The sequence below is a fragment of the Amblyomma maculatum genome, chromosome 1 (assembly GCF_055883805.1).
Source record: "Amblyomma maculatum isolate TAMU_Amacu chromosome 1, ASM5588380v1, whole genome shotgun sequence".
Classification (NCBI taxonomy): Eukaryota; Metazoa; Arthropoda; class Arachnida; order Ixodida; family Ixodidae; genus Amblyomma; species Amblyomma maculatum.
In genome coordinates, this window is record NC_139344.1 from 282,543,639 (window position 1) to 282,687,817 (window position 144,179).

The window sequence follows — 144,179 nt, forward strand, 5'->3', positions numbered from 1 at the left end:
TGCAAAATCTTATCAGAATGCATTCTGAAAGAAGCAAAGACGTTAGACAAAGTAGTGCACTACCTTGGCCTTAGGTTATAGCGTCGGTTGCGAACCGGGTTGCTACCTGCATCGTTTTGAGCTTCCCCCGCTTCGCAGTTATCGTCCTTGCGAAGGTGGTAAGCTTTCAAGTCTGCGACGTGCACCGGACCAGCGGTTTCACCGCTCGCCAACAACCGCAGCTGGTAGGTGAGTGGCGTAGTCCGTGCCGTAACTTCGAACGGTCCAACCCACTTGTGCGCTAGTGACGCGGCGAAACCACGCGCTGCGTTACTAAGCGGGTGCGTTCTTTTCAGTACCAAGTCGCCCGTGTTGAAAACGACGTGACGACGACCTTTGTTGTACTGATCCGCTTGCTCCATGCGCGCGACATCGAGGTTTTCACGAGCCGCGCGCTGCGCTGCCTCAAGGCGCTCGCGGAGCTTTGCCGCGTACTGTGTAAGCGGAGGGGGCGCGGGCCCCGCCGCGTCAAGTAGGGCGTTCTCTAGCGGAAAAGCGATCTCTTTCCCAAAATTCAAGTAAGCAGGTGTCATACCTACCGACCTGTTCACGGTTGTTCTAGTGGCGAAAGCCAGTTCGGACAGCCATGCGTCCCAATCTCTGTGCTGCTCGGTCGTCGCGACCAGCATACTCTTAACATTCCGATTCACTCTCTCGGTTATGTTGCTCTGAGCGTGGTAGGGACTCGTTTTCCTGTGGCGGATTTGAAGCGCGCGACAGGAATCAGCAAAGACTTTGCTTGTGAAATACGAAGCATTGTCTGTAATGAGGTCGGAAGGGAAACCGAAACGAGTGAATGTCTCCAACAGTTTCTCCCAAATCCGTTCTGACACAAGCTTCCTAAGGGGGAAAACCTCAACCCACTTGGAATAGTGGTCCGTTATTACCAGGATATATTGGTGTCCGCGCGCGGAGCGAGGGAGGGGTCCCATGATATCGCACGCGACCACTTGCCACGGATAGTTGCTAACTACCGGCTTCATCATGCCAGCGGGTTTCCCCGCCCGAGGCTTGGCTACCTGGCAAACAGGACATGTACGGGCGTAACCCAGCACATCCTTTCTCATACCTGGCCAGGTCGCGACACGGCATAACTTATCGTAAGTCTTACTGCCGCTGCCATGGCCTGCCAGCGCTGAGTCATGGAAGTACTGGAGGAATCGTTTCCGCAACTTCCTCGGGACCACGACTCGGAAGGGGGATGCAATCGCCTCTTCCTCGTCAAGTTGGGGGATGTAGCGGAGCAGTAAGCCATCCTCGCCCAGCAGATACGCGTCGTACTTGCCCTCAGCGTTCCCGGTGCAAGCTGCACTACTCGCAAGCTCTGTCAGCACCCGCTGGCATAGACCATCTGCTTTCTGGGCCTCAATTAGCTCTTCCCTACTGACCGCTACTCCCCAAGACAGATTTCTCTCTGCCTCACTTCTTGGCAGGCGAGTAGTCGCCGCCACCAGCTGCTGCGCCTTCTCTCTCTCGCAGCACCGCGCGGCAACTCTGTCCGCCTCCTTTCTCTTTTTACCTACGCAGGGCGCGACACTCGCGTCCGCCCTCTCCTCCTCTCCACTGGCGGCGACGCCGCTTTCAGCAATGCTGGTCTGCGCCTCTTCTGCGCATCTGCCTGCCTTCAACGGTGCGCGCGATAAAGCATCGGCCACCTTATTCATGCTGCCCCGGCGGTACTCAATGGCGTACGCGTAACGTTGCAACGTCAGCGCCCATCTCGCGAGTCTGCCTGCGGGGTTTTTCAGCCTCTTTAACCACGAAAGTGCCTGGTGATCTGTCTGCACGGTGAAAACCGCTCCGTCTAGGTACATGTCGAACTTTGACAATGCGAACATTATCGCCAGGCATTCCTTTTCGGTCACGGAGTAATTCCGCTCCGCCGATGTGAGCGTGCGGCTAGCGAACGCGACAGGGCGCAGTTTGCCCTCGTGTTCCTGCAACAAAACAGCTCCTACACCGGCATCACTAGCATCTGTCTGCAAGACAAACGGCTTGTTCAGGTCGGGGAGGCGCAAACTAGCGGTGTTCGCTATCGCGCGAGCCAAGGCAACAAAAGCGTCGTTCTGTTCCTTGCCCCAGACCCACTTCGAGCCTTTCCGCAACAGCTGGTTCAACGGCCTAGCGAGCTCTGAACAACTAGGGATGAATTGTCTGTAGAAGGCAACCATTCCCAAAAACCTCTGCAAGCTTTTCACGTCCGTCGGGCAGGGGTAGTTCAGAATTGCCTGCAGTTTGTCATCGTTCGGTCTCAAAGTGCCATCATCAACCACAAATCCCAAGAGGTTAACTCTCTTCGATGCCAACTGCACTTTCTTTGGGTTGATCGTTATACCCGCACGTCTCATTCTTTCAAGAACGGAATTCAAGTGAATGAGATGCTCTTCGAACGACTGTGAGAATATCACGACGTCGTCGAGGTACGCCATCGCGTAGTTGAACCTTGCATCGCCCAGCACGATGTCCATCAATCGCATGAACGTGCTCGGTGCATTAGACAAGCCAAACGGGAGTCGAGTAAATTCGAAGAGCCCGCGGTGACAGGTGAATGCGGTTTTCTGAATGTCACCTTCCGCCACCTCAATCTGCAGGTACCCTCTGCTTGCATCCAGGACTGTGAAGAACCTTGCGTTCCCTAACGCGTACATCACAGCCTCGATCGACTGGAAAGGGTACGCAACCGTAGGCGTCAGTGAGTTGAGCTTTCGATAATCAACACACAGCCTGACCGAACCATCTTTCTTTGGCGCTAGAACCACTGGGGACGCCCAGGGACTTTGTGAGGGTCTCACCGCGCCGGTATCTATCATCTCGTCAAGGGCGCTGTCGAGAAGTTGTCTCTTATGCGCGCTTAACGGCCGCGGGTTACATCTGAAAGGGCGCGCATCACCCGTTTCGATCTCGTGCTGAAGCAAGTCGGTCCTGCCTGGTTTCTCTGTGAAACAATCCGAAAACGGGAGTAAAGTTTCTACGAGCCTTCGGCGCTGACTACCGGTTCCCGAGAAGGACGCGATAATCGCTTCTAATGGGCTACCATTCAGTGTCGCGGGGGAGCCCTCTGCGACAAAAGCGTGAACGCTCGCTCGCTCAGCGACGCATTCCTGCTTGGGTGCGCTAACAAAGGGAATGAGGGGGGTGAAGGGGCTGTAGCGATAGCCAAGCAGGAATGCGTCGCTGAGCGAGCGAGCGTTCACGCTTTTGTCGCAGAGGGCTCCCCCGCGACACTGAATGGTAGCCCATTAGAAGCGATTATCGCGTCCTTCTCGGGAACCGGTAGTCAGCGCCGAAGGCTCGTAGAAACTTTACTCCCGTTTTCGGATTGTTTCACAGAGAAACCAGGCAGGACCGACTTGCTTCAGCACGAGATCGAAACGGGTGATGCGCGCCCTTTCAGATGTAACCCGCGGCCGTTAAGCGCGCATAAGAGACAACTTCTCGACAGCGCCCTTGACGAGATGATGCGCTTCCTGGTCCCTGGCTCGTCGCTCCCGCTTCCCTCCCGGCTCTCCACGGAAACGACCCGCAGCCACCCGGACGACAAGATCCCTGTGAGATTAAATATGTTTGTCATACGGCCCACTGTGTGTTTGTCGTGCGCATCCCTCGGGCAGAGGAATCGCCCACAACTGGCGCCCAACGTGGGGCGTATAACAAACATATTTAATCTCACAGGGATCTTGTCGTCCGGGTGGCTGCGGGTCGTTTCCGTGGAGAGCCGGGAGGGAAGCGGGAGCGACGAGCCAGGGACCAGGAAGCGCCAGGGACCAAGAAGAGAGCGCGACGGCGGCGCGTGCCTTCTTTTATAGCCCCCTCGCGCGGGACCGGTTATCCCCGCGCGAGCGGGGAGAGGGAAACAGGCACGCGCGCAGGGAGCATTGGGAAGTGGCGCGGCCTTCGAATGCGCGGCGCGCCACGAGCCCTACAATATATATATATATATATATATATATATATGAAGGAAGCCAGCAGTCGGCGAGGCCAAGGAAAGCATTGGAGATTGTACTTTGTCTTTTTTTATTTTAACTTCTATAATTACATAAATTAGTAATGTAATATGTTTAGGGGAAAGATAATTAGACACAAAGTAGAAGAAAAAACAACGTGCCGATGGTGGGAACCGAACCCATGACCTCCGAATATCGCGCCCGGTGCTCTTCCAACTGAGCTACATCAGCCGCTGTTCCACCTGCTACTTTCTTGGGTATTAATGTTGTCTGTATACGAACCTTGAGAGTGTTAACAAGCGCCACCCTCAACCATAGCGGTGGACGTGGAACGTCTTGTGTAACCGCCAGCGTCACGTAGAACGTGATCAAGAGCGAGGGCGAAAGCTGTGCTAGAACCCTCTTACGCTACCTATGGCTTCAAGACTGCCAGAACTGAGATCCCGCAAGCTACAAGCAGATAAATGAAGGGGAAATGAGGGTGCTCGTTATAATGAAGGAAAGAAGCCTGCAGTCGGCGAGGCCAAGGAAAGCATTGGGGTAAGCAGAATGTTCAATTGGGCAAGTTGGTAGACGTTCATAATTGTAAAACAGCGCGAACAACGGTAGACAAGAACGAGAAAGACAGCGCTCGTCCCGTGTCTTTCTCGTCCTTGTCTACAGCTGTTCGCGCTGTTTTAATTTTATGAAGCATTGGGGATTGTACTTTATGTCTGGTTTTTATTTTAACATCTATAATTACGTAAATTACTAATGTAATCTGTTTAGGGGAAGGATAAATCAACACAAAGTAGAAGGAAAAGCAACGTACCGATGGTGGGAAGCGAACCCACGACCTCCGAATACAATCCCCAATATATATATATATATAGATATATATATATATATATATATATATATATATATATATATATATATATATTGGAGCAGAAGGACGGCGTCGAGGTCGGCGAGGAAACGGGGCGACCAAAACCAACACGATCTGCGCGATGACAATTCCACAACTGCTTCTTCTTCGTCAGTGTCCAGCGAAGGGGTCGATCTTCTTCACAATGCCGCCCAGGGAAAAAGGAGCCATTCGGGGGACTTAAGGGGACGAAGATACAATGGGATCGTAGAACGGCTTAAGGCGCTGGGCATGAACAGTTTCACGGCCACGGCGTCGCAAATCGAAAGATTGCGTAAGCGGCTCAACAATATAGTTCACTGGTGAAGTGCGCTCGACGACGCGGTAGGGCCCATGATACTTGGAGACCAGTTTTGTTGAGAGGCTGGGACTGCCGGATGGAACCCATAGCCACACGAGTGAGCCGGGCTCGAAGTGTGGTGTAATCTTCTGATTGGTGTCATGGTGATGTTTTTGGCGCCATTGAGAGTCGGTCGTGAACGACCGGGTAATCTGGCGGCATTCTTCAGCGTGCTGTGCAGCTTCGGTAACTGTGGTACATTCAGATGCATCGGGGTTGTAGGGGAGCAGAGTATCAAGGGCAGCAGATGGATGCCGACCATAAAGCAAAAAGAACGGAGAGAAACCAGTGCTGGATTGTGTAGCAGTGTTTTACGCGTAGGTGATATAAGAAAGGGCAATGTCCCAGTTTGTGTGGCTGGATCCGACGTACTTCGCGAGATGCATGCCATCGAGGGTGCGATTAAATCGTTCAGCAAGGCTGTTTGTTTGCTGGTGGTAGGCGGTGCAGGTGCGGTGAATGGTTTTGCACTGAGCGAGAAGGGCTTGAACGACGTCAGATAAGAAAGCACGGCCTCTGTCGCTGGGCAATTCACGAGGAGCACCGTGACGGAGAATGAAGTTCTTCTGGTTCTTCAATAAGAAACCGGCCACATCTCGGGCTGTTGCATCTGGGAGCGCGGCGGTTTCGGCATATCGCGCCAGGTGGTCGACGGCGAAATGACCCAGCGATTGCCATCAGCTGTGTACGGAAGAGGGCCGTAGAGGTCAATTCCAATGCGGTCGAAGGGTCTAAGCCGGCATGTGAGAGGCTGTAACTCACCAGCCGAACGGTGAGAGGCAGATTTGCGGCGTTGGCAAGTCAAGCACGATCGGACGTACCTTAGAACCGAGTTGTACATACCACGCCAATAGTAGCGAAGACGGATTCGAGTGTACGTCTTGAAAACTCCGGCGTGACCGCACTGCAAATCGGCGTGCAAAGCTGTACACATTTCGGTCCATAGAAGGCGCGGGATCACGAGGAGCCATTTCCATCCACTTGAATTGTAGTTGCGCCGGTAAAGGAGGTTATCCCGAATCTCATAGTGGGAAGCTTGGCGGCGAAGGGCGCGTGCAGAGGCAATCTCCGAATTGTTGGAGAGGTAGTCAATAAGAGACGCGATCCATGGATCCTTTCGTTGTTCGGCGGACATGTCACTGACGTCGAGCGTAAACGCCAGGGTGTCCAAGACGGAGAGGCTGGCAAAGTCGGCTAGAAGTGGTGAGCGAGACAAAGCGTCGGCGTCTTTATGCTTGTGACCAGATCGGTAAACGACAAGGATATCATATTCTTGGAGACGAAGAGCCCATCGTACCAAGCGGCCGGAGGGGTCTTTGAGCGATGAAAGCCAGAGAGGGCATGATGGTCAGTGACTACATCAAAAGGACGGCCGTCGGTAAGGGCGAAACTTTGTGAGTGCCCAGACAATGGCCAAGCACTCCTTTTCCGTTACTAAGTAGTTCGTTCAGACTTTCGTGAGCGTACGACTGGCGTAAGCGACTACGTATTCGCCGAAGCCAGATGGGCGCTGAGCAAGCACAGCGCCGAGGCCGACATCACTGGTGTCTGCGTGCACTTCAGCGGGCGCCTGGGGGTCAAAATGGTGCAGCATGGGCGGGGCTAGGAGGAGGCGGCGCAAGGTATTGTAGGCGGTGTCGCATGGTGGTGACTGTGGTAGACGTAGTCGGTATAACGAGCAAAACTGTTTATTTGTACATCAGGTAATGACGCCCGTTTTCGCTCTCCTTGGCGCGGTCGCCCATGCCGCGATCTCCCGGCGGTCCGCCTGGTTAGCTTGCCGCTTGGGGCGCTGTCGTCAGTGGCGCCCACAACAGTGACCAGAAAGAAAAATCTGAGTTATTGCCAAGTAGCTGAGTCCGCGGGGTGACAATGGGAGCAAAGTTCCGTGTAAAACGCCGAAAGTATGAGCACAGGCCCAAGAAGCTCCTGATTTGCTTAATGGTAGTAGCTTGGGAAGGCAGTCACAGCTCGAAGTTTGGCGGGATATCAGGGCGGATAACCTCATTGGGCACAACGTGGCTTAAAATAGTCAGCTTACGAGCAGCGAAATGACATTTCTTCAAGTTGAGCTGTAGACCGGTTTTCTCAAAACATGTCAAGACTTACTTCAGGCGAGACATGTGGGTCACAAAGTCCGACGAGAACACCACGATGCCATCAAGGTAACAGAGGCACGTCTTCCACTTCAGGCCACGTAGAATAGTGTCCATCATACGCTCGAATGTAGCAGGAGCATTCATCATCATCCTCAGCCTGACTATGTCCACTGCAGGGCGAAGGCCTTTCCCATATTCCTCCAATTAATCCGGTCCTGTGCGAACTGCATCCACATGACCCCTGCGAACTTAACCTCATCCGTCCACCTAATTTTCTGCCGCCCCCTGCTACGCTTTCCTTTCCTTGGAATCCAGTTTGTTGCCCTAAGCGACCATCGGTTATCCTTTCTTCGCGCTACAAGGCCGCAAGGTACCGTATTAGGTCCTCTATTATTCTTAATCTATATTAATGATCTTCCAAATAATCTATCTTCTACTGTTCGTTTGTTCACTGACGACTGCGTCATTTACCGGAGCATCACTAACAACAAAGACGCTGACTATCTGCAATGCGACCCAAAACTTGTGGAAAAGTGGTGCGCTAACTGGCTATCTTTAAACGCTAATAAAACAACTATAATCTCATTTCATCGCCGTCAGTCTTACCCTATCCCAAACTACACTATTTGCGGTGCATCAATATCTTTTGCATCCACATATAAATATTCAGAAATCAGCATAACACGGGATCTTTCTTGGAACACCTACATTATTAACATAACAAACGATGCTAACCGTGTTATTGGCTTTCTTAAACGCAACTTGCGTCTAGCACCGACTGCAGTAAAACTTTCCGCTCTTGCAGTGAAACTCTTGTCCGCCCTAAACTGGAATACTCATGCTCAATTTGGGACCCCCTACAAAATAACCTTTCTAAAACATAAAACACTCGAGTCCGTTCAAAGCGCGCGCCATACGATTCGTTTATTCGGATTACTCACATCATACGAGCGTAACAACTGAAAGCAAGCTAACCTTCCCAGCCTTGAATCCCGTCGTAAAATAGCCAGACTTTCACTTTTCCACAGGTTTTATCATTCCCCTCTGAGTCATTCCATTGTCACCCCTGCTCATCGCTTTTCACTTCGCACCAATCACCCGAACGCCGTCCACACCACCTCGAGCATCCATGTCTGTACATCTCAAATCATTCTTTTCCCAGACTGCAAGATATTGGAACGACCTGCCAGCTGAAGCTTTTGCCCATCCTAACCATGAATGTTTCAAGACATTCATCCCCAAATTAATTATATGATTTGTTAGCGATGGATGGATGGAATATAGGAGCCCTTTGAAACGGGGTGGTAGCAGTAGCTATCATGCTCATTTTCACCCTATTCATTAATTATTGATTTTTATTGGTTAACTAAACCATCATTCTATTTATTAAATTTTTGTTTCTACATTACTAACATTATATCACTTTTCTGCTTTAGGGCTACAAATCTTCCAGTCGTTTTTTGCTTGCTTCCATCGCAGGTTCATTCACCCGGCCACTGGTATCTCTAAACCCCAGAGCTTCAGGAAGAGTGACTGCGCCTGCATCGACTTCCGGATGGATACCATTACATTCGAGTATAATATGGTCAATTTTTTCACTGGAGTTATCACATGCAGCACACGCGTCATTTCCATTGTTAAATTTCTTTTTGTAGCTGCTTGTTCTAAGGCACCCTGATCTAGCTTCAAAAAGTTGGGCACTGCCTCTTGAGCTATCAAAGAAAGCTTCCTTTCTGATCTGCCTTTTTCACTTTCGGTATAATTCCGGCCACACTCTGTTTCTTTTGCATTGAATTTATCCAATTTTTACCTTCAGTGTTTTTCACCTGTTGCTTAACGCTATTTATTTCTTCGTCCTTGTGACCTGCACACTTACTGGTTACTTTCCTAGTTCTTTTCCTCCATTGTGAGTCAAAGCTTTTTAGGTATAGGTATTTAAATACTTTAGCTGCCCATCTGTTACTGACCAATTTCCTCAGGCGTTCCTTATATAATATTTTACTTTGAGCTTCCCGTACTTCGCAAGATGCCCAGCCCATATCTTCCTGTACCGCCTGATTTGTGGTTTTGCCGCGGGCACCTAGTGCTAATCGTCCGACGGCTCTCTGATTTATTTCTAATGTCGACTGTACCTCTGATTTTAGGCACAAAACCGCATTTCCGAAAGTAAGCCCGGGCACCATAATTCCTTTCCAATTACCCCTCAAAACCTCATACCTGTTGAATCCCCACAATTCCCTATGCTTCATTATCCCGGCATTTCTTGGCACTTTGGCTTTAAGGGATTGCTCATGCTTTCCAATGTATGCCAATCCTTCGTTTACCCATACCCCGAGATATTTATATTCTGCTACTCTGGTTATTTCATGGCCTTGTATTTTAGGACCCTGATCAGTTGAGCCGTCGAAAATCATCAGACCCGACTTAACTGCACTAAAACTGAAGCCTAGAGTGTCCCCTTCGTTTCCGCAATACTTAACTAGAGTTTGCAATTCCTCCAGACTCTCAGCTAGCAGCACAATATCGTCTGCATACATCAAACCGGGGAGGCGCTGCTCTACCGCCTTTCCACCTAATCTATACGACAGGTTAAAACCTAGATTACTTTCTTGTATCATCCGTTCCAGGTTTAAACAGCAGCGGTGATAAATGTCAACCTTGTCTTAATCCTTTGCATACCTTTACAGCGCCAACCAGCAGCAGCTATCTGCCTGGCGGCTGAAGCCGCGAAGAAACACTGTCGCTTCGCCTGTCTTTAGCCGTGGAGGCCCCGGCCTTCATCCCATAGGCCTGCGGGCCGGGGGCGGGCAGTAGGGGGACTCCTACATCGGTGGAAAAGTAAAGTTCTTGACAACAAGAACAACAACAACATGGCAACCATTGTCGGTGGGAGGAGCTTCGCGGTGTCAACTTCAGCCACTTATTTCGAAATAAGGAATGCGTCTATGTGCTCAAATTTCGGAAATAGATTAATAAGGTCCAATATTATCTGGCAGACTACAAAACGGTAATGTATTGGATGACTATGGCATGACCTGTTTAAGCGGCGCGGGCTTCACATCTACAGCGCGTTGCAAAATTAGAAGCGCGCTGCAGAATGCTTCTCCCAGCTAAACCGCGGAATCCTCGCCGTTCAAATTTCGCGCAGAAATGGAATTTTGTCATTAGTATTTTTAATATCAAATTTGTTTGGGGTACTTGCCTGATTTAATCAAAAGAAGGCGGATGTTCTTACTGTATGCGGCAGTGGGCGAAGCAAAAGAAACCACTGCCCCAACTAGCGCAATGATGACGATGATGATGATGATTTATTGACTCTACCCTTCGTATCGGGCTGGCACCGTGATGGCGCCGCAGTTCTAAAGAAAAAAATAGTAAACAATCGGAAGTACAGTAAAAACAACACCACACTTAAAAGTCCAATGAAATGGGTCACCAAGAACGGTTAACAACGTACGCCATAACACTGATAGATATTGAACCACCCATCATTCTCCCGCAAAAATTTTCGATCTAGCTTCTGCAACACACCAGATATCGGCGATTAAAAATGACCCTTCCAATTTTCCCTCCAACTCGTACGCCGAAGGGAGCCATAAAAAAATAAAGAATACAAGCAAGTTCAAAGCTCCGCCCAGAAATACGTTACTTATTCGATGAACTTCCGGTTGCCACGCGCTCGCTCGCTGGTGTACTGGCGTCAAACCGTCCTCGCTCGCACGCTAGTTCACGCAGCGACGGTTGGTGTGACCGCTAACCCGTGGCTAGCCCATGTTACACGGCGGAACAAACCATGGTTACACCACTAACCGCGGTTATCGCAAACCGAGCTTCGCGACCTCGGTTTGCGTCATCAACCGAGGTTATGGCGGCGTCTGCTGACGGAGGCTACTCGTCGGCGCCCGAGTGCGCGAAACGTACGAGCGGGTCTGCTTCACAAAGTTATTCATTTGCCCACTGTATACCGTTTAAAGATCGATGTATAGAATGTGGCTGTTGCAGCGGTGGCGTAGCGGTAGAACATCCGCCTCGCATGCAAGAGAACCGGGGTTCAAATCCCGGTGCCGCGCAATTCTCCACCGGATTTAAAAAAAAAAAAAAACATTCGCGTGTCGATGGAATTGCATAAACAGGTTTGGGGCGCGACCTGATGCCGGTGAACACCTCCGGCAATGCACTCCCTCATCAGAACAAGAGTTGGCCACCCTGGTGCAGTGATTGGCCGCAACCTCCCCTGATAAGCTCCATAAAACCCCGGCCCTCAGTCACCAGCGGCTGCGGAACAATGGCCACGGCGACGGTCAGACCTGTGACGCAGCAGGGGGTGCTAAGAATACCTGGCTCCGCTGGACAGGCCGCCATTGGAAACTGACCCTGGCAACGTTTAACGCTAGAACCCTAGCTAGTGAAGCTAGTTTAGCAGCCGAAGGACGCGACCTCGAGTATCCGACAACGACCAAAAGATCTCGGAGAGCTATATCTAGGCGAAGTCAAAGTGGGAGTGAACACGCCGTGGAGGATTACTGCTACCGTGAACAACAAGATGACATTGTCTCAGGGAAGACAACTGAGGAACACGACGCCAACCTACTGCTGGTGCTGAGGAAGCTGGAAGATGCAGGTGCTGCCCTCGACATCGACAAGTGCTCCTTTCGACAAACAGAAGTAACATTCTTAGGACACGTCGTAAACTTAACAGGAGTCAGCGCCGACCCGGAAAAGGTCAGGGCCATAGTCCAGCTCGACCCACCATGTGATTTGTCAGAAGTCAGGTCTTTGTTGGGCTCTGCAAACCACCTAGCGAAATTTCTTCCAGACCTAGCAGACTTTACGAAGCCTCTCAGAGACTTGCTCCACCAAGACGCCGACTGGCACTGGGGCCCAGCTCAGCAGCAGAGTTTTGACAAACTCAAGCAAGCTTTAAAAGCAGGACGCCGATTCTCACTCACTACGATGCTCAGTCGCCTCACGCAGTGTCTGTGGATGCTTCCTCATACGGTCTTGGGGCTGTACTTCTACAGCAGTCGCACGAAAAGCTCCTACCTGTGGCATATGCATCACGCTCCCTTACGGATAAAGAACAAAGATATGCCCAAATCGAAAAGGAGGCACTGGCAATCACATGGGCTTGCGAACATTTCCGCAAATACCTGCTGAGATCAACCTTTCACGCGGAAACGGACCACAAGCCGTTAATACCGCTGCTGACGACTAAACGACTTGACGAGGTGAGTCCTCGCATTCAACGTTTCAGGATGCGCCTTTTGGAGTACGACTACGCCATGTCCCACACTCCCGGCAAAATGCTGTACACAGCTGACCTTCTGTCCCGGAAGCCATCTGGGAAACCAGCAGACAAAGAAAGAACTCTCGAGAGTGCAGTGCGCGAGTTTGAGGAATTAGCACTTGAACAGCTCCCTGCTTCAAACCAAATGCTGGACAGAATCAGGGCAAGCATCCAGTCAGACGAAACACTTTCCAGGGTGGCTACCTTCTGCCTTACATCATGACCAACTGTGCATGGGCTGTCAGCTGACCTGAAAAGGTACGTCGAGGTGGCTAGTGAGATTTCGCTCGTTGATGGTCTGCTATTCAAAGGCGACAGAATAATCATCCCGCCAGACATCAGAGTAGAGGTTCTGGAAAAACTCCACGCAGGCCACTTGGGCACAACGAGGTGCCGAGCGAGGGCAAGAGAATGCATATGGTGGCCAGGCATAGGCAAGCACATTGAAGACTACGTGGAAAAGTGTCCAACTTGCAGAGGGCACAGAAAGCTAGAAACAGAACCCCTGCTTCTAACCTCATTGCCAGCACACACTTGGGACACAGTCGGCATGGATCTCTTCACGCTGGAAAGGAAAGAGTATGTTGTAGTAGTAGACCACCACTCCCAGCATCCGAGGACAGTTACAAAAAACATAGCCCTAGTCTTGGAGCCAATGTTTGCACGGTACGGTGTTCCACGGACAATACGCACAGACAACGGGGCGCAGTTCACTTCCACAGTGTTCAAAGAACTAGTGCATCACTGGGGAGCCTCACACACAACCTCAAGCCCTTACTACCCGCAGAGAAACGGTGTGGCTGAGAGGGCTGTGCAGACAGCAAAGCAGCTTTTGAGGAAAGCGCTGCTTGCTTACAGGGCCACACCCAGCGTGGAAGGGCTTTCACCAGGAGAACTCTTAATGGGTCATCGTCTGAACACCACAGTACCAACCACTTCGAAGCTGGTAGCCCCGAAGTGGGACGACAGCGAATTCTGACAAAATAATGAAGCCTACAGAGCTCGTGCAAAACGATCATACGACACCCGGCACAAGGTACGGAGCCGAGAGCGCTTACCCAGGCACAGCGGTGCGCATCCTCGCTGGAGCTGCATCACACGGCGTGGTAACACAGCCAACATCAGAACCAAGGTCCTACGTTGTACAAACCGACAGAGGACAAGCAAGACGTACAGCACCTGCAGCCGTTGCAGGACACGAGCAATTTGTTTGTAAGCGACCGTGTTTGTAAGTGGACGTGTTTGTAAGCGACCAGAACGCCTGGACCTGTGAGATCAAACCTTTCAAGAAAGGGGGGGTTGTGGGCGCCACTGACGACAGCGCCCCAAGCGGCAAGCTAACCAGGCGGACCGCCGGACACCCCGGCATGGGCGACCGCGCCAAGCAGAGCGAAAACGGGCGTCATTATCTGATGTATAAATAAACGGTTTGCTTGTTAAACCGGCTACGTCTACCACAATTACAATGTCAGTGACTACGCGTTTCCTATCTCTTAACGTTATCCCTACCATTTTTCTTTCCATAGCCATCTGCGTTGTCCTCAACGCAGAGCAGGAGCATTACAGAGACCGAAAGGCAAACGGCAAATTCAAAGAGGCCATCGGGGGTGACAAATGCGGTTTTAGGGCGATCTTCTGCTGCCAGGGGTACCTGCCAGTAACCGGATCATAAATCGAGCGAAGAAAAGAGTTCAGCGCCTTGTAAACAGACGTCTTTCCGCGTCATTTTATTTAGGCGACAGTAGTCAACGCAGAAGCGAATAAAACCGTCTTTCTTGCTCACCAGGACTACAGGGGAAGACCATGGACTGTTAAAAGGCTCGATCACGCCATTCTGAAGCATAGAGTGAACTTGGGCTTCAATAACTAAGGGCGAAATAACGAAGGCGAAATCCCCTGAAGCCTGGAGGCATGCAAAGATTACGTTTATTCCCAAACCAGGCAAGAAACTATCATAGCAAATCTGCGCCAAATCTCGCTCACCTCTTGCGTAGGCAAGCTCATGGAGCATGTGATCATAAGCAGACTGCAGGGGTAAGAAGAGGACAACAATATCTTGCCGACAACTATGCTAGGGTTCTGAGCTAATTTTTCCACGCAGGATGTCATGCTTCAGCTCAAAGCAGACGTAATAAACACTGGGAAAGGCACGGGCACCAAAGCAGTGCTGGGGCTAGACCCCACCAATGTCTTCGATAACGTGGCACACGACGCCATTCTCGAGAACCTCTCAGACATTAACCCGGGAAAAAAACCTTCCGATACATTCGCTCGTTTCTCAGCCATATGTCCGCAATAATTAAGATAGGCGAAATAGAGTCATTGCCTTTTCGGCTAGGGGGCAGAGGGACACCGCAGGGATCGGTACTGTCACCGTTTCTCTTCAGTCTCTCCCTCATAAAGCTTCCACCCAGACTGGAAGCCATACCTGGGCTGAGACATACATTCTACGCAGATGTCATCACACTCTGGATCACCAACGGGAATGACTGTCATATAGAGGAAACATTACAACGCGCGGTAGACACTATCGCAGAGCTCGCAGGTCATTAAGGCATAAAACATGCTCACATCCAAAATCAGAGCTACTGGTCATCAGACCCAAACGTAGAGGTCTTGGTTCCAGGAACCAAGCGCCCCCAACCACGCTTAACGTGTGCGTGCGGGGAGTTCCAATCAAAGAGGTGTAATCAACAAGGATCTTGGGGCTGTATCTACAAGCTAACAGGAAAAACAAAAAAAACCCTGCAAAAGCTCAAAACATCATTAATATGTGAATTAGGCTAATCAGAACAATCATCAACCGTAGGAAAGGAGTCAAAAAAAGACCTCTGTAGGATGTGCAGGCATTTCTCCTGAGCAGGATGGTGTATGCACTGCCATGCCTAAGCTAGATGCCGCAGGGAAAGGCAAAGCCGAGGCAATAATTAGGCAAGCATACAAAGCAGCCTTGGGGTTGCCGAACTACACATCGACGGAAGGACTCATGGGACTCGGAATACATAACACACTAGAGGAGTTCAAGGAGTCTCACCTCACAATGCAAAAAGAACGGCTTAAGCGCACCAAGGCAGGCAGAGCCATACTAGATCACCTAGGTATAGGCGTGGAACTTCCACCCGCGGATACGAAAACACAGATACCCAAACTCCTTAGGAAGCGACTGAGGATCAAACCACTACCAAATAATATGCACCCTTCCCACCACGAAAGAAGGAGGAAAGCTAGGGCAATAGCTCTACAAGAAAAATACGCAAAGAGCGAAAGAGCTGTCTATGTTGACGCGGCAAAATACACATCAGTCGGAGCGTTCGCATTGGCGGTGGTGGACGAGCACGGGCGGCTGCGGGCATCAGGGTCAGTAGTGACAAAATCTTCGGAAACAGTGGAAGAGGCAGCTGTGGCACTAGCCATAGCTAGCACCGACGCGGATACAATCTTCTCCGATTCTAAGTTTGCCGTTCGTAGCTTTGCGGGGGGGGGGGGGGGGGGGGGGGGGCAGAATCTCAACTGCGGCACAGCAGATACTGAAACTGACCAAGCAACCATACAAAGAAATTGAGGTGATATGGGTCCCGGCTCACTCGGAGAATCCGGGAAATGAGGCGGCTCACAACATGGCTCGATGATTCGTCAACCGAGTCGATGGGTCGTTCGTATCCATGGATTACTCCAAGGAGGGGCTGGCATCTTTTCACGATATCAGAAGCCATTGCATATTGGAACGGCACAAATTTCCACCACCTGACAAAACTTCGGGTAAAACACAGGAGACCACTTGAAGAAGACTCCAGACGATATCCTTTCTTAACCGGATGACTTTAACCCCGCGTGCAGGTTCTGTGGCGAAACAGCCACGTATGATCACATACTACGGCAATATAAAGAAGAACCTCCACCGTAGGATCTAGTACAAATTCATTCTCTTGAGCGATGGGTGGCTGTTCTGGCCAGCTCCGACCCGGGAATTGAAGCCAATTATAGCCACCGAGTGGGCCGCTAAGGTCGCCGCCACAGCCATGGACTGGAGGCCACCGTCTGCATCTGCATTTTGATGAAATAAATGTTTTCCAATACAATGCGACCTTTGCTCAGTGTCCCCCCCCCCCCTCCCCCCTCACTCTCTCTAAGCAAAACCATGCCTTCGTCCCCCTACGCTGCGATGCAGCGCGTTTGCCCCCATCCCCCCAGGACAAAATGCTGCCGACGTCCATGAATAGGGCTGTCGCTTTCGAACCTCGATCGGCTTTCGAGGTGTCGGTGACGATTGAAGCAAGGATGCTATAACGTATGATGAAAAGAAATGCCAGCATATGGAGCAATTGACAATTGACTTGCGCCGCTGGATCGAAGAGCGAAAATTAACATATCCGAATTCTAAGCGAATTATCAGATCAGTTGCGTCACCTATTCGTTGATATTGCGCATTGAGTACGCAGAAATCCATGCGCTGCACGTTCGCATTCTTTCATTGCGATCGGATTTTCAAAGCCAGCACTTGAACCGAAGGCGCGCTTACGTACGGCCTTGCGCAGCGAAGAGGGCATGTTTGGCCTTCCCGCCATCACTGAGCTGACAGCAGCCGCGGCAGCGCCGATGGTAGCTATCATAGCAATGCAGTGATGCAGTAGCATGCGCTCCCGCCTTCGCAGTTTATAGAGAAAACGCTTGCGTCAGTGCTCTGATATTTCACTTTGACTCCTTGTCTGCTGGAACGCTTCATTCAATGTGTTGGTAATCTGAAATGCCTCTGCCTCTGCGCGGTGCGTAAATTTTCATTGTGGGCTACGAAAGAAAACAAACAACGTAGACTGCGGAGGTAGCGGTACTGCGCCCAGCAACTGCGCGCTTCCGCGTAGCAGATCGGTGCGTACTTGTGAAGGGAGAAGCAGAGCGGATCATGTGTGACGCCAGCAAAATACCGCCTCTGCGGGAACAAATTTCTGATGACTGCTACACTGAGGCAAGTTGTGTTGTGCATGTCCGAAAGTGCAACTACGCATCGGTAGCCTCTTCGCGCAGTAGTTCCCATATTAGTTTCAGTTACGTGCTACAGCGCTCGATTACCTGCGAGCAGTGAAAATGACGCATGCCAGATATATCCACTGGACTAAACCTTAGAGTTGCTCTTTAACGGCTGAAATGATCGAATTACTATCGAAACCTTGCATATTCATGCGCGTTAGACCTTCGCCAGGCTTGCAATCGCGCGCAAACACGCGAGACGAACTGCGACGATCCGCTGCTCTTTCTGTCACGTAATTTGTAAAAATAAATGCACAGCGTCACGGTCACTCTACGGATGTTTGCTTGCAAACGTTTTTGCATGGTTTTAACTGTTTGGAAGCATGCTCATGCGTCCCTGTGAAACTGCAGAAAAAAAGGAAAATAAATAAACGCGTGCGGCAGTTTAAAATGAATGTACGCTTTTACAGGCTTTTCTCGTGAAAACACCACGATGTGGGAGCCTAAACGTGCACGTTCAGGTACGAGTTCATGTATACCCATGACATTCAAATACCCTTCATGTAATGTTGTTGACAAAGTGAATGTTTGTGCTAAACTATCCTTGCATTCCAGGGTGACCTTTCAACTATCAACCCCAGAAAACCAATTTTTTTGACTGTGCATGATGTAGGCTCAACATGTAAGCTTCAAAGCAGATGTGTGTACATCTTAGAGTATGTTCTAAGGCTCTCATTTCTTTCAGATTTGGACTTTGTGCAGTTTGCAGCTCACCCTTGTATGGCTCGTGTTTCTGAGAAGTCAGTGTTTCTTCACGTTGAAGTTCCTGGACAAGCATACAATGCTCCAGACCTACCAGAAGAGTTAGTACTACTCACTGACATGGAGAACACGAGTGCATGAAATACAGCAGACTGCAATACAAACTGCCTGTAGTTACAGACATGAATGTAATAGAACTGCACAATATGTGCATGAGCAACTACATGGATTTAAACTAGTAATCACTGTAGCATACCTGCTTCCACTACCATGGCTTTTGCCATCTTGTGGTTTCTAATAATAATTACTTGAAAACTTATAGTGTGCTCCCACTGAATTAAGCTAATGTAAGATGGTGTAGGTTGGAGTAGGACGAGAAAATGGTGGGCATAGCAGTTTGGGATGATTTCTAGTGTGGCTCCAGCTAGCACACAGCTGAATGCAGTCTGCTGACCCCATTATTTATGTATTCTATGACAATGCTGCTCAAACTGCCAGTCAGAAAATCATTTGGTTTGGCTTGCACAGCTACAAGTTTCCAACCATGGATGATCTTGCACAGGATATGGCTGATGTGTTGCACTACTTCAAGTATGTGCCGTTTTTCAGCTTTTGTTCTTGCTTTGCAATGACTTGACACATAGCAGGGTGAATGTGCTTTGCCTTTGATATCTTGATAGGATTCCATACTGCGTTGCTCTTGGTGAAGGAGCGGGGGCAAACATCCTTGCTAGATTTACGGTAAGGCAATGCAAATGCGTGTGCAGCTGTGCACCAATGGGCTGTACTTGCATGGATACCTGCATGAACACAGTAATGTAGTTGAAGCTGCCACCAGCTGTTAGATCGATACTATTCCTTTTTTTTGGTTGCCAGTAACAGCTTCCAAGATGTCCCCTAGAAGAGGTCTTTGCAGATCGTGTGTTTGGCATCTGTGTAAAATGCTTAGTGTAGGCCCGATTTGACTGCAGATGAACTGCTCTGAGCTTGTTCTGGGATCAATCCTAATTCACTGCTCATGCACGGAAGCAAGCTTGGTTGAACTCTTCAATTATCAGGTACTTATTGATCACATACAGATATCACGTATGCTCTGCTTACATTCGTGAAAACATTTCTTCAGGTTGTCTACTGGTATCAGGGTGGAAAAAAGTCTGGTCCCCCACCAATGGAGCACTTCCTTGTTTTTCATAAGTTTGGCAAGGTAAAGTTGTTGCCACACAGCCGCTGCTACAACAAAGATGCATTGTCTAACAGTGCCCTCTTGCTTTGTGCTTAGGTTCTTTCTAAGCTCCTGGAACAAAGTGGACTTTCACAGCTTGTGGTGAGGACAAGAATTAGCAAGAGCACACGCATTTGCATATCCAAATGCAGATTCAGTTATGAATATATTGTTACAGAGTACTGATGAAACATCTGGAAAAGTGACCCAGGGGAGCTCGGCACTCAACTACGCTGAAAGTGTGAGGCAGAAGGTCAACCGAAGGAACTCAAGTTTTTACATTCAAGCTTACCTCACGTGAGCTATGCTACTTCAGTGATGATAAGTGTATAATTAAGCATATCTACAATTAAGTACACATCTGGAGCCCGCACCAAATATGTGGTGAAAACCCAGTGGGGCTCAGGCTTCTTTTTGCCTGCCTGTCAATGACACACATTGTGCCAGGTATTGAACAGACTTTTCAAATTCACATGCTTTCCAATTTGTTTCCATTGCATGCAAACAGTCGAAGTGACATCTCAAGCTCCTTGAAGAAGAACCTGAAGTGAGCACATTGTTTTCCTTCACTATTTACATGCAGGTTGTTGCAGACAACTGACAGGGTGCCGTTGTCCTTTCAGAACTGACATACTGCTGGTGACAAGCAGCACACAAGCTCTTGCCGACACAACACAAAACACTTACAGCAAAATTGATCCTGCAAAGGCCGCCCTGCTCAAACTGGATGATGCAGAAGACATTCTTAGCGACGTGGCAAGTTGTTTTCATTTTGGGCACAGTGCTCTTACCGATTTTGGGGGTCTGTATGGCACCTCACTTGTATGCTAAATTGTATAAACTAGTCAACAGGGAATGAAAAAATAATTGCAGTATCAGTATATTACTGTACCTAACTAAAGCACAGAATGAGCCAAAGATGTGCTTGCAAGTGTACGATGTAGGCTTGTAAGCTTAATTTGTCCAGAGTCAAGTAACTTCGTTTAAAGGTCCTTTTCCTGTCCAACAAAACATCTGCGAAGTCACTCAGGCATGAGACCATCGGACCATCCTTTTTCTGTTCCATTTTGTTTGATTTTAAAGGTGGCCCCGCATCTGTTCCTCGTTCAGCCTTAAGCAGGGCACACAGAAATGTAACGTAGCCATTATAGTCTTCTCCATACCACTGAGCATTGTAGCTTGCGAATGAGAAGGTAGAATCACGAAAGTGTTACAGCACTACCTCAGGCAACCAGACCTTCTCCTTGATAGCGGAGCCTTCTAAATCCCTCAGCACGTGCTTCTGACGCACCAATTCCTTTAGCATGCACTGAGCTGAGAACTGTTTGGACAGAAAGTTCACTTCCTTTTGTGCCTCTGATTCCGGGATGACATTCGTCCGAGTTGCTGAGAATGGGAGCTAAAGCATTTTATGCTCTAAAGAAGGCTGCACTGTGGTGTACTGTAGCCATATAGGTAAACAGAAAAAGCATATTTTTTAAGTGTTAATGAAAAAAAGTCTCGCTTTCATTTTAGCTTGTAACCATGTACTACTGTTATCTCATTTCAGCCTGAGAAGCTTGCATACGGCCTTGTATTATTCTGCCAGGGCTTGGGCTTGCGTAAGTACATGCTTTTTCTGCCAGGTTTGAGCTGACAGTGATGAGACACTGGTTTCTTGTAGTCACTTGGTGAAGAGCTCTCTCTCTTTCACAGTCAGCTCATTGCCAATCACCACCCTGACGTCTCTTCTGCAATAAGTGGAAACGCTCGAAGTGTCTTGTCAAGCTGTGCATGTCTCCTGCTGGAAGTATTTCACAGAAGATAGTGTGGTGTTCAAGAAATTCGATCACAACTTTATCTCACCATTGTTCTCAAAGCACAGCACTTTTTTTAACAAGAAATGCTGCAAGCAACGAGAGGTTAGCCCCCAAATACTTTTCCACATTAGCAGCACATGTTAAGTGTTCTTTTGGTGGGGTATGGCTGCTTATTGAATACTGTTAATGTCACTTCGTAAAGCATGGAGGCCTTCTCATGCTTGTACACTGAATGTGCAGTCTATTTCTTGAGCACTGTCCTTGTATAAGGTGAACAATGTAGCAGATTACAAAAGATTGCACAGGCAGACTGAGGCCTTTTATTGTGTAGCATGGACTTTGCCCACGCTTTGCGAAAAAACATGGCCATTTTGTTTCCTTAACATTTTGCAAGGTTCAAGTGATATACCGTGGACCCTCAAGTTGAAAAAGTATGCGTGACTGCAGTACATGATATGAACTCATTTTGCCGGCGCTTCACATGCTGTGCTGGGCATCTGAGTATTCCCGCAGTGAAAGGATATTAGCAGACACAGTGTATTTGGCGACAACTTTCGGTGGCTATGCAATGAAAAGTACCGAGTTCAAACGCACCAGCTCACTCTACAGCAAATTGCAGTCCATCCAGAAATTTTGGAGCAGCATATCACTGAAATGATTAAAGTTATTATTACATCAAGATTATATTACGACACTAGCCAGCACAGCATAATGCCCATAATGTGTCATGCGGGTGCCACTGGCTGCACCACCTTTGGCAATTCCACAAAGGGTAAGCCTATCGAGTCACCCCGCCGGATCCACACGCTTTTTCAGCGCGCTTGTGTTTTGACAATATATGTCATGTGAACTATCGATCAGCCGCAAATTTACATTCACCTAGGCCTTCAGTGATGTGAAAGAAGATATTGTAGCTAGCGGCTCGAAAGTTATTTCAACATCAGGTAAGAACTGAAACCAAAACAATAACTAAGGCCAGATATGCCTAAACTATTTGGTGTAGCAACAGTATAAGGTAAGCTCCATCCCCACAGCCACAAAAAGCTGTCTCCAAATACAGCTGCATTTCTGTCATTATCACTTGGCTGTACAGCAAGCATACTGCAGCACTTAGAGGTATAGCTGTAGTGGCATAGACTTGCTGAGTGTGATATATTTGTCCTTTTTTTTCCCCAAACGTAGGCCTTGCACTTGATATGTATTTTTCTTTCCATAGTAAGTTCAACTGACCAGCATTCCTAAGTGAGCCATGCAAGTGCACTGTAAGAGTGAAATGTATAAGCATAGCTTCTGTTCTAAAAGGCCAGCACGAGGCCTAGGTGTATGGAAGAAAATAAATGTGCATAATAAAACTGGTATGGTTGTGGCTGTCTTTATTGTATTGCCTGCTTTTTGGCATCTAGAGCTTCTTCTGCATTACTGCACCCTTCTGTAATGTCACTGTTCTCTTTCTTGAGGCTGTCCCCTTGGTCTTCCTTCTGGTAACAAGAGAGAATTCACTGTAAGTATGCTTTTCAAGCAAACCAGTAGCTCTGCATCATGCTAATTAAAAAGCCCTTGTTGGCAGCTCAGTGAACACTGCATCAGCTGCATCAATTTGTTCTTGCAGAAAATGTTTTCAAAGCTCCAACTATTAGCGGACCGTTGCCACCCCCCCACACACCAGAGAATTGAGAAAAAAAAAATTCGCCAGATTGACGTCGGACATCTGCTCACCTCGTTATTTGCACCAGCATCATCATCATCATCACTGCGGACTAAGTTGCACAATTCTGCATCATCAAATGTTGGTGGTCCAGGCTCACGAACATCGTATGAATGCAGTTGCAGATTCTCCATCCAGTTCAGCATACTAGTAAGTGCAGTGATAGGAAAACGCCATTCATACATTTGAAACCATTTAGAAAATTACCATGTTATATGGCGAAATGCTGTGAACACGTGACAAAAAAAAAAAATGCAGGAAACAAATTTCTGAAGCTGTAGGATAAATGCTTTTTGGGGTATTTATCACAAAAAAATTAGGAAAGCACTTAAGATTTCCCTTAAGAGTAGATGCGGTAGCGCCTTTTAACACTGCCTTTTCATTATGCAAGGGAAGCTGGCAAACGTGAGCCATTAACACTGCCCCATCATATACACTTGAAGGCAGAGCTTAAGTGCCCACCCTTTTTTCCAGACTGCCATCTACGGCAGCAGCGGCTTTTCGACGGAATGAGCAGTGTACACTACCACATAGCAGTTATCGTATTGCCACCTCAATGAAACGTACAGCAGCCACTGATGGTACAAACACTGCTTTGCATAGAAAAGCAAAATATGACTTGTGCTATCAAACCACAGAGGTAAACATGAGGGCATTCTTATTAGTTTTTGCACAAGTTTGGACCCCATGACTACAATTCTTTGTAGCTACTTGGCAAAGTTGCACACAGGAGCACAGACAGAGGTAGATGTGCATACCTGCATACTGTGTTTTTCGTGCACTCTTATGTATATCTACTTTTTTCGTATGAAGAAAGCCAAGAGCCAGTGACGCCAAGCAAAGCATAGATTTCTTTTTTTGTGGGAAAAAATAATCATGAAGGTAGTTGATTGGAAAGTAGAAGAAAAAGAAAGCTCGATTAAGAGCGTTAGCTAGAGTTTTGCCAAATTTAATCCTAGGTCCTCAATTCTAGTACCAACGGGAACATCACAGAACAATGACCATGTTTGGTACCACCCGCACCTCTCTACGACCACTGGTTCGCCCGCCATGGACCCGACCGCCCCCCACCACGATAAGGTGAATTCAAAACTTACTCAGTGATTGCAATCAACAAGCTTATATGTATAAAAAATTTAAGTCTTCAGAAACAAATATGCCTAAAGAATTTGATAAGAACCTTGAAGTTTAACTTGCCCACCTAATGAGAACTGCTGATCAATACACAAATTTTATAATGCTATTCCGATAACCTATAAGCACCACCAAAAGGCACAAATAGATCACTCCCTTGAACTGTAAGTACAGGTATGAACATTGTTCACTGTTGGGTGTTCACCTAACAGGCGAATGCTCAACATTTATGGCTCTGTGCATGGTAGAGAAATGCAAACATGGCAGATAAAAACGATACAGAATCGGTAAGATGCAAAAAACTGCGCTTCTTTGCTGTCATAAGTGGAATACTGATTAAAACGAACAAGTCATTTCAGAAGGCTAATTACTCCTTTTGACGCACACTTCAAAAAGAAGAAATGATAAAGCAGCACAGTAGGTGCTTCGTGATTTTCAGCTATATTTAGGCTACAGCAGTGGTGCATATTCCAGTACACTAGAGACAACAATGGTACGTACTATTATATACCTGTGACTTGCAGAGCATCTTTGTCACATCAGCACATTAGATCCTGTCCTGCTTGAGTAAATGTACACTGAGCACTGCTATATGAACATTTTCTAGAACATTCAAATTTTCATACTGCTGGTCAAAATCGCAGTTTGCCAAAAATTGAGATCCTTCACCTCAAACAATCGGCGGCTGCCACTACCACCCTCAATGTCAGTGACCAAGTAAGTGCCAAGCTTGACTGCTGCTGAAGTCCCAACACACAAAAGACTGTCAAGCCAATACGCATTTAGTTGCCAGTATTGAAGAACACCAGTGCCCCTGATTGTACACTGCTGCGTTCTCAACATCAGCACTTTAGTGTTTTCACTAAGGCTAGAACCAACCATACCATAGCACAAATGAAGTTTTTTAACAATTCCAGGTCAAATCCAGTACTTTATTTCTATATATGAGCCAAATGCCATATTTACGCCCTGGTATTGACCAAGTTATCCCCACATTTTTTAATTTTTTCACTTCAAGCATATCACGTAACAGCCTGGATAGTGTTATGGGTTTTGATGATAACAAACACATGTTTCGCTCAGTTTCTGTCAAGGTAGACCCGATTCATTTAAAAAAAAAAAAAAAAAAAGATTCCATGGTCTTGATATTCCAACTAAAACTTCTTTTACACGTACAGTACGCAAAAGGTTTGTTCGAATTTTACACATGAAATACTTGCTTAAGTAATGTTTCATTCAGAAACTTCTTTTCAGAGAATTGTAAGGGTAAAATTTGATCAAAAAGAAAATTTTTAGTCTGTGGTGAATTTACCACTCAAACTGCATTTCTTTTTCTTAGTGATGTAATTATTTCCACGTCGTTTCATGTGCTCTTCTGTACTATTTTGCTTGTTCATATATTAATTACCGTGCTTTGTATTTTTGCCTGTTTCCTTACATTGTATGTATATATAGCATTGTATAGATTTTTCCTTCCCCCTTACACAATGCCAAAAGAGCCTGTAAGGTATTTCAAATAAGTAATAAAATAAATAAATTGCCAAAAGGACTATCCTACTAAGTGGTGCTATATTTGGGCAAAATACAACTCTGCAGTAAATGTCCATACATTTTTCAAAGCCAAAAATTTTGAGCAGTACAAAACCAAGTCTCATGTTGTCTGAAAGAGCTAGCAGAAAACCAACTTTTCACTAACTTCAACGAGCCATTAATTAGCAAGCACGTGAGCCACATCCCTTTGGGACACCACATTTGTGCACATGACTTTCCAAAATTTTTCTCAAAGCCTGTTGGACAGAATGGTAGGGTCATTCGCGTCTACAAGTAAGAATCACTTTTCCAAAGCAAAAATGGATGTCGCCAAGTTGTATGGTGTGCCTGGACAGTGTTGTCATTTTTTTTTTCTCATGTGGTGGAAATGTCTTACTGCAGATGATTTTTCTTGGTGGAAACAGTTTTGAATGACAGCTAAGCTTATTCATCTGACATAAATATTTTTTCTTTTAAATTAAGTCTGGAATTTCAAAAATGTGAAAGAGTGTGGCATGCACGAATTCCTAAATTTTTTGAGCCATATACTGTAAAACCTCATTCATTCGAAGTCACTGGGACCACAAAAAATGTCTGAATTAACTAAACACAGCTAAAAGATAGGGCCCAGGCAAAAAATGCTATTGTGAGAACGCACTGGGCATACACCCCACAGGCTGTTATCATCACGGCTCAAGCACAAACAAGTTAATAACATACAGCGATATCAGCAGAGGTCAAAAGCAATACAGCACTACACACTCATGGCTTCTGGCAAATCTGCACAGCTTTACAGTTTCAGATTCTGCGGTGTACACATGCAACTGAGATTATTTATTACGCACGCATTTTGCTGCTAAAATGCACTTTTGCCTCCTCCAAAGTAGTTCTGAGCAATCATATCACTGCAGAGTTTCAGACAATTTTAAGAAGCAAACTGAAAATGTCTAACTTTCAAGAAATTTTTTTCAAGATGCTGCAGGGAAAAGGACCTGAAGAAATCTTTGGGCCTAATCGAAGGAACTTTTGGTTTTGGCATGGAGGAACATGCCTGAATAGCATTGTTTTGTTGGAAACAGCCTCACACCCTGCTTTTACAGTACCACAGAAATATTTGTAGATGACAGCGTAAGGTACTGACACATTACGACCCCCTACAGCACACAGGTCAACTTAAGTATTTAGTGGAACAAAGGGAACATCTTGCTTTGACTGAGCTAAAACAGTCAAAATGTAGGTCACATTCGATGACAGCGGAAAGTGTGCATGCAGCTGAGGTACAAATTATAATGACTTTAAGGAACGGTCTACTTATTATGTGATTGACACAAATACGTCAACTGCGAGTACCATTAACTAGTTCGTGCATCTACAGTATAGAGAAGGTTGGGCCAAGGACATAGCAACAAAATGCAAGAAGCTCAAAGGATACGACTTTTCATCTTGCTCTGTATTCACAATTGTGGGGAAGATGTGCTTCTCCTTGAATGTCTGGATGAAGTCCTAAATAAAGAAAAAAAAAAAAAAAAAAAGAAACACACACATTAGCCCAAAACACCTAGCACTGAAGTCATTACAGTGAAATTAGCTACTTGTTTAATAACCCTTTGAAAGTCCACCAGAGGTTGCCTCTACATTACACAGCAGTATGCGATGCCAAAGTGACCTAGGCTAGGCACAGGTAGGAAACTTCCATAGAAGCCATTGTCAACCCATTCAGATGCCAGCATCAATTCCTTTCATAGTGACCGAAGAAAAGCCTACTGAAATATTGTATCACTGTCCTGGCAAAAAGATAAAGCAGAAAGCATGATTCGAACCACCACCAGCGAAAAAGGAGTAATTCCAAATACCGGTGCCTGGACAGCTTGGACATTGCTGCAGCTTATTGCACCAAATACATGCACAGGGAGTGATTCCTTTTTAAACATCAGCTTCCTTCCAGTCAGCAGGTGCACTGACATAACTGAAACCGGAACTAGTGAAAGTTTGCTACCCCAAGCTAGGCTTTCTTGCAGCTGACATTGCGGAGGTTTATCCTGGTAAAACCTAGTTATCCAAGCGTAAGCTCTGTTTAGCATTGCTACACATCAGCCTCACGCCTGCGCAGAAGCATTGATGCACTCAGGCCGGCACGCATCTAAAGGAGTTGTTAAACCCCCCGCATGGTTACGTGGTATCACAGCGAAGAGCCTCCGAGTGAGTCCGCAGCGGGTCACAAAGAGTGACATCACTAACTGTGGCTTTGCTTCGGTGGTTCAAGGTCAAATGCGCCAGTGAATGACCTTGGAAGTGTGAGAAGTAGAGCTTTAAAAATTGCAAGGTTTTGTTCTGTCTTCTACATGCCTTATAAAACTTTACACGTCATGGAACACTGAGGATGTATTGAGGACACGTTTACATATCATGGACACACAGACTTAAGTTAGCCTATAGTATCTGAAGTGAAGTGAAATTTATTTGGTTTCCTCACAAGTATAGGACAGGCAAAAGGTGTTAGGTACACCTGACTAAGACCTGTCCTCCCAAAACAACCGTGGCACACCAAAAATATTCGTACAAAAAAAATTACCTGTTTCTAATTAAAAAGATGCAACTCTCACTGAAAACAGTGATTTTATAAGCTAGAAAATATGAAAGAATGGCCAATTATTCAAGTACATTGCGTGTCTCAATGAAGGTTTTGGGTGCAGACCTGAGAGGTTAGTTTAAGCAGCCATCTGCTTCAGAATGGTGATCACAGTCTTTTCAGTTCAAATCAACAAGCATGAAAATTTTTATATGCAATTTTCTACGCTATAAATGCATATTCTACAGTCACAAATATCAACGTAGCTAGAAATAACCTTGGAATACTATTGCACTAAGAACAGTAATAATAGCAGTTGTAAATATGCCTCAAATGCACCTGGCCTATTCTTGGCCACCCATTAAATGTGAGAGTGAGTTTTGTGCGTGCATGTGCTTTTCGTTTAGTATTACTTCTCCCTAATTTGGAGTAGCTCGTCAGGTTGACTCAGGAAAATATCTCCGGTAATCATAAAAGTGTGCCTTCTCCTCTTATTAAACATGAAAAAAAGATAAGGCTATCAACTAGGAAAATCACTCAACTGCATTAGCATCCAAAAAAAAAGGGGGCAAGCACTGCTTCTTACTCCTTACTGTCTTTCACTGTTTAGATTCCATGTGATAAATCAGAAAGGTCAAAGCCTTTAGCTTGACTATAATCTGCATTTTGCAGCTCAATTTAGTTGATATATAAAAAACTGTTCCTTTTGAAGTGTTTTCTATGCTCTGCTACTCAATTGTACAATGCCAAGAAAAAAAAAAAACTGTGAATAGTTGTGACAAGGTTGCTCATTTTGTTTATACTACACGTGACAGTCCAGTTCGTTAGCTTGGCTACACCGCACAATTTAATGACAGGTTTCTATCTTCAGCATCAATGCAGTATACTGCTTAATAAGTACCTGTCAATCTATTAAAAACAACCTTCTAGTATACTGCTTAATAAGTACCTGTCAATCTATTAGAAACAACCTACTACCCAGGAGACTGAACAGTATTGACACTAAATGAACTTTCAAACCAAACAGCAAACACACAACAAATTGCGCAACTTTCAGCGAGCCCTAGAAGCAAAGTTAGTGGCAGAAAGGTAAAGGAGAAATACACAGGTGAATGCATATATGGTCAGGCACTTCTAATGCAACAAGAAAAATGAAAATCTGAGTATGGTGCAATGAAATTTGGAAACCTTTGCAATTACCAGGATATGAAGACATGGCTAAGAGAGCAAACTAATTATGGAAGTATTGAAGGCAACTGCATATTTGGCTAATCTAGTGTTCTACTAAGTACAGGGTGGCACCAGAGATTGTTGTAGAAGTGAATCGATTACATTAAAGTATATTTCGTAGCTCATCTGCCAAGAAACTTGGTGCCTTATAAGCAGTTGTACCTTAATGCAACATAATCAGCGTATTTCTTCATGATTTGTTGACCTTGACCCTTGAAATTACGAATATGTTTCCAACAATCAGAATGCCTTATTTCCTGCTGCAGTAAAGCTGCATCCTTCCCCCAGTGTACCAGAAAAGGTGGGAAAAAAAAGTCTTGTCAATGACATTGTGACCACAGCATCAGTAAAATTCATCAGCCACATTTTAATTAGTGGTGGCATGTATTGGAGGTTTTTTTTTCTTCTCTTGTGCTAACAGCAGTAGTGATGAGATTTGCCTTTAAAGACAAATCTTAACAACTGGAGCAGGCTTTCTGCTGGAAGCTAAGAAGGCGGCCTTTGTTTCCTAGACCTTTCTTTGATAGTCCAGTCTAACGTATGTGTTTGCAAATTCCATGTTTACGCTGCCTGAAAGACGGGGTCTCAAGCAGCACATCCTTTCTCGGTGTTAGCGATCTGGGCTTTTGTCAAGACAAGTTGGGGTTAATCAGTATTTACGTATGTTCGATGGCGATCTTCATTGTTGACGCTCAAGGGATTCTCATGTGATTAAATCAACAAATGCTTCTAAATGCGTCTGCACGAGAAATTCACGACAAATGACAGCATCGTTGCTTAGCTTGAGAATTCCTTTTCTTTAGTCCCCTTAGACACTACAGAAGAATGGTGCATTTTGGTGTATGCGGCCTATTTTCTCTGTGAGAGAGCGCATATTTTACAATGACTGCGAGCGTGCCTCCATGAAAATGGAGTAGGCAAGAATTCCAGAACATTTGCGATAGAATACCTCGTAGTACTTAACCGGTTTAGAGAAATGCTTCCCGTTCCACAATCAGATTGATTAAGTTATAACTCGCATAATATCGCACTAAGCCAGTACTTGTTGGTCATGCTGAAGGTTGATTTCGTCAGGTTTCTTAGAGACTCAGTAGCTCTTGTCTCCTTGTCCTTTGTCTGTAGTATGTACACAAAAATATTTTGATGTAATATTGATCCTTGGGCAAGAGGACTTACAGCTACAAAGCAGCAAGATGCCATTGTATCGTGTTATGGACCCACCTCTAGTTAACATGATACCAAACGAAACAACTATGTCTATGAATTTTTTTCTGTACAAGAAACTAAACTAAAAAAAAAAAAAACCAACAACAAAGAAGCCCAATTGCATGAAAGTCAAAATTTTTGTTCTTCGCAGTTCATATTTCATGCTACTTAATATACCCGCGGGATAGGCCTTGTGAACAGTCTTTGCATTTTTATCCTACATAACTCAGAGGCCTTCATTCTTTATATTATGAATATGAAGAAAGCCAAAGAGCTGCAGTCAATTTTCAGAGCAGACAGTGGTTTGGTTCTTCGTTGGAACACCCACCATGATTATATACGCTCCAAAGCCAGGAAGGCACTTTGGAGCCTCAGGAGGAACATATATCACACAACCCATGAAATAAAATGTCTAGCATATATAACATTAATAAGACCGATCATTGAATACGCAAGCCTTGTCTGGGACCCATACATAAAACATAACCTTTCAAATATTGAAAAAGTACAGTGACTTGCTGCTAGGTTTATATTTAATAAATACCGGCATTGTACCCCTCCTTCTGATCTCTGTTGAAAAGCTGGTATTCCGACATTAGAGTCGCGAACGCAACAAGAAAGGCTAAAATACTTGTATCAAATTATTCATAATCAGGTTAATATTGACAAATCACAATTTTTCAAAATTTGGTCTAACAATCACGACATCGCCATTCTATGTTCATTCCAGCTCCTTCCGTCCGCACTGATTGTTTAAAGTACAGCTATTTCCCTAGAGCGATTAATGATAGGAACTCCTTATCTAACAATGCTGTACAGCTCTTGTTTTTTCCAAATAGTGAGTTTTCTCTTTTATGTTGAGTGAATATAGCGTTGTATACCCGCTATATGTTTTTTAATTGTGTGCTGCCTGTAAATGTTGTTTACTATACTAGAAGCTTTGATTACAGCATGTATTGTTTAGTTTTTGTTGTTCTGCTTTTTAATTTTATTCATATACCTGCATTAGGATGTACTGTGTCTTAAAATTTGTTCTTTCCACTCCTGTAAAAGCCCCTCAAAGGGCTGACAGTGTGTGTGTGTGTGTGTGTGTGTGTGTGTGTGTGTGTGCGTGCGTGCGTGCATGCATGCATGCATGTATGCATAAATAAATAAATATTAAACAGCTTGCAGACTTAATAGCAGTCGCAATGACTTCATCACACATAAAATAGACTGCAAACCACCAGATCATCACAAGAAAAACAAAGTACATGCTGTGTTTTCCATGTTCACTCACATTATTATTGCAGTCGACAGGCTAATGAAAAGAAACCATGCCACATGCATTGCTTGCAGCATGAAAATGTCATGTGGAACCCAACATGCCCCCACGAAAAGAAAAAGGTGGCATGGGTTGGTACGAAGGGTGTCCTTGCCCTGAAAACGAAGGCATCGAGACACCCTAGCTTTCCCATTAGCGAGGAACCAGGCTGACGATTTAGAAGAAATTGCTGGTGCCAACAAACATGGTGAGATGACATGGTTGCACTGGTGAGACATGCGGAAAGAGAAGAGGGGAGAGAGTCATTGACAAAAAAAAGCTGGATTCAACTGCTCCAAGGCAACAGAGTAAGCGAAGCTATTCATGTCAACAGTGTACAATGCTGAAAAGCACCCCAGGACATAAAACAGTCTGAGGTAGTGCAGCTGAAGTGGACTCCGGTGGGATGCTTCACAGACAAAAACATGGGCTGCCTACCCCCTCTCCTCATGAGCATATGCTTTTCTGCTGCCTTTTTTCTTAACCATGCACCAACTGCCGCTACGCTTCTTCAAAAATATGGCTAGCTGTTTGGAGGTTGAGGAAGGCGTAAAGGTGCTCCAGGACACGACAGCCGAGGCCGATGGTGACAAAACGCATCACGGAGGAGCTTGATGTACTTGTGGAGGGTGGTAGGTGATGAAGAAACCCCGAGTAAATCGGTGGGAGTAGAAGTGGTGTGCTATAAACAAGCTCAACTGTTGAGAAAGAGGCTGTGTTTGAAGGCACAGAGAATGCCAAGTAGGGTGAGGGGTAGGTGCTGAACCCACTCCATTGGTGTGTCTCGTGCAGTAGTATGGCTTTCAGATGGTGGTGGAAACATTCCACAAGGCCATTTGTTTGGGGCTAGCATACGGTGGTTTTCAGTCGAGTCGAACTTAGAAGACAAGGAAGCTTGGTGGAGAGAGATGGTTTGAACTGTTTGATGTGGTCTGTGATAATGAAAGATGGACATCCAATGCGAGACACCAGGTAGAAACGAAGGCAGACACAACTAATGAGGCAGAAATGCCAAGAAGCAGCACTGCTTCAGGTCAAAAAGCGTACCAGTTGCTCTGACAAGGTAGAGGCGGTCTTACAGGTCAATGCGAACTGTACTGAGGTGTGTGTCGGGAGGAAAAGGGCATGGCTGGCGGCACAGAGTAGTGTTCACGTTTTGGCAAGGGACACAGGCACACACCCAGCCACGGACACTAGAGTTCATGCACAGCCACGTGAGGCGAGACACCATAAGTGTTTACGTTGCATGGAATCCAGTGTGAGCAAAGTTGTGCAGGGCAGGTGCTTGCGAAAAGAAGCAGGCACAAATGGTCTAGGAACACTTGTGGAGCAGTCACATTTGAGGGAAGTGCCTTGTAGTTAAACATCCATGAGCTAAGTGATGCGGGAAAGGCTTGCAAATATATCAACTTTAAGTCAGTAGGCTGAGTGGTGCAAATTCATAAACAGGTAGAGGGCAAAACATAGTGACAGCATCCACATAATCAAGTGAATGAAAATTTTGGTTGCGCCGCTGACATGACGAGAATATTTGTGCTGTATTCACTCATGTGAGCGGGCTGACAAACTTCTTGAGGCATGTACAGGCTGTTGGAAGGCTAAGTTGCACGGGCAAGAGGCTTGCGATCTGAGGAAATTGTGAAAGCAAAACACACTGTAACAGGTTGGGTTAGGGCTCATGCGTCTAGGAAAGAAAGTGAGACAGCTCCAACGGCAATACGGGAAGCATCTGTCAGAGGGCTCTGTGAGAGGGCAAGGAAACTCTGGCCTCGGGCATGCAAGCAGCGCAGCATCAGTCAGGGCTTCTATGATGATGAGAAAGGTATTCCTTTCTCATCATCATAGAAGCCCTGACTGATGCTGCGCTGCTTGCATGCCCGAGGGACCCTTGCACTGTACTTGCACTGTAATCCCATGTGAGCGGATGCATCATCTAAGCCGCCAAAAGCAGGTGATTAAGGGGTTCAAGCAGAGCGGCATAATTCTTGATAAAATGGCAGTAGCAGTTTCCCAGGCCGAGGAATTAGCATAGTTTGGGATAGATGCAAGTGACGCAAAGTTCATAGTCTCTTCCACTTTGGACGTCAGAGTTTGTACGCAACCTGTGTTGATATGGTGACTAAGAAAAGCGATGGTACACCAAACTCACTCCTGATACTGACGATGATGATACCATGGGTCGAGAGTCGGTCAAACAAAAGGTGGAGATGCTAAAAGTGCCCACTGACAGAAGTCTTGGTCCCAAGGAGATCATCGACATAAGCGAAAGGGCAGACCAATGAAAGATGGCGTCAATAAAGCATTAGAGTGAGTGTTCAGCGTTCCGGAGGCCGAATGCCATGTGAAGAAATTCAAACAGGTCAAAAGGTGTGATGGCTGTTTTTGGAATATACTGTCTTCTGCGTTTGGGATGTGGAGATAGGTATGGTAGAGATCGATTCTTGAAAATATGGTCTCACTATATAGTGTTGTGGTAAAGTCTTGAGTATTGGGCAGTGGGTAATGATCAAGGAACATACAGATGTTAAGAGACTGGCAGTCACCACACAGATGCCAGTCCCAGTTTTTAATGCGACGTTAAAAGCCCCGTTCCCCCAAAAATCTTCAAAAATCAGTGTTGCGAGCGAAAAATCATAGGCATAGCAGGAGGCAGTTGGTGACTGGCATGGCCGGGAACTAATTAGACATAGGGTTGTCTGACATCACATAACCACATGACACAGCTGATTTGGCAGGAGTTGCCAACTTGGACCTCTCCTTTCAGATAAGAGGGTGACCAGAATTAGCCTTCCAGAACCCTAGTATTCTAAGTCATACACACTACCCTTAAGTCACGCAGGCACATTAGTATGGCTTATTTAAGCACAGCGTTTTATCTACGTCACGTGGCCATTCACATACGACTGTATGATGAAAAGTATGCGTGAGGCATTAGTTGAAAAAATTAAGAGATTACTAATCGGGCGAGTACCAAAGTCCATGTACACAAACAAGGATTTGCACATATACTTGGTAAATGGCAGCCATTACCACTATCATCCTTTAAGGCAGAGCTGAAGTGTCCCCTCAAGTTCGTTTTTTTTTTTTTACCATGTGAAGAGGAGAGGCCCAACTGCTGGAAGATGGTTGAATAAAGCTAAGTTTGAGCACAGCTCAAATTCGGGGCAAGGCGACATGGTCAGAAGCGGACGAGTGGACAGGATGGTGGTGAGCAGGTGCTGATGCATGTTATGGCGAAGAGGTAAAGTCCAATCATGTGGGACCACCAGGGGCTTGTAGCAAAGGGCCTAATGAAGAATTGGCAGGAAAGAGCCATACCAACAGCAGTTTGTGCAGTAAGACCCTGGATAGAGGACACATGATCGAATCCAGAAAGCAATGACGCTTGATGCCAATGTTTGGTGAGGAAGTCAGCATCAATAATAAACCAACGGAGGATGTCGGCCACTAAGAACAGCCATCGAAAACCTTGACGCAAGCCCAAGTTCAGTGTCACAGAATGTTGCTGGCAGAAAGGAGTGCGCATACTCTTCACAATGATCAAGTAGGTAAAGCGGCCAACAAGTACGGTCATGGTGCGTAGTGGAATGAATACTGATTTGTGTGCTGGTACAGTCGAACCCGGATATATTGAACTTGAAGGGGATCGCGAAATAGTTCGATATATCGATAATTCGATATACAGAAATCAGCTTGGGACGGCACGTACGATGCGAAAAAACGATACCGTATTTGTCGCGTAATCAGCTCACTCGCATAATGAACCCACCCTCCACTTTCGCATTCGAGAATTTGGAAGAAAAAAAAAAGCGTTAAGGCCAGCTCGTTCACATGCAAGCGATTAAGCGGTAACCGCATGAGGCGATAACCCCTAGCGATCCGTCGCGCGATGCCGCCGCCAACGCTTGTTGTCACTGGTGCATACCGCACGGAGCGACGGGAATCAGCGACAGAGAGGCGCGTTTTCAGCGTTGCTCTGTTGCCGCCGCTTCGTCATTCGGTCAAGGGGAATGCAATCACGCTATATCCCATTTCTAACACTAAACAGCATAGAGTACGATAAAACACTGATGAAATTTTTTTGTAACGCATCATATTTTAAACGTCACAGCGCAGCGGTGCGCTACTACACTGCGATGCCGACTTGCATTGCGAGCATGCAGCGCCTTTCTCCTGCTCCTTTCGGAAATTAACAATATCTAGCCACGCTAACCTTTTTCTTTCTTTTATTACCCTTCCAAGCTTTTACTGAATTATCTCGATGCACTCATATATATACACGGATCAGACGAAGTGAGCGCGTGAAGGCACCAGGTTCTTCGCCCAAACCGGACTAGGAAAACAAACTTCACATGCAATAAAAAGAAAAAAAAAGCCAGAACGGAAGTTGAGCACCCTAAAGCCCTCTGCGATTGGCTGCCTCGAGAGCTGCTTCCGGGCAACACGCGAAATTTTCTAAAAACCCAGAAACCGAGCAACAGCGACGAGCGGCAATGGTTTGGTGGCCCTCAGCCCATCGCGTGGCTTGTCACCGTGAATTGTCGCCTCATGCGGTTAGCGCTTAAGCGATTTCAGCGAAGAGCGGCAGCGACAGAGCAAAAAATTTCCAACTTGTTGAAACTGCGTCCCTCTGTCGTTCGAGCCACCGCGGCAGCTCAAAACTGTTTTTGTGTCGCCGCGGCAGAAATCGCCAGCGTCTTCGCTTGCATGTGGACTCCGTTTCAGTCGTCTCATCCACAGCTCATTTCTTGGCAGCGTGCTAAGATGCTGCGCAGCGATAACGTCGTGGCGTGTTTATCTTTTGATAGCTCCTGCGGCGGCAGGGAGCGAATTTGGCAGACTGCCCGTGATGGCTTGATTGCACAAGCCTGGTTCGATTTATCACGCCGCGCTTGGGGCGGGCGTAGTCCACTGCCACAAAATCATTGGAAAGCGTGATACAGTAGCTGCAAATGCTGTTTGAAGCGAAAAATGCTAAAAGCCAGTGTCATGATCGCAGCTGACCGCGTGCTTTCGTTGATTCATATTCATACATGCATGAATAAACGACTCCCGCAAAAAAAAAAAAATGCCGCTTCGTAACGCCATATCTTAAGCTATGCCGCGGGTACAGCACAACGATAAGAATAGACGACTTTCGCAAAAAAAAAAAAAAAAAAAGATAGATCTGCCGCTTCTCAACTTCCACAGGCGCCATAGCCACGTCAGCCGCCGCGCACAGAGGGTTCGCAACACACGCTGGAGAAAGCGTCCGATGTTCTGTCTGAGAACGGGCAGAGCTGGCTTGGCACATGCGCTGGGCGTGCTACTGCGAACGAAGGCCGGGAAAGAGGAAGGAGAGAGATAGCTCGGCAAAAGAATGGGCACACCCTTGCGCTTCGCTCTATCGCGTTTTTCCCCTCTCGATCCCACCATTTCTCTCTGGTTCATTCATCAACATGGCTTGTAAACGTCACGCTGGCGTGCAGAATGGGGTAGCGCTGCCCTAGACCGAACTGTCCCCTATCATTCCTCCCGCGCGTGGCTTGAACACGTCATGCAGCAAATGGCCGAGGATGATGCGATGTCTTTGGGAAAGGCACTCTTGCCAGTGCGTGGTGTGGAATTCGATATATGACACGGCTTCCCTATACTTTTACATGTGATTTTCGAGGGGATATTTCGTGAGTTTGATATATCCGGGTTCGACTGTATCTATAAATTTGGTGCTGTTAGTCTTGTCACTATAAGAAAGGCAACAGAGTTGCTGGCTTTGACAGCTCATCGCTGCTAGCAGTCAGTTGGCTGGTTTCCTGACAAAGAACACAGTGAAGTGCAATGGTGACGAAACGGCGGTGGCAAAATTAATGCACTGGCCTGGATGGTGAGGTCAAATGTTGCTCCTGGGAAGTGAGGCATGGTCAGGTGTGCCGTCACTGATAGGAGCAATGGATACAGCGGCCTTGAGCTGCTGTGGCGGCAATCAGTTGATCAAAGCAATGGCAGAGCTGGTCGACAGATGAGATACCCATATGCAAGGTATGAAAATGATGAGTGAAGAGAGAGCAGGGATAGCGGTGGTGGCTGAGTTGATGATGCCAACCTGCGGGCGTAAGTTTCCGTCCTCCATGTTTCCGTCCTCCATGACCTCATAGACTAACTAGGCAAGTTTGGAGAGGTTCACCATTGATGCAGTGGCCACAGTTACCTGGATATTTGCTAGAAACCATGGGAAGAACAGATTTTGCAGAAGTGTGTCTTCTACCATGTGAGCTCAGGCGTGGAAAAGCTGTGTCATTATGCGACACAGAAGTTGACTGGGGCGAGTCTCCAAGCTCTTCAGCTGATAGGAACAGCTGAATTCACATGCGTTCAAGGAGTGCCACCTTTAGTCACCTTGTAGGAATCTTCTCAGCGGTTCAAACGGAACCAGGTCATCAGCTGTCGAGTGCGGGTGATGATAGGACCCATACACAGCCGTCTAACAAAACCTGAGAGCAGGTTGTTATTGTCTTCTCAAGCTGTCCAAGAGCCGTGTCTCTTCCTTGTTTTTTTCAGTCACTGATGCCAAAACATCAGGCAAAAAGAGGCACAGCTAAAGTGCCTACTGTGGGGGGCACAGGGAAGACTTTGGAACACTTCTGAGCATTATACAGGATGCACTTCAGCCCGGAATTTTTCTTTGTATCACCTGAGCATTTGTGTCACCAAGATTTTACAGTAGTATATTTGACAAACTAGCACGCACTGATGTGATGACTACATGTGTTCGGACAGCTTTATGAGAACGAAGGAGAGATGCAACACAAAGCAAAAGCAGTGCACCACAGTGCAAGGTATGTCCTCTTGAACCAAAAAGAAAGGTGTCATTTTCTTGACAGGCAGCAACTTACCTGCTTTGCCTCCCAGCAGAGGGGCTCATGCAGACCATCTCCACCATAGCGTCGGTTGTAGCGATCATAGTGCACATGTTCCAGCATGAGGCCCAAGGCTGGTGCAATGGGAATGTCCAACTGGAATAGCAAAACAGGCATTCAACATGATGCAGACCATAGTTCCTCATCCACTGTACCATCTACATCTACCTATTTCTTTTCCCCTGGCTTTAGCAATTCTCTCCACTTTCCTGAGTTTTACATCTGCTCTTAATTTTTTTCTTTCCGCTTTATTATTTTTCTTATCATTTACAACTTTTCATTTTTTTTTCTCCAGCCGTCATCACTGCTCTTTCATTCCTCTTTTGCCAATGTCATTGACCACAATTCTCACACTCACTTTTCCCTTTCTGGCTGGCAACCTCCCTCTGGCTGTTCTGATAATGTGTTACAGTAAGCATTGTCTGAGAACAGGCATGAGTTTCCTCCTGGGCGGGTTGTAAAGGGTGTCTTAACTCTGCCTTGAATGACCGAATACAACTGTATGATTTCTAGCTTTCCTTCATTCATTTCACCATGTGCAATGTAAACATCTGTTGTCCGCTAGAGCTCACGCTCTCACTGTCTCCTTTGACTTGTCTCTGTGCTATTTTCTTAACATCACCTTGCAACAACTAGCCCAACTCTAAACTTTTCGCGTCTCTCATAGCCTGAGTAGCTTTGTGACGTCAAACCCCATAAACCAAACCTAAACCAAACCAAAATTTTTCCTTTTCTACACTTCATCTCAAAAGCTATACCGCATCATACATGGCAAAATTACTTTTGAAAAGGAATTAAATGACATTACTCATTACTGCTCCCAAAAAGTAATGAAATTACATTACAATTACTTCTGCTGAGTAATTAAATTACTTTCTAGTTTCCATCCATGCAAAAACTAAGCACAGCTAGTAAGCAAAACAACTTCTTCTCTAGATGCGAAGCACCCACATTCTTTCGTCTTCCCGCCAAATTCCGTTCCAGAGAGCTATTCCTTCCCTCTCTCCTACAGTATGTGCGATTACAATAACAAGACTGCCGCAAAAAAAAAAAAGCATGGTTGAACGGTCCTGAAATGATCGGCGAACCCAGCGTCTTGCTGGCCCGGAGCAGTCTCCGCCATTTGAAGGGATACCAAGACAGAAATTTACTTGCCCGCTCAGGGCCCCAGGCCCTACGAATTATGGACTGATCTGTGTGTCCGCGCATGATGGCAATGACAAGGCCAACCATCTTGCGGATCTGGTGCAGCATGAAGCTTTGGCCTTTGATCTGGATTTGGAGAAACTCTAGGTTTCCTGCCATGAAAGGCTGGCCACACTGGAACAGACGGGACCCCGCTCGTCAAGTTTGAAGCAATCACAAAGAACACCATGCATACAAGGTGTTGGGGCGCAGTAAAAAAGCTCTTGCCTCGATAGATATGATGTACCTCATGGCACTTGGGTCCTGGGACTTTCTGGGAAAGGAACAAAAAGTGTGGTAGCTTTTCTTTAGCACTTGTTTGAACTAAACAACTGCACACAGGATGCTTGAGCATATTAAACTTAATAAAGTTGAAAGACTGCAGAAGCCACGCAAATTGCACTAAAAAACATAGAACACAAGAAAAGAAGGACACGTAGCACATGACAAGCGCAAGGACGAGCCTATATTACGCTCGCCCTGTGCTACGTGTCCTCCTTTTCTTGTGTGCTGTGTTTTTAGCGCAATTTGCCATGGCTTCTGCAGACATTCACCAACTAACCCGACAACAGCTCTTGCTAAAATTGAAAGACAGAGCCCAAATCACAATATATTAACCGTACCATGAGCATGGCAAGAACACGACAGGTAAGATATCTTGCCATGAAGATGCCAAATAAGTTGTGTGGCAATATGCTGCCAACAACACTAATAAATGGTGCACAAAATAGCGGTTGCACCACCTGCAAGACTGGCCATGCGATGTCACATAACCCTATGACCAATCAGTGCCCTGCCTGTGACTGTTAGTAATTCGGAGGTTCAGTGCCTGCCTAGTGCCATCACTCTCATTGGCTAAGCTGTTTTGTGAGGTCACAACTACATGGCCTCGAGAGCGTAATGCACAGTCCAGTATAGCGGCTCCAACGTGCGAACCTCCTGAAGGGCCTTTCAAGTTCGCCAGCCAACAGAGTGATGGAGCCTATTACAGATCAATAACTGACCATGACTTTTTATAGTGCTTTCACACTTAAGAAAAAAACAACAAACAAACATCAGACAGATTTAAGCCGGTCGGGTTTCAACCCAGGCACTCGGGTTCACTATTCGAGCGCGTTAAACTCTGAGCCACCACGGTGGGTGCTTTCGCTCATCATAATCAGGTTTCAGTAGGGTTAAAGGTCTGCCATTTGATGCAGCAGCTTCCAGATGGGTCTACATCTGCAGCTAAAGCTACAGCGCACAAGGCCGACAGCCACGGAAAGTTTGTGAAACCCCACTTTTGCACCACCACACCAGAACAGGAGTTGGCCACCCTGGTGCAGTAGTTGGCCGCAACTACCCCCGCTTAGTCCTCTAAAACCCCGGCCCTCAGTCACCAGCGGCTGCGGAGCAACTGACCATGGCGGCGGTCAGACCTATGACGCAGCGGGAGGTGATAAGAATTTCTGACACCGGACAGGTTGCCATTGAAAACTAACCCTGGCAACCTTTAATGCTAGAACCCTAGCTAGTGAAGCTAGTTTAGCAATGCTGTTAGAGGAACTAGAGGATATGAAATGGGATGTCATAGAGCTTAGTGAGGTTAGGAAGCTGAATGAGGCATATACTGTACTGAAGAAAAGGGCATGTACTGTGTTATCGAGGCTAACCGGAGAGGAGAGAACTAGGAGTAGGTTTCCTTGTCAATAAGTATATAGCGGGTAATATAGATGAATTCTATGGTATTAATGAGAGGGTGGCAGGCATCGAAATCAAGCGTAATAAGCGGTATAAACTGAAGGTTGTACAGGCCTACGCACCTACATGCAGTCATGATGACCAGGCAGTTAAAAGCTTCTACGAAGATGTAGAATCGGCAATGCGGAAAGGAAAGACGCAGTATACTGTACTAATCGTGCTGTATTAATCGTATACTCCCCGATTTCTGCCGGGGCGACACAAAAACCTGTTTTTAGCTGTAGGGGCGGCTCGAGCGACGCAGTTCCAACAGGTCGGACATTTTTCGCTCTGTCACTGCCGCTCATCACTGAGTTCGCTCAATCGCTTGGATGTGAACCGCCATTCTTTTTTCCTTTTTTTCAGATTCTCGGGGACAAGAGTGGAGGGTGGGTTCATTATGTAAGTGGGTTGATTACGCGACAAATACGGCATCATTTTTCACGATCACAAGCGGTGTCTCAAGCCGATTTCTGTATATCGAAATATCGAACTATTTCGCGATCCCCTTCGAGTTCGATATATTCGGGTTTGACTATTTGCAAAAATACTAATAAATACATTTGGAGATGCATTATGGATGAAACAAGTGAATGCACACTCTTTCCAACAGGTCCTGGGATTAGGTGAGTAATGCTCAAGTTTATAGACCTTGTGATCTACCTGGGGTGACAGTTTCCTGGTTGAGGCTGTACTAGAAGGTGGGAAACATCTACAATGGTCTGCTTAGAGTTGCTGGCTTAGACACTGCAAGCTGGCCCTCATGAAGAAAGCACAAGTGCTGGCTTCTTCAGGTTGTCCATTCAGTTTTGACCACCCAGCTTTCAGAGACGAACTCGTTGAGCAGCTTTTGAACTCTGATTGTAAACAAACCCGCACTTGCCACCCTCTGCAAAACATGCTGACCACAAAGGTTTTAAAAACTGCAAGCTGTGCCATGAGCAGAAGAAGGCTGAGCTGAATATGAACGTTTCTAGCAATTTAGTAATTTCGCTATAAGAAAAGGCAATGTAGCAAATTTCTTCATATATTCAGAATTTTTATACTCAAACACTTTTCATATTTCATTTTTTTTTTTTTTTCAGCAAGCTTACAAAAAGACTTTTTCTTCATTTCATGCATGATGTTTAAACAAAAACATTTTGTGTGAGCTTGAAAGAGCATCCGAACAGTTAATATTTAGTATATATACATCATAGCGAGACTTTTTTCCCAAGGCAACTCAGAAATGCTTGTTACCGAGAGTTAAGCTATGCCATACATGGCTGCACTACATCATCAATACCAGGACCAGACATACTATACACACAGAATGACATCTGAATTATTGTTTATTATCAGTGGCCACAAGAGATGTCTGCTTGCCATTGTGTGACTGTATACTGGGTATACGATATAGCATTCCATATTAAGCACCACCAGTGTGCATGAAGTGAGCGTGCTCTACCTGAGGAGGAGCCACATGACCTGCAGTGGCAAAATGAAGAGACACAGAGCATTGGCGAAGACTCAAACAGTTGAGGGCGCACACACACTTTGCACCTTGCTGTTCCTCGTGGCTTGACTAGGTGATACAGTCCACACTTGGACGATTAAATCCATTTACTTTTGGTTGCGCCTCTATCATTTGAAAATTAGTGCTATGTCAGACCTTAAAGCACAATAAACAATTCCTGAGCGTCCCCGCTCCCCATAAACTTCATATAACAATATTAGTTTCTGCTAAGTGCGGCAATTGGTTAAGCAACAATTTCATAGTGACTTTTTCAAGTTTTTCACCCCGCCCAACACAAACTAGGGTAGCGAATCATTGTTACTTACGAGGACCAATGTGCGATTTTTTATTTTCGTACTTAAAGCATACAAGCGCATGATAAATAACAACTGATCAGGCCATAAAGGATGTAAAAAAACAACATAGTCACCATTTATATAGCGAATTTACATTTTTAACAATTTTATATTACATTCAGCATTTCAAAGGCAGCTAATCTTAAGGCAGGTCCTAACAGCCAGACAGACGTCTATCAAAATGGCACTCCAATTATCACTAGAACAATAAGACGAGGCTAGAAAAGATAAGACTGTTACTCACTTTCCAGAAGTGAAATTGTGAAAGTTGTGGCAACCTTTGAATAAAGCTAGAACCTTGTTTACGTCTTGTATTCTTTCACCTGAAATGTGAAAAATGATTGATATACACAATACAGTGTTACGCACATCTTGCTTTAACCACTGTGAACTGGGGCCAGATCCAGCAGTGATTCCATTTCGGAACTTGTTCTTTCGCCGCTCCTAACTGGCTGACTGTGCCCAGCATGACACCAAACTTCTCAAGGCTGCTCTGCGCTTTTCGTCTACGTCACGCGGCATGGCCACTGCTCTAAAAGAAACCATTTCACTGGCCAATAGACCTTTTGCAAAACTCTGGAAGTCTGCTTCTCTGCACAGCAAAAATCCTTTCACCATAGCGACTAAACCTGTTTTAGGGGCAGAAGTTGGGTGCAGCCCAGAATACTCTTGCGTCAAGCCTGATGTCATGCACAAACCTGCAAGCAGAATTCCTTCGCTATTGAAAACTAAAAGGAGGTAGGGGCACGGTATGGATAGCACCTAAAGGCACTGCCTTCGCTAATTCCATAATTGCAGCAGCAACACAACAAGGGCTGCAGGAAATGGACATGGCCATTATTGTTATAATTGATGCCTCCTGCAGTGCACCCAATTTCTGCCCCCAAACAGATTTGGCTGCCATGGTGAAAAGGTTTTTGCCGTGCACAGAACCTGACTTCCAGAGTTTTGCAAAGCGTCCATGCAGGAACTGCGGCAAGTAAGTTCACTTCAAGGGAATCAGTCCTGTAAAAGTGGCACCATGCATGCACCGTTTTCTTTTGCTGTTCTTTGTGGCCAGAGGAATTAAACGACATCTTCTATGTGTCGGAGTAAGGTTTTTGGCAACACTTTAGGCTAGTGAAGGCACTTGTGCAGACTGTGGGCCAATTGTGAAAGGAGGAGATGAAGGGGTAGACTGTGCTGCTGCCAGAAGTGAAGGTGCTCTGCACACTTCGATTGCTATTTTGTGATCGGGAGCTTTCTGTCGACAGCAAGGCAACCATTTGGATCCCTAAGTGGCCGAGGCAATAACAACTCGCTTCAGGAAGTGTGCGGCCTGCGTTTCTTCCCCTTTTGCATCAGCAGAGAGGGAGCAAGTGGCGGCCAATGTGGAGTGTGCCCGGATTCCTGGTGTCATTGGCTGCGTCCTCAGCAAATTGACCATCATTCAAAATTTCGAAGATATCCACTACGCCCGAGTGTCTGACAAGGCTGAGGATGTAGACCCGCAGCATAGGTAGGAGGCTGCGGCAGCAACTCTTCAGTCATAGAGCTAGCGTAACTCGGAGGCCACAGCGACTGCTGCATCACTACAGGAGTTGCAGACCTCCTACTTTCAATAGTTAGCATTTTGCGCGAAAGGCTGAACTTTCAATTCAAGGAAACACTTCACAGTGCGCAAGAGGAAGCAGACGTCACTATCTAAGAGTAAAAAAAAAATATATATATATATATATATATATATATATATATATATATATATATATATATATATTGTCACGCACTTCCCGCGGTCCTTATTGAAGGAAGATGAGGTTTGGCGGAATAAGCAGAAGAGGACGAGGAAGCTGGGTGTGTCCGCTGTGGTGTGCTAATCTCCAGCGTATCCTACCATCTGTGTAAATAAACGTCGTAACAAGTGTGGTGGAGTTTGCGGGCTACAGATCACCACGGAACCTCTCCTACTTCGCCGAAGCAGAAGAATTGCTGGGCTACCCTCCCTTCGGACGGAGATGGCGCAAGCAGATGGTTCAACGCAGCCCACGCCAGCAGCTCATCCGACCACCGCACAGCCTTATCGGGAACCCCGGCACTTCTATGGCAAGCCCGGGGAAGACGTGGATGACTGGCTCACCCACTACAATCGGGTGAGCAAATACAACCGCTGGGATGCGACTACCAAGTTGGCGAATGCGGTATTTTTTCTCGAAGAAACTGCGCTAACATGGTTTGACAATCATGAAGCATCTCTTACCACCTGGAATTGCTTCATGGAAGAAATGAGAGCGGGATTTGGTGATGGCGATGCTCGAAAAAAAAGCGCCGAACAGACTCTTGCTCAACGAGTGCAAGTACCGGGGGAGACCTGCACAACTTACATAGAAGAAGTCCTCAAGCTGTGCAGAATAGTTGATGCTCGGATGACTGAGGAAGACAGAGTGGGTCATCTCCTGAAGGGAATAGCGCAAGACGTGTACAACTTCCTTATCTGCAAGGACGATTTGAATTCCACCGCTGATGTGTAACACGACACTGCCGCACGTTTGAATCTTTGAAGCGACGCCGTATCATTCCGAAGTTTGGTCGGCTGCCTAATGTGACAACTGTCGCTGGTGTGGATGTGTCTGAAACGACAAGCCTGGCAGATACAATTCGCCAGATCGTCCGCGAAGAGCTTCGGAGGCATCAAGATGTTGGGGGCCACGTCAGACCAGTCTACAGTGGCACCTCTTCGTCAGACAATAGCCCATCTTCTACCTGTTATGATCCCTCTGTTACGTCTCCTTCGGACACCCGATGCTCTGCTGCTCATCGCCCGAACATCCAGCCTCTCACCATCAACGCCTACAACAGCGAGCACTCTCGTCCTCCTCGTCGACCACATCCAGAGCATGAAACGTTTAATACAAGCGACGATGAGCCTTATTCATCGAATGAACGTGAGCCGCCAGTGTGTTATGCCTGTGGAATGATCGGCCACATTTCCCGCTTTTGCCGCAACCGTCGTCCGTACCAGCAGTATCGCCGACAGTGGGTGAACTCCCGTACAAGGCTTCCTGCTGACAATGATGATTCATATAGAACAACACCTGGCCGGAATGAGTACACAGCAACAGCTAGCCGACAAGAACGCAGAATGGCGTTGAACGGAAATGAATCACCGGCCTCTGACCGTAGTCTGACACCACCATCTCGGCGCCTACCACGCTCCCCTTCTCCCCGACGACGGTCGCTACCTCTGGGAAACTAGTGAGTGCGGCCGATGGAGGTGAGGTAGCAAATGATTCTAGCTTAACCATGCCTCTGCCTGTTTCGATGTTAAGGAACCGAATTGAAGTGTTTGTGGACGGTGTACGTGCTATGGCGTTGTTGGACACAGGTGCAACTATTTCTATTATAAGTCTCGCTTTTAAAAACTGCCTTGGTCGTAAAATTATGTTTGCTTGGGATAGTATGATAACATTATGTGGTGTTGGTGGCGAACCGCTTAACCCACTTGGAGTCTGTTCCGTGAATCTTGTTATCGCCGGCCACACATTCTGAACTGAACTCGCAGTACTTACTCGATCAACACATGACGTAATTCTTGGACTCGATTTTCTGGAGCAATGTGGGGCCACTCTCGACTTTCGCAATGGAGACATTTCTGTGAGCACGCGAATTGAATCTGTTTTGCGTGAAAATTCGCGGACCCATCCTAGCACGCTTTCGGTTTCGGAAGACATAGTCATTCCTGCAATGTCAGCAGAGTTTATACGAGTTGTTAGTTCCAGCTGTGCCAGTGATGCGTTCGACGCTGTGGTTGAACCACTCACCCTCAACTGCGCGAAGAAAAGTATTCTGATTCCCCGCTGCATCATCTCAGTAATGAATGGCCATTCTTCCTTGTGGACGACTAACTGCTCTAACGAACCTGTTGTATTACCACGTGGTCTAAAACTTGCCAACTTTGACGAAGACACTTTTAAATCAGTGGCCGTGCTCAGTACAGACAATTCCCAGCCCATCGCATGCTCAGAAGAAGATGAGACAAAATTTCTTGCCATGATTAACAAATCCCTGCCAACAAGTGACCGTCACAGTTTAGTGGAAGTTCTGGCGAAACATACTGCGGCTTTCGATTTCTCTCGGGACTCGCCACCACGGATTCCCATTTCCCGTACTCAGCACCGAATCAATACAGGAACTGCTGATCCAATCCGCCAGAAGCATTATCGTGTATCCCCATCAGAGCGCCAAACAATCGAAGAACAAGTTCGTGACATGCTGCATAAGGGCATCATTCAGGAATCGTCTAGTCCGTGGGCTGCCCCTGTGATTCTAGTCAAAAAGAAAGATGGCACATGGCGATTTTGTGTTGATTATCGACGTCTGAATACTGTTACCAAGAAGGACGTGTATCCCCTGCCACGTATTGATGACGCCACTGATTGCTTACATTCCGCCTCCTATTTTTCCTCAGTTGACCTGCGATCAGGCTATTGGCAGATCCCCATGCACCCGGAAGATAAAGAAAAGACGGCATTCATAACCCCAGACGGGCTGTATGAATTTAATGTGATGCCGTTTGGATTATGTAACGCTCCAGCCACGTTCGAAAGATTCATGGATACAGTTTTGCGCGGGCTGAAGTGGCACATTTGTATGTGTTATTTGGACGATGTAGTGATATTCGGGACAACTTTTCATGAACACAACAGTCGATTAGAGATTGTCTTGGAGTGTATTGAGAAAGCTGGTCTGGTACTCAATTCCAAGAAATGTCGTTTTGGAGAAAGCCAGACTGTGGTACTTGGACATCTCATAGACAAGGATGGAATCAGGCCTGATCCAAAAAAGATCGAAGCTGTCACTTGTTTTAAACCGCCGAAATCGTTAAAACAGCTCAGGAGTTTTTTGGGGCTTTGCTCCTATTTTCGGCGTTTTGTTCCGAAGTTTGCTGATCTAGCATATCCCCTTACTTGTCTTCTGCAAAAAGATGTGCCTTTCAAGTGGACTGCCGATTGTGACTCCGCCTTTCGTCAGTTAAAGTTTATTTTGACATCAGGACCAGTACTACGCCACTTCTGTCCATCAGCTCCAACAGAACTTCACACTGACGCCAGCGCAGTTGGAATTGGTGCTGTGCTCATACAGCGCCACAATGGCGATGAACATGTCGTTGCGTATGCAAGCCGTTCTTTGAGCAAGGCTGAGCGTAATTATACAGTAACTGAACAGGAATGCTTCGCTGTGCAACGGTTTAGGTCATATCTTTATGGATGTGCATTTAAAATTGTGACGGACCATCATTCCTTATGTTGGCTTGTAAACCTTCGTGACCCCTGTGGACGCCTTGCGCGGTGGGCTTTGCGCCTTCAAGAATTCAATTTTACTGTGTCTTTTAAGAGTGGTCGTAAGCACGGTGATGCTGACTGCTTGTCACGGTTGCCACTTGAAACTACTGATTGCGACAATGAGGTCTTGGATGAATATATAGCTGCTATCTCTACAAGTTTTCCTGATGTTGGTGAATTCAAGATTGCGCAGTGGCACGACAACGAGCTGGCGCCGCTTTTTGAGGCAGCAAGTTCCCGGAACCCTACGACCTCATTCTGCATTCGTGACGGTGTACTATACAGGAAGAACTACTCGTCAGTAGGTGCGCGGCTTCTTCTGGTAGTTCCTACAAGTCTTAGGTGTCAGGTTCTTCGGGTAATGCACGACGATGCCACAGCTGGACACTTGGGTTTCGCAAGAACATTGTACAGGACTAAGGAACGTTTTTATTGGCCGAAGATGCGTCAAACTACTCAACGTTATGTGGCCAGCTGCCTCCAGTGCCAGCGTTTCAAGCACCCAACCTGCTCACCGCCGGGTCATCTTCAGCCTATAACGCCACCACGAACCCCATTCGAACAGGCGGGAATTGATCTTCTAGGACCGTTTCCCCGTTCCTCCAACGGAAACCGCTGGGTCATAGTGTGCGTAGACTATCTTACGCGGTACTGTGAAACTGCTGCTATACCGTCAGCCACTGCTTCTGATGTCTCGGCGTTCCTCCTACGGTCCATCATTGTTCGACATGGGCCTCCTCGTGTGTTAATAAGCGATCGTGGCCGACAGTTTACGGCAGAAGTTGTAGAAGAACTTCTTCGCCTCTGCTCATCCCATTTTCGCCATTCAACTCCTTACCACCCACAAACAAACGGTCTTACCGAACGCACCAATCGGACGCTTAGCAATATGCTCGCAATGTATGTCGACTCCCGCCACAAAAACTGGGATGAAGTCCTTCCGTTCATAACATACGCATTTAACACTGCTAAGCACGAAACGACAGGCTACAGTCCGTTTTTTCTTCTCTATGCACGACCTCCACGAAGCACTTTGGACACGTTTCTGCCTTTCTCACTACCTGCTGAAACTTCACTAGCGCATACTCTCTCTTTGGCTGAAGAAGCTCATCGACTCGCTAGACTTCGCACTCTAGCCTCCCAGGAACGCTACAAGCAACGCTACGACAAGCGTCATCAAGATGTTAATTATGTCCCAGGTGACTTGGTGTGGCTTTGGACGCCGTTGCGTAAGCGCGGCTTGTGCCAAAAACTGTTGCACCACTATACTGGCCCTTTCGTTGTATTGGAACGCCTCAGCGCAGTAAACTTCGTAGTATCTCGCGTGACCACACAAGGGCGTCGTTCTCGGAAGACTCAAGTAGTCCACGTGGCCCGCATGAAGCCCTTCTATCAACGTGACGAACCTTGACTCGCCCGGCGGGCATCGTCTGCGAAAGGGGCAGTGTCACGCACTTCCCGCGGTCCTTATTGAAGGAAGATGAGGTTTGGCGGAATAAGCAGAAGAGGACGAGGAAGCTGGGTCTGTCCGCTGTGGTGTACTAATCTCCAGCGTATCCTACCATCTGTGTAAATAAACGTCGTAACAATATATATATATATATATATATATACACACAGTCGAACCCGGATATATCGAACTCGAAGAGGATCGCAAAATAGTTCGATATATTGATAATTCGATATACAGAAATTGGCTTGAGACACCACTTGCGATCGTGAAAAGTATTTGTCGCGCAGTCAACCCACTCGCATAATGGAGTCACTCCCCATTTTTGCTCCCGATAATTTAAAAAAAAAAAAAAGAAAAGAGGTTTGGTGCTGCGTCCCTCCGTTTCGACCGTCGAATCTACAGCTCATTTATTGGCACAGCGCCAAGATGCTGCGCAGTGATATTGTCTCTTTTGACAATACTTTTCATTGATTCTGCAGTGGCAGGGAGCGAACTTGGCAGAGTGCCCACGTGATGGCTTGACTGCACAAGCCTGGTTGAATTTATCGCGCTGCGCTTCGGGTGGGGCGGGCATAGTCCACTGATACAAAATCATTGGCAAGCGTGATAGCTGCAAATGCCATTTGAAGCGAACAATGGTTGTCATGATCGCAGCTCACCGCGTGCTTTCGTTGATTCATAGATGCAAAAATGAATTACTCTCGCAAAAAAAAAAAAAAAAAATCTACCGCTTCTAAATGTCCACAGCCGCCATAGAACGCTGCGCTGCACGTTCAGTCCGACAAGAACAACTCTCGCAAAATAAAAAAAAAATTGCTGCATCTTAACCTCGGCAGCCACCACAGCATACGTTCAGCACGACGGCAAAGATAAAAGACTCTTGCAAAAAAAAAAAATCTGCCGCGCGTTCACGACGACACGAGACTCGAATCGCATGTCAGCCGCCGGGCGCAGAAAGTTGACAACACACACCGGAGAAGCGTCTGCCACGGGTTGAGCTGGGTTGTCCGCGCATGCGTAGTGTGTGCTGCTGCGAACGAAGACCAGGAAAGAGAGAGGAAGGGGAGAGATAAAGCTCACCAGAAGAGTATCGCGTTTTTCCCCTCTCCAGAACACCACGGCTGCATTGGTTCGCTCTCGTTCTTTCACACAGACATGACTTGCAAACGTCACGTGCTAGCGCGGCAGCGACCACCGCAGATGCGCGCTCCTTTGGGGAAAGGGCTGCGCTGCCCTAGACCAGCAGTCGTCGAACTGTGCCCTCTCATTCCTTCCGCGCGTGGCTTGAAAACGTCACGCGGCAAACGATCGAGGTGATGCGATCGTCTTTGGGGAAGACGCACCACACCGTCCAATGCGTGGTGAGGAGTTTGATATATCGACTGACCGGTGAAATTGAGTTCAATATACGACGCAGCTTTCCTATACTTTTACATGGGATTTTCAAGCTGATATTCCGTGAGTTCGATATAACCAGAATTTGAATTATCCGGGTTCGACTGTGTATGTATGTATATGTATATATATATATATATATATATATATATATATATATATATATATATATATATATATATATATATATATATATATATATATATATATATTTATATATATATATACCGGGTGTCCCAGCTAACTTGAACCAAGGGTTACAAAATAATGTATTTGAGGTAGGTCAGTGAAACCAATTGCATACAACTGCCAGCCTGTTTGCGCACTACAGGTAATTTTTTGTATTGCAATTACTTAATTAGCTAACTATGTTAATTTTTCTAATTTATTAAATATTGATCTTAGACCAGAAATGTGAATTGGAAAGTTGTAGAGCACCTTCAGAAACCCCCATTTCATTAATTGCGATAAAGAAACTCTCACGTGTATCTTTTTTTCCGGGCTCAGAAGAAAGCCCGCGAAATACAAATAATACCACGTGACTAGCGCATTTGTGCGCCGCGATTGTGGTGCTCTCAGTCGTGGTTTGAGCGAACGAAATTAGCTGCGGCCGTGTCTTCTTGGCCCCGTTAAAGCGGCAGGCCGATATGCCTGGGAAGGCTTCTTCGCCCGCGTCAGACAGCCGGCCCACGTGACGGTGCAGTAGCAGCGAGAGCGGCGAGCCGACACCACCGACATTCTAACAAGGCCTTTGCATCACCTTCTCTCTCATCAGCGAACGTAACGACAAACGGATGAACGATAAGGTATCAGCCACTGAATCTGCGCATACAGGTAAAGGGGCGAGATGACATCATGTGACTCGACTAAAATTAGCGCTGCACCTTCATTTGCCGGTTCTTTATCACCATCCGCCTGTCGTGATGTAGGCTGCTGCAGTGCACAGGCCTGGCCAAAATCGCGGTGGCGACGGGCGAGCTCGAGCTCGCTCGAACCATCGTCAACATTTCTGCCTGCCGCTGCAACGGGACCATCGGGTCACGGCTGCAGCTGATTTCGTTCGCTCAAACCACGACTGAGAGCACCACAATCGCGGCGCACAAATGCGTTAGTCACGTGGTATTATTTGTATTTCGCGGGCTTCCTTTTGAGCCCGGAAAAAAAGATACACGTGAGGCTTTCTTTATCGCAATTAACCGAATGGGGGTTTCTGAAGGTGCTCTACAAGTTTCCAATTCAGATGTTTGGTCTAAAGTCGATATTTATTAAATTAGAAAAATTAACATAATTAGCCAATTAAGTAATTGCGAAACAAAAAATTGCCTGTAGTGCGCAAGCAGGCTGGTAGTTGTATGCAACTGATTTCACTGACCTACCTCAGATATATTATTTTGTAACCCTTGGTTCAAGTTAGCTGGGACACCCGGTATATATATATATATATATATATATATATATATATATATATATATATGTAATACATACATATATAAATACATAATAAATACATATATATATATATATATATATATATATGTATTTATTACTCCAGCTAAGGAAATGCCATGGCAGTTGTTAACAGAAGCTTTCCATCCAATTACAAACTTTTATTCACTAGTTCGCATTACTATGTACAGTCAACGACCGATTTTTCGGACATGCTTGATTATTCGGACTTTTTTCCGGCCCCAGGACATACCTTACAAAGTCAATGTATTACGCTGCTCAAAATTTCAGACACTACAAGGATGGCTATTCAATTTTTCGGACATTCCAAGCGTCAGCCGGGCCAACTGCCACACATTTTGAGCGGTGTCGCCGCTATCTTGTTTGTTTACTTTTTCCTTCAATAGCCTCGAAACCGGTGCCGGCCTTGCGTGCCGCTCCTCAGCTAAACTGACGCTGGATCGAGGCTATATTATTTGCCTAGCAGCGTCCGTTTCCGGGACAACGTTGCTGCTCGCTGCCGGAGTGCTTTTTTTTTTCTTTTAGCGTGATCGCTTTGACTGCCTGTTCCTCTGTGTGTTCGCCGTGCGTTTCACATGCGTTGCCAAGCGGAGCAAGTAGGCCTAGCCGTGGTCGTGCTGATGCGAGAACTATGCTGTGTTGCTACTGTGGCTCACATTTAATTGAATCGGCTTCAGTTCTTCAAAAAGCTGTTTCCGGATTTTATGAAAAGAATTTTTTTTTTTTTTTTTTTTTTGCGTGCGAAGCGGCAGCGAGAAGGCACTCAACGGAGTCGACGTTGTGATCCAGTGGTTGGTGGTTGTGGTGTGCCTCGACAGTGGGAAAACCTACTCTGTCGATTTACTTGGAGCACTTAGTATGCTCGCCGATGCGTGGAAGTCTGTAGCACCCACAACGCTGTGCAATTGCTTCCGCCACGCGGGATTTGTGCTGAATGACGAATCGGCTGCCTTGGACGAGGAGAGCATCGTCGAGTATCTGTCAGGCAGTGAGCAGCTCATTCATGATCTTTGCACTGCTGGTGTCGAAATTCCATCGGCCGTCTCGTTTTCAGAGTTCATAGACGTGGACCATGAGTTGGAACTGTGCACTGGGCTCACAGATGCAGAAATTATTTGCCAAGTGCTTGTGGCGTCTGAGAGCGACGACGACGACTCATTTGCAGCAGTGCAGCCGACGCAAGCTGAGCTGATGCAAGTGAAATTCAGGCGGACCTGTTAGCACGGAATCGGAGCGTGGTGCAGAAAAGCATTCATGACTTTTTCCGGCCTCAAAGTGAACAATAGGCAATAAATTCAGCTTTTTTGGTGCACATTTGTTTTTTCGGACATTTTCGTGGTCCGTTGAGAGTGCGAAAAATCGGTCGTCGACTGTATTTTTATATTTATTTAGTAATTAGCCCTACCTTGACATATGTATTCGGTTCCCAAAAAAGCCACATGCTCATGATGTACATGCCTGTGATTTGACGCCCTAGCTGATTGGCCGCTGCCTTTCCCCTCCTCCCCCTGATGTGGCACCTGCAGTCTCGCTGACATCAAACTGACATCCTGAAAGAATGGTTCTCGAAAGGAACCTCCACTGGATCCAGCCCCAGAGATACTTTGTCCTCATAAGCACTATTATAGCTCAACACAAGTGAACCAAATTACTCCAGCATGGACATGTAAAGTATGGGAATACTATAAGTATTGATCTGCATAAAACTTCAAGCATTTTGTGGACTGCCCAACATTTATGGCTTCTACACTCGGCAAGCAGCGATAGAAGAACCCTGTTCAAGAGTTCTAGTGTTTCTAACATAAAGGTAATGTAATGATGAATGCCCAAACTTAAAGCTACCAAATGCATATTGCAGCACAAGTATGAGAGAACTGCAGATCATGTACAAGCAAGAACAGTGCACATCCTGCGACTAAACCAAGAAACAAGTGAAAACACAGCAGCATTAACTTCTGCTTGCGGAAAACCAACATGAGAGTGCGGAAATTGTACATATCAGGTTGATAACGCTGGTTTGTATGCAACAATCAACAAGATCCTCCTGACCTGGGCGCATCATAAAGAACCCTTTGGAATGGTTAGGAAAATACTGCAGGATTCCTTTTAGCAGTTACTTTAGGGCAGTTATTTTTTCTTTCCTCTACCTTCAATGAGTTAAAAATGGCTAGAAAATAAGAGGCCTAGTTAACAAAAGCTGGCCTTTTATAAATTCTGCAACTGCTGAGAGAGATATATGAATGCACTTGAAAACTATCTTGGTTCAACTTAGGACAAAACACACCAAAGTATTTCCCCAAGTCTCTGTCATTCTACTTCATCTTTGAAGTTAATGTTCATAGCCTCAACAGCCTACAAAATTCAGTTCAAACAAAAAATAAAAAGCAAACATACTTGTGATGCGAAAGGACTCTTCAGGGGTAACTCCAGGCGGTGCGAATGAAAATGATGGTAACATGTAGCTGTAGGTGCGAGAGTCACAGCTGTTCTTGCAGTTAAATCCTCTTGTTGTTCGCTTTATATCTAGGATGATGTAACGTTCAATATTAGAAAAAGATGAAAAGGACAGCATAACTGAAAAGCCAGAGAAGTACAGTATTCCTTCAGCTCTTTCGTTACCACGAGAAAGCGGCCGTTTTTCATAGGCCTCGAAAGATCACTTTTTGCTAGTATAAATAATACTGCAGTGCATGTTGCAGGATACAAAACTGCACACAATGAAATGCACTTTCCTAAAACATAAGTTACAAGGCAAGGAATTTATTAGGGAACACACAAAAATCGAAAAATTGCCATTTTTTGTGGCGAGTTGATAAAAATAAGACAGAAAAGGCACAATATCTACAGATGCATTATTAACAAAAAAATTTAGAATATACATTTTTAAGATCAATTACCCAGGAATACTGTGTAAACGAGTTAACTATCTGTGCAGCGCTGTTCTTCAGCTACATAAAAAAATTACAGGAAAAAAAACAACCCCATTTCTCATGCCATGCAGTGAAGCAGTTTCTGGTTTTCGTGAGGTACCAAGCCAAAACTGCAGCAAGCTGGCTGTAAAGGCCCAGTATACATGCTGGACAAGTGGCGGACCTTCAGGAATGCGTTTTCGTGGAATAAAATCACCCGGACTAAGAGTCAAAGTTCACTAGTGAGTAGCTGGCGCCATTTTCGGGTTATTATAACCACTCAACACCGTAAAATAACACAGCCGACAATATGATTCCATATTTGACTTGCTGGAAGTCTTTTGATCACATAAATTTCATGTTAATGCTGCATTGCCACAAATGGCAGGTTTTTTTTTTTTTTTTTCAAGCGTCGCCGCCATGCTCCATTTCGCAACAACACACGCACATTAGTTCTCGAAAATTTCAAATAAAAAATGAGAATGTCACCATAGCGGAAAAATTTGAACTGGTTCTACTAGTGCAGTGCCTAGACTAACCACTGGGTGGGCTAGGTGCACAACAAACGATTAAAATCTCGTTACAAGAGACATTTGAAAATGGTTTGGTTGGTTTTCCTATGTCTGCCATGTAAACAACATTGCATATAAGAGACATGGTTACAAGAGACACTCGGTTACTAAGGACAACTTTTGCAGGACCCTGGAGTAAATTCACCATTTAGAAGAGACAACCCAGGTGTGCTCATGCAACGCGGCTGAAGCATGAAAACTCGTACATGATGCACTTCAGATTCCCCTAGCATCCTTTTTGTTGTATATGTCAGGAAAGAGAAGGAGTGCTTCCCCATGATTGGAAAGTCAAAACAACCCCATTGTTTCAGCCACTGGCATCGCATTACTGTCACCTACGAAGCAAATCAAAATGCATGAATGACATCCAGCATTTTTAAATCCTCACTGTTAAAATTTGATCACAAGATGAAAGCTCAGATCCGGATGCCTTTCTCTTTGCGAACAATGCTTCTTGCAACACCAAAGTTCTCGTGCTTAAAGCTACCAAAGTTAGTTTTTTTCCTTCAAACTCCCCACCCTACCTTCAACCAATAGACAAAGGCATTATGCACTCAGTCAAGTTGCTGTACAAAACAAGGTTTGTAGAACGTCTGTTGCTCGACAGGCAGTAAGACTGTACAATAGTAAGTGATGTGAGGTTTGCTGTTCAGGTGATTTAAGGTGTCTAGAATGGCCTGAGAAGTGAAGCTGTGAAAAACTGTTTCAGACAAGCAGGCTTTAAATGTGGTGACATGATGTAAGAGGGCCCATTAATAGATACTGTGGAAAGCTTCCTCGAAGAAGCTTGGGATCCAAGAGACTGCTGAAGTACCAAAATCTTTTGAGGAATTCGTATCTGCAGATGTGGATCTTGTGTGCTCCCGAAGAGCTTACAGACTGCAATTCTCGCGCAATTAAATGGCAAATTTGCCATAGAGAATGACTACAAGGACATTTCAGGAAAAAAGTGTCAGCATCAGAGGGTGACAAGCATGTAAGAGTGCTTCAAAGGTATTAGAGCAACAGGAAGGCTTGCAATGTGAAGGGCTTTAGCTTCAGAACTAGGAAGGAATACACTCTGCACTCGCAAAAATACATACTTGTATGAATAACTTCTTTAACCTTTCCTGAACAATATCCTGTTAATGCAAGTAAATGCATTTATATGCTGATGTGCAGTAAATTGATCAACACAGTGCTTTTAGAATTCTTGGTTACAAGAGACCTTGCTTACAAGAGACATCTTTTTCAGGTCTCTTAAGTGTCTCTTGTAACGAGGTTTTACTACAACACATCGAAATCAGTGATCATCGATCACTGGTAATCAATCTGAATGGTAACGAAGAGTGCACAAAGTGGAACAAGGACAGTGACAGAAACAAACATGGACACAGTAAAGCCCAGTGGGGCCCTTTTCATTTACACAAGGTACAGCGAAAAGACCCTTTTCCAGAGCATTTCACCCCAGGGAAGTCTAGCACTAGGTCAGCGGAAAGCTTGTACTCATTGCACCACCACTGGGCACCAAGTGGTGGCACTGAACATTAAACACTGCACCTCTCGCATGTGAGGTGGATGCTTTATTGAAAAGCACTTTCTTAAAAAGAGAGCAAAATTATCAATCTGTTTGTTATTGGCGATAAAAACGCAGTCTGTTACACATTTAAAACTTATTTTAACCAAGTTTCACAATGTGATAAACAAATGGACAAAATTTGATCTAGAATGTGAAAGAAAAAATTGGGTGGGGTGAGCTCTGCCGTTAAGCGTATAACACAACAGCATTAATGGCTCCTCTTATGGATTCTTGTTTGCGCACATCGCTTTGCAACTTGCTTAATCACTAATCCCTTTGTTTGTGTCTTTATCATATTACACATACTCTTTCGCATACAGCAGTAAGATCAAACTAGGTGCACAACCCGACATAGACATGAAGTCCTGCTTAACCAAACCGTATGAACTTGCCTGCATGGGCTAGGGGTAGTCAATCTGATTAGGAATGTAAGGGTCTTAGAGGGCTGGATTCTGACAACCACTTCTCATCTGAAAAGAGAAGCCCGAGTTGGCAGATCTTGCCGTTATGTCATGTGGTCTTGTGATGTTACACAACTAGTCCGTGCAAGCCAACTATCACCTGCCACAGTCATGCCTGTGATTTTTCGCTCACAATGCCAACACCGACGATGCTGATGCCAGATTTTCCGAACAGGGTCTCCAAGACTGCTGTGATAAAAACCTCTATTCAGCCACATCTTCCACAGCAAAGCAGTAGAACAGCAACTTTAGCAGAAGCAGCAAGAATATTGTTAGTAAGGTTTAAAAGCATTCAGCTAATTTTGCTAAAAATTTTAAACAAACAAACAAACAAACAAAAATGAAACGTCTCTGCTTCTACGTCTTTAAGATCATTCATAAGGAGCCTGCTGAGGCATTTTCCTGCCAATCTGCTACTTTCACACTCAATAAGGTGGTGGTTTCGGGGAAAAAGATTGTGGGCCCCTATACTGTCGCACAAGTTTGGGGCTGATTGAGTTCAAATCAATGCAATCTAAAGAGAAGTGCTACCCACAACTTGTACCAGCCATTGGTCGGGCTTTCAACTGTCAATGAACACATATTAGGGTGTCTATAAGGAGTAATTATGCCATTGCACTGTCACACATAATTAGTGCCCACCAAAATGTTTTGCTTATACTATTATAATGTAACAGAGCACACTACAAAAAAATACAAATCAGTTATCTTTTCACATCATGCAATTCACAGAAGGGGCTTGGAAGACAACATTATTTTTCAGTTAGCCATACTCATTCTCATGCTTTGATATCAGCTTTTATCTTTTCTGCAAACCACATTAGTAATGTATGTGCACCAGCACCATAGTAGGCACAATTTGATGCCATTCAAAGGGGATCACATCAGACCCAATGTACTTAGATTAAAGCACTCCAACAAAGGTTATATTTGCAAGAAAGCTTGATGCAATAGATGCTTCTTTACCTGCCTAATTCTTGTATCCTGCTCCATCACTGACTGATGCTGATTTTCTTCAAATTGTGCTAAGACTGTACAATCTGTAGTTTACACATATACATACATCCCCGTAACAATATGAAGGAAGCTGAGCAATTAAGCACCTCACAAAGTTTTGGATCAAGTGATGGGACACTAAAGAGAGAAAGGAAGTGGGTTTTCATCGATAGAATGCCAGTTCCTGATTACAAAAAGACCACTCTTACTGAAAACAGAGCTGTTATAAGGTAGTAAAGAAGAATAACAGAAATACAGGTATCGCCACCACAGCCAAACGGCCGAGGCTCGCAACTACAAATAACGTGACGCGCTAGGGATCCCGGAGGCTCACAAATGCGAATTACGTTGCATGTTTGAATGCGGTAGTACGTTTTTTCTCGAACATGATAACACGCTTTTATCATACGTAAACAACGGCGAAAAGACAACGTAAACGTTGCAAGGCAAATACAAAAATATACTTGGAGGCGCGCCACTTCAGTTTTGGTTATGTTTCGGCTCAGGCATTTCGTGCGCACTCGGATAGTTTGTTTGAACCTGCAGCGCCTGAATTACGAGCTTGGAGCAGCAGATGCGCCTTGATGGTTCCCATTTGAGCATTCGGAGGCACGAGCGAGCGAAATCCGCTACCGCCGACACACTCCTTCGTTCATACTTCTGCGCCAACAAATCGCCGCCGTTGCCGCTTCGACTGCGACCTGACCGCTTGACTGCAGCTACGTACGCCACGAAAAGCATACATATGCTAAGTACCGAAGGAAAAACGCATTATCATTCAATTGTTCACTAAATCATGGCACATCTGACCAACATATACTGCGTCAACAAGACCTTCAACGTGCTATTTGCAGGCGTCGTAAACAAAAGGGGCATACTTGCCGCTCATACCAAGGAGAGCGTCGATATATTGCGCTCGTCGCCCGGCGAAAAAAAGGGTCTCGGGTAAGAAGTAAAAACTAAAAATAATGAAGCACCAGAAATACATTACAAAAGATTTTAAAAAATCAATTTGTAAAAAAAAAAAAAAAAAAAAAAAAAAAATCTGCCAGAAGCGGTAAGACTCGAACTCGCTACTGCTTCCTCCGTAACGTTCGGCGCTAACCACTCGGCTACGCCGCGCCACAAGAACCTTGGAAATATTTCTAGTTGTTATGTCATGGCCCCATTTACAATAAAGTGTTTCTGCTGCCGGTCTAAAAATTACAACTTCTTCATCATCGGCGCACGCTGCCTGCTCTCACGTCTTGCAACTAATGTTCTGGATGCCTATGCGCACTATATTGTGCACTGGATCCATTTTAACATGTGGAATTTCACAGCGCTGGCAAATGTAGTGGCGCCGGCACTTCGGTCATGTTCTGCTACCGTGGACGTAATTTTCGCTCAACACGGAGCTGTAGCACGAACCTTGAAGGAAAAAAGTGCGACGAAGCTTCAAAACTGACAAGCACAGCAGCGAGGACACTATTTTGCTGGTAACTAAATCTTATTTGTATATAAACATGTCAGGAAGCGTTGCGATATGACCGAGGGCTCGGTTTGTTTATACACAGTGCAAGAAGGAGCGCAAAAGCTTGAGAAACATGTAAAGTATTGTGCATTACAAGCGCTCTATGTAAGCGTTCTATGTTTTTTTTTTCTTCCTTTATGGGCCCATAACTCGGTAATACTCTTCATCGTTTTATTTACTTCGGCTGAGGCCGTCATTGCGAGTACGCTGTTGCCAAGTTGGCCCTTAAGGGATGCGACGCCGCGGGCCGCGCCGGCTCGCTAGCTATCACGGAGTCTCCGCTTACGTCATAGTGCGCGTCACTCAACTTCAACTACGTAGTTGGAGGCCACAGTTTGAATTCAACCGGCGGGAACAAGAAAAAACCTCAACTTCTTATTGCAATATCTCAGCAATTATTCGATTTTTTGCTGCCGGATATGCGGCGACAGTGTCACCAAATGTAGTTTATTAGATTTTCATACCATCTTTAGCTGTCTTTAGTGTCCCTTTAAAGGTGCAATGTTTTTGACGCTATGGAAAGCTTGATGTGAGCACTGCCCAATACTTCAACAGCCATATTACAAACGAAGCAGACCCTTCTAAAAGGACAGTGAACAGGAACATGACGTCCAGCTAGATTAAAACATTAATGCCATAATATTGCAGATGTGACATTTTAACCAAGAATGGAGCTCGGATAAGCGAGATGATTACATAAAACTGACAACGTAGTCACAGCACTTAAAAGAATTCTGGTAACTTTGTCTGATCAAGTGAATATGTCACTGACAACACGACTTATCACATTCCCCTGAAAAACTACTTTGAGGGAGGTACTTCCAGAACATGCTGCTTTCCACACTGCTTTTCCAGCGGAAAAGCAGTGTGATGAGTTCTGCTGAGATATGAGAATGATAAGCGTTGCTCACTTGGTACAACGACTACTTGGCCCAAATAGAGCTATCATGTACAAATTCAGAAGCATCAACACCAAACTCTTTCCGTCGTTGGCGCTTTTTTCAAATGGTGAGACTAACATTATCATGAATGGCGAAACAAAGGGCCTCATGGCAAACTGTATGGTGGTTTTACCTGCTGATAAATATTGCAACAAAACACAGTCTCAGCGTTAGGTCATGTGGTTTTCGCATTTTTCAAGTGTATATGCATCATAAAAGCGTTTTGTAGGAGTGTAAATGATGGATGAAACCAGGCACTTTGCAATTTCAGTCTTCTTGACCCAGATTTGCGCTTGACCAACTGACCCAGAATTTGTGCTTGACCATTTTCTATTTCTTGGAAAAAAAAAAAATGAAACCTAATGCATTACAAGAAATGTTTTCTGCACCGTGACACCCATCTAAGTTTGCAAATACAGAAGCCAACCAATTTTTCGGACTCCGAAAATTCGGACAAGCGCAACATTTCGGTCTTTATACGGGACCAGTCATGCGGCCCATAGGAATGTGTACAGTCGTGAGCAAAAGCACTCAGCCAGTGACAGAGCTTGAGAAAATTGCATCGAATTCCTATCTAGCAGCAGCAACAGTGACACATGCATGTGGATCAAATGGGGCACTGACACTATTGTCTTCATCATAGATAGCTGTTGCTAGGTAAAGTTGGCTTGCAATTTTCTTGAGCTCAGTCACCGGCTGAGTGTTGTATACCCCTTTCGCTCACGACTGTACATTTTCACAACCGATATTTCGTACCCTGTGGTGTCCAAAAGTTCGATTTTTCTGACAAAATTTCGCACGAGCAATACTGTGGAGATCGTTTTTTGGTCGAAGGCTTGTTTTTTTTTGCATCACTTATACGCAAACGAGCGTCGTTTTCGCAAACAACCGGTTCTGTGGGGCCATGTAAGCTAGGCAAAGCAGTCATTCGGACGGACTAGCTTGGCTCTCTGTTCATCATCGCCATTTGAGACAGTAGCACCCGACTTTTTCATACACCCGCCATTTGAGACAGTAGCACACGAAGAGCGCACAATCGGATTGAAAATGGAACGTGAGCACCATCCACCGCGGCTCGCTCCACCGCCGCCCGCCGCCACATGAGGGGAAAAGGGGGGAGGATGCATTCATGATTCATGGGGGCTCTGGTTCCGTTCGCTTTGTTTCCCCATGAGTTCAATCTCGCGTTCTTGGCTACTGTCGTTAACCATGAAAACTGAATGTTTCGCTTCGCGCGGCATGTGCATTCGTTCCCGGCATGATCGACTGCGTCGCAGCACGTACACGAAGCGGCATGGACGTGAACAAAGCATGACTGGCCGAGATATTCTAACTGGAGAGTTATGGCGGTTAAAGCTTAGCATGATCCGCTTCTGCGAGGCACCACTGCACACGTGGTGACTGCCTTGAGTGAGTTGCATGCTTCCCGGCAGCCCGCACACCTGTCGCATCTGCACCAGCCAGTGCGTGCACACACTGGCGGCTGAGCTCGTCCTATATGGCGGCGCCCGGAAGCCGATCACAGTATCGCATAAGCAGATAGCGCTATGCTATAACTCTGTTATCGGCATATAAGCAAAGCATGGGGAGCTGTGAAGTTTTTTTATTTGTAAAGCTGACTTTTCGCAGAAAGGCGATATTTTTTCAACTTCATGGATTTTTTGAACTGTTCGATTACTCGGACCATTTCCCGAGTCCCGCTAAGTCCGGAAAAAAAAAACGGTCGGCGACTGTAGTAGCAAACGTCATTATAATAAAAATATGTTTAAAATATTTTTATGCATGACTATAAGAATAAAAGACATTATGCTTCCATACACAAAAATTTGAAATTGTTTATTCCCCTCAAATATAAAACAAGAAAAAGTACAAAACTATGCCAGTTTGAAATCTTTATAAAATTTCATGTACTCACAGTAGCCATACTAACTATTCTCCAAATGCAGAAGACAAAGAAATTACAAAATGATTCAAAAATGAGAAAATGCAAGCTGTGTCAGAAAAAAAGATTCTCAAGATGAGAAAATCTGCTTTTTGGGGCACATGCAGCCATCAATTGCGTAGTGTGGTGGTCCTAGAAAAAAGTATGAAAGGTAATATGCTGCACCTACCATTCAATGCCATTTATTCCAAGAAGTTTAAACAAAACACTGTTGTTCGAGGTGAGAAAGCACTTTCGCAAGTTAAGAACTGAAGTCCCAATTTGGCGTTGCTCCATGCCCGCATTTCACTGCACTGCATGCTTGAGTCAATTGCAAATGTACAGCTAGAAGCAATATGAAAGGGAACATGGGAGTTCGTGGTCTCCACTCTTTCAAATACGCTGTCAGCGACAGCAGATAAGAATCAGTGGTAAAGACACATCGAAAGTAAGCTTGGTTGGCTGCTCTTCCCGAGCATACCCTTGGTGCCACCCATTCTCGTCTTGCGTTGGTGGCAGCGTTTTGCAAAGCGAGGAGGCCACGCGCTCCAGTGTTCCCTTTCATATTTCTTCTAGCTGTACACACAAATATTGCTGCACAGCCTAAATACTATGGTGCGTCGCACTTGGACGCCACCAGCTTTGGCAATACAGAATGTTCAAGGGCGCAGTTACAAAGAATAAAAATGAAGGCTTCATCCTGCAGCTGTGAGAACAGCTATCAAATGAAGGCGCTGCTTTGTCTCAGCAAGAGCAAAGTGGCAACAAGTAAAATGTATTGAGTCCTGTCAGGAAGTGCTCTTTGAAATCTGATCACAAGCGCAGTGAAAATTGCTCCTATAGATAATGCCGCATTACATGATCAAAACGGAGTTTTTCAGTGCCCATTGCAGTAACAAGTCAATGCGAACGAGTCGGTCATTCTAAGTCTTCTGGATAGAAGGCATTCTTCAGGGGCCAAATAATGGCCCCTGTGAGCTGAGCACACGGATGAATAAAACTGTGCTGCAGCCCTCTGGGTGCCATAAAAACTTATTGAAAAAAAAGAAAGCTGAACTTGCTGGCCAGTTGAAAGAGCACTACCTTTTAATAGAAAAAAATGTGAATGAACATGCCAGCCGACCTTTTAGCATGCAAAATCATCAGGAGCCGTCATTTGGAGAACTGTGGAGCACTGCTGATGTGTACATTTGCAGTCAGCTCTGGAGTATAAAAAGGAAGCACGCGGCAACGTAGGTGTACGGCATGGGTTCTTTGCAAAATAAGTTTCTCGCTTAAAACAAAAAGCGTTGCAAACTTCCTGAAATAAATATCTCTGAATGGTAGTGTACAACATACTGCCATCTTTTGTATTTTAACTAGGATCCTCTCAATATGCATGAAATGGCTGAATATGCCAAAAAAAAGCAACTTTTTTCAACTATTGTCATTTTTCTCCAGCAAAGCTTACATTTTCTGGTCTCTGAAATAGTTTTTCAGCTTTGTTTCTTGGATTAGGAAAAAAACAATTATGAGGCTGCTTAAGACTTTTCAAGAGGGAATGCTACAGTATTTGTGCTCTCAGCTGCATTTCCTTTATATGTCTGAATCAGTTTTGCTGCATTTACCAGCATGTAACCGAACACCCATCGATGGTTTAGGTAGGACTCCAAATGTTTCGGGTGGGCCAAGGGGCCGTTTTTGACAGACTCCCATGGGCAGTGCTTGCGATCGGTCCTTCGTGGTCACGTAAACTGTATGTCATCACAGTCTCAACCAATTAACAGATTTCACCTCAGATGGTGGCAGGGTTTTGGTGTGACGGACTCTAATGCTATTGCATTAATAGTTGGAATAACGACTGTGGGAACATACAATATGATGAACATTTCCAAATCCCATCATTCTGTACTTTTTCCTATCAACTATATCTGAGCAAGAATAAAAAAAATTCATTAAAAATTAGTTTGTATAAAACTTTGATCTTTTATTTACATAAAAAATGCATTGTCAAGCATGAGGTAGCTAATTTTTTTTTGTTGTTGTTGTTTCTTACACTAGGTTTTGGTACCGTTTGCAAATTTAAGACAGCAGCCATGGCAAGAATTTTTGATTTTTTTTTTTTTTTGCCAAAAGTGAGCTGGAATAACATTTGTCACAGTAGCACAATAAACAATGATTCTTTTAACAAGTTCACCTTTGATCAGTGGACACTGTCGATTTTATGTATTCTGATACTGAAAACAGCAATAAGCTAGTGCTGACAGCAATCGAATGATGGCAGAATTAAGCAAGCACAGTGCCCCCTGCAAGGAACAAATCTTGCACCCAACAAGGAAACTGCAGTGTCAGAATGCGACTCTATGGCTGTTGCATTACTTCTATGCCAACATACCCACATTTGTATCCACCTATAGACACAAAACTACCGACATCCTGCTACACTATGATTTCTGCTGCTGTTTCCAATCCCTTTATTACCACAACAGAAGTGCCATTTCCTTTGCAAATAAGGTAACAACGAACAAAAAAAGAAAAAAAAAACTTTTTGATGTAAAAAAATACAGGCTGCATTCACAAAATGTTAGGTTTTGTTTACCAAAATATGATCATGCTGGCGGAATACACCAGCAGTACAGAAATTTAATTACAGAATCCCATTATGTTCTGGCCAGATCCCTTCAACATACACGATAAATTCTGATCCTCCTACTTCGTCTCACCTTCCTAGCAGAGTTTAAATGCCATATATACCATCAGAAGCCTAATCGGGGAAAAAATGCAACATCAGTCAGATAATTTCCAGGAATAACAGGATTACAGGGACACCTTAATTATTAACTGGATAACCTAAAGAGATGTCTGGCAAACTGCAGACAGACATGTTAAGGTCTGCAAGTACAACCATGAAAGAGTGGTAAAAAATTGACAACGGTTTAGCTTTGGTTAAACCTAGTGTGAAGTGATAGCTCCGGCCGAGGGACGCGGCGCGCCTCTATATATACTTGAGATTGATGTCAGTGATTATGTGTCTCGCCATGCAACTGCTCACACATTAAGCTACTTCCCCCATCAGTTGACCTTTTACCTTGACCTCTGGTGGGAACATAGCTACCCAAAGTGGTTGTGGCTTAAGCTCCAACTTGACCTCGAAGCTGTATGAAGGAGCCACCACTTCAAAACTCGATGTAAAGGCATCAACAGCTTCTAAGACCATCACACTGGCAACAGATAATATAATAAGATATCCCCGTAAATTTTTCAGTCCGTAGAAAGGAGTCAAAGCTCAACTATGAATCTGCCTTAAGCAAGGCAACTGTTGCAAGAAAACACAGTCACACTATTTGGATTGATACTGCATACCAACAGTGTCACTTCACTTACCAATAACTCTAATCTGGTCGACCAGGTGGCTGTTGATTCTGGCCACCATTTCATCAATAGCAATGTTAGTGGGCAGTTTGAGTGACACCACCTGCCGAACAGCAGAGACACCTTTATCTGTACGGGCTGCACGCTGAAACTTGACATTTTGAGGAATGTCAATGTGCTCCCTCTGAATGAGCTCTCCTTTGTACATGGCGGTGAGCAGGTCCTCCTCTATTGTCTTGGTTCCTGGATTCCTAAAGAAACACAGAAACACGTACAAGTCAACGATTACTACAAAGTAAGGTTGCAATATGTATGATACTACACACACACACACACAAAAGGAGGATGCCAGGGGTCCAACTGCAGGAACAAGATTTAGAGTGACTTTTGGAGCAGGAAAATATTAGCTTTGAAGCAGAAAATTAAAATTTAGAGCAGGTTATGGGATTAACTCCATTGCAGAGGTCCTTACAAGCTATGTTGGTGCAAATCTTTATTTACAAGCTCAAGCAAAGGAGTGTAGAACATACCGAAGGCTGGTATAAAAGGTCTTCTATTTTTACTCAATAGTATTTTAGAGTACCATATCATTAGACTAGGCCACGACTAGATACATGAAAAGACCAAACTGTTCTTGCACACAAGTATAAATTCGATAGCAGCTTATACAGTGTACCTGTCAATAACATCAATTCTTTGCCTTTCTGAATATTTGTGCTCCAGTTCTCAATATGCTTAAGGTTTTCAATTCCTGCTGATAAAATTACCTTGTTTCATGCTTTTTTCTTGACATCCAATTTAATTATTTTCTCAGTACTAGTGAGTGATCGCTTGCTAGCCATCCCCTAGTCCCCCAAAGCTCTTTTGTTCTTCTTCAAAAGTGGGCTGCTCAGAGGCAGCATCTGCTGATTTCTACTTGCTCCAGCTTTCTTCAACAGCAATCCTCTGTGCATACAGTAGTACTGCGATAATACAAACCTCACAGGGCCAATATTCATACAATCAAAAGCGAACAAAATTAAGTACAGGAAATGCATTCATGCAGATCTGTTTGCAGCTAATGGAATTTTTAAATGGCAGTGTGGCTATCACTGACTACTTCCAACTGCTGAATGCAGCACCAGCGATGTGCGAGTCGTGTGCTATCACTCACTGCACAGCATGTACCAAGGCATGGGCAGCACTCAAGTGTTCTAGAGTGTGGTCTCGACTTGCATGCCTGTGTCGTCTGCACTGGTGTAGGAAAGTGGTAGCAAATTCGAAAATGCACACGTTATGAAATTTTACAATGTGCCATGCTGAAATACATATGAACTGTTACTTTGTCATAGAGATTCTGGTGTACTTCCCTTAAGACTGCAGGCTGCCAACGTGGCTGGCTCTCATTTCCTGCTAAAACTAGTGTGATATAATTATTCAAGGCTAGTCGGAACATTTTCATGCAGTGTGGCACAATTTCATCAAATTACAAGCTTTTGGTGTAGCTTAGCACAAAAATACACAACTGTATCAAAATGGCACAGTTGGCACAGCTGGTGCCACCCTAGGATGGAAACTCATTTATGGAGTAATTTTTTCCTTTAAATTTTTAAATAAAAGTACAGTAAGAAAGAAAGAACATCGGTTGTTGACCTTCAGACATTATGGAACACAATGCGAAAATCAGCTCTGTTACCTCTTTCAGGGCTACGAAAAAAACAAGCAATTTCTAAGGGGTATTTATTTATTAAAATACCTTAAAAGCACTCCTGAAGAGGGTATTACATATGGGGTATAGGAAAATCTTTTTCAATGAATGAAGCAAATAAACAACCCTGGTATAGCATATACCAAAATCTGGCTATTTAAATTCTCTCTTCAAACATGTAAATAATATTTCACTTAAAAATTATACATAACATGAAAACCTTTTCAGTGCATACTCTTGGGAAGAAACAGACCAGAAGTTTTGAAAAAAGCACTGATATAAAAGCAACCAGTTGCAAGGGGGCCCCGTCCTGTCCTTCTTGACTGTTGTGTCGTCTTTGTCATGCTTATATAAGCTTACGAGCATGAACGAACTAGGGCCACAACGCATATTACAATAATAAACATTTTACAATAAGCAAAATGTACTCTGATGCTCCTTTTCTACTTTTGAAAATATTGTGTTAACCCTTTTGAGACCATAGAGAAAAAAGGCAACTTTAAAGGGCAACTCAGGTGTTTTTTTCATCATTTTGTGTTTTTAGCTGAATTCGAAATTCCAATTAGAAGTATTTTTAAAAAAGAAAAACAGCAAATCGAAACCGAAACAGCTTACACGATCAGAAACGACGTCCCAGTTCACGAAATGGTGACGTCACACTCATATTAGAAAAACACTCGTATGTGCGTTGGATGGTGAAATTAAAGTATGGAAATCATGACGCACTGCACAAAATGTCCGAGGTAGTTCAATATAAACCTCACAATTTCATAATCACACGGGAAGTAAACAGTAACACCGGTATACTGTTTGTGATGTCAGAAACTCAGTGTTGCCCACAGAAATACTCTCAACTTAAGCCATGAAAACGGCATATTTTAAAGCAGAGTTGCACGTGAACAAACTATCGTACAGCGCCCAAATTTTGTAGAATGTGTCAGGACGGAGAGGAGAACATATGGTAAAATTTTTATTAGAATATTCAAATGTCAAAAAAGCTCTGGAGTTGCTTAAAGAGACTTGTAAAAAAATATTTAGTGAAGCTAAATTTTTATTAGAACGATTGTTCAAGCACATACAAAATGTTCTGTTTAAACATAATGTATAAAATAATGAAAGAATCCCTCAGAGTTTGCTGAAAAATTAACAATTGAAACGGGAAGGAATATCAAAATAAAGACAACATAATAAAAATAATTATGAATGCTAAACCACATGCTAAATGCCCCACAGTGCCTCCTTTATTAGCTGTAAAAATCTGGCACACTTTTCTGAAGTTTCTTTCCTTGGTGTTGCTTGGCACCAGTAGTCACCACACAGTTCCCACCGTGGTTGTTGAGACTCTGACTGCACTGGTATATGGTATGTGGTGAAGTCCACTGTGAAAGCTTGTAACATTCTTGCAACAACACTGTTAAATTACTAGAGATGCCCGTTTGCAGCTCAGCCTCTTTCTGCTCACAGCACAACTTACAGTTAAGTTCTTGACTTTTTGTGATTTATGGTAAGCATGTTTAGCAAAGGAGTGCAAGCTAGTTTACCATAAAAGATTGAAAATCTGTGCAAAAAAAAATCTTTGAAAGCTACGTGGTCAAACCCAGCTCACTGTGGCTAAGAATTGCACATTATTAATGTTCTGCAAAGCCGCCACTTGTAACGAAGCTTTCCTCGTAACCATGGACTCGCACTGTCCAAGTCTGCAAGTTGCAGGAGCACTAGCATTGAAATAAGCAGCTTCAAGGTATTATCTGTGGTGGAAGCATACTACTGTAGATATTACCCAAATTTCAACACAGTTTCTGCCTAGGAACTTTCACAATGCCCAAGTAGATGACGAGGTACATGAACTTGAGCATTTCCCTTGGAGTGCACTTCGAATACCAAGAGCGGTCGGAATGAGAATGTGTTAGTTTTTGATAATCAGTGCCAATGAGTTATTTGTGTTTCTACATGTAGCTTATAGCACTTGGGTAAAAAAAAAAATTAAGAAGTTCAGGGGCAGCAGCCGAAGTTTTCTTTATGTGGTTCCAGCTGCAACGCCTACATCTTATCTCAGGTGGGTACCATGTTTCTTTCTAGGCTAAAACTCAACATCTTTGCGCATCAGCAGCAGGCCATTGTTACCACAGTTTGTGGAAACCCTACCAAGCAGACTGAGGGCTCATAAGTAAGTGCTTAAGAGTTAGCGGAAACTGAAATTGTGCTCACTTTCAGCCACTAGCTGATGTTCTAGGTAGTTGTACTCCTCAATTACTGTTTGAGCTGAAATTAGGGCTTCAAAATTGTCTTCAAAGTTTTTACTGCTAGTCTGATAAAAAAAACCATAGCCAAGACGGCTGAACCACACAACTGACGTTGCTTTCTTTTCGCATGGCACTATGTATGCTTAGCATTTTTTTTGCTATTCAGCCGCTTCCACTCTTCACATAAAAATCTCATGCGTTGCTGCTTGCTGAGAAAAAAAGAAAAGCTAGGCTAAGCCCACAAGTTTGGATTTCAGTAGCTTCTAGATGGTGCGACGTCTAGCAGCATGAGAATAGTAGTGCATGCAAAACCATCATTCGTATTCCATTCCGATCCAACCGCCTGCATACTGGACATTAAGGAAAAAAAAAAAAAACAGTCAAAGAAAAGTAAGGAATGGCACCCATCAAAACCAAAACCATTATGATGGCTTCCTCAAAAGATAGGCAATATTTCGATCAAGATATATCTATTTTTGAATAATTTTCTTTGTGATGAGGCCTCACAGAGAATGCCGTCGCCCACAAGGAGATTGCCACTTGAGAAGTGGTCGAGCAAGGAAAGTAACAATTTATTTTTGTGCAATTCAAGTAAATAAACTCACACAAGGTAACTAGTCATGAGTTGTTCTAAAGCCTTACTGTCTCAACGAGCAAATAATATTATGTACAGCTCCTAGTGAAATAAATCCCAGTGTCCAGCGACCGGACAGGGCTTGAACAGTGTTGTAGTTGGTCTTCATTGTTTTTTTCACATTCTCAACAGCTTTTTAACCAAAACACCAGAAATGTTTTTGTACTGCACAAAAACTTCAGGATGGAAAGGAATATATAAACAAACTATGAGGTGGTTTTGAAAGAGTTAATACAGCAAGTATTTTGCAAACTGGAACAAACTACACTTACAACACAGCTCTAGCAATACTAATATGCTCTGCAACAACTAAAATTTACCAGATACCTTTGCATTCCAAGGTAGTCCTTTCCACTATAACACATACAAAGGGCCATCTTCTTAGCTTTCACTCTGAGGGCTTCAGCATTTGATGCCTTGGAAGAAGAAAATATCAGGTTTGTTACACAGAACACCATGCAATACATAAGAGCCCATATAGCCTATAAAAGAATATTCACATGACATACAGAGAGGAAACAGCAATACCTCACTATCCGACTTCAGCCGCTTAATGTCTTTTTCTTCTCCGTCATTCTCCAAAGCATGCTTCATACTTATCACATTCTGTAGATCTGACATGATGCTGGTTAAGAAGGGCCACCTAGCTTGCTTTTCTACAAACACCAGGTGAAAAAGGCGCTTCAGTGTCCCCTGAAAACATAATGGTCTTAGTTTAGCGTCTGCAATAACATTTACCCACGGCAGAACTTGGTCCTGTTCTGCAAATACCTATCGAAATACACATTCCACAAAAGCCATTGCGCTAAGGTGGCGTCGTTTCTTTCCGTGTTAGTTCAGCACAGTTCAGATGAAAAGTGAAACGGGCGACGTAAAGGGATAACACCAATTTGAATGATATAAGCTCTCATTCTAGAAGGCAGATGAAGCTTGTTCATTGCCGCAGCCGAACAATCTCACAATTAGTACTTCACTGGGCAAAGACGCAGCTTACAGCGTTGCATTCGCCTCCTTAAAACTGACTATATTTTAACAGACTGCTAGTTTAGGTGCACTTCTGACACGATTTTACCGGCGCATCGTTCACAATGCCTGAAAACTGTAAGTGCTTTTACTCGCACACACACGTTTGAAGATCAGCTCTAGAAAAAAAAAGAAGAAAAAAGAAGTGTAGAAGGAAGCAGTTCACAACAACAAAAAAGTAATCGCAATACTACCGGAATTAGCAGTATGGTACAGAAGAGCTTTTCACAGCATGCGAAGGAACTGCTCGATCGCTCCCACTGCATCTCTCTCACGTTTGTTGCTAAACCCTGAATATTGTTGGAGGTACGGGTGTCCACGATAAAAAAACATTTCAAACCGCAGTAAAAGTTTAGACGTACACTCATAGGTAGGTCACCAGCAGACAGCACCAGAAACTGGAAGAAATAACGGGTAAAAGTAACTTTGAACCGAAGTGTTCCTCACAGCCATGCATGCAACCATGCGGTCACACACAGAAGCACTAGAAGCTACCACAGCAAAACATGCGGATGCGGCAGCAAAAGCATAGGTTAGCTAATCCCTACCGCCCATCTTAATGATGATAATGATAATGACTTTTTAAGATACTTATTTTTGAGTCCTCGAGTCATTCCTTCAGAGAAACGAAAACAAACGAACGCAAGGATGCGTAAAATACGAAATAAATTGGCCATCCACAACAGTTATGTAGTATATACAACGAGACTCAATTTTTTTACTTCCGGGTCTTTTTTGTGATTTGGTCAATTTGGTTTCTGCTGGCATTGCTTGCAGGCGTGCGGTTTCGTCCTTTATTCTCTTGATACTTGCGCTCAATTTGCTGGGAATGTGGTGTTGTGTTGCACTGTGGAATGGCAAGTCTGATCACTACGCGCTGGCTAAAAACTAGAAAAAAATAATGAGAAGGAGGGCAACTTTAGCAATACCAGGTGCTTTAAAAGGGGAATTAAGAGTAAATGTACCCAAGGGTGCTCATGCAGTTCTTGCCTTTTTTTTTTTCTTTAAAAAAGGCACTGGCATTGTTAAAATATGAGAAAGGCAACTGAAAGCGTAAAAAAAAAAAGAAAAAAAAAAAACGACCTTGAGATGCTCATAGTCTTCCAGCTTCAAAAGGCAGCTTCGCGCTTATACTATTTTCTGTTACGGTATAGTTACGGCATCAACGCGTGTTGGTAATTTTGCAGTTTATTTTGGATCGATGCGGAAGTCACCTTGCATCTTTTGGAGAAAAGGAGAGGAGAAAAGTTAAATGTATACAATGCTTAGTAAAAGGCTTTCACCTATGCATGTGGCACGTGAAAGGCCTTGCTTGGGATCTGACTACAACTTGATCGTGGCATTGAAAGTTTTCAGGAACGGGCTCGGTTACAGAGTGAGCTGGAAGTGTTTCTCTGCATGTAAACTCCCATTTTCTACCTCGCTGACATTTTCTACCTCGCTTGGTACTAACCATATGCAGCCGAACACTCCAAGACAGCTAAAGCGCATGACGAAGACTTCCGGTTGCAACGTTTCTGAGGTGCGTTCATTTCTGGAACCTGCCTGGAACAGCCGCAGCGCTGATCAAAGGATTGTTGCGGTGGCACCTGGCAGTACCGTGTTTGCAAGAGTTGATCTTACGATCACTTAGGCGCCCCGAACGACGCCCTGAGCAGGAGCAGATGGGTTCTTTTTCAAGCTAGCTGTGACTGAGCACACACGTGAGGGTGTATTACAGGCTTTGTAGAAAATGATAGAGAGCCCCTGTGGACGACAACGAGTACGCGCGCTTATAGCAAGTACGTGATATCCAGCCACAAGGCGTGGGAAAACGCCTGTCGCCCGCAATTCAATCCGCGGTGCGTCTGTTCTGGCTTTTTGACCGTCGCTAGTTAGTTGATACCTCAAGCAGCGCTGCTTCCTCAATGTTCTATCCCCATCCTCTTTTCTTTGTGTGTGATATTGGCTAGCGACTACGAGGCTTTATTTCGAGTATTTTGTCAATGACAATTGTGTTGGATAGCGCTGTGAAAGCCAGGACATTTTGTGTTGGTTGTTTGCTTTCGTTCGGGAGCCTAGCTAGCAGCTTTTATATCTATACAGGTAAGAAGTATGAATTTTGGCGAGGCAATACGATTTTTGTGCTCTGCACTCGCCCACAGGTCTATTGAAGCTCATTTCTACAGCCTGTACTAGGCCTTTTGTCACAATTTACTCCTCACTCCCAGCCTTGCTTGGAGGTCATTAATCACATGCTGTAAAAATGTGCTGCAAAAGTTTTGCTGGAGAAAGTAATATGAGGTGTAATTACAGCTCGAGAACAGTTTCCCATTTCCAAGAATCTTTGCTCTTCTAATGTTTTCATTAATTGACAGTATGATGTTAACCATGAGACAGTTCCTTGGCATTCTAGTACTCCTACAGTTTTAAGAAAAAAAAAAAAAACAACGCACATACGTAAACAAAATAAGTTGAGCTGTCAAGAGCATGTAGCTTAAAATAGCGAAGATTGTGCACACTTCTAAGGTTTCGAAGCACTGGTAAGTAAATCTAGATCTTCTGCGGGAATATCACAACCCAGACGGCCACTGACGTCCGACGGACAACCGAACTCGGCCTCAACTCGGCGGCCGATTTCGGACGTCCGCCGGAATTCCGGCGTACGTACGAAAGCGGATGGTCGAATCCGTTCGCCCAGCGGACAGCCGCCGTACGTCCGCCACTGGATTTGCTTTTACACAGCTATTATATAGTTTGTAGTCGTCGTGCTCATCTGAACTGCGTATAAATCAGTAGTGCCGTCAAGTCCATTATATGATGCCAGAGCGAATCGATGCGATAGAAAGCGTTTCCATTAAACAGCTTTTTTTTTATTTTCCGCATGTTTCATCGTTGAATTCTTCCATCAAAAATTTTTGATGAAAAGTTAGATGACCATTAAACATTTTCTATCATGATGCTTCAGTGAAATTTTAATCAGTGGCTGAATAGACGCAGCAAGCAGCAAGCTCAAAAAGAACGAAACCGAACCTATCCTCAAAAAAATCTGAAATGAGCCAATCCAATCCACCTGACAAGTTGAAGTTTAGTCATGGGAGATGGCTTCACGTTTCCGTGTTCTGCATTTTCTGCGCAGTTACAAATACCTACGGCTGTAATGCACTGCTAGCATTGTTTTTGCTGTGGCTTGGTGCGGCTGGCACACTTTGTTCACCCGCCGATTCCAAAGTAAGTATTTCACCGAACTTTTGTTTCTTTAGTGGAACTTTTCGATGCACCGATGGTGCTGAGCTTTTGGATAAGGAAACAGCTCTGTACAGCAGCCGAACGGTCGAGTGTTTTAGGCGAGACTGACAGGATGGCTCCGCGCCGACTAACTAAATTGCAGCCTCAAGTCTGAGGGCCATCTTTCTCGGCATTACTGGACGCTGCGCCAGTAAGCCGCGCAACTTCTCTGTCTCTGATAAAGGAGTGCCTGCCCGAGCTTTAAAGGAGGTAATTTGTTAACCATGCGCAACGTGCTGAGTTGTAAAAACTATACGAGAAAACTTTTGCACTCCGCGAGCCTATCGTGCGACATGCCTACACTTGTGAAAACGTCGCGCGTTTTTTTTTTTTTTTTTTTTTTTTTTTTTTTTTTCTTTTTATGGACAGCCGCTCATCTTTCTCTCGAGCTTTACGGCAACTACAGTTTCTAGAAGGAACGGCTGTAGCTACTAAATAACTAAAGGTTTAGTACTCTTCTTCAGCTTTGACAAACCAGGACAGCACCTTGCGCATGTTGGTTATGCATGTGGGACCGAACCGCGCAGAACAACCGGACAAGGAGATGTGAGAAAAAAAAAAGTCAGCACTTGTCTTTTTCTTGACCCGTTGTTCTGCGCGGTTCTGGCAGGAATTTGACATACCGCCGCCGCGACACAGTTGGGCTGTGAGCTCTGGTGCCTGCAACGCCTTCTTTTATGCAAAACAGGCATACTGGGAGGCCATGCAAGCCGCGGGCTCAAAAGAAAAAAAAACAAACGAGTTGAGCAAAAGTGAGATGAAAACAAAATTGTTGTTGCTTTGTCCTTACAGATATTCAAAGGCTCCTCAGAACTTCATTGCATTATTGACAGCAAGATAATGCCAAAGCTACACTAGAGCCATGCAGCACCTTATAGTGCATGATACTGAGCTTATGTCTCGCACTGAAAGCTCTTACCATGTTCTTAGATTATCATATTAAAGTAGCTTTAAACCCATGCTTGTTAATACAGTGATAGCCATAAATTGAATCTAGGGCATCATGCTCACATACAAGGCTTCTGATAACCGCTGGTCACATGATGTGGGCTATAGCAGAAACCTGTACCTGGTCATCTTACAAGCATTTGTGCAATTGATGCTTTTAATGTGTTGTAAAAGTTTTTGTGTTCTGTTTCTGTATGGGAATGCTTTCCTTATTGAAGGCTAACATTTGGCTTGCTACAGCAAAACCTCTACCTAGTCATCCTAAAAACAGCACCGCAGTTGGTGCTTTTAGTGTGTTGTAAAAGTATTTGTGTTCTGCTTCTGTATGGCAATGTTTTTCTCGTTGAAGACTAGCATGAGGCTTCCAAAAATTTTTCAGATGCCATTTGCTGTAGCCGATTTCGTAAGCCAACAGGAAGCAGCACTTTGAACATGGAAAACTGTCATCCACGGGGGAAAAACAGCAACATCCCTTTGCATTCTCATTTCTTTGGTATGGCTAAAAGTGAGTATAGTATCATTATCTATATTATTAATATTGAATCATGATTGTCAGTGTTGAAGTTGTTTGAGCGTGATGATTTTAAACACACAGGACATCCCTTCGACATTAAGGTTTTAGCTTGTTTACATGTAGGATGTAGAACTGGTTTCAACAAACTTTATGCAGCAAATTCTTTTTACATTGTCCACCATGTTACTTTTTGTCATTGTCCGTTCGGTGACTGGAGGAGGGAGAAGTAAATAACCAGTATTTTACGTTTACACAGTCGTCCACTCTTAGCTTGAATGGGAATGTGTGGCATGCAGTTTGCAAAATAGCAATGCATCCGTCGCAGCCATGCATCAAGGCTAAGTGGCTTGTGCGTAGAGGGACTAGCCGCTCCAGCTTCACGTCATCTGCCTCTTTGCTCCGGTGTGCAGACGTGCATTGAGGCAAAGTGGTTTATGTGTAGAGAAACCAGGAGCTTCTTTGTCACATCTGGCTGTTTGTTACGGTGTGCAGATGCACATTGAGGCAAAATGGCTGATGTGTAGAGGGACCAGGAGCTGCTGCTTAACGTTCTTCGCCTCTTTACTACAGTGCACAGTCGTGCATTGATGCTAAGTGGCTTGTGCATGGAGGGCCCAGGAGCTGCAGCTTCACGTCTGCCTCTTCGCTCAGGTATGCAGGTGCGTATTGAGGCAAAATGGCTTATGCATAGAGGGACCAGGAGCTGCTGTGTGGCGTAGTCTGTATATTTGCTATGGTGCATATTGAAGTACATTGGGGGGGGGCTCATGTGTAAAGGTACCATGAGCTGCTGCGTCATGTCGTCTGCCTCTTTACTATCGTGCGCAGGCATGCATCAAGGCAAAGTAGCTTATGCATAGAAGGACCAGGAACTGTTGCTTCACATCTGCTATGATGCGCAGCTGCGTATTGTGGGTGGTGGTGGAAAACATTGCCGTCAGATACAAATACAGGAGGTTACTCACTAGCTGACCCTGAGGAGGCCTGTCCTGACAAAAACAAGGGGTCCCTAGTTTGGGACCCCAGTGGTGGTAGAGGGACTAGAGGCTGGTACTTCACGCTGTCTGCCTCTTCGCTACGGTGCGCAGCTGCGATGGATGCAGTGGCATCTCAAAAAGTGCATGCCACGCACTCGCATGTTCAGTCTGAGTGGACGACTGTGTACCTGCTATAGCTTTGTTATTCATAGAATAAACCTAGGCCAAGTTGGATAAATTATAGCTCACCTCATATGTGGTCAGCAAAAAAAAGCCACTCCAGAAAATCTGATGCATTTACTGTCATAGGATTCTTATTCATATACATGCTACTGACAAGTCAGATTCTTCACCCTCAGAAATGCCAGAAAAATAACCAAGGGTGCATCTGCAATAGTCTAGCTTGCTCTTTCTCTGCAGACTTGAGTCAGATGTGTGTTCCATTGCTGTGGGTGGGACAGGTGTGAATCTTTGATTTTAAGCTTGCAACAAGTATGTTATTGTAGTTTAAAGGCAAAATGGTACTAATAATCGCAGCCCCCCATGGCCTTTATCCCCTTTTAATAGTGTTGCTAGACACTGAATTATTAGTTTACTCTGCACTGTTTCTGTCTAGTTAATGTGCGGAGATGTACATATATTTATATGGCTTGGAGTTGTCGACTTTGCACTTAGAAACATTGTAGCGTTATCTGATGTGTTGCTTTCATTTCTTTAATGATTTCTGTAAGGTATCGGTGGGTATGCTAGGCACCATTATTAGTCTGCTCTTTTTGAGTCACCTGTTCAATGCCCAGCTGCGGCCGTCTCCCACTTGCCCTCGGACAGGAGGCGGAGAGACGCGCACAGAGAGGCAGCTACAGTGCTTAACGGAAACGTAGGCAGAGAGGGAAAGAAGTCCCCTCTTCCGAGGACTTTGCTGTCGCACTCGAAGACGCGGGGACAGGCAGTTTGTTCTCGTTGCTGTGTCATGTAGGGGGCTCATTTTTATTTAAGGAGCTTTAGTTGGACTGTGAAAAAGGCTGACCGCCGAAGAATTGACGCGTTTGAATTGTGGTGCTGGCGAAGACTCTTAAGAGTTCCTTGGACTGCCAGAAGATCAAATCAGTCGATATTGTCGACCATAAACCCTGACTGCTCATTGGAGGGTCAAATTCTAAAGTTAAAGCTCAGCTACTTTGGTCATCTGATGAGAAGAGAGGAGTCGCTGGAGAAAGATTTGATGTTGGGAAAGGTTCAGGGTCGCCGGAGAAGGGGTAGGCAGCGAACGCGTTGGTTAGATGGCATTCTCGAGGCATTGCAGATGAAGCTATGTGATGTTAAGAAGATAGTGAGAGACCGGAAAGCGTGGCGTGACATGGTCCACAGGGTCACGAAGAGTCGGACACGACTGAACGCCTGAACTGAACTGACGAACAGTATACAACTAAGGGGTCCTTAGTACTAAGCGTACTAGTACTAAGCGTACTAAGGGGTCCTTAGTACGCTGACTGGACCCATCACCCGGAGGCAGCACAGCTTTGAAACGAGCATCTCTTTTGGAAGAACTGCTTATCGTTCAAAGAAAAAACACTGTCAGGTTGAAGGGTGTAAGGCCCGCTTCCTTATTGGGGAGCCCATAAAAGTGACAATTATTCAGTGCAGGCGCGCTGAGTGGAGTCTCGTTGAGGATTCCAACCCTGGATGTCAACAATGGTGGGAGATGGCGGCGTTGAAAAAGGGCAAGTGTGTAACAGTGACGGTATGATGCGGAGCGGGAGGATGTGGGTTGGCTCTTCTGATTTGGTCCGCAATGGTGCTGACTCGGACGCCAATAATTGCAATAATTGCCCTGTAAAAGGAGCCGCCAAGGATGCAAGCTTTGGGCAATGGTTGCGCACGTGGGACGCCGTTTTGATGGGTTCTAATTTTTTTTTTTCCTAGGGGAGAGAGTTTGGCATGTGACCTAGTGAGCCAATCATTTCGAGGTCCATTCTCTAAATTCTGTTTGTTGTGAAACGAATTTGTTGTCCCTTTTGCATTGCTTGTATTAGGGAGAGGGTGAAGAACTTATGAAAGTGGAAAGACATGCCAAAATGTTTGTTAGCCAGTCATGTGTGAGTTCGTTGTCATTGGGGATGAGAAATGTGGGCGGAGTCCCGAAGTTAATGAAACGGCCCCGCGGCCTGGAGAACTCATTCTGAGCTAAATTTTGATCTCTTTCCTCTTCGGCATAGATCATGGTCATTGTTTCACCTGTTGTAAATACGTACATTCATGTATAAAATTTTCAGTTCATCTTCCTCTCCGTGTGCAAGTTGTTGTGGCCAGATGCAGTAAATTCACTATTTTCATTTCTATATAACGTGCCTTTCTGAAGATGGTGAGCTCTTTTGTCCAATCCTGTAAGAAAGCAGCAAAGCGCTCCCAAATCTTCCACAAAACTGTGTGATATCTTTAATACTAACTGCGGCTTGGTGTCACTCACAACATGTAGTTGAGGTAGATTTCTTCCCCCCCCCCTCTTTTTGTTCGTTCAAATGAGGACCAGCGGACACTAACTCTTGCTTTTGTAATGCCCTAGGCCCCGCCTTAAGGCAGTACTCCAATGTCAATACCATTTTTATAGCTATGGCTGTCCAACAGCACTAATGTCTTTTATACACTTCTTTTACTAATCTCTTACCCAAGTGGTGGCTTATACTGCGGGGGTGAAAGTCTCTGGACAGTATGTGTAGATTTTGGACTAGAATCGCGATGTAAACGAATTGTGACCTTATTTCTCTTGCACACATGAAAGAACTAACGTTCAACTTTCACATCAACAAGTATGATCAGAGTTTCCTGGTCGATGTGAAAGTTATGTGCTTTGATTGCAGTTTGTGTAGTCCATACACTTGTCCCCGATATTACATAGGGGCAAATTAGGCGCCTTTACAGGGGCAGTTTCTTTGGCGCCCACTACCTTCCCCATAAATAAGCTACAGTGTTTCTTGTGAACAGCTGGCTCCATTTATAAATACCATTATTTTTTTTGTAATTTGTTGTGCGTAGTTGAGAAATCCATGACATACATGCACAGCTGGTTGCCAGAATTGTGCAGCCATATTTCAGTAACTAACATCCATGCTGCATGCTGCCGGTAATACATCAGGAGCTTGTGGTTGTCAGCTTTTTGTGTTTTGTGTGACTATAAGCCTTGCTATTTTAATGTCACATATAGCGCTGTGGGTAAACAAATAACTTTACTTTTAACTTTACTTTTAACTCTTGTAGAAGCATGAACACTGCGCAATCACTGCCGCGGGCTATGCATCCACATTGGGCTTTAGCCACATGTCAAATGTCTATCTTTATTCTGCTGCAGCAGCTTGCATGTTATCAGATAAGTTACTTCGTCGCAGCTGCTCTAAGGAGACGCTTTCTAGACGCTTGTAGCCTAGATGTTGGTGTCGATATACCCCCGACACGCCCAGGGAATGTCTTCGGTAGAGGGCACATGGAAACCAGCGAAATGTGCAGTTTACAGAACAAAAAGGTAACAATTTTAAATGATGTTATTATTGATCACTTCTTTTCAGAGCAGGAACAATGACTTTAGAAATCTGCCTGTTAAACCGCTCAAAATGCAGGTTTCTGCCGCCAGTGCGTACCTGTGTAATACTGCAAAGCTCTGGCTGTGCTTTATGTTCATATACAGCATCCTTTATGCTTAGTTTCTCTGCATGTGCACTCCATGTCTTGGGCATTGCTGAGGGCGCATAGCAGCAAGCATAACATGCCATGTTTGGTCAGAGTGGCATGTTCAAAAAGACGACATAAAAACATTAAAATACTGAATGCCAGGTTCTGATCAAACTACGTTTGTATCTTTTGTTATTCTGCATGGGTTTTGCTGCAGTTATATGACCTTTCTATATAGTATGTGACAGTTCTGAATGGAGATGCATGCGTACAGTGCCACCTGGAAAAAGCAATTGAAAGAAGCTGGCAGTTGCCCTTGGAGATGTGTAATCAAAGTTCAGCACAGATAACTTGAATTTCATTTTCCCTTCTATTGCAGGAGGAGCCCAGCCTGCTCTTTCCATCTTAGGCCTGAAAGACCAGCAACAGCTGATCGAGCAAATGCACAGGATAGTAACTGCTCCTGGAATCCCGGCCTGCGGAGGCCGCCCACAGAGAACTCGATCATCTCCTCGCTAATTCCGAAATATTAGGTTTCAATAAATACCTTTTCCTCCACCACCTCCCCAAGGGAAGAGCTGTCACGGCCAAGGATAATTAAAAAAAATTATTCAAGCAGATTCTTAATACTCCAGTCGGCCTGCATTTTACCATGCCATTCCTTAACATCGATATTTTTTTAGTGTAGACTATTTATGCATGCAGTTTTTGCGATAAAGCAAAAAAAAATGCTGTTTTTACAACCACGCATGCTGGTATGCCTATGCACTTAGCATGTTTTCAGGAATGGTGCATTTGTGTAAAGCTCAGCTAGCATATGTGCCTCTTTGATGGAAGTTTTAATTGCACACTACTGTTCAGTGCTTTGTGTGTGAAAGTAAAGCAGACAACAGGAAACTTGAACCTGTTGCATATTCTATTGTCTGCTTTACTCTCACGACAAAGGCATTGAGCACTAGTATGTGACTGAAATTTCCATGGCACATGCTTGCTGAGCTTTACACGAGTTATTGGCAAGTTTTTACACCAATAGCGGGCCCTGCAAGCATGTTCCGGGAAACGTCCGAATGTCCGCCTCCGGCTGCCCGTCGGACGTCCGTGGGACGCGATCCGGATCCACGAACGATAGTCCGACGGACGTCCGCTGTACGTATATCGAACATAACCGGACTTCCGTCGGATGTCCGAAAAAGGACGTCCGTCGGTCGACCGTCGGACGTCTATGGCCGTCTGGGAACACACTGTCTGAGTCGCATGTCACAATTTTAGCTGAGCAACTTATTAAAACGCGGTGTACCGGCCGTACGTGCTCGCAGATAGCTGCAGTACGCCGCGAGACAAGAAACCCTAGCTGCTCTGACTCTCTCGGGCAGTGCAGTATAAACCGATAAAGCTTTGCAAAGGCTGCAAAAGAAAGTGCACAGTGTCCTACTGGCATTTGCATGCTTTCAGCTCTTAGCCGTCGCAGCTACAATTTGCTCGACAGTCCGTAATTCCTACGTATCGCTAAACTGCGGCTGCCGGAAGTCTAATTATCTGGCTTCTGCTAGCGAAATATACCTCTAAAAATGCTTACAGTAAATTTTAAAAATATATGTAGCGGCTGCATGATACAATCAACAAAAAACGAACTGAACTATGCATGCTAAAGCTCAGCGCGAACAGACGACACACGTTGTAATAGTTGCACTTGCAACGACTTTTCAGCCGTTTATTTATTTATTTATTTTTTCCAAATGCAAACGTTAAATAGGGTCATAGGATTTTTCTCGCTCGCGCGCAAACCGCGTACGAAGTAGTCCGCTGGAAGCATCATTGCGTTATCGGATGATTCTACACACCGAGCGGCGGTAAATAAGCGTTCTTGATAAGCACGAAGCACCTCGCTAGCGTCGAGCAGCTGTATGGTTAAGATTTATTATTGCGAAAGCAATACTACTTTCACTTTCAGCTCCTCGCGTGGCGAGGCCGCGGTAGCTACCATTGACCTTCAGCTTGACCTCTGCTATGACGTCATACCATCTGCCGCAAAAACCAGGGGCCCAACTCGTGCCGTCGCGAGGCGAGGCCGCGCGTGGTGGCTGCTCCTAAGCCCGCCGCGCGTGACGCGCCTAGTGGTGTGACGTGTGGCATTCATTTTAACAGAAGGGTGGGAGCAGAGATCGGCTGGCGCCTGGCAGGGGGTCCGCGAGGACTTCGTGCAGAGAGGTAGTTAGAAGTGAAGCAGAAGAAAGTGTAATAACGGAGGCTGAGGCCCAGAAAATGGCAAGGAGGAGGTCGAGAAAGGAAAGTACAAAAAAGAAATTTAGCACTAGGATCAGCTACATAAACATGCAAGGGGGTAGAAAAAGAGCGAAATGGCTTGAGATAGAACAGCAGTGGAAGGATGACAAAATAGGTGTGTACGCTCTTTGCGAGATTCATCTCAGGGATCTAGAAGATCCGCCGTTTATAGAAGGTTACGTCTGGGAAGGGTGCAACAGAACGAGAACGGAAAAAAAGGGTGGAGGGGTAGGTATGTTGATACATTAGGGAACAAATTGGCAAAGAATTAAATCATCTTGTAAAGAACATATCTGGGTATCAGGAACAATTACCGGCATAAGGACATGGCTAGGAGTAGTTTATTCAGGAACAGGACACCAATGCAAGCAAGAAAACAAGGATCTTGTTGAATGTCTCAGTGACGTAATAAGCCAGTTTGGAAACGGGGCCAATATTATTCTGCTGGGGGACATGAACGGCCACATCGACGATCTGGGTGGATACACGGATTGTAAAGGGAAGCTAATATGCTAGATTTCTGTGAGCGACACGATCTAGTTATAGTAAATAGAGAAACAAAATGTGAAGGCCAAATCACGTGGGAATTCCGCAACAGGCAGACGACCATTGACTATTGTCTAATGTCACAGGAAATTTATAGCAAGGTCACAAAAATGGAAATAGACGAAGAAGGGGAGTGTAGTCTGGGAAGTGATCATAAACGTATTAGTCTGCAGATGGGGCCCTTGATGAAAAGAGAAACGGAACTTAGACAAAACGTAAACGCAAAATTAAACGACGATCAAATAGCGCAGATAGCAGCAGACATAGAGGAAGCAATAGAGAAAAGCCCCATGGAAGACTGGGATTATGAACAGGTAGAACTACTCATAAGGAGTAAAATTCAGGAGGTTAAAGTAGCAAACCGCTGGAATGGAAAGAGGAAGCCACGGAGCTGGTGGAATAAGGAAATCAGGGAAGCTATTGAACAACGACGGGCGCTGCTTCAAGGGAACACCGAATGGCAAAGAAAGCACAGGCTTCTCAGGAGGAAATCGACCGAAAATGGGAATCATATCGACAAAAGAAACTTCATGTGCAGGCCCTCGTCCAAAGTAAATTAAGACAGTCCACCGATCGCTGGATGGCTGATATACACGATGCCTCTAGAGGCGGAGCAAGAAAATTCTGGAACCATATAAGCTGGCTAGGGAAGAAGAATCAAAGAAAGCAGGATCGGATTCAAGATAAGGAGGGAAATTGTTTAAAGGAGACAACGCAGTGAACTACATTACATCAGTTATAGCCGAATCATTTAAGAGCGACGATAGGCTAATCTCCGCAAATCAGAAAGCAACACAAGGTAGCAGAATACAAAGCAGCTTAGAACTGACCAATCTAAACTGGAAAAAGGCGGAAAAAAAATATTCCTAAAAACACATCTACAGGAATAGATGGAATTCCGATCAAGCTGATTAATGAACTTCATCCAAAAAGTAAGGAAACGTTAAAAGCTCTGGAAACAGTTATAACGAATAAGCAAATTCCTGACAGCAGGCGGCAGAGTAAAATGAATTTGATTTATAAAGGGAAAGGATAAAGGATGCACATAAAATCCTACAGGCCGATTACCATAACATCTGTTATGTACAGGTTGGCCATGCAGGCGGTGAAATTAAAGGTGCAAGCATGGGTAGAAAGTAACAAGATACTCGGAGAACTTCAGAACGGCTTTAGAAATGGTAGGCGCTTAGATGATAGCCTGTTCGTGCTTACCCAATGCATCGAAATATCTAGAGTGGAAAATAGACCTTTGTATTTGGCCTTCCTGGACATAAACGGGGCGTACGACAACGTAAGCAGGGAACTCCTGTGAAACATATATTAAAAGAAGAAGGTATCGGTTATGAGATAATAGAGTTCCTACAGAAATATACCGGGATAACAAAGTAGAAATTACGTGGGAAGGGATAAGAAATACGGAAGATGTCAAAGTATGCAAATGATTAAGACAAGGCTGTCCTCTATCACCGGTGCTGTTCATGCTTTATATGATAAACCTGGAATGGAGGATACAAGACAGTAACCTAGGTTTTAACCTGTCATATAGATTAGGTGGAAAGGCGGTAGAGGAGCGCCTCCCCGGTTTGATGTATGCAGACGATATTGTGCTGCTAGCTGAGAGTCTGGAAGAATTGCAAACTCTAGTTAAGTATTGCGGAGACGAAGGGGACGCTCTAGGCTTCAGTTTTAGCGCAGTTAAGTCGGGTCTGATGATTTTCAACGGCTCAACTGATCACGGTCTTAAAATACAAGGCCATGAAATACCCAGAGTAGCAGAATATAAATATCTGGGGGTATGGGTAAACGAAGGATTGGCATACATTGGAAAGCATGAACAATCACTTAAGGCCAAAGGGTGAAGGAATGCCGGGATAATGAAGCATAGGGCATTGTGGGGATACAACAGGTATGAGGCTTTGAGGGGTATTTGGAAAGGAATTATGGTGCCCGGACTTACTTTCGGAAATGCGGTTTTGTGCCTAAAATCAGAGGTACAGTCGACATTAGAAATAAATCAAAGATCCGTTGGACGATTAGCACTAGGTGCCCACGGCAAAACCACAAATGAGGCGGTACAGGTAGATATGGACTTGGCATCTTTCGAAGTACGGGAAACTCAGAGTAAAATATTATATGAGGGACGCCTGAGGAAATTGGACAGTAACAGATGGGCAGCTAAAATATTTAAATACCTGTACTTAAAAAGCGTTGACTCACAATGGAGGAAAAGAACTAAGAAACTAACTAGTAAGTATGCTAGTCACAAGGACGGAGAAATAAAGAGCATTAAGCAACAGGTGAAAAACACAGAAGGTAAAAATTGGATAAATTCGATGGAAAAGAAACAGAATGTGGAATTATACCGAAAGTGGAAAATGCAGGTCAGGAAGGAAGATTTCTTTGATAACTTAAGAGGCAGTGCCCTACTTTTTGAAGCTAGATCAGGGTGTCTTAGAACACGCAGCTACGAAAAGAAATTTAACAATGGATATGACGCATGTGCTGTATGTGGTAACTCCAGCGGATTTCCGCTGTGTTACAACCTGGCGCAACATCCACGTCCACGCAATCATCAACGCTACATGCCCCCAGTCTGCTTCGTCTTCGGATGGAACGACTTCGGCTTGTCCCATGGATTGCTCCGCCGCCTCTGTGCCTGTAACCCTCCCTCAAGGAACTGTGCCCGTCGCACCGATTCAGTCTTCGCTTTCAAGGCCAACTACAGCGTGTCAGCCCCTGACACCACCACAGATGCCGCCAGTGAGTCGAGCCTCGCTTCAACTTGCTGCTAACTCGTTCCGCGTCACCATCAAGCCTACATTGCGCTTTGATATAACGACTACCCCTCCCTGGTGTGTCCAAGCCACAATTCACCAAGTTCTAGGTTCTACTAACTACTGTGGATTTGTCGTCCATCGCCCATCGAACACCATTACGGTGAACTTGCCATCCTTGGTGGACGCCCAGAAAATGTGTGCAGTTACTCAAATTCCCCTGGATGCGAATGAGCATATCCCAGTGCAAATACATTTTGCCTCTGGCCCTGACACCCTCCGCTGCGTCGTTTACTATGTTGACAGCAGAAGTCCTTCTGAGGAGGTGCGAGCAAACATTCGCTGTTCAACTCACGCAGTGTTGCAAGCACGGCCTCTGGGGCACCGGGGTTCATACCTACTCACCCTACAAGGCCCGCTGATTTTGCCTGAGTACCTAACCTATTATGGTGCGATTATCAAACCACAGCCCTTCCGACCTCGTCGTATATTTTGTTATCACTGCCATAAAGAAGGGCACATGCAAAATACCTGCCCTAATCCGGCAGCTGTGGCCGACATGAATGAACCAATAGCGCTTTGTGCCCTATGCAAATCGGCGGACCATGACATGCGCTCCCCCGCTTGTCCAAAGAAGAAGCGAACGAGGCCGTCGCGCAAGCCGCCTGGAAAAGCAGATATTCCTACAAGTAATCGCTTCGCTGCTCTTACATGTGATGAAACCGACTTCCCTGCACTTCCTTTACTTGACCCACCTGCTCATCATACGTCTTCTCAGCATGGTTCATACGCACAAGCGACCCACCCTCGTGGATCAAATGGTACACCAAAACGGCCAGTGCACCAATCACATGTGGATGCCGCAGATGAAGACGCTGTTTTAGACAATGCCATTGCAGAGGCTCGCCAACGTCTAGACGAACTCACCCAGCTCCGAGAACAGCGTCGCTCTCACCCCTCTCGAAGAACTATAATACCTCGTGATAAGATTTCAAATGAATCACCTCCAATAAGCATCAAACCACAATCACGTGCAGACAACACGTTAACCCCGAGTACCCCGACAGTGGATAAAATATTAGCCCTTATGGAGCAGGTGACCTCCCCCATCGTAGAAGCTCTTCGGCCTCGCAATGGATAATGCACTGTCTCTGGTGGTGCAGTGGAATTGTCGAGGCTTTGCGAATAAGGCCTCTGAAGTGAACATCCGTCTTCGCGACAAAAAGCTAAAGGCGTGGGCCTTCTTACTTCAAGAGCATAACTCACTTCCTCGCCTTTCAGGATTCTGCGCTTACCATTCACCTTCCATTCCTGATCGCCGTTGTATTACCTCTTCCCTCAGCCCAGGTAAATCTGCAATTTATATTCACACTTCAATTCCCCACACACCGATCGACCTTTCACGCTGGTGTAACACACGCCAAGAGGTGGTAGCACTCCTAGTTAAGCCTGTACGCACGCCACTTATACTAGTTTCCTTTTATGGCCGTCCTGGTTCCGCATCTCCTAATCTTGGATGGGTTCGTTTTCTGCGTTCTACCTACTTGGGTATCTCTATTCTAGTCGGTGGAGACTTCAATGGCGCACACACCTCGTGGGGTTACCCATCGGATTCTCCCAGGGGTGCACACATCCAGGGAAGCTTTTCAGGTAATTCTTTTCATCTTTTAAACCACCCGCATACATCTACCCGTCCACGAGGTGGGACTTATTTACCTGATTTGACTTGGTGGTTATGCCCTGGTAGCCCTCGTTGGGCTGTTGAACCAGATACCTGGGGTAGTGATCACAGTCCTATCTTTATCTCTCTCACTCCTTCGCGGATACGTAAAATACGCCGTAGCGTACGAATAACATCATTGGACTCTGTACGCGCAGACAATCGCTTGTCTGATTTCACCCCATCATCAGCATTGTCTACTCTCTCTGCTGTTCTTGCGTCCCACACGATTACCACCACTGTAAATGAAGACGAGCCAAACCCGGACATCCACCTCCTGAATCTTTGGGCTCTGCGTCGCCAGGCAGATCATTATGCTGCTCGTAACCCCGATGACCCATCGGCTATCCCCGCTCTTCACCGGGCTACCGCGCGTGCGAGGCGGTATGATAAGCGTCTAGGAAGGCAACGTTGGGCTTCATGGTGTGAGCGCCTGTCCTCCAAGCAGAGTAATCGACAACTTTGGAGAGTGTTTCACGCCATGGAGCGCTCTTCTCAAGTTTCTGATTACACAGAGAGCATTCGCCTTGCTATGAATGTAGATGAGGACACATTTGCAAAACAGGCGGCCAGACAGTTTTTTCCCCACTATGATTCCACCTCAACTTCTCCACCTTGCTTACCGGTTACCGAACCCCCCGATGCGATTACTTCTGACCTAACCATGGCAGAGCTGCTGGCCTCCATTGAACGCCTCAAATCTAACTCTGCTCCCGGGCACGACGGCATACCTAACTCCTTATTCCGCAACTTGGAAGGGACTGCTTTGCAGGCTCTGCTTGATGCATTCAATGACGTGTGGCATTCTGGTGTCATGCCGGACGAGTGGAAGCATTCTATTGTTGTTCCAATACCGAAGTCAGGTCATCCTCCAGTATCTCTCTCGGCCCTTCGTCCAATTTCCCTGACGCCAACAACCTGCAAGCTTTACGAAAACATTCTAGCCACTCGCTTATTGTGGTGGTTGGAATCCCATGATTGTTGTCCAGAATCCCAAATTGGCTTCCGCCCGCAAATAGGAACGGAGGACGGTCTTGCTACTTTGGCTGCTGACGTGCTTCACCACTCTCCGCACAGTCATCTTGTTAGAACTGTGATCGCTACAGATATAGCAAAGGCATATGATAACATCCTTCACTCAGCCATTCTTGCCTCCCTACAAACTCTTGGTCTTCCTCACAGGTTTCTCCTCGCCATTCACGCCTTTCTAACAAATAGAACATTCAGTGTGCGTGTCCATGGAAAGCCCTTTGGTCACTTCCCCTCAAACAGAGGAGTGCCCCAGGGCTCCGCTTTCGCCCCTACATTATTTAATGTGGCCTTCATTCCACTTGTTCGAGACCTAGAGGCCATCCCTTCTATACGGGTGCTTGCGTATGCCGATGATATAACCTTATAGTGCTGTCATCCAGATACGTCTGTCCATCAGGCGGCCCTCCAGCATGCGCTGGATGTATTGACATTTCGCCTCCCTCCTTTGGGCCTAACTCTTTCGCATACAAAATCCTGTTTCATTCGAATTGGAAATAAAGCTGGCTTACGGAAAGCTCCCACTATAAATTTTATGATAGATAATACCCCAATTCCTCAGGTACAAACCGTTCGCATTCTTGGTCTTCTTCTTCATTCCTCTGGGACTGGCACCCCGTGGCTGACAGCCATCCGTAAGACCGCTCACGCTACTTTAGGTCTCATTCGTCGCATAGCTATGCGCTCTGGCGGCGCGCGTGCTCACACGGCCCGCCAGCTTGTTCGCTCTGTCCTCCAGCCACGTATAATATACCAGGCACAGTTTCAACGTCTCACCCGCAGACAGTGGGACTCCCTTGAGGCCATCAATCGTGAGGCTATGCGTGCAATTACATATCTTCCCCGCCTAACACCCATACCAGTACTTCAGGAGTATGCCCAGCTAAATACGCTCACTGAACTCGTTGATCAGCGGATGGCAAACAGAGCTCGCAAACAGTCTTTACAACTACATCATTTAAAGACACTACCTCCATGGTCGTACTGCCAGCTCACGGACAATCGCCCCACTGCTTCCCCGTCGGTATCATCCGCACATCTGCCTGAAGGGTGCATATTATATACCGATGCATCACATACTGCAGAGCGAGGAGTTACTTCTGTGTATAGTCCCTCTCATCCGCATCTCAACACTCACGTGACATATACCGCGGATACGTGCACCCCTCTGGCACTGGAACTTAAGCAATTTACAATGCCATACATTCCCTTCCACCAGTTCCTACATTCAATGCAGTCCATCTTTACACAGACTCTCTTACTGCCCTTAAACAGCTTAAGGCCGTTCGACGCACATTCCAAATAACACGTCCATACATTTGCTATGTTCAAAGTACCCATGTCCTATTCGCATACACTGGATTCGCGGCCATGCTCGCGATCCACATAACATACAAGCAGATGCTATGACGCATATAAACACAACAGACGATCCACCACCTTCCCCTCTTCCCCCAGGTCCGTTCCTGTCCCACGTTTCCGATTCGCAAGTTCTGCGCCAGCGAACACGCGCTCTCATTCCTCCGTGTTCGCACCCTCTCCCCCGTAGTCTTACTCGGCAGGAGGAGGTGACAGTGCGCCGGATCCGGGCAGGGGCGGCTCTGACCCCATCTGTTCGACATCGATGTCGGGAAAAAGATCTACCAGTGACTGACAGGTGCCCTCACTGTGAGACTCCACCTGACGTCTGCGATGTGCGTCACTTGTTGTGGACGTGCCCATCAACGACGCACATTAGGCAACGGATAATCATGAAGGTGGGCCTGCGGTGGAATCGCGATAGTGATTATGAGAAATGGACAATGGACAATCGCTATACTGCCAACCTTCTCGAATACATAAGCACAACTGGACTTCACTCCTTCTTTTAACTTTCTATCTCCTGCATCCCATTCCCCCTTTCTCAACTTATGCCTTGTGGCAAACTCTCCGAAAAAAAAAAAACTCCAGTGAAACAATTGACCATATTATACTCGAATGTAATGGTATCCATCCGGAAGTTGATGCAGGCGCAGTCACTGCTCCTGAAGCTCTGGGGTTTAGAGATACCAGCGGCCGGATGAATAAACCGGCGGTGGAAACTAGCAAAAAACGACTGGAAGATTGGTGGCTTAAAAGCAGAGAAGTGACATAATGGTAGTAATGTAGAAACAAAAATTTAATAAATAGAATGATGGTTTAGTTAACCAATCTAAATCAATAATTAGGATATAGGTAGAAAAATGAGCATGATAGCTATTGCTACTGCTGCTACCATCCCGTTTCAAAGGGGACGCTCCTATATTCCATCCCTCCATTCCATCCATTCATCCGACACAGCTGAGCAGGGCTCCAACTTGTGCCGTCGCGAGGCGAGGCCGCGCGTGGTGGCTGCTACCTAAACGCGCGGCCTCGCCTCGCGACGGCACAAGTTGGAGCCCTGCTCATCCGCATGGAGCGTTTTTTACACGCGAAAACGCGTCGCACGCCCGACGCCCACGCCGGCGTCGACCATTTCACTCCCGCATGATCAGCAGCCGAGCGGCGTTTTTTTTTTTTTCTTTTTTTTTTTGCCGCCCAGTTGCGCGACGCACGCGCCCCCATCCGGCCGTGCGTCCAGGTCGCGCACATCTTGATTTCCCTGTCGCCGCGAGCTTCAATTGTTGTGGTTTGTGTGTGTGTGTGTCAAGAAAACAGGCACAGGCATCACTTCCAACAGCTATGGATCTAAATGCAGAAGCCATAGCACAAGGGAGGTATCAGAGGTCCGCTGGCAAGGCTAGCAGCTCATAAACAACCTCCGAGCTCAGCGTAAACACTCGTGGCCCCAGCGGACGGCCCACCTTCACCGAACTCTAACCCAAAAACCTGAAAAAAAAAAAAAGGAAATGCACGGTGCCCGATGCCCAAACCTTGCGGTCGTCGCCTCGTGCGCGGAGCGACTCTGAAAGACTACATTGCCGCTCGGCCGTTTCGGCCGAGAAACCCGAAACCCTCGGCGCCGTCGGAGCGCCAAGGCCAAACCCCCGTCGTTCTTGCCGCTCTCGCGAGCGAGTCTCTCTCGGCCGACGTGGGCGTGGCTCCGACCGGAATCACGTGACGGCGGCTCCGGCTCTCATTGGCCCTCTGCCGCTGCCGACTTCCGGCATCGGCGCGTCGTCTCTGTTCGGCCAGATCCCGACGATTTGGCAAAATCGTCCTCTCCGGCGGTAAAAAAACGCTCCGCTGCCGTCGACGCCGGCGAATCGCTCGGAAAAACGCTCCATGCGGGCCCGCTGCCGCGCGCGGCGTGCCTAGCGGTGTGACATCACGCCGCGGCGCGCTTCCGGCCAGACGTTGCGATGCCGCCTACCACGAAAGCCGCTCGGCAGAATGCGAAGAGAAAAGAACTTCGAGCTACGGAGACCGAAGAAGAGCGTGAACAGAGACTTTCTAAGCGGCGTGTTCAGTATGCCGCTCGGCGACAACGTGCAGCCTCTACGGGAGTTACTCTTATGAGTATGCTCAACGCCATGGGTGACGATACAGAAGGGAGCAGCATATCTCTAGCTCAACGTGCAGCCTCGACAGCAGAATCTACGGAAGAATCTATGGACGAGCGTCCTGACTTATGAGTGCTAAACGCCATGGATGACGATCGATACAGAAGCGAGCAGCGTATCTCTAGCTCAACGGCAACCCTCTACGGAAGTTACTCTTATGAGTATGCTCAACGCCATGGGTGACGATACAGAAGGGAGCAGCATATCTCTAGCTCAACGTGCAGCCTCGACAGCAGAATCTACGGAAGAATCTATGGACGAGCGTCCTGACTTATGAGTATGCTAAACGCCATGGATGACGATCGATACAGAAGCGAGCAGCGTATCTCTAGCTCAACGGCAACCCTCTACGGAAGTTACTCTTATGAGTATGCTCAACACCATGGATGACGATACAGAAGGGAGCAGCATATCTCTAGCTCAACGTGCAGCCTCGACAGCAGAATCTACGGAAGAATCTATGGACGAGCGTCCTTACTTATGAGTATGCTAAACGCCATGGATGACGATCGATACAGAAGCGAGCAGCGTATCTCTAGCTCAACGGCAACCCTCTACGGAAGTTACTCTTATGAGTATGCTCAACACCATGGATGACGATACAGAAGGGAGCAGCGTATCTCTAGCTCAACGTGCAGCCTCGACAGCAGAATCTACGGAAGAGTCTACGGACGAGCGTCCTGACTTTATGAGTATGCTAAACGCCATGGATAGCGATACTGCAATGAGTTGCGTATCTCGCTTGAGGACCGAACGCCGGAACGCGACTAAACGGCAGAGACGTGCCCAAGAAATTCCGGAACAGCGACAGTCAACAACTCAATGTGGGAACAGTTTGGACTTGGTCATGTATAGAAACACGGACCAATATGGGATAAGTGATGTGCAAACGAGGAGCCATTTCTTTACTGATCACCAGAGTGTCTTTTTTGGATTGAATAAAGTTGAGTCAAAGTAAATACAATGTGTCTTTCATTTTCAAAACAAAATGGCCGAATCTTCAAATTGCCCCTTAAACCTACATTTAAAGCACCGGTTCGAGTACAGCCTTACACACCTAGAGTAAGGCCGAACTCGCTTAGTGTTCAGCCGAGTGCACTTGGAATTTCAAGTTTGACACATTCTCATGCACGTAGTAGAGGTGGGTTCAACAATATTGTCGGCACTTCGGTTGCTACTTCTGTAGGCGGTGTAGCCTTGCAGTCTATAGGAGGTGAACCCACCAGGGGCAGTACAGCTACTAAGAGTGTTTCTAACGTGCTCTCTACTGGTGTAAAGAATGCCGTTGCAGCCGGTGCCGGAGTAGCAGTTATGCATTCTGCATTAACCTCGCCTACAACCAAGTATATCATTGCAGCCACAGCAATTCTCGCATCGCTACTAGTTGTACACAGAATGACCAGGTAATATCACTGCATAACCACAAGTCCAGTCACAAGCACCGCCACCAGCAACACTACCAGCTGAACTAAGCGCAGCTACGGTATTGCTTTCGCAATCACCAGGCTTAACCAAGCTAAGCCTTCAGCCAAATTTTTTTTATTTACAGATACTGCTAAAGCCATTCGGGATTGTTGCAGTTGGGCATATGTTAGTACAGAGAAGTGTATATAGAGAATATAAGAAACACACAATGACATGATCATATGTACAAAGCAAATCAAGAATGTGAAAAGCATAGGGTACAAAAATGGTGAAACATAATATAAAAACAAAAAACAAATAAGAGGCAGATATGAACGAGAATTATACATGTATTACGACACTACACTAAGAGAAGAAAAAACATAAACGTACTGTTTTCACATGTATACGCGTAAATCACAAGCAACAGAACAAAAAACAGAATCGATTTAGGTCAGAACGGCAACAGTAGCCTTGACACCGCACGGATTTGCGTATCATTTCGTTATTCGTTGAAATCACAACGCTACGCGTCTGTTATATCTGCTCTGTTCGTGGGCGGCTGTCGTCGTTAATGGTAGCAATTTTATCACGGGCTGCCACACTTATAGCTTGCATTACAATTACGAGCCGCAGCGGCCAATGTGGTTTGGTGGGTTCCGGTAAAAACGTCCCAGGAAAAAATGGTCCCGGGAAAAAAATGGCCTCGGATAAAACGTCCCCAAATAGATGCAATCAAACGTATTACAAAGTCGAGCTTTCGCCTTGCCTGGTGCTTGGATTATCAGCGATGAATTGCGCTCACTGTAATCAACTTTTACTGTTTTTATCTTACATCTGTGTTCATGGTTTTAGCTTGAACATTATTTATATTTTGAACCCCGCCGTTTCATTTTTTTTTTTCACATTCTGTAGTTCTTTTACTAAAGGCCTAGACTGAGTTTCCTCATGTCTAGCCGCAGTAATGTATGCTACAGTGCTTCTTTCTACCTGTCCGCTTGAAATTTGCAACACATGGTACTGATGCCATGCGTTCGCAAAAAAAAAAAAAAAAAAAAAAAAAAAAAAACATTATGGCGCCGACATTTGTGCGGTCGAGGACTAGCACGTCTTGTAATATATTAGCTGGGTGATTCGACCTATATTAAAGAGCGATATTTCCCAGCTTGGAAACTGGGAACTATATGCACTGCATAATACTCGCTGGATGTTATACAGTGGTGGGGCTCTTTGTTTTTTTTTTTCGCAGTGCTTTCTCGCCAAGCCTTCTCCAGTCCCTGTAAACGCGTAAAGCACCCAGAGGACCCAGTGCCCAAAGAATGGTTACATCTATTCTAAAAAAAGGGCATCCAATAAGATGTTCAATTTTTCGCTAAGTGAGTTCCGGGCGGATATCAGTCAATTTCTTCGGTGACATTTTTTCTTAGGGGCCGTTTCCTGAGGGGACCTTTCTGGACGTTTATTCCGGGGCAGTATATTCCAGGGACGTTTTTTTTTTTTTTTTTTCGGGACTGTATCTTCTGGGGAACTCTTTTCTGGGGCCGTTTTTACCTTCACCCGTGGTTCCGTAGTTAGGGCGGCCCAGTTCGATCTCAGTGTGGCTGCGTTAAAATAGGATAAACCCCACAACTCGCATTCACAGTCGCTGTGAATACAAATAAAAGCGCTCGGCATAAATAAAAAAAAATGCAGCTCCAATCCAAATCAGTAGCTGTCAACGTGAAGTTGGAATCTTCATCAGAAAGTAGATTAAAATAATCTGACGTGAACGCGGCGAAGGTTAGCCATGCAACATATATATCACGGATCGAGGAGTGCAACACAGATCTCTCGCGTAGCAGCTCACACTGCGCATACATACAATTACCAAAGTGAGAAAATGGGCTTGAGGAACAGCTTACATAGGTAAACATCTGTGCATGCTCGAACAAAGAAACAGGCCTACGCATTACAACATATTATATATATATATATATATATATATATATATATATATATATATATATATATATATATATATATATATATATATATATATATATATATATATATATATATATATATATATATATATATATATATATATATATATATATACCTCGTCTACATATGTTACCTGCGCACCCGCGCCCGCACACCAAGATCCAATCACGCGTCGTAAATAGGCCAAACTCTAGTTATTCGCGACCTTCGATCCAGTAGACCGCTCTGGCGTAAAAGCGAATAAGCTCCAACTTAGTCGTCACGAAGTGTTTGGCGCATATTCGATGAACAGGCGTCGGTATCCAGCCTTGGCGCTTCACCGCGGCGGCCCATAACTGTTAACGGCGACCATTGTAGGCAAGAAACAAGTGCAAGCTTACTAAACTTCCTCGTGTGTGCCTTTCAGGACATGTCATAGCGACGCGATTAGTTGGCATGGTGCTCTGCATTTCCCGGCAGCAGCAAGCCATCGCACAATTACGGTAGGCAAGGCGACTGAAGCGTTATTTTGCCTACCAAGATGAGAAAGTTCACCCAGGAAAAAAAAGAGGCGTCTGAGGAAGAATCAGGACAAGCTGAATTGCAACAGACCTACACCGAATGGTCGAGGGACCAGAAGAAGACCCTCCAAAAATTTACCTAATAAATCGCAACGACGTCGCAGACACCTTACGTGGACGCCAGACTGACCCACATGTGGGCGGCCCGGCACTCGTTAACGCGGCGATGGAAACGTCAGAGGCACAACAGAAAGCTGGCCAAGTGCATAGCAGCCTTGAATAAACAGATCGCCGAGCACGCGGCCAAACTATGCAGGGAGAACTGAATGAACACCTGCGACGGCCTGCAGGGCACGCTCTCGACGTGGAAGACGTGGTGTCTCTTGAGGCATCTGATCGACCCGCTGAGTAGCAGAACTGCGACCAATCGCAACCTTACCAAAGTATTTGACGTGTACAAGGGAGATGGCCGCAGGTTCCTGGAAGACCTGAAGGCGAAGTACCTAAAGACAGAGAAGGAGCAGTACCCAGTACCCGAGAGGTACGAAGGACCCGACAACGAGGAGTTGGACCGGCCGTTTTCCATGACGGAACTGTGGACAGCGATAGATGAAGTAACAACAGAAGTGCACCCGGCAGGGATGCTATAACATACAAACTACTCGGTAACATGAGCGGTAAAGCGGCCCGCGGCCTCCTAGGGCACATCAACAAAGCCTGGGAGAGCTCGCGGTTGCCGAAGGAATGGAAGGACGCCGAGGTCTGCTTCATTCCAAAGCCCGGCAAGGCCCTCACGATAGACAACATGCGGCCCATCCCCCTCACGTCCTGCGCGGGGAAGGTGATGGAACGCATGGTCCTCCGCCGCCTGCAGCAGCACCTCGAAGAAACGGATCAGATGCCGGAGATGATGTACGGCTTCAGGCAACATCTCAGCACCCAAGACGTGATGATCCAACTTCACGGACTGGTTGTCAAGCCGGCAACGAGGCACGCGCCGCGCGGGATACTCGCCCTCGACCTGAAGGGAGCGTTTGATAACGTGTCCCACGCGAGCGTGTTGCGGAATCTGAATATGACCAGGTGTGGCCGAAAGACATTCGGCTACATCAAGGATTTTCTGTCAAACCGAACAGCGTCCATCAGGATAGGGGAGGAGAAGTCAGACACTGTCGAGATCAGTGATAGGGGCACCCTACAGGGATCGGTCTTGAAGCCCCTGCTCTTCAATCTGGCCCTCCTGCCCCTGCCTAGTCTACTCAAGCAAATCGAAGGCGTTGACCACGCTTTCTGCGCCGACGATATTGCGGTGTGAACGGCTCGAGCCGGGTCTGATGCCTGGATGGAGGAAGCCTTGCAGAAAGCGGCAACGACCGTGCACGCGAGTACGCAAAGTCGTGCGGACTGAGCTGCGCTCCCCAGAAATCAGAGAGGCTTATGATCCAACCAGGAAAATCCAAAAAAGAGCTGCCGCCGAACGTGATCGTCACCATCGACGGAACGGCCATCAAGCCAACACAGCAGATTAGGATCCTCGGCCTACTACTTCAGATCGACGGGAAGGCACACGCCGCCGTCACAAAGATCAAGACTACAACCGAACAGATACTCAGCATTAGAGGGTATCTAACAGAAACCAAGGCCTCAAAGAGGACGATGCCATGCGCCTGATACGCGCGTTCGTCGTGTCGCGGGTTACCTACTCCGCCCCTTATCTCCAACTGACGAAGGCAAATAGGGACACCCTAAACACGATGCTTCGTAAGGCAACAAAGCAAACACTGGGCATACCCATATACTCTTCCACGCAAAGACTGCTAGACATGGGCGCCCACAACACGGTGGAGGAGCTCATTGAAGCCCACCTCTATAATCAGAGAATCCGGCTCAGTCACACGAAACATGGACGAGCCGTCCTACGCAAGATGGGATGGCAGATTGAGCCAGTACCCCTCAAGGAAGCCCTTCCGGAAGAGTGGAAGACGACCATTCAGACCAAACCCCTTCCCCGGAACATGACGCCGGGCAAAAACGACGAGAGGCGCACCGCTTGGGCCTCCGGGAGCTGGAAGAGAACCCCAGGGTCCTCTACGCGGACGCCTCGCTCCGAAAACACAGTGACCGTGCAGCGGTGGTGGTTACGTCAAAAGACAGGCTGATCGTCAGCGCGTCCATAAAGACAACAGACCCCGCAGTTGCCGAAGAAGCGGCCGTGGCCCTCGCACTCGCACAGCCGAGCGTGGACACCGTGGTCACCGACTCAAAGACAGCCTACAGAAACTTTCGCACAGGGGTAATTCACTCCGCGGCCCGAGCCATTCTATCCAAGTGCAAGCTTCCGGGAAGATTCATAGAGCTCGTGTGGGTCCCGGCTCACTCGCAGGTAGCAGGCAACACCATCGCAGACTACCATGCCCGAGAAATGTCAATCCGGGGCGAGCACGAGCCGGAAGAGTTACCGCATCCGATTACCAGCTTTCGGGAGATAACCCGTATGTACCGAGATGAAAGCTGCCAAAATAGAAGCCTGGGCGAGTTGGTATGTATACATTCTAAAACAGCGCAAAAGAACAGGGACGAGAGAACAAAACGTACAACACAAGCGCTCGTGTTGTACGTTTTGTTCTCTCGTCCCTGTTCTTTTGCGCTGTTTTAGAACGAGATGAAAGGTGCAGACTGCCAGAACCGCACCCCAAACTCACCAGGCAACAACAGACGATCCTGCGTCGAGCGCAGGCGGGATCGCTTGCGCATCCCGTACTGATGAACCGCATGACCCTGCGGAACACGATATGCTCTGTCCTTTTTGCAAAAAAGAAAAAGGCACCCTGTCGCATGTTTTGGCAGAATGCAAAAAACTCAAGACCCCCCCCCCCCCCCCCCCCCCCGACAAGAGCGACAAACAATAAAAAAATCGTCCTTCAAAGTTATACATTGTACTACATATTCATCAATTCGTCAAAACGTGGCCTGCGGCTAGAAAATTCAGTCTCAATATCTTCCTGGCCGGTTTGTTCATATAGGGAGCTGGCCTGTAATTTATGTCTGTCACTTTCTTGGCATAATTCACAAGAAGGATTCTGATAAATTTTTCAGATATCAAAGAAGCGGACTTTATAGGCTGTTGCTAATTCCTTCAGGGCAACTCAGCAATGGCGAATTCTCAAATGTGCTGCTTGAATCAAGATTTGAAGTACTTCGAGATTACTTGTGTGTGATAGATGCAAGAGTTTTCTTTTTTTTTTTTTAAGAAAACCTTGGCCAATAGGGCAATAAACTCTGGTTTCGGCTAATGCAATCCACTAAAATTCTTGTCCTCGTAGAAGAGTGTACATGGGGCTGCGTCTTTCGGTAGTTTCAAGAAAGACAGCGCAGCGTCACACCCGAGGTCACTGATTAACTTATCAATGTATCCATCGACGTAAGCTAAACCGGAATATGTGACAGTAATGGGATAACAGGAGATGCCACCACAATTCCTTCATTTCCTCGGTTACTGATTGTGGCCGATCAGAAATGATTTCTGCGGATTCGACGAAAATTGCTTTGATTTTGCTCCAAGATGAAACGTCCGTCTTGACAACGTGGTCAAGTGCCGCTGTTACGGTCCTTGCGTCTAGCATGTTCTCTCCGCACAATAGCCTTACTTTCCCAAAGAGAGCCTCAATGGGGCCACTATTGAGTTTCCTGGTGAGGACGGAGCCAACACCTTTTCGCGGGAGGTATTTTTACCACTTGTACAGTATACTTCGTGATGAAATGTTTCTTCAGTGAAAGTTTCCTTCTTTAACGCTTAAGAAGTTTCTTGAATGCTTTCGATGTAGCAAGTGAACTCTTTTGTCAGCCACTGCAATCGAGTATCACCAGCAGTGAATTATTAGCTTCTTTTTACCGCTTCCAGCCCAAGTGGTGTCATGAATATCAAACCATTTCTTTATTGTTTTCATAATAAGTATAATATCATGTAAACTTTCATTAAAACAGCGTTTATTTGCAAAATAAAATAATGTGTAAATGCAACACATTTGCTGATATATAAATTATAATAACATTGAAAACTCAATCTTACAGTCTTTACTTTTACTGTTGTAATACGGAAAGTTGAGCTAGTTGGTTATACTAATACTTTATATCACGCAAGCAATGCAACTTTCATTACATTTTTATGAAATTATTTTCACCTTCGGTGCTATAGTATATGGATGGTTTCGCATCTAGCGCTGAAAGACGGTTTTGCTGTTGCGGACGAGTTGCTGTAGTGTTAGCATTGAAGCAGCTTCGAAGTGATCACTGCTCATTCAGTTTTTTTTTTTCTGTGCTATTCTTGTACTGGCTTGGGAAAAATTCGGATTAAAATGGACAAAAGTAGCTACCATGCCGCAATGCATGTCATATGCTTGTCGAACGTTAGCTGAGCGACAGTGTTTTTATATAAATACTCGGTTCACGTGTGTAGTACGCTGACGACATGCTGCTGCAGTATCTACCTTCCGTGTTCTTTCATTTCGGGACTGCACTAACCACGAAACAAGCGAACGACAGCGCGAACCCAGGCAAAAGCCACCAGCCGCCGCTGAAGCAGATGCGGAGCGAACAGTGAGCAGGTCGCGCCCTTTGCGGCTTGACGCAGTGTAGGCAAGAGAGAGAGAGAGAGTAAACTTTAATTGTTTAACGGAATAGCGTGGGTGGTTTCCTCAGTCCAGGATACCATTGGCCTGGGCTGTCTCCCGAGCCCTGGTGAGCAGGCTGCGCTGCTTAGAGAGACCCGTGTGGGCCAGCTCTGCCTTCCACTCCGCTTGGCTGAGTGCTCGAGCTTTATATTTCTCTAATTGCTCTTTGCAGTTCCATATCATGTGAAGCATGTCAGAAACTTCACCACATGCAGTGCATGTGTTATTTTTGAATTTTTCGGGCCAGATTTTGTGGTACTTTGATAGGTTTGGGAATGTCCTAGCCTGTATGTTCCTCCAGGTTACTGCCTCCTGTCTGCTGAGGTCTTTGTGCGGTTCTGCGTATCGTTTTCTTTCTAATTTGAAGTATTGCATTAGTTCCCCGTATGTGAGAGTGGTTGAAGGCTCTGGGGCAGCTGGCGCAGGTGCCCGGAAAGTATGCCCTCGGGCTATCCTGTCGGCAGCCTCGTTGCCGTCGATTCCCTCGTGTGCCGGTATCCACATGATTGTGTGCTTCATGTTGCCCGTCTTCTTTTTCCTGCTCCATTATTCGGTGTGCCTGTTTGCATACGCGTCCCAGGAGGAAGGCACGACAGGCCTTTTGGGAATCGCTCAGTATTATGTGTTTTCTACCTTGGTTGCTGGCGTGTTTAACTGCAAGGGCGATTGCAACTTCCTCTGCATCTTCTATGTAGTTATTGGTCTTGATCGATGAGCTGGTCCCCTCTCTTTCGGTGTAGTCAACTGTGGTGGCTGCCGCCGCTTTTCTCCCCAGATATGGACTGGCGTCTACATAGAGTATGATGATAGTCCCCCGCTGGACCTATATCCTCCCGTACCACAACATCACCAGAACGGAATCACAGAAAATTGATGCGCAGTTTCGGAAAGCTTATAAACTAGCACTCGGATTACCAAGTCATGCATCCAATGAGGCTGTTATGGCAATGGGCATCTCGGCCACCTACGAAGAACACAAAGATGCAATCCTGGTCTGCCAATAGCGCAGACTAGAACAAAGTCGGATTGGTAGACACCTACTGAACATCAAGGGACGACCCATCGACGAGAAAACTAGCCCCCTAACAGAAACATTTACTCCCGAAAGCAGAGCTGAATACCAGGTCCTTCCAATTCCCAAAAACATGGACCCCCTACACAACAGCGAAAGACAAAAAGCGAGAAGTCGCCACATACAAAACAATGGGGTGTAGGCAAAAGCGCAGCGTGCCTATCATCCATGGTGCCTACATTGCGCAAAGCGACGCTGCCTTCGAAACCAGTTCGCGCGTGCGAATATTATGAAACGTAAGCTTCGCTTATGCGTAAAAATAGCTTGGTTTATGCCTGGAGAGTATTTCCGCACGTTATCAGCCGATTACAGTAGGAATTACCTGGCGATGAGCGCTGCATTGCCTTCCTTCTCCGTGGCCTCAACAGGGCGCGGCTACGGTACGTAGGAGACTGCCGTGAGTAATTATAAGTTAAATAAAAACGAGAAAGAGAAATGTATAAGAAAGACTAATAGCCAACCCTGTTCAACTTCCGGGCCTATTCCTAACGCATACAAGGAGCACGACAATAGGAATGACTGGAAGTGTGTTTTTCATACGATGACTCTATTGACTGGTTTTCTGCTGCTTCAAGCACTCACTCTAAAGAACAATATTATCGGCAACTATATATAGCAAACTAGAAATCACATTTCTAGCTCACTTTACCGGCAACTTAAGTCATAGAATTTCATATCTAATAAGAAGAACCCAATCTTTTAGTTCTTTGTAACATGTTCGCAAAGTGTGCTGCCAACTTGTTTTCGCCTGCTCGATAAAAAGACGTTTGACGTCTGTCTCATCTTACATGCGTAGCAAGGTCATTCATAGGTTACTATGTACATGGAGGCCAGTAAGAAAGCTCTGATTTTGTTCTCTTTGCTCTATAGGAGAGACGCATGAGTGCAGATGCAACATTCTCCACGATCGCTTGTAGCGAAATTTGCGAGATCTGCTGAGCTTTCTTTTAATATACTTGGAACTTTTTTATTCTAATGTGCGTCATCTTATTCTGCTTATTTCGCACCCCTCATAGTCGATTCCACTTTGGGACAATAAACTCCATTTACCATATACACTTAAATATCCTGCTCGATCAGAGCTAGCTGTTGTACGTGGATATTTAATTCGTTTGTCAGGATCTTATAATGACCTCTAAAAATAAAATTTAAAAATATGAGAAATAACACTGCGGGACTGCCCGGATCATAACGATGAAGAGTCACTCGTTGAAACTCGCGAAAGTACAAACATAGAAAAGCTACTTTACAAGTCCGGGCCTGTTATTGCCGGCAATATCGCACTGGAGTGACCGCTCAAGGTAATTGCAATTACCTTCACAGCCCTTTTGTGTCATTTCTGCGTGAACATATGCACGGGCAGTACTGCAAGTGAATGGAACTCACATTGCAGCTTCTCTGCGGGATCATACGCACACGGAATATATCGCGTCTGAACTTCTTATGGCAATTGATAGTATATCAAAACGGGCACGAGCTGCAGGCGTTTATTCTTGCGCTATTCGTCGTGCCACCGAAAAGCAATAATGACAATTAACGATTGTAAACGAACTGATCTAGTTTCGGTGAAGAACTGCAACGCATGTTAACCGCGAAGGCAATCCGTCACCGAAGAGTCTACTTGTCGCGCTCAACGCCGCTGTCCTTCGCTCTGATATTTATCCTACCGCAAGAAACATGTTGAAACAATAGCCAGTTTGCTTTTTGTGCCTCGAGGCGCAATCAACCGCACCACAGCTCGCAGAAATATTGGGAATTATGCCCGAAAACACAGCAATCGCCGCGCAACCAATGCAGACGGCCCGCGCTTTTGCCTACACCACGAAAGTCACTGCTGTCGCCAGCGCCGCCGCATCTCTACTGACGTCACAGGCTGACGCTTGTCTATACCACTGCTATCCGCGCGTAGTACTTTGTACATGGTCGCTCAGTATGGAAGGGAAGATCATTTTGCCCGAAAAGACGATTCCTTTTTTTTTTTCTCTCTCTACTAAAGTCGAAAATTACTTTTGGGCATTGCATACGCCAAGAGGAATTCTAGTAAGATATCCAGAAAATCAGTAATTAGACCAAGACCAGGGCTCTCGACTGTTGTCAATTATGCCAAGCAGTTTTATCAGCTAAAAGGGTTGTTCCGTGATTCTCGTCCTCAACGGCGCTGCAACAGCTTGCGGAAATAACGGCCACGTCTGCTCGCCTCAGTAATATCTGTTCAAGGCTCTTTTAAAGCATATTTCAATGCATAAACACCAATGAAATTCAAAGCGGACCAGCGAAAACAAAATGAACGATGAAATAAAATATTTGTTCATGTTTTAATCCGCGTATTAGAGCGAAAAGTCTGAGTCCTGGCCCAGTGGATAGGAGGGGCAGCCATGCGGTGGCTGTTCCGGAAAGAATGTAAAAATGAAAATAACTAGAAATAATATGACTCGGCGAATAGAAAGTTTCTTAATGGTTTTTCAGCAAATTTGAGTGAAGAAAATTTAATGATCAATGCAATGCATGAACGCCTGAAGGAAAATATGAATAGAGGGTAACGTAATGCTCATGCATTCACCGCTCCCGCTTTTTTTGAAGCCGAAAGCCTTTAATGGCTCATACTGTCGTACGTTCGCAGAGGGTGTCATACCTTTGGCAGCGACCCAAAAATGGCCATAAACATTTACTAGCTATCGGTTACTAGCTGTTAGACTAACCACAACACTTTACAATTAACAGCAATTAGTTCTAAATAACACTAATTAGGTAGATTGGGAGCAAATTAAGACTAATTAGTTAGCACTATACAGTGCCAAGCAGTTGAGGACAACAGCCAATTAAGGAACACAAGAGCTCTGTATAAGACAATCAAAGATATCAAAGGAAGCTTCCGTGCTAAGCTGGGCGTGATAAAGGACAAACGAGGCAAGGACCTCACTGAAGCCTCAGAGATAAAGAAGAGGTGGCAGGAATACACAGAAGAACTGTACAAGAAGGACCCGGATGTGCAAACCCAACATAAGACGGTTGTGATTACTGATCTCGAGCAGGGCATCCTGAAGAGTGAAGTTGAATGGGCATTAGCCAGCCTTGCTAAGAACAAAGCTAGCGGAATTGATGGCATTCCAGCTGAGTTGCTTCAAAACCTCAACCATGACACTGTTAACATTCTGCATACATTATGTCAGAAGATATGGACAACCCTGCAGGGGCCAGAGGATTGGAGGAGGTCAGTTTACATCCCCATTCCAAAAAAAGGCAGTGCCAAAGATTGTTCCAACTACCGCAGGATTGCGCTTATTTCGCATGCTAGCAAGGTGATGTTGAAAATCCTCCAAGGTAGGCTGCAGCAGTATGTGGATCGGGAGCTTCCGGACGTGCAAGCTGGGTTTCGCAAGGGCAGAGGAACTAGAGACCAGATTGCCAACCTTCGCTGGATCATGAAAAAAGCAAGAAAGTTCCAGAAACCCATCTACTTCTGCTTTATTGATTACGCGAAAGCGTTTGAAGGCGTAGATCACAGCAGATTGTGGCAAGCTCTCCAAGAGATGGGAGTTCCAATTCACCTCATCTGTCTCCTCAGGAACCTGTATGAAGGGCAAGAGGCCACAGTCAGAACTGGGCATGGTCTTACTGATTGGTTTCCGATTGAGAAAGGAGTGAGGCAAGGCTGCATACTGTCGCCCTGCCTATTTAACCTATATGCAGAGTGCATCATGAGGAAGGCCAGTCTGGACGAGTCTTCAGCTGAAGTGAAGATTGCTGGAAAACGTATCAACAACCTTAGATATGCGGATGATACCACTTTAATGGCAGAAAGTGAAGTAGAACTCAAGAGACTTCTGATGCGCGAACAAGAAGAGAGTGAGAAATTTGAGCTTAAACTGAACATTAAAAAGACAAAGATCATGGCGTCTTGCCCTATCAAGTCCTGGAGCATCAATGGACAAGAAGTGGAAGCTGTGACAGATTTTCTCTTTTTGGGCTCCAAGATTACCTCGGAAGGAGACTGCAGCCATGAAATTAGGAGACGCCTGCTTCTGGAAAGAGAGCAATGGTTAGCCTTGACCGCCTAGTAAAGAGCAGAGACATTAGTCTGCCAACCAAGATCCGAATAACTCGTGCTATGGTCTTTCCAGTTGTGATGTATGGATGCGAGAGTTGGACTGTGAAAAAGGCTGACCGCCGAAGAATTGACGCGTTTGAATTGTGGTGCTGGCGAAGACTCTTGAGAGTTCCTTGGACTGCCAGAAGATCAAATTAGTCGATATTGTCGACCATAAGCCCTGACTGCTCATTGGAGGGTCAAATTCTAAAGTAAAAGCTCAGCTACTTTGGTCATCTGGTGAGAAGAGAGGAGTCGCTGGAGAAAGATTTGATGTTGGGAAAGGTTGAGGGTCGCCGGAGAAGGGGTAGGCAGCGAACGCGGTGGTTAGATGGCATCCTCGAGGCACTGCAGATGAAGTTATGTGATGTTAGGAAAATAGTGAGAGACCGGAAAGCGTGCCGTGACATGGTCCATAAGGTCACGAAGAGTCGGACACGACTGAACGACTGAACTGAACTGAGTTAGTTACGACTGATTGTGCACTAAGCAATACTAATAGGTTACTAATTAAGACTAATTATTCAGTACTAATTAGCGCCAAAATTGTGCAGTACCAATGTATAGTGCATGTGTGGTCGGGCGCACGAAAAAAGTTGTGCGCAAGATCTGTCATATTCCGCGAGATGTGTTTCTAGCTTTTCTGCCGTCCGCAATCCCACACTTGAACGCGCGCCAAGGAACGCCACGCGACAGGAGCGATGGTGTGCCGTCCAATCTCACACTTGCCTGGGAAGCATTCGGTCGCTGCGAAAGGGCGGACGCATTTCACATGCGCTCCGCAAAAGTAGCGACACTCTCCTCCCTTCGGCTGCTTTCCTCCTCAATTCTCCTCTGATTTCATTTTCCCACCGGCGGGAGTGCTGCGCACGGCACGCTGAACCAAGCTGAACCTGCCTGCGCTCGAGGGGCGCCGCGGAAGGGTCAATGGTAGTGAATGGCGGGGGCTTGTTGCGCTGGCTTTTAAAGCGTTCTTTTAAAAACTGCTTTGCACAGGTATATAATAATCGATTTGAAAATGTTATATTTGGTTTTAGCAGCACATATTGCTAGCAACAACAAAGAAGGAAAGAGAAGACACGCTCAAAACGGTAAGAAATGCTTGCACTTAGCATCGCGCTCGGGTACTCTGAAGCATCAATAACGAGAAATAAACTGAACGGGAAGTTATGGTGTCATCTGTCTTGAGTGCCAGATAGATGACACTGAATGAGGGCCGATGGCCACTTCAGAAATCTTCTGCATCTTTGTGCGTGAACGGTAAACCGGCTAATTCTGACATCGCTTCTGGCTAACCTATAAGCAAGTGTTGCTTGTTGTATACTTTCATTTCCAAATCGCAGTCTGTAAGAAAAAGATGAAGCAATGCTCCTACGGCTGCTAATTAGAGGCAGTGTACGTGCAAAAAGTGGCTTTTATTTCTTCGCAAAATCAATTGATCAGCAAAGTGATTAAGGCAAAATAGCATCTTATTTTATTGGAACAATACTGGCTTTCTTTAAAGGTCGTAAGATGCGGCGCATATAAAATACACAGTTCCAAATACAAAAGAAATGTAGCAATAAACAGTGTTGCTCATTGAAACACAATCCCACGTAGCATCTTTGATTTTACTGACACACCACTGGCCGCTTTGGAAAGGGTCGTAAGACGTGGCGCAGGCCCATTAGATTCAAAGCACACATTTCCAAATAAAAATAAATTCACACAAAAACACTCTTAGACAATTGGAAGATGCCGAGAACCCTTAACGAAATGAAAGATATGAAAACGAAGCGCAAGGGAATAATTTTCGTACAAACATTTTTCACACATGCTTCAATCTAATTTTAATTTCGATGATAATAAGCTTCATATATGCACGAGAATATCTTCAAAAGATGCAAGCAGTTACCAGAAATTTTGAGCTAATTACAGATTCAATCAGACGACAGGCAAAATAATAATTGTACAGATTTTCAAAACACAACTTTCACAAATGTTTCAAATTATTTCAGGATGAAATTACAAATGTGAAAAAAAATGAGGAAGTGACGAATTTTGAAATTTTGCTTTCATTTGAGGCTGCAAGTAAACTTTAAATGGAAAATTATCAGCGAAGCAGATGCCTAGCTATGATACCATGGAAATATATGTTTACAAAGACAAAAACATCAGACAAGCGTAAGGCGCATCTGTATGTCCACAGGGTAGCTGCGTAAAGAATGGGCAAATGCACAAACACTGAAACATATACGCGTTGCTTAAAATATGTTTCAAATGTATGATTTTTAGCAACCAAAACATGCCTGGTGATTAACAACGATATTCAATGCCATGTACGAATATTTTCGGCGGAAAGGCCACTTTCTTAAAAAAAAAAGAGGCACAAGAGGGAAAAAAGATGTGCCCTCTGAATAAAGTTAATTTAGGTCTGCATTAGATCGAGGCACGAACGACAGAACTTTGTAGCTTTGCTGACGCCGCTTCCAGGTTCACCTTACTTCACTATTCTCAACCTGCCGCCTAGTTCACTGTAGACATCAAATTTTCTGAAAATCTCAAACGGTTAAATGCGTCATATAAGAAGCAAAAGCAAGGGCAGGAAGAGAAAAATGTATCGGTCTCTTAAATTTGGCAAATGCACCGCGAGTCATGCAGAAATATCACGATACACAGTACCTCGTACAAAACAGTCCTTTTCGTCGGGACGAAGTCTTTCCTTCCTATGTTGTGCACCCATTTTTTTGTGCGCAGGTCGTCGCATTTTCCTCTTGGAATGGCAAACAAAGTCAATCCTCTTTCTGCTCTACTTGAACACTGAAACGCGCAGCAGCACGGCATCGCGCGCACGAAACTGTACGCGCGCAAGCCACAGGAAACGGCACCACGGGGCATTCTAATGGCGGCAGCGAGAAAATAAAAAAACAAGCAACACAAGGTTTTGCGCGCCCTGATGACGTATGGTGACGCGTCGGCCACATGAGGGGGCATTCCGGCGCCCGGCAGCCAACGACAAAGCAGAAAAACCACCCCCACTTTCTCTTTGAAGAGGGGAGCGTATGAAAGCGAGGAGGAAAACGTCGGGCGAGGGAAATGGCAGCAAAGATCTTGCATTTTCGCTGCTTTCAAAGATAGAGGGGTTTTACCTGCGCGTCGGCGCTTCGACGGCGGCATGGGGCCTATTGTAGTAGAGGAAGAAGGCAATCACCTTTCGCTGCTTTCAAAGATAGAGGGGTTTTACCTGCGCGTCGGCGCTTCGACGGCGGCATGGGGCCTATTGTAGTAGAGGAAGAAGGCAATCACCCTCGGAACTAATAGCTACCAACGGCTGGCAATCAGCACACGACAAGCTAAGCCAGAATCGCAAATCCTCTCCAACGATTACTCCGAATCTGTCTCAAGCCACGCCGGGACGCCGGCCCCAACCGCCCCAACTCTCTGCCATAGGCCACCCCAAGCTACCCATGGATGACCACAAGATCATTCTGCGCCCCCGTGGCGGCCTGAATCTCCCGACCGTGAATGGCGTTGTGCTTCGTGATTTTACAAGCAGCCCGCCTCGAACCCCAAGAGGCGAAGCCCGACAAATTCATCATCAACACCCTCTAACACCTCGTCTTCGTCAACACTCCCGATTCGCAACGCCGACTCCGCTACCTCGCCATCAAGTCATACTAATCAAAGGAGCCGCCTACGACATCTACTCCTACCAAGTGGCCCCGGAGGACTTCGCCCTTGGCGTAGTCCATGACGTCCCTCTCGACCACTCATACGAAGACATCAAGGACCGCCTCAGTCACAACCGGAACCCTTCCATCCTCGACTTTCGATTCATGGGCTCGACAGAGTCCATAATCATCCTCTTCGAGCAATATTGAGTGCCTAAGCACATCTACTACTCATCTGTGCTTATAGGTGCTACCTCTTCAAAAAGAAGATCGAGCACTGCCGGAACTGCAGCGCACTCGGTCACCGCGCGGACGTCGCGGCCACTTCCCCGGCTGCGACCAAGTAGAGCCCCCCGAGGTCCACTCCTGCGCGCTGCAGTGCAAAATCTGCGGCAAAGCACCCCTGACGGTGACGGCGGACAGAGCCTGCAAGGCACGCTTTCACGCCCCATACCACGTCAAAAAATACTGGAATGCCAAGCAAGCCGCCGAGGCAAGCATCAGTCAGGCTGCCACCTGTCACACTCCACCCCAACACCGCAGCCGTTTTTCTACCCGCAAGTCCCAGGCCCCGCATCTCACCCCGGAGCCCTTCCCTGTGCTCCAGCTTACTGCACCGAAACAGCCTTGTAAACCTAACAAGCTCAAGGCCCGGTGCCGTTCCTGGACCGGAACAATGCAACTACCACCTCCAGTCCCCCCGAGAACGTCTGTCCAGGCACCCGATCCCCGCCCCAGTGAGGTGAGCTGGGCAGGTGTAGTCTCCCATGACTCCGCCGACCCCCTGTTTGAAGAACTGCTGCGTGTCTGCGCACAGTTCGCCTCCCTCCAAACCACTAACCTCCACCTCCAGGCCCAACTGCATGTCCTCCAGCAGGCCAAAATCCCCACAACTAACCTGGCGCCAGCAGCCCGGTCACTCCTACCTCTACTCTCCCATTGCCACCTCCCCCTACTAATGAACCGCCGGCCAAGAAGCGGGCCGCAACTCCCACTAACTCCCCGACTTCACCAACCCCACCCGAGGCAACCCCAGCCCTACCCCCTCAATTCGAACAACTCGTAGAGGCCAGAATTCAAGCCGCGGTCCAGACGGCCATTCAGACTTTCACTCAAGAATTCTCTAACCCCACTACCCGTCTCGACGAATTCGCTCGCTAAATTGACGAGCGATTTAAAGCACAAGAGGCCCGCCAAGTGACAGCCGGTGCTACCGTGCGGTCAAAAAAGAAAAAGGCCAAGTTGCATACCCCCTCTAACCCCTCCACGGCAAACGATACCCTCAGTAATAGCGAGTACACACACTAGCCTCACCATCTGGCAGTGGAACTGTCGAGGCTTTGGCTCCAAACGAGGTCTGGTTCACCAGTTCCTAGCTCGGGCGGACGGCTCCGATGTGCTCGCGCTACAAGAGCCCTCCAATCCCCTCACCCTACCTAACACCCCCTCGGGTCGCATTTCTGGTACGCCATGCTATCACTACCATCTCTCACCAATTAGACGTTACGGGCATAGATCATCTCCTGATTGAACTCGTGCCGCAGTGCACTCGCGATAATAATCTCTTCATCCTCAACATATACAGCCATCCGAAATGCTTGCGGCAGGACTTCGACCGTCTATTCTAGCTCGCCAAGCGCGTCGCACACAAATGCCCCCTCTTAATTGTAAAGAACTTCAACGCCCCACACACGGCTTGGGGCTACACAACCGACACCCCCAGGGATGCAGGATGGCTTGCCGCACAGCAGGCCGGTTTTTCCTTACTCACAGGCCCTACCACCCCTACTCGTACTGGGAACAGTGTCTTCTCAGACACTACTCCCGACCTCAAGTCACCCATCGCCTCCCTCTGCTGCGTGGTGTAACACCAAGGAGAATCTCGGTAGTGATCACATTATCGAGATTCTCTTGCAAGCAAGCCCAACACGCAGACCTCCTCCCGGAGCTACCATTACGAAGTGGGACTCGTTCCACACTTTTAGAGCAGCCCGCAATCCAGACATCATCTCTGGCATAGCTGCTTGGTCTGACCAACTTCAGAGCGATGTCCGTGCCGTGACGCGCCCCCTTCCAGAGGACTGCCCTGCAGAGGCGACGGATTCGCATCTTCTGCACCTCTGGGAAGCCAAGGCGAGTCTCGAGCGGAGGTGGCGGTGCCAGCGCTGCCATAGAACACTTAGACGCCGGATGGCACGGCTCAGCACTGAGATTGAGACGCATGCTGCGACTCTCGCCAAACTTGGAAATTCTTCTGTAGCAAGCTGGACGGCAACGTGAGCCTGCCCCGAACATGGAACCTGTTCCACTATCTCATTGATTCGACTCAGTCCAAGACACACCAGACACAACCTCGTCAAGCTTATGCACACACCTGCGGCCTCCCCTCAGGAACTTCTAATCTCTACTTTCCTGCATATCCCTCCGCAGAACACCCCGACTATACAGGCTCACCTAACGGCCTCCTAGACCAACCCATCACCGAGGCGGAAGTTAGGGAAGAACTTCAGCGCCTCAACACGTCCTCAGCTCCCGGCCCCGACGGAGTGCATAACAAGAACTCTGCAACCTTGATTCCCCTTCCATCACAGCCCTAACCAACTATTTCAACAAATGCTGGCTGCGCGGCGCCCAGTGGAAGGACGCCAAGATAGTCTTGATTCCTAAATCCTCTCTCCATTACGAACCTGCATGCAATTTCCCTTACGTCCTGTGTGGGCAAGCACATGGAGCATGTTCTCCAGACGCCGGTATCTTGAGAACAGCAACCTCATGCCTTCGTGCATGTTTGGTTTCTGCCCGGGCTTGTCCCCTCAGGATATCTTTCTACAACTCAAACATCACATTCTTGACTCCCCTACGGGTCACATCAAGGCTATTCTCGGCGTCGACCTAACCAAAGCATTTGACAACGTTTCCCACGCAATCACGCAGCCACCCTAGAAAGCCTCCACGCCCTTGACGTAGGCCCGCGAATGTACAACTGCATCCGCGACTTCCTCTCCAAACGCACAGCCACACTCATCCTGGGCGACCACCAGCTTTCCGGTGTCTCATTGGGAGCCCGGGGGACGCCTCAGGGTGCTGTTCTGTCTCTCATCCTCTTCAATGTAGCCCTCCTCCAACTCCCCCACCCACTCGCCCATGTCCCCGACATGCATTTCAGCATATACGCTGACGACATCACTGCCTGGGCAAACCGAGGCAGTGATGGCGACATGGAACACAACTTACAATCGGCCCTCAACATAATTGACTCGTACGTTCGCACCTGTGGCTTAGCCTGCTCCCCTTCCAAATCAGAACTCTTCCTCCACCGCCCCAGGCCGCACGACCCCGCCAAACCGCCCATCTCACTCACACTAGGTCATCACCCCATTCCCCTAGTCTCCAAGATTCACATCATGGGCCTCATCATTCACTCCCACGGCGCGCACGGAGACACCATCCAAGCTCTCTAGGCCCAAACCCAGCAAGTCACTCGTGTCATCCGGCGCGAGGCGAACCGGCCCGCGGGTCTGAGGGAACGGAACACACTTCGTCTCACACAAGCCTACATCACGTGCCGCACGGCGTACGCATTCCCCTACCTCTCTTTAAAGCAAAAGGAGCGGGACCGCATAAACGAACTTTTCAGGAGCTGAACAAAGGTCGCCTTCCGTCTACCCCCCCGCACCTCTACTACCCGTGTTCTCAATCTCGGTACGCACAACACATTTGAGGAGCTGGCAGAAGCCACCCTAACAGCACAGCTGACTGGACTGTCGGGTACCGTGGTAAGCCGCACTCTGCTCCCTCAGCTAGGCATAACCTCGAGCATTCATTCTACGCAGGGGGTCCCTACCTCCTGATCTACGTTTTCATCTCATCATCCCTCCTATCCCCAAGCGCATGCACCCCGAGCACGACGGGGAACGCAGGGCAGCCACGCTAAAGCCCTGCACAAGGAGTACGGCGACGGTTCCGAAGTAGCCTACGTGAACGTCGTAGAGTACTCATCGGGCTCACGCATGGTATTCGCCGTCGCTAACAATTAGGCCGATTACTCGCATCAGGCTCTATCACCATAGACACCTCCGAAATTGCAGAGGAGTCAGCCATTGCGCTCGCTCTCATCTCCACCTCTGCTACCAAAATTCTTTTGACTAAAAATCAGCGCTATCAAATTTCCCCAATGGCCTGTTATCCAGCATCACGGTTCGGCTTCTATGCTCCTGGAATCCCACACACCCTGTAACGCTCATCTGGACCCCAGCACACGCAGGCCTTCCGGGTAACGAGGAGGTCCAGTCCGTCGCTCGAGGTCCCACTTTCCGAGTAGGAGCCGGATCCCCTGCGCCAGCCCAGGAGTGTCTGCTTACCTTCAGAGATATTTTTACCTACTACCGAGATAGTCGGCGTGTTTACGCATCGCCGGTTTCCTCCCTAACCCTAACCAAGGCGCCGACCTACTGGCGCCGACTCCAGTCACGTACGGCTCCCTACCCTATTCTCCTTCATGCCCGATACATAGATCACTACCTTCTTAGTAACTAGAGGTAGCAAAAATACAGCTAGTGAAATTTACTACCCCAGGAAGTTAGTGAACAGTAGTAGCGCCAGTTAGTAATATAGGTGAGTGAACACCAACACCTTTTTGCATTATAGTTTGCCATTGAAGGCAGTGGCGTCACTAGGGTCACCCGCACTCGGTGCGGAGGCGCGGCGCGGTCCAGGGTTCACACACGTACACAGGCCTAGTCCAACGTCAAAATTGCGTGAAGTCTCTGGCCTAAACTAAGGCATGTGTTTTCAACCACTCACAACAAAATAATTCGTTCTACGAGATCATCCTTGCCATCAGTGGCCTCGATGCGCGCCTTTTCGCGTCTTTCCAAAATAATTCATTTCGCCCCCACCCCTTCCTCTCTCTCACTGCCAAGATGCACCCCCTGAGCGCTGCACCCGGTGCGGACTGCACCCCCCCCACCCCCCTCGCTACGCCACTGATTGAAGGGTAGTAGAAAATGCTGCCTTCTAGGTAGTACGCAATACTACCCCACCTAGAGACTTGTACTACGTTACTACGTTTTGGTGTTCATTTTGCTGTCGTTTCGAAAAACCAGTTGGAGTCGGCGCCTGTCCCGTGTGTTTCTAGTTGTATGTATTTGTTAGCGCTGTAAATCTTTCCTTTTCTGTGAAATGCACCAACTAGCCCAGCAATTGGTTTCACTTGACTAAATCATTTCCAATTTGCGACAAGGCTGTAGGAATTCTTTGAACTGCATACAGATTACAAAACATATTTCAAAAAACGTGCGTAGCTCGAGCAGATGCACTAGCATCCAATAATTGTATACAAAACGAAGCAGAAAGACTCAGCTCATATGGTCTTGAAGTACGTTTGTGACAGAGTTATATGTTCCCGACAAAAACCAAAAATGTCAGCAAAGGTTTGAATTTACTACAAACCTTACAGTTTACCACAAAAATGCTAGGACTGCGGGTGCCGAAAAATAACAAAAATGTCAACAAGGTTTGGGTTTACTACAAATCTATAAATTACAAAAAAAAGACACGATAGAACTGCGATATAAACACGTGTGAAAAAAACATGCTTTAGTAGACTTGTGCGAACCTGATTTCAAAAAATTCAATCTTGAAAGATTTCTTTCTTCGCCCGAGGCCTAATTTTTACGGTGTAAGGTTCGTTTTACTTTAAACGGTGTTTATTTCTCAACAAAAGCAGAATTTTCACAGGATAAAGAAAGGCGACAACAGGACATGTGCTACTGTCCTCTCAACACGCGTCGTTTTAGTTGAGCATAATGTCTGTAGCAAATGGCTCCACAGCTTACTCTGTTCAATTTCACTTCAACAAAGTTGGCATTATTTCTACGGCGTTTACTTTTTCTCAGGATCAGGAAACACGCGGCAACAATTTACCAACAATGGCGTTAAATAATTACTTATGCAATGCGCAGGTCTTTGCATTCCAAGCAATGAAGATGAAAACGGGGCAACTTACCTCGATGCGCACGTTTTCTGCACCGTCCCTAAATCGCCATCCAGTAAAGCATTTATCAGATCTTCCTGCCGATGCTGCCCGCCAACTTGAATCATTCTCTGCCGGTCTTTCCAAATCACTAGACATGGGCGCCGAACACAACGCCTGCCTTTCCTCCGACATTATTCGGCGTCACTTTTCCCGCCAAAATCAGTATTAGCGGCAGACGATGAACACCTCGAAGCAGAACAAATGAAAATAATCCAGACTGTCGAGTCCACGCTGGCCCCTGAATACGCGGCAAATGAGCGGCGGCGCTGCTGTCAGAAGCGATGGGACCGTGGAGTCGATGTCTGTTTACTGGTGCAATAGCAAAGCTCACGTGGGGCTTGATGTGTGAACTTCCCGATGGTACTCATTAACCTTACAATGTTGACCAGAACACGCCGACGTTTACGAAAATATGGGACTCGACTACCGCCATTTCACCAGCACAGCGACGACGCTCCCGTCCACAGCGCGCAGTTTCGTACAGCGGAAAACACGCGTAAAGTGAGGGGAGAGGACGGAGAGGATGCCCGAGTATTAGCCATCGCCCCATTGTTCTTTTTATACCCGCGCGTGAAACCGCTTCATATTTCGGCGCCGACTCCCGCCATACCTCGGCCACCAGTGCCGGCGTGCTTGGATGCTTGGATCAAGTGTCGACGCTACAGCCCTGCTAGCCGTCGAGCCCTCGCGCATTCCTCCCGGCGCTGTTCTGTGTTTTTCTTGCTTACGGGGTATTCATGCTTGGACCAGAATGAAACAAAACGGAATAAAAATTGATGGCAGGCAATCCATGCGAGGTGGAAAGGTATTGATTTCGTGTCGTTGTGCATTTCTGTTGCACTGGTGGAAAGCACAATGGTAAGGTGACGAAAACAACAGCAGTAGACGCAGAAACCATGTACTTATGCAACGTGAATACAAACTATTTTCTATTTTCTTCAAAAATGTCTTACTTATAAAGGGACGTCATCCGAGTTTGTCCGCGACTGTCTGCAGGTCGTTGTCACAAAGCGTCACAGTTCACTATACTGCAGGCTTTCCCTGGAAGAGCTATTAAGGATCGCTCTGATCTTTTCCTCACTGCATTACGCTGTCACAAGCTCGCAAGGGGCACGAAAATTCAAATTCTGTAATGTTTTTTTCTTCTTTAGCTTCAAGTGTGCACAAAAATATAGACTTTCAAATTATGCCCATGCTTGACTGGGCGCCTGGTGTTCAGCTTGACGTTTTCATTTGAGATTCCTGGCAAAGCTCTTTGTGAGCAAAAGCGCCATCAAATAATCGAAAATTATGTATCTCGCTAATTCCGGAATAAGTTTTAATCTATGAGCAAGAAAACTTTCAAGAACAGCCAAAGTGTGCGTTGCACAAAACTTCGATTCTGAAAATTTTGGTAAATTTATGCTAGCAAGATTCTATGGTAAAGTTGTCCAGGGATTTTAATATTTAACTCATCAAAACTACTAACAGAACCTTACTGGTTAGTAATGGGAGCCGTTACTACTTCAGAAAGTTGTGAGTTAGTTCAAGGGTAGTAAAAAGGTAGTAAAACCTATTCGAAGTTAGTAACTGCTGCACTTACTAGCTTCTTACCCTTTTTTCTAAGAGTGTACCTTCTCACATCCTCCATCCCCAAGCCCAGCGGAGTCATACTGGGAGACTCTCCTGGCCAGCTCTACTACTACAGAGCAGCGCTGGGTCATCACCAACGCCCTGAATCGAACAGCCCTCCAAGGGCTGTCTTTTGCTCTGTAAGGGCGGCCCTCTAAGGGCTGCTTCGTGCCATGTAAAGGAGTGGGGTTTGCCCCCCTACACGTTTTTGGCAGTAAAAGTTTTCACCATCACTACACTTGCCGGAGAAAGTGTGATAGATACTGCGTCTTTCCTTTACTGTAAACCAATTATATTTATGTGTAGCACTGCAACGAATGCCGACAAGAGGCAAACGATGAGAGGCAAATGATAGGAGAGGAAGGGTGGGCTTTCGCCATTTTCCTCTTGAGAGACATTTAAGACAACCTCTAACTTTTTTTCTCCTTTCTTTGCCACCAAGCTTCCCATCTCGAGCAAGCGGAATAAACTTTTGCTTAGTAAAGGCACCTGCCTCCTCCTGCTCGTCCACGTTGCGCTGTTTTATCTTGCGTAGTATGAACCAGTTCGAGTTATTCAACGAGAACGTGCTGAGCCGCACTCGCAAAGATGAGCGGGAGAGAGCGCGCATCTTGCTCATTTCGCGCATACAAATCAGGGAAATAAGGATGTGCTATCGACAACAATGGGAGAGCTTTTCAGCGCGCACATCGCCCCCGAAACCTCTTCCTCGATAACTGCACACACACGCACGCGCACACGCCAGTAAAGTGAAGAAATACGTACATTAGAGCAATGAGTGCGCAGCCGTTGTGTAGGCTTTCTTCTGTACGCCAAGCGCCCACTCTTCCCCCCCCCCCCCCGTCGTAAAAAGATGAGGGGGGGGGGGTGGAGTAACAAAAAAAAAAAAAAATAGAGGTTTTCTTAGATGTCTCTTAAGAGTCTTAAGATGAGAATGGCGAAAGCTTACCTTTCCTCTCCTATAATTTGCCTCTTATCGGCGTTCGTTGCAGTGCTACATATAATTATAATTGGTTTACAGGAAAGGAAAGGCGCAGTATCTGTCACAGTTTCTCTGGCAAGTGTGAGTTTGGACGGTACACCATCGTTCCTGTCGTGTGGCCTTACTTGGTGCGCGTTCAAGTGTGGGACTGCAGATGGCAGGAACGCTATGACAAGAACTAACCTCGCGGAATATGACAGATGTCGCGCACAACTCTCGTGCACGGGATTTCGTTCCATGATCCTAGAAAGGCTTTCGCCTTAAAACAAAGAGAACTTTATTACAAGAAGGACCAGGATAGCAATAGGTAGCCGTGACATAGTTCCTACGTCGCCCTTGTTGTCACGTGATCCTCCCCGCCCAACATGCAAAAATTGCGCCCCACATATAACCATGCATACAACAGCCATGTTGTCAAGAGGGAAGGATATTTCTGCAGATCCTGGACGCGCAATCACGTGACACAAAAGTGACGTATGTCTACGTCATTTCTGTGTTTCCTGAATACATGGAGGAAGGAAAGAACTTAGGAGAGGCCCTGACGTCATTTTTTTTTTGAAGCCGGCGCGGCCGCGCCGCGACCGGATGCGTCAACGTCTCTCCTCCTCCTTTACCCTCCGCATTCTCTTTCTCTGCGACGCTCACGTACCCAGGGCCCTTAGCAACGCTGTTGCTAGTGGTCCGAGTTTTCATAGCAACAGCGTCGCTGTTGCTAATGGCCCGACCTGGCTAACCCTAAATTTTGACGTCACTTCCGCCACACTTTCTCCAATGCATTGGGAAGGGCAAGTGCCTCACCTAAGTTGTTTCCTTCCTCCATGACCTGAATATTACCAGTTGCGAAACTTCCCATAGGCCTCATGTATTAAAAAACGGCCGTTTTGATTGGTCAAAATTCGGGTGTTTACGAATAATGGCTGCGCCCGCGGCCATTTAACTGTCTCTAAATTGAAAACTTTAGATTGTTGATAAATGCACGATCACCAGGAAAATAAAATATGTTCAAGAGTGGCAGTAACGAAAATTCTTGACATAAAAGCCCTACTGGTATTTAACGTGAAAAATAAAGAAAAATAATGATTTCCAGAAATCTATGATGGAAATAACAGAAGGCTTCTATTGGCCGCTTCTATACTCCCGAACAAGTTTTTGTGGCTATGCAACCAAAGCAACAGAGCCAAAACGCATCAGCTCACTGCGCTGCAGAACGTAGTCCCTTGATAAATTACGCGGATCGCGCTCTGGATTATCAAATGACTATGTTGTTATCATATCAGGCTTGTACTAAAATATAGGCCAGTACAACGTTAGTGTAGTGCAATTTAAAATCAGTACACGACACTGCGCAAACGGTACGGCTACGCCATCTGCCGGGAACTTCCCGCAGCGTATGAAGGCTGCCACCGTGGAAGGCTGCTGCGGCGGCTGCTGCTGCTGCGTCTAAACGTCTGTTTCTGTGCGTTTTCGCAATGCGCCAACGTACGTAGCGTGTCATATTTATTGATCACGAATATACGTTCACTTAGACCTTAAGTAGTGTAAAGAAAGGCATTTAAAGTAAAGGCGGAACTGAAACCGAAAACCTAGAACTACATGGTGTAGTAATACCACATGGAGGAAGGAAACAACTTAGGAGAGGCCCTTGGCATTCCCTGTGCATTGGAGAAAATGTGGCGGAAGTGATGTCAAAATTTAGGATTAGCCAAGTCGGGCCATTAGCAACGGCGACGCTGTTACTATGAAAACTCGGGCCACTAGCAACAGCGTTGCTAAGGTCCCTAGGTGCGTGAGCGTCGCGGAGAAAGAGAATGCGGAGGGTAAAGGAGGAGGAGAGACATTGCAGCGTCCGGTCGCGGCGCGGCCGCGCCGGCTTAAAAAAAATGACGTCAGGGCCTCTCGAAGGCTCCGCCCCGTAGCCTTGGATCCATGGCCAGAAAAACTTGTCCGTGAGTGTAGATGGCGCGACAAATCATAAACACCCGAAAAATGCATACTAAAGTCGGTCACTTTGTGAAGCGGAGTTTCCCAACTGGTATGATCCAAAAGCTCTGTGTGTCTTAGCGGTGTTTTTTTTTTCTTTTTTTTTCTATTGTGAGGGAGTGAGAGTGGGCTGCAAAATTCCCGATTCCTGAAGTCCAGTGCGCGGGAAGGATGAAAGGGTGGGCTGGCAGGCTGGTCGTCGAAGCGCGTTGAAACAAGTGATGGATTCCAGCTGCTCTCAGCGCTCGCTTAACTGTGTATGTGTGTCTGTGTGTGTGGCTGACCAACGCAGACGGCGCGATTTCAACGAGTGACAGCTTGGAGCGGCCCACGGGAAAGTACAGAACAGTATGCACGCTTGCTTCTTTATTATTTCTATTCGGAGGGAGCGCTAAAGATTTTAGATGCGAGGAAATGCAGAGTGAGCGCCGATTCTCTGCGTTCGCAATCTTTTGCTTTAGTTCTCTTCCGGTGGTTTGGTGGGGTGGCCGGTGTTAGAAGCGACGCAGGGACTCGGAGTCGTGAGTCTGCTTCTTCGCAGTGCGGTGTAGGGTTTGTGCTATAGTGCTCTATAGTTTGTGCGTTTGCTTTCCTCATTGTAATGAAAACGCGCAAGAGTACTGACCGTATGCGGGGCCGCAAATATATTGAGGGCCTGCTCATGAGTTATTTGCACGCACGCACGCCAACACACATGCAGTTTTGTAGTGGCGGAATAACTGTCTACACTGAAAGCGTCTTCTAAATCCGCGTAAACGTTGTGGGAAGGCACGTATCACCGCTCCTTCCCCTCCTGGCTACGACGCGGCGGCGAGGGTGAGGCTTGGCCTCTCCTCTCCACATCACGTGGCAGCCTCCTTCCCTCTCTCTCCCTCGACTGCTGTGGCGAGGGAGGCTTGCATTGTGTGTGTGTGTGTGTGGTGACGTGCAACCTGGACAGAGAGCGGACCAGACGGGCCAGCTGAGCGGACGCGTCCGGAAAATCGGGACTGGCACAGGTAAACAGAATTGGTTGATCGCGCGCGCGCGGCCGAGGAAACCATTAAATCGGTTTACCCTTTGGTCCTCGGTGTTCGTGTTGTTCTTGGGGCCACTACTGTGGTCTGAGCTAGCGGAGCCGCTGCCCCGTAGAGAATCCCGCAACGTAGACGTTTGGAATTAAGTTATGAAAATATACATGTTGCTTAGCTTGTGTACAGACTATTTTCCGTCACTGTAGTTGTTTCACATAACGGGCGTAGCTTATAAGCTACAGAAGCGGCCTATTGAGCCTTGGGCCCTAACGCGCTGTGTACAGAAGCAGTCAGACCTGCAGTCCTCCACCCGCTGCCGCTCAGGCCAAAGCAGCCCATACCTCACTGCTAGGCAAAAAAAAAAAAAAAAAAGGAAGCAAGCGTGCATACTGCTCTGTGCATTGCCGAGGGCAGCTCCAAGCCGTCAGTGGTTTGAAACCGCGCTGTTTACTTTCCCGTGCCTGCCCGCCCTTATTTTCATCCCTTCCTCACTGCTAAGAAAAAAATTGTGGGGGTTTAAGCCTGGCTTGAACCTGGTGATATAGCGAAAGCTGTGAGTGTTACAGTGATAGCCTCTAACACCAGCTTTTCAATCCGCGTTTTTTTTTTCAAATTTTTTATTTAAACTAAGTTTTGTGTAAAGGAAGAAGCCTTATACTTTTGAATGGACGCCACATAATTGTAGATACCTACACCTAACCAGGTCAAGATCATGTTTTCATATTTTTTCTTGTATATTGTACTGCATTGGTTTATAACAAAGGAAAGGCGCAGTATAGCTGTACTGTACAGGCTTTAGATTAAGTGTGATGCCGCTCTTTGCAATGAAATCGAGGCCCAAGATGATAGGGCATGCAAGCCCCTGAGATATAAAAAACGTTAGAGTTTCGGGCCATCAATGCAGACTTTCATTCTTATCGCTGGCGTGACTGTGGCTACTTGATTACCTGCCATGCGTGGTTGCGTGTGTACCTGATTCAAGGTACGGCTGGTTTCCGTGCAGGTCTGTTTGATGTCGCCGCCGATAACAAAGTTGCACCGGTATCGAAGAATGCTGGAAATGAGCGGCCTGCCACTCGAACCATTAGGGCGAAAGCCTCTAATGCCTCATCGTTGCCGTGGACAAAATGTGTCCCGCTTTTCCGGTGGCTCTGATTGATCGAGACGGGATGACGTCACTAGCCGCCAAATTCGAAGCGACCAACCAGGAGCCTTATGCCCACTCACCATTGAATCGATGCTTAAAAAATAGATTAATAAACCATGCCTCCCATCGGGGAATCCCAGCCCAGTGCTTCACCACTGCGCCACGCCCCGGATCATGAAACGCTCTTCATAGTTTCCCTTGTCTACAATGAGAATGATAGCGAGATTCCGCGAGTGACAGACACTGCGCCTTTCCTTTCCTGTAGACGAATTATAGAACGCCGGTGAACTTTAATGCGTTCAATGTAATGCTGGTTGTGTTCGACACCGGACGCGCGATGTACCGTCATGACAGGTCAGACGTCGCAAGGCGATTCAGGCATATACGAAGCTGACCTCACCTGGCGTCCGATCCAGGCGTCCGTGTGCCCTTTCATTTGCCGCTTTCTCGAACGCCGCACCACACAGCAAACAGAAGCAGACTCCGATGTCTAGGAGGCGTTAGCACAGCAGGCATCAGCGGCGTTTGAAATTGATTTAAAGGATAGAAAAGGTGCAGTATCTGTCACAATTCTCCGCATACACATGTACCACACCGTAAAGGAAGGGAGGAATGTGAAACAGTAGTCACCCTCTTTACTCGAAGCATCATTCACCGCCATATTGGCAACAAGTGCGTAGCAGAGTGCGGCACTCAGGCTTTCGCCTTTCACCACTTTAGTCGCCAAAGTGTCTCGTAATTTTTTACCGGTGCGCTCACAGAATCGCCTCCTTGTACCCGTAAGACGGACGGTAAGAAAGTGATGGAAGAAGGCATAATACCCGAAGGGTTTTGAAGCTTCTTTGATGGTTGGTCTTTGAGTCACAGTAGCAGTCTGTTACTTGGGTGGCAGCAGGCATTTGACAGAGGTCTCGTTTGGAACCGCCGGAGGAAGAGGTGGGCGATCTTTTGGTTGAACTCGATCGCGGGATCCCCAGAATATCTTAGGGACGTGTCTTCTGTAACCTGTGGTAGAGACAGATGCCAATGACTGTTTACAGCTCACCTTAATTTTTGTTTGGTACTGGCAAGCTGTCTGCCTCGCAGTGCCCACGGGCAGTGCCGACCCAGCCGTCTCCCTCGCTGGCGGCACACTACCGGGCGGCACACCCACGGGCAGTGCCGACCCAGCCGTCTCCCTCGCTGGCGGCACACTACCGGGCGGCACACCCACGGGCAGTGCCGACCCAGCCGTCTCCCTCGCTGGCGGCACACTACCGGGCGGCACACCCACGGGCAGTGCCGACCCAGCCGTCTCCCTCGCTGGCGGCACACTACCGGGCGGCACACCCACGGGCAGTGCCGACCCAGCCGTCTCCCTCGCTGGCGGCACACTACCGGGCGGCACACCCACGGGCAGTGCCGACCCAGCCGTCTCCCTCGCTGGTGGCACGCTACCGGGCGGCGCACCCACGGGCAGTGCCGACCCAGCCGTCTCCCTCGCTGGCGGCACGCTACCGGGCGGCGCACCCACGGGCAGGGCCGACCCAACCGTCTCCTCCGCTCGCGGAGCACTACCGGGCGGCGCACCCACGGGCAGTGCCAACTTGGTTCTGAGTCATGCCAGGAGGCGAGTCGAAGGCTCTGGGGCCGGCTGCTGGTCACCTCTACTTACTACTGCCGGCGAGAGTGGTTTCCCGATAATGCTAGGGTGGGGGGCGTAGGAAACTGGCTCACGTAGTGACCTTGGCCTTTGCAACGGAAGCAGACTAGATGTTCCTTGCTTCACTGGTCGCCATACCTTGGTCTGCGACTTGTCTGATGGGTTTGGCCACGTCTTCCTGCAATTGCTGCGGAAATACGGCGGTGGTGATTAAAAGGGGGCCTTGGCTCACTTTGTTGGGTAACAGTTCGAGCACCGAACGGGTCCAAAGCTCGAATGGCCGAAGTGCCGTCCCGGGCTGGCACTGATGAGGATCCTGACGTCACTGGTCTCCACGCACAGGACGGCTCCAAAGAAGTTTCCGGTGCTGGGGGACGGCTGTAGTCCAGCCCTGACAGCATAGGAGCCTGGATTGCCGGAGCTGCCTTGGCGAGTTCATCCAGGCCTGTATAGCCTCGCGCCCGGATGTGTACTAGAAAAGAAGGATGACATTGTCGTATCGCCATCGATACCTTTTTTGTATCCGAGGCGGTAGGGTTCTCGTCTGGTCGTAAAGCTCTTTGAAAGAGCGGCTGTATTCCAAGAGACTTGTCTGCGGCTGGTGTTCGCCTGCGAAGTTCTTCCCTGATGTGGCGCGCGTAGTCTGGAGGAAGAAATTCCGCTTTCAGCGAGTGCTCGAAGTCGCTCCAGCTAGAGAATGTCTGGCGGCGACGCCAACGAGTGGCGGAACCTGTGAGTGCGGCGGGAAGGACTCACTGCAGCATGATGTCTTCGGAGAGGGCCTCGGCATTGCGGTAGTCTAATTTCCTTCAAGAAGTCTACGACAGATTTCGCATCTGTGTGCCCTTCGTAAGTGGGAACTATGAGGCGTAGGCGAAAAGTTTCTGAAGTAGACTGGCTTGCTTCCAGGGCTGCTCTTACTGCTGTGACTATCGGAGCCTTGAGCTCGAGAGGGTTAAGTTGGGCCTCTTGGAGTTGCCTTATTTGCATTTCGTGTTCATCGAACTTTGACTCTAAGCGAGCTGACAGAGCGGCCAGCTGGGCGGGTAGGTGAGCGAGAGCAGCAGAACTCACTTTTCTCCTTATCGGGGGTTGCGTCTGAAGACTTGTCCATCTTTTGTTTCCGTTCATCTGGCCCCATCTAGCTGGCTAGCCGTAGGTTCGAAATCTGCAGTTGGGCGTCAAATGAAGGATACGCCTTCTGATCAAAGGGGTTTGATAATGGCAAACCACCCGAAAAGCAACGCAGTTCCAAAAGAGAGGGGCCTTTATTATGGAAATGAAATCATAATTCAAAAAAGATCCCGAAGGCCCGGACTAGCACTCACGCGGAATCCGAGGCAGCGCTCCCGCCGTCAATCGTTCTCTCCTTGCCAGTTCCACAAGCGTTCCGTTGCGCGTGTTTTATAAACGGAGGGTTATGCCCACCTGGGTTGCTACTGCGCATGTCGGCGCATACCTATTCCCTACGCCGCTTGATAAGCGCGCACTGGCCGGGCGGCCAACACTACTTAAAGCATTCGTATGCAGCACCCGTTATTCTCTTCGCGCATCTGTCCTGACTCTTGGTGTCATACATCAATATTAAGCAAAAAACAGCGCAACAACGAAGACAAGAGAGTAGAAAGAAGACGGGACCAGCGCTGACTAGCAACTGAAGATTTTATTGAAAAGAACACAAATACATATTCCATTCACAACCAAGAGCACGCATGGGCAGAACTAACAGCACTGACACCTGAAAACGTGAAACTTGACAATCCAGATACCGCAGTTCGCAGTCATGAATGAGAACAGAAAGCTAACACATGTGTCGTGGTTTTTTTAAAATGTGAAATGCCTCGCTGATTTCCCTGGTTAATTTATTGTGGTGCTTGTACAGAATCCAGGTATCATTAAAGGGCGGACTACATGGATCTGCGTTAGAATTAAGAGGGTTACGGCGGCATTCCCTGTAGTGCAAGGCCAAGTTCGAGGAAGGGGCCCCATCCAAAGAAGCGTTGTGCTCACGTATGCAGGTATTCATGCACCTGCCCGTCTGGCCTATATATCTTTTTCCACAGGGAAAGGGAACATCATACACTGCGCCCGTGGCACAGGGCACAAACTTCATGTCATGATTTATCTGGCATTTTTTGGTTGGTTGGTTTGTGGGGTTTAACGTCCCAGTGACGGTTAGATGAGATTTTAATGGTTTTTCAGGATTGCGGAGAAGGCTTAAACTTCACCTTTTAAACCCCGGACAACAATTAGCTGCACTTCCTGGACATAAGATTGGTATTACAGCATGACCACGTTTGTTGGTATTTCCCACAGAGGTCGAAAAAGCCCTTGCTCAGTTACCGTTCTGGGCATTCCAAGGTAGTCAAAACTGGCATAGCGTTTCTTGCCTAGCTTCTGCGATTCGTAAATCATGTGTGCATGCTGTCGGTCAGAGTTTTGACCATCAAGTTCACAGGCTCAGGGCAGCAGGATTTCCCGATGAAGCTATATTACTAGCATGCAATAAGATAATTAAAAAGGTGAAAATATCCCATAGGCACGAAGCACCCGAACCTCAAAGTAAAGAGAAAAAGAAAATAGCTGTCCTCCCCCACGTTCACCAGCTGTCCCATCGTTTATAGCAGGTAGGCCGCAGATATGATGTAGACGTACTCTTTTCTGCCTCTAATAAGCTAGGCAAAATTTGTGCCATGGTGAATAGGATAGCCAAGGAAGAAAAAGAACGAAGACAGAAAAGAGATCTTAGAAAGAATGCCAGATAAATCATGACATGAAGTTTGTCCCCTCTGCCACGGGCGCAGTGTATGAAGTTCCCTTTCCCTGTGGAAAAAGATACATACGCCAGACGGGCAGGTGCATGAATACCCGCATACGTGAGCACAACGCTTCTTTGGATAGGGCCCCTTCCTCAAACTTGGCCTTGCACAGGGAATGCCGTCGTAACCCTCCTAATTCTAAAGCAGATCCATGTCGTCCGCTCTTTAATGATACCAGGATTCTGTACAAGCACCGCGATAAATTAACCAGGGAAGTCAGCGAGGCATTTCACACTCACAAAAACCACGACACATGTCTTTGCACCCCATCTGTTCTGATTCATGACTGCGAACTGCGGTATCTTGATTTTTAAGTTTCACGTTTTCAGGTGTCAGTGCTGTTAGTTCTGCCCATGCGTGCTCTTGGTTGTGAATGGAATATATATTTGTGTTCTTTTCAATAAAATCTTCAGTTGCGCCAGCGCTGGTCCCGTTTTCTTTCTACTCCCTTGTCTCCGTTGTTGCGCCGTTTTTTGCTTAATTATGTACCAACTCGCTCCGTTTTACTGAAGTTTATATTCACCAATATGTCATCAGGAAGGGCAAGTGAGGCAGCCACGTCAGTCTCAAAGAACTGACAAAACGAATGGCGATGCAGGGAAGAAAAAGGCGACAGTACGGTGCTATTTGTTCTGGTGCCTGTGACGGGTGGGCGTTGCTGGGTTTTGAATCGAAAAAGAATTAACGAAGACCCGCTGATAAGCCCGTTTACCACGCGTTTGGCATGGATTCTCAGAATATGCGAATACGCTTCCACGAAAAAAGCAATTGCTCTGCCCGCAGTGGCCCAAGTGTCCAAACCCCACTTTGCGGAGACAGACATCTCCGTTTTTTCTTTGTTTCTTTTTAACACAGCCTTCGTGGAGTTAAGGAAATGGATACGACCTCTTCCTGCAGCTGGTCGCATGCTCGAATTCTCAGTAACTGCAAGGAGGACGTTCGCACATCAGTTCTGTAGCTTCAGGTCAAGCGTAGACGTTTCGGCACCACATTCTTTGCTTGACCAGGGCTTGCGATGTTTCAGGCTCGTCAGGCGAGCAACAAACTGGGCTTTAAATCAAGAGATGTCTGTTTCATTGACCGTCTCGATGCATATGCTTTCTTTTTTTGTAGGACACACGACAGGCGCAGACCAACGGGAAGGAGTCAGTTGGAAAAGCGTGGCCCTGCACAGAGCAAACGGCACAAAATACAGATAGCGAAGCCTCTTTAGTTAAGAAGTCTCCCCATTTCTTTCTCTTTCTCTCCCCCTATTCACACTCAGCGGGCGACTGGGGTCCCACAAGAGCAAAGAACAGTCAGGCACAAAAAGGGTACGGCCGTTTGGAGAGGGCGGCAGGCCTGCATCGTTGCACTAGTGCTGAGCAATAGGAGCATCTATTTGTTCAGCAGCAGTCGCGACAACCCAAAAGGGACCGATCCAAAAGCTCACTTTTTGCAAGCGGGAAGCACACAGTACATTTTCAGCGAAGATGTTCCAGGAAAGCTTTGCTTATAGAACAGGAGCTTAATTATTGACTGGCAGTCATCTACCCGCAATTCACTCACTGTACTAAAAGCCTCCAAGCCGCTGCAGATCCTGAAGTGGCTATTACACAAAAAGATAAACACGAAAAAAAAAAAAAACAAAGTGTTTGTCAGCCGCAGAAGCTGCTGTTTTACTCCGTAAGCACCTGAGCTGCAGTCAATGGTAAACAAAAGGGACTGAAGAGGTTAGTAGGAGAATAACAGGGAGAAAAGGCAGAGCAGAACTGTATGCACTAATTACATTTTTCAAGACTATATGCAAGAAACAAGAAAAAGCAAAGAATGTCACCCTCACACTGCGTTCGCATCCCTGTTGCACGCGGATGGGTGGTTCAAAGCACTGTCCAAGCTCGGGCTTACCCGAAAGCCAGAGCCCAGCCAGGTCCGCATGCTTCAGTCATGTACCGTATGTTTCAATCATGTTCAAAGACTAAATGCAGTTATTGGGTAACTTGTTCCAATCCGATATACTAAATCAGATTGGAAAAATGGGTTCTTGAATGAAGTGGTCCTCGCGCAGTAAGGTGTTAATGGAAGCGAATGACTATGACGGGTCTGCAGCATACTCATTATCATCATCAGCCAGACTATACCCACTGCCGGCCAAAAAAGCTTCCATATTTCTCCATTTAGCCCAGTCCTGTACTAGTTCCAGTCACTTGACCACTGAGAACTTCTTAACCTAATCCGCCCATCTAACTTTCTGTCACCGCCTGCTACGCTTTCCTTCCATTGAAATCCAGTTTTTACCCTAAGCGACCATTGGTTGTCCTGTCTAGGCACTACATGTCCTGCCCATGCCCATTTCTTCTTCTTGATTTCCACTGGAATGTCAGTAATTGGAGTTATTTCTCTGGCCCACTCTGCTCGCTTTCTATCTCTTAACGTACTGACACGTACTAAGCGGAGTTATATGGATTGGGGTCTGAGACAAGTTTGCAATTCTATAGCAACTACAAACATTTCTGGCGCAAGAACTTCCGCCTTGAGTGGAGCGCGTGAATGTTGTTGGACGCCATCAGAGCAGACGTGGAATCTGTATGACGGTACACAGAGTGAATAAATGTCGATGTACCAAGAATTCGTCTAATTTCTACTTTGAACGTGAAATTCAGAGCTCACTCAGAGCTCAGTGATGAACCCCCCTCCCCCCCCCCCCCCCTTTTTCTCCCTTTGTGTGAGTAGTGACTGTTGGCTCCCTTTGTATATATCTCATTACCAGCCCCTCATTGTGCTTTAATTTGCATCGGTGCATCATTGTCTACATACGAACCTCCACCTGAACCGAACCTCCATGGTGCTTTTTGTTGGGACACCATATGAGCAGTGGGTTCTCGTTAAGCTTTAACGTCCTTTCTCGTGTACCGCTGGTATGTGAGCACTGCGCACTACTTTATCTTTTTTTTTTCAACTTTGAGCCAGAGTTTTCTAGAGTGATGCAGACTAGGCCGCGCACATAGGGTGCGTGCTTGGTGCCCAACCAAGCAAACCAACACACAAAAGAAACAAGTTGAGCCGCGTACGTAGAACAAGCCCTTGCCAGTACGCCCAGCGGAGAAAACTGCAATGCGTAACAGGGGGGGGGGGGGGGGGGGGGTGTAGAAAGTGAGCAAATAAAAAATAAACAAGCAAACAAAAGAAGGGGACGTCAGCGCACAGAGTGCACCCCGCTGTCTGCGCGGCCAAGAGCAGACAAAAAGAGTGCAGACGTAGAGATATGGTGCCATAGAAAAAACGAAACGCCCTCTGGCGACCATCAATACACGAAGGGCGCGCACAGAGGAATGGTGGTGGTGGTAGTGGTTGATTTTTTTTTAAATAATAAAAAAGAAGGAAAAGAGTATTGCCGGCCGCGGCAACTGCTATCTAAAAAATTGAAGCACTTGAGCTGCGGCCGGCGGGAAGGAAAAGGGGATAGGGAGAGGATAGCGAGGGGAAGTAGAGAGGGGAGCGATAGGAAGAAAGGACAGGGGGAGCTTTGTACATTATTTACAAAGTAAAGACGGTCAACGAGTTCGCATCGCTCGCGCGCAAGTGTACGAGCACTGTCCACAAAACAGAGGAATCCGCCGCGCGTGGCTGCAGTGAGGAGGTTGCCATTGCGCTAGCGCTAGCCGACCCTATAATACCAAAGTCGTCATCAGTGACTCTCAACAGGCTATTCGCAATTACGATGCTGGCCGTATCTCTTGCCAGGCGTTACACATTCTACTTTCTACAGCGCCCTCTTCCACTTCTCGCTTACTTCTTTGGGCTCCAGCCCACGAGTCGCTCAGCGGAAACGCCCAGGCACACACTCTCGCTCGAGATCTCAGCTGCCGAGCCGAGAGTATGATCAGCCACCCTGCTTCCGCTGACATTAATATCTCACGCGCTTCTCTACTCACCACTTACACGGACATACTCCAGCACTACCGACTCCAAAGGTGCACATATCCTCCCGCACACCGCTATCTAACAAGACGCGAGGCCGTCCAATGGCGCAAACTGCAAACTGGCCGCTTCCCACACCCCCTCTTATACAGCAAGATATTTCCGGATCAGATAGCCCCCATGTGTAAACACTGCTAAACTCCGGCCACACTCATACACATGGTGTGGACTTGTACACATTACAACACAGACAACTCAAACACCCCAGAGACGTGGGAGTCTCTCCTGTGTACTTCCGAGCCAACAGACCAACGCTGGCTTATCCAGCGCGCGGTGGAGGCCGCGGCATCCCAAAGGATCCCCGCCGACCTCCTCTAAGTCAGCGCAACCGGTCCTTTGACTGGTCCCCTGTTTTTGGGCGCAATAAAAGAGTTCACCACCACCACCGCGCGTGGCTCTGGAAGCCAAATTCTGATATAGTCCAAATTGGGCCAAAATTGGTGTGGAACCTATTTTGATTATGGCCAACTCAATGGTCTTTTCCAAATTTAGATGGGCAACCCCCAAAATTTGGCATGCTTATACGCGTTCTTGACAAGTGGGAAGGCGATCGGTTTGCGAGATATACGACGCAGCAGATGACTTCTCCCCCCCCCCCCCCTCCCCCCTCAGCAACGCCATGGTCATGCGGCCTGTCATGTAGGTGACATCGAGGCGAAGACGAGAAAGGACAGGGCACACGAGCGATAACTTGCAATAATTTATTTCTACTCAGTGAGCGGCAAATAAAGACAATCAGGAATAGCCCAAAAAGACAACGGACAAGAAGAGGACACACAAGGCGCTGACTATCGACTCAATTTTATTGGGAAAAATTTTGTACCTCTTTCTGTTAGATCTTCAAAGAAAAAAGAGAAAGCGAGGCTTCTGGCGCAGGATTTGAACCTTGAACGCCTTTCCGCTAGGATAAAAACGCTGAGCGGCTTGCGATTGATTACCATCAAATCTCACAAACAAGGCATGAACTTGGCAGCATGAAATTTCCTTGTATTTGCAGCAACGTCTTAGCAAGTTACTGTTAAACATCCGTCAGAGTCAAGAATTCAGAGACAGTAGCGCAGTTTTTTGCAGGCGAAAGTTTGGCAACGATGTGGTTGATCTCTATTACTCGCTTCCGCAGGCCGCTTTGCTTCAATCTGTCAAAAAGTGCATCATCGATGACAACGATGAATGTGTGTTGAGAAGCCAGTGGGGTGTATCAGTTGAGTCCTTTCTTCAGTTACTGGGCTTCTACCTGAAATCGACCTTTGTGTCTTGGCGTAATGGCACGTTTGTACAAAAAGCTGCTGTTTGTATCGGCTCCTTTATGGCGCCCTGCTTTAGCGACATTTCTCTCGGAAAAGTTGACCGCCGTATACAAGCCCAACTCTGAGAGATAATTGCGCGTGTGTTCTGTTTTGTGGACGATTACCTTGTCATTGTCAAAGAAATTGTGGGACCTCGTATTCACGATGATGTACGAAAGGTTTTTGGGGATTGCGCAATGGGTCTTTCCTTCACCACGGCCGGTCTCGGGGGAGAGCGCGCGGGAACAATGGGAACTTTTCTCCTTGAGTTGCGCTCTCCGCCACCGCAAGGGGCGCGACCTGCTCACTGTCCGCTCCGCGTCTGCTTCAGCGGCGGCGGGTGGCTTTTGCCTGGTTTCGCGCTGTCGCTCGTTAGTTTCGTGGTGAATGCAGAACCGAAATTAAAGACCACAGAAGGTAGATGCTGCAGCGGCATGTCGTCAACGTATTTCACACGTGAACGGATATAAAAAACACTGTCGTTCAGCAAACGTTCGACAAGCATGCCATACATTGCGGCATGGTAGCTACTTTTGTCCATATTAATCCGAATTTTTCCAAACCCTGTACAAGAATAGGAACAAAAAAAAAAAAACTGAATGAGAAGTGATCACATCGAAGCTTCTTCAAGGCTAACATGACAGCAACTCGTCTGTTACAGCAAAACCGTCTTTAGCGCTAGATGCGAAACCATTCATGTAACATCGAAGATGAAAATAATTTCATAAAAATTAATGTAAATTGCAAAATGCTTGCATGATATAAAGTATTAGTATAACAGTCAAAGTAAACGTTGTAGGGTTGAGTTTTAAATGTGATTACAATTCATATATTAGCCAGTGTGTGGTATTATAAACATTATTTTAATTTTGCAAATAAACATTGTTTTAATGAAACTTTTACATGATATTAAGCTTGTTATGAAAGCAATAAAAAATGGTTTGATATTCATGACACCACTTGTGCTCGAAGTGGTAAAAAGAGGCCAATAAATGATGAAGGTGATACTCGATGCAGTGACTTACAAATGAGTTCACCTGCTATATCGAAAGTATGCAAGAAACTTCTAAAGCGTTAAAGAAGGACAATCTCACTGAAGACTCATTTCAAGCCCTATATAGCGACCCATTGAGGCTCTCTTCGGGAAAGTAAAGTTAATGTGCGGAAGGGAACGACATATGCTAGATGCGAGGGCCGTAACAGCTAGCGGCACATGACTACATTGCCAAGACGGACGTTTCATCTGAGAGCAAAATCAAGGCACTGAAGGAAGTGATGGCATCTCCTACTATCCCATTTCCCACTGTCACATATTCCGGTTTACCTTACGCCGCTGGATATATCGTTTAGTTAATCAACTTCGGGTGTGACGCTTGCGCTTTTCTTCTTGAAACTAGCGAAAGAAGCTGACCCATGTAGTACGCTCTTCTACGAGGAGAATATTCTAGTGGACTGCATTATCCGAAACCAGAGCTTGTTGCCCTATTGGACAAGCTTCTTTTTTTTTTTTTCCGAAAAAGCTGCCGTGCACCTACTATACACACAAATCTTCTCGAAGTACTTAAGTTCCTGATTCAGTCAGCATTTCAGAATTCAGCACTGAGTTGCCCGAAAGGAATTGACAACAGCTATGTTATTAGGTCCGCTTCTTTGATATTTGAAACATTTCTCAGAATTCTTCTATTAATTATACCAGGGAAGTGACAGAGAAGAACGAGAGGCCAAGTCCTTATGTGCACAAGCCGTGCAGGAAGATTTTGAGACTTAATTTTCTAGACGCAGGTCGCATTTTGATGAATTGATGAACATATAGTGCAATGTGTAACTTTGAAGAACAATTTTTTTTATTGTTTGCCGCTCTTTTCGATTCTGCTTAACTGTTTATGCCATTTTCCTTGATTAAAAGTAGTCGCGAGACTACATATACATCTTCGGTCTTTCATCGACTGATATGTTTTGAACGAAGCTAGAACAGCCCACTCCACTAGAGAAGTGAAATTTTTACTATATGAATAAATTTTTGCGTCTCTGAATCTAAGACGCGCCATGAATTTTTGCCGGTACCTCTTCTGATCTAAACGAAAACGGTAGCGGTTGACAGAATCTCCACCCAACAGTTCACCATGCACTCACGTCAGGTCGCGCTACACCTGCTTAAAACATTCAAAGGCACATTGCATAGCCTGGCAAATTTATTTTTGTACAAAACTTAGGGGTAAAAAATGTTGAAGTGTACCCGAAGCTTCATTCGACCGTGCACGGCCGCACTGACGAAGGAGCGCGCGCGTGAGCGGATTGTTGATTGTATTTTATTCCTCGTACACGATAAATGTTCGACGCTGATTACGGACTTTGTATAAATCATAAGGGGTGAAATGTTAGGACCTGCCGGTTGCAACTGACGCGGGCGAAGCTAAAAGCGAGCGCGCTTTACCCTTGCGCGCGAACGGCTGTAGCGGAGGAGCAGCAGTGGGGCGGTGGCGACCCCACCGAGACGCGGCGGGCGGTGGAAACAGACCCCATTGGAGAGGCCGTAAGAGAAGAGAAGCGCTCTCTCCCTCGAGATCGGCCGTGCCTTCACGTTGGGACAGCCGCAGAGCAATGATTGCGCTCTTTGTACCTAAGGTTGAGGTTTCGGAGGGACCACGTGTGTTGGACTTATTATCCCCGGACTGCAAAACCCTTGCTCGACTACAGGTATGCTCAATCAAAAATTAAAAAAAAAAAAAAAGGTATTGCGGCTACATGCTTAGAATCGGTCATTTCGAAGTCTTGCTTTCACACCATCGAAAGCAGCTTTCATAACCAGATTGATAAGCGCCGGCTTTCCGCTTTGGTGTCAGTAAGCGAAGGTTTGCTCAAGCGTTCCAGGCAAGATCAGGCAAGCGCCGCTGACCCTCGACCAAGAGAGAGACAAAATTATGCAAAGGTGCCATGCGTCCACAGAATGACACATCTTTTGAAGAAGGTGGGACTGAGATACGGGGTACAAGTCATATCTTCAGTTCCAAAGAAGCTTGGCCACATCTGCGCATAGGCCCATAGAAGGGCTGAGTCACACGCCAAGAGTGGCTGTGGCATTCGGCACAAGTTCAAGTATGTCGTATATGCCATAGGCGTTGTTTACAGCATTGCGCTGAAGTGCGGAGGAGCATACATAGGTTAAATGGGCAGACGCCTTAATAAGAGATTGCGGGAGCGCTGAAGTGCGGAAGAGCATATAGGTTAAATAAGCAGATGCCTTAATAAGAGATTGCGGGAGCGCTATCGTTCCTTTTCATGTCGGCCCTTCAGAAACCTCGCCGAGAACTGCAATTAATGCCAAGGGTGTTCGCCTTTTTTTTAAAGGACAGTAGTGATATTCAGGCATACAGATAAAGTAACCCAAGAGCTTGCAGGGGCGTATCAAATACAAAAAGCGGGGGACTCATGCGTCAGCATCACCACATTGATTTTGCATGAAAAAGAATTCATGTTTATTGACCGCTCATGTTGATAGTTGATTGACCAAATGCATGTATTGTTTAAGCACATGACTTGCAGCACAGCGATACTTTTAAAAAAGAGATGCGTTTTTCCCAATAAAATTCAGTTGATAGTCAGCGCCTTGCTTGGGCTTTTCTTGTCCGTTGTATTTTTGCGCTCTTCCTATGGTATTCGTACCAACTACCAACTAGCCCAATTAGCCGTTCTAGCTAAATAAAGGCAAGTCGTGGCCTGACTTTGCACAAGCGCACTAGGCAAAAGGTTCAGGGACTACGCAAATATTTCAGTTCTTTTGTATAGAGGGCAATAGATGGCCTCCAAGCCCAGGAATCAGCTAATCTGTCATAATGATTTCGCGCGGCTGTTTGGACCTGCTTTTCGCGACAATGGTACATTCATGCATGGTAGATAGGTGAACACTTCGATTTTGAACTTAGTTCAGCACTTAAAAGGTTTCACATTTTGACAAGCTTTTCTTTAAATTTTCTACAGTGCGCATTAAGGAACCCTCCCCACACATCAAGACATTCCTGAGGTGTTCAGGGAGGCGATATTAAGAGAACTTCCAATTTGCTCTACATACTTTTTTCCACAAGATATCGGTATGCTATATGCCTCTGTAACTCGAAATAAATTGTTGCTAGCTAGCGCTCGTGTGTGTCCTGTCCTTACTTGTCCTCACTTGGATGTTCGCTTGTACTTCCATGTCATGTATTACCAGCAAGCCCTAACTTGTGCGTTAGTCTCAAGGAAATAACACACCCATCACGAGCCCCTAACCATTTCATGCTTTCACATTCTGTCGAATATGGGAGAGGCAAACAATTGTTGACGTTATTGGTGACGTAATATAAAATTAGAAAGTCGCACCCTGTTACAAGAGACATGGATGTAATAGACAGTCTAATACAAGAGACACTGTTCACCCAAATAGTTCGCCACTCTATGATTTTTATTATTCGGACCTCTTTTTCTCTTTGGACGTAGACGACAGTCGGCTATAAAGGACAAGTTAGCCTTGAATTTTGGTATACTCAGTCTCGCTTGTAACAGACATTTTAACATTTGGTGTGGCACCATCCATCGCCAGGTTCAGTTACAGCTATAGTGAAAGCCAAAAAAGAGAGACACGCTTGCGTGGGCATGATTATTTATAACTTCAGTAAACAAAAAGCAGGTAGGTCAGCTATTAAATGACTAAAAGAAGCCCTTGCAGCGGGAATGCAACGCAGATAAGCTGTTCAGGCTTGCCGCGAGGAGCACAAGCGCGACTGCACATGCAGCATCTGCACGAACATATCGGGAGTGCGCGTTGGGTTCTCCAGTTATTTGAGTTTCCCATCAGGGAGTACGTAGACGTGTACGCTAGTTTAAAGAATACAGCGGGAATTGTCAATTATCAGTATAAACAACAATCTATCCGGTAAATGCGAAGAAAGCGATCAGCTGGTGTTGCTGACGCACACAAACCATTGTGACCAGAAAGCAAGACATAGCCAAGCCAAGACCAAAACAAACATAACAGAAGTGGTTCTGCTTTAGTAAACTGCTCTGGTTGCTATTCAATCATGGTTTCAACTCCACTCAGAGCTGCCTTGTTATCTTTTTATTTATTTTTCGTCTCAGTAGCGACATTCACAGGTTTGTTACCCACAGCCGATGTCACCCTTTGACAAACAAGCACAAATTTCTGAGGGATATTTCTGCTGGTGATGTTTTATAGTTCTGGCTGCTTCTAATACCTTGGTGGTAAGCTGTAAGCTAGCTACATTTACGACTTCGTGACGCTTTTTTTTTTTACTTGAGCTCGTGTAGTGTTACCAGACAACTTTTTCCGGCGTTGGGAATCGCTATAGTTGCGGTGCCACGTCACATCGCGATGACTCTGTGCAATCGCTGCAAACGCAGTTCGAAAATAATATAAGAAAGTTGCAAAGTCTGTTCAGTGTGTGGTGGTCTATCAAGCAAATGCAATATGTAAATGAAAGCTATAATCACGCTTATTCTGAAGGATATATATTTGCTGTGTGCGCATTGTACCCGTAGTATGCTGTTATGCCCGGCCAAAGCCGCCCAGAAATTCAGCCGGACGCCTAACTTCTCCGGCGAACGCCTCCTTCACAAAATCCGGATACTTCTCTGCAAAGCACTAGTGCACTGGAGGCGAGCCATGTCAAAGGGAGAGAAGCGACGTGTTTGAACATGAGCTGAGCATACAGACAGCACGGCGCCGTGGCCCTGGCGGTGGACCGCTTCTCGCCCCGCGGCAGGGCGCAGTAAGCTCCCCCATTGGCCCTGCGAAAGTACTGCCGTCGGATTGGACCATTTGAGCGTCAACGGTTTCTCGGTTACGGAGACTCAAGTGCTTCCGTTCGAGACTCCGAGTGCGAGTTCGTCACTAGCGTCCATCGGGAGCAGTTCGCCCCCTGAGAGAGCGGACGCGGGGGAATCTCCCCGGCCGTCGCTGCGCGAGAACAGTCGCGTATGGCTATGTTAGCTTTCGGCCCCAGAGCCGAACTCGTTGTGTAAATGCCTGTAAATAGTGTATAAAGCTTTTTCTTCATCTCACCAGCGCCGACTCGGATTCATCGCTACCGGCCAGGGAGCTGACAGCCCTCGTTCACGAAACGGGTGACGAGCGCTACGCAACCAACTCCTTGGCACAACCCTGTTGACGGTGGGCTACTGTGTGATAACCCCACCGGCACAACAATGCCTAGGTCGAAATAAGGTCTGGTTGGAAAATGGGGAAAGTATACCCTGCTTATAAGGGACCTCTCATATAAGAGACAAAAGCTGTTCCCCAGTGCACGTACCTTATTAAGGAGTTCGTGTAGTTGTAAGATTTGCAAAAGGAGCCTCCAGGAGGTTGAGAAGTGGTACATCCCGGGAAAGAAGGCCACACCACACAGTGTGCCATATCTCTCCAGGCATGGCCGTATATTTTCATTGTGTGAGCCCAAAGCTCCACCTTAGTAAAGTCAAGGATTTACACCCTGATCAGGAGACAAATTGAAGATTATAAAGAGATTATACACAATCAGTGATGCTGAAAGCAAGGATACCGGGTGTTTGGAGAAGCATCATTGGGTGAACGCAAAGAAGGCGTCTAACAGACCAATCTCAACAATCATTAAGGGGAGCTGCAAGTTGCCGTTAAGATTCTATAATTGCTTTCACCTGTCTTTGCTGCGGCTGAGTGAACATGCTGTTTTATCGACGTAATGCTAGTACGAATTTCTTGTCCGGAACTTATCTGATATGAATCAACCATGGCGCATAGCGGCGCTCTTCACGAATTTTGTGACGGGAGTGAGACCCTCCTGTACAAGCTAAGGAAACAACGTTCTGTTAGACGACGTCTCTCGCGCCGTGTCCACTGATCGTTCTTGAAATGAGAGGCCAGCAGGGACAAAAAACACTCTCTAAGCTTTTCGAGAACACTGGCTTTAGCGGACTGTGGTAGAAACACATCCTTCAAATTAATGTACTGAGGTCGAGGAATTGCTGACAGAAACGAGTAAGGATAATCCCGCCTGCACATAGGCACCACCACCACGACTCTCTCAAAAAGCTGCACAGAGAACGAGTAGGATTATTCCTTGGTTCTTTTAGATAATTGTCAAACAGATGCATGTACCGTTGCTTGCTTTCGATTGATCAATTTTAATTTAACGGTTCCAACGACAACTTAAGAATGTAGACTTAATTTAGTACTCCCCTACGACATTCATTACTCTGTTCCGCTGAAACAAAGCATGACGTTTGTTTAAAATGTAAGCTGCACTTTTCACCACTCCAGTGGTGTGTAGTCGTATTTACAATACAAGTAATTTTCCCACTTTGTCTTCAAGCGTTGTCCGCGCGTCCCTCGTTTCTGGGAAAAGTAGGGCGAGCTACTGAGGTCGCAGTACAAAGCTCTTTCCTTCCGAGCGCGCCGCGCCATCTTTCTTCCCTATAGACAAGCGTCAGCCCGTGACGTCAGTGGAGATGCGGCGGCGCTGGCGACCGCAGTGACTTTCGTGGTGTAGGCAAAAGCATAGGCCGTCTGCATTGGATGCGAGGCGCTTGCTGCGTTTTCGAGCATAATTCCCGATATTCCTGCAATGTGTGGTGCGGTTGGTTGCGCCACAAGGCGCAAAAAAGAAAATGATACCTGTTTGCACTTCTTTCTTGCGGTCGGATAAAGGTGAGAGCGAATGACAGAGGCGTCGAGCGCGACAATTGTAGATCCTTCGCCGAGGGATTGCCTTTTGGCAGCTAACGTGCGTTGCACTTCTGCACTGAAACTTCATCAGTTCGTTTGCAACTCTTAATTGTCATGAGTGCTTTTCGGCCACACGACGAATAGCGCAATAACAAACGCCTGCAGCTCATTCACGTTTTGGCCATAAGAAGTTTACACGTGATATTCCGTGCGCGTATGATCTTAATCGAACGCAGCTAGGAAACCGCGCTTTGCGTTCCATTCATCTGCGGTACTACCCGCGCATATTTTCGCACAGAAACTGACACAAAAGCTGTTGCGAAGGCAACGGCAGTTACCTTGATCGGTCACTCCAGCGCGACATATTGCCGAAACAGGCCAAGAGTTGTGAAGTAGCTTTTCTCTGTTTTCACTTTCCCGAATTTCAACGAGAGACGCACTCTTCATCAACGGTCCAAGGAATCGAGTGAACATCGTTAGGATCAGGACAAAGTCAAGCAGCGCTATTTCTCAGCGTATTACATTTTATTTTTGAAGGTCATTAAGATCATAATGAACGAATTATAACCACGTACAACCAGCTCTGATTGAGCAAGATATTTAATTGTGGTATATACGGTACATTAAGTTTAATGTCTCAAAGTGGAATTGGCTATAAGGGATAAAAAATAAGCAGAATAAGATGACGCGCATTTGAATAAAAATTTTGCCAATATATAAAAAAATGCTCAGCAGATCGCGCAAATTGCACTGCAAGGATCGTGGACATCGTGGAGAACACTGTATTTGCGCTCATAGCAATATATATATATATATATATATATATATATATATATATATATATATTGGTTGGTTTGTGGTGTTTAACGTCCCAAAGCGACTCAGGCTATGAGAGACGCCGTAGTGGAGGACTCCGGAAATTTAGACCACCTGGGGTTCTTTAGCGTGCACTGACATCGCACAGCACACGGGCGCCTTGCTTTTCGCCTCCATCGAAAAGCGGCCGCCGAGGCCGGGATATATATATATATATATATATAAACACGATTTGCTTGTTACTAATGGGCCAGAGTTAAATTCAAACACGATGTCACACAACTTTCCCGATTATCTGTCTTATTCCAACAGTATCGGACGGTGGACCGTCCTTCTTCAAGGTAGAATTCTACCTTGAAAAAGGACGGTCCACCGTCCGCAACTGTTGGAATAAAATAGATAATCGGGAATGTTGTGTGACATCCCTTTTATATATATATATATATATATATATATATATATATATATATATATATATATATATATACAACATTCTTACGAGCCTTCATGTATATATTAACCTGTGAATGACCCTGACTACGTCTGTGCGATTAAACAGACGTCGAACGTCTTTTTATCGAGCAGGATAAAACAAGTTGGCAGCGCGCCCACTAGGCGAATGTTACAAAGAACTAGATGATTGGGTTCTTCTTATTCAGTGAAATTCTATGACTTAAGTTCTATGACTTAAGCGCCTTGTTCCTGCCGAGTCGGTCTGCAGATGTTCAGGCCTTGTGCACGAGAGGCATCCTCCAGAGGGGGCGAAAAGAAAAAAAAGAACAGAGGGAAACCTACGAGCTATAGTGTACTAGAATTTTCTAGTACACTATACTATACGAGCCGTGTTTCGGAATATGCGCTCGCTGGCAATGGGAAGTATTGTTGGGTGCAATCCTTGTGGGGTGAGGGTTGATGTTTTTGTTATTGTACTTTTTTTTTAGAGTCTTGCTCTTCAGTGGGTGCACAGTAGGCGGTCAGTTAGCTGTTACTTGCAATACCTAGAATCTTGTTCGAATTTTGTTTGCGATGGCTGTCGCTGGTCTCATCTTCTTGCCTCATGGTTTGCGCACTTGCTCCGTGCATGGTGTGTATTGCGTGCTGGAAGAGGTTGGCACACTGGCTGGACTGCGTGGCCGAGAACGATTCCATCGGATATCGTAGCCCCGATGAACTTTTGCTGAACCTTGACACTGGGCACCTTTCATGAGCTTCTGGTCCTGCGCGAGTCCGTCACTGTACAAGCATGACTCCTGCTTTGCATGTTGAGTTAGAATGTTTAGTTCTCGTTTTCGATCCACGGGGTTTTATATTGAATAATCCTCTCATGTTATCAGCGTTTTACGGCTTGAGGTGCTGGTTACGTAGTGTTTTGTGAATTTTAGTTCAGTTCAGTCGTTCAGTCGTGTCCGACTCTTCGTGACCCTATGGACCATGTCTAAGTTGAAATAACT

General features: G+C 46.3%; 2 protein-coding genes and 1 long non-coding RNA gene across 5 annotated transcripts; 2 read left to right on the forward strand and 1 right to left on the reverse strand.

The window, feature by feature from the left end:
- The first annotated feature begins 17,197 nt into the window (after window positions 1–17,197).
- Window positions 17,198–22,740, forward strand: LOC146206701 (uncharacterized protein ZK1073.1-like). The gene is made up of 14 exons (XM_084591509.1): window positions 17,198–17,579; window positions 18,052–18,102; window positions 18,197–18,263; window positions 18,327–18,444; window positions 18,872–18,934; window positions 19,024–19,084; window positions 19,315–19,401; window positions 19,467–19,547; window positions 19,623–19,667; window positions 19,744–19,862; window positions 20,074–20,112; window positions 20,189–20,321; window positions 21,115–21,166; window positions 21,261–22,740. Exons 1-14 carry the CDS (start codon window positions 17,517–17,519, stop codon window positions 21,302–21,304), a joined length of 1,023 nt encoding a protein of 340 aa, XP_084447635.1. The 5' UTR covers window positions 17,198–17,516; the 3' UTR covers window positions 21,305–22,740.
- Window positions 22,721–117,937, reverse strand: Pus1 (Pseudouridine synthase 1). Of its 3 annotated transcripts, XM_084591506.1 has the most exons (13): window positions 117,750–117,937; window positions 110,754–110,891; window positions 72,640–72,804; window positions 72,439–72,527; window positions 67,560–67,798; window positions 55,720–55,848; window positions 43,937–44,015; window positions 40,351–40,396; window positions 40,093–40,257; window positions 38,914–39,033; window positions 27,166–27,236; window positions 23,081–23,216; window positions 22,721–22,842 (listed from the first exon to the last, which is right to left on the reverse strand). In XM_084591506.1, the coding sequence occupies exons 1-13, from the start codon at window positions 117,909–117,911 to the stop codon at window positions 22,738–22,740; spliced, it is 1,644 nt and encodes a 547-aa protein (XP_084447632.1). In that variant the 5' UTR covers window positions 117,912–117,937; the 3' UTR covers window positions 22,721–22,737. The 3 variants fall into 3 exon arrangements, with proteins under 3 accessions (XP_084447632.1, XP_084447634.1, XP_084447633.1); XM_084591508.1 differs by lacking the exons at window positions 110,754–110,891; window positions 117,750–117,937 and adding an exon at window positions 73,497–73,649; XM_084591507.1 differs by lacking the exons at window positions 110,754–110,891; window positions 117,750–117,937 and adding an exon at window positions 73,329–73,445.
- On the forward strand, window positions 76,189–83,211 carry LOC146206703 (uncharacterized). Its single transcript, XR_014704492.1, has 3 exons — window positions 76,189–76,344; window positions 77,729–77,854; window positions 82,883–83,211. It is a non-coding gene; the product is annotated as an uncharacterized LOC146206703 (long non-coding RNA).
- Window positions 117,938–144,179: the final 26,242 nt, after the last annotated feature.

Coding starts and splice junctions, on each gene's coding strand:
- LOC146206701 (XM_084591509.1), top strand. CDS start 17,517: ATGTGTGACGCCAGCAAAATACCGCCTCTGCGGGAACAAATTTCTGAT. Junction 17,580..18,051: donor CTGATGACTGCTACACTGAG/GCAAGTTGTGTT, acceptor ACGCTTTTACAG/GCTTTTCTCGTGAAAACACC. Junction 18,445..18,871: donor GCTCCAGACCTACCAGAAGA/GTTAGTACTACT, acceptor TGGCTTGCACAG/CTACAAGTTTCCAACCATGG.
- Pus1 (XM_084591506.1), bottom strand. CDS start 117,911: ATGTCGGAGGAAAGGCAGGCGTTGTGTTCGGCGCCCATGTCTAGTGAT. Junction 39,034..40,092: donor GGGCCTGGGGCCCTGAGCGG/GCAAGTAAATTT, acceptor TTGCTATTCCAG/TTGGACATTCCCATTGCACC. Junction 22,843..23,080: donor ATGCTGGTGCAAATAACGAG/GTGAGCAGATGT, acceptor TCTTGTTACCAG/AAGGAAGACCAAGGGGACAG.